Source organism: Oncorhynchus keta, unplaced genomic scaffold, assembly GCF_023373465.1.
Source record: "Oncorhynchus keta strain PuntledgeMale-10-30-2019 unplaced genomic scaffold, Oket_V2 Un_contig_4721_pilon_pilon, whole genome shotgun sequence".
NCBI classification, from domain to species: Eukaryota; Metazoa; Chordata; class Actinopteri; order Salmoniformes; family Salmonidae; genus Oncorhynchus; species Oncorhynchus keta.
The window spans coordinates 30,961-175,139 of record NW_026287920.1 but is presented as its reverse complement, the minus strand read 5'-3'; the positions used below and the strand labels follow the sequence as shown (position 1 = coordinate 175,139).

Here is a 144,179-nt window from a genome sequence, read left to right as displayed (position 1 = left end):
ATCACTGGGGTTCTGACAGATGTTGACCCTGGGGTTCAGGGTATTAGATATCACTGGGGTTCTGACAGATGTTGACCCGGTGGGTATTAGATATCACTGGGGTTCTGAGATGTTGACCCGGTGATATCACTGGTTCTGATTAGATATCACTGGGGTTCTGACAGATGTTGACCCGGTAGGTATTAGATATCACTGGGGTTCAGATGTTGACCCGGTAGGTATTAGATATCACTGGGGTTCTGACACTGATGTTGACCCGGTGGGTATTAGATATCACTGGGGTTCTGACAGATGTTGACCCGGTAGGGTATTAGATATCACTGGGGTTCTGACAGATGTTGACCCGGTATTAGATATCACTGTATGTTGAGATATCACTGGGGTTCTGACAGATGTTGACCCGGTAGGTATTAGATATCACTGGGGTTCTGACAGATGTTGACCCGGTTGAGGTATTAGATATCACTGGGGTTCTGACAGATGTTGACCCGGTAGGTATTAGATATCACTGGGGTTCTGACAGATGTTGACCCGGTGGGTATTAGATATCACTGGGGTTCTGACAGATGTTGACCCGGTAGGTATTAGATATCACTGGGGTTCTGAGATGTTGACCCGGTTATTAGATATCACTGGGGTTCTGACAGATGTTGACCCGGTGGGTATTAGATATCACTGGGGTTCTGACAGATGTTGACCCGGTAGGTATTAGATATCACTGGGGTTCTGACAGATGTTGACCCGGTAGGTATTAGATATCACTGGGGTTCTGACAGATGTTGACCCGGTAGGTATCACTAGATATCACTGGGGTTCTGACAGATGTTGACCCGGTGGGTATTAGATATCACTGGGGTTCAGATGTTGACCCGGTAGGTATTAGATATCACTGGGGTTCTGACAGATGTTGACACTGGGGTTCGATGTTGACCCGGTAGGTAGTAGATATCACTGTGGGTATTAGATATCACTGGGGTTCTGACAGATGTTGACCCGGTGGGTAGTAGATATCACTGGGGTTCTGACAGATGTTGACCCGGTAGGTATTAGATATCACTGGGGTTCTGACAGATGTTGACCCGGTAGGATATCACTAGATATCACTGGGGTTCAGATGTTGACCCGGTAGGTATTAGATATCACTGGGGTTCTGACAGATGTTGACCCGGTAGGTATTAGATATCACTGGGGTTCTGAGATGTTGACCCGGTAGGTATTAGATATCACTGGGGTTCTGAGATGTTGACCCGATATTAGATATCACTGGGTTCTGACAGATGTTGACCCGGTGGGTATTAGATATCACTGGGGTTCTGACAGATGTTGACCCGGTAGGTATTAGATATCACTGGGGTTCTGACAGATGTTGACCCGGTGGGTATTAGATATCACTGGGGTTCTGACAGATGTTGACCCGGTAGGTATTAGATATCACTGGGGTTCTGACAGATGTTGACCCGGTGGGTATTAGATATCACTGGGGTTCTGACCCGGTGGTATTAGATATCACTGGGGTTCTGATGGGGTTCTGTTGACAGACCCGGTGGGTATTAGATATCACTGGGGTTCTGACAGATGTTGACCCGGTGGGTATTAGATATCACTGGGGTTCTGACAGATGTTGACCCGGTAGGGTATTAGATATCACTGGGGTTCTGACAGATGTTGACCCGGTGGGTATTAGATATCACTGGGGTTCTGAGATGTTGACCCGGTGGGTAGTAGATATCACTGGGGTTCTGACAGATGTTGACCCGGTGGGTATTAGATATCACTGGGGTTCTGACAGATGTTGACCCGGTGGGTATTAGATATCACTGGGGTTCTGACAGATGTTGACCATACATTAGATATCACTGGGGTTCTGACCCGGTAGGTACTATGTTGATGTATAGCCGGTAGGTATTAGTATTGGGGTTCAGATGTTGACCCGGTGGTAACTGGGGTTCTGATGTTGACCCGGTTATTAGATATCACTGGGGTTCTGACAGATGTTGACCCACTGGGGTTCTATCAGGTTATTGACAGATGTTGAGCCTTAGCTATCACTGGGGTTCTGACAGATGTTGACCCGGTTATTAGATATCACTGGGGTTCTGATTAGATATCACTGTTGACCCGACCCGTGGATTAGCTATCAAGGTTGAAGGTGCATTTGAACTCTTAATAAACTGATTTCTGCTTTTCCATCACATTAAAACGGACTGAATGAAGTTGTACCACTATTACACTTTAATATATAGCTAGAAGATTATTAGTGTTGGGGTTTAACTATCAGGTTATTGTTGTGGAGGCTTTAGCTACAAGGTTGGGGTTTAACTATCAGGTTATTGTTGTGAGGCTTTAGCTACAAGGTTGGGGTTTAACTATCAGGTTATTTTGTGTGAGGAGGCTTTAGCTACAAGGTTGGGGTTTAACTATCAGGTTATTGTTGTGAGGCTTTAGCTACAAGGTTGGGGTTTAACTATCAGGTTATTGTTGTGGGGCTTTAGCTACAAGGTTGGGGTTTAACTATCAGGTTATTGTTGTGAGGCTTTAGCTACAAGGTTGGGGTTTAACTATCAGGTTATTGTTGTGAGGCTTTAGCTACAAGGTTGGGGTTTAACTATCAGGTTATTGTTGTGAGGCTTTAGCTACAAGGTTGGGGTTTAACTATCAGGTTATTGTTGTGGAGCTTTAGCTACAAGGTTGGGGTTTAACTATCAGGTTATTGTTGTGAGGCTTTAGCTACAAGGTTGGGGTTTAACTATCAGGTTATTGTTGTGAGGCTTTAGCTACAAGGTTGGGGTTTAACTATCAGGTTATTGTTGTGAGGCTTTAGCTACAAGGTTGGGGTTTAACTATCAGGTTATTGTTGTGAGGCTTTAGCTACAAGGTTGGGGTTTAACTATCAGGTTATTGTTGTGAGGCTTTAGCTACAAGGTTGGGGTTTAACTATCAGGTTATTGTTGTGAGGCTTTAGCTACAAGGTTGGGGTTTAACTATCAGGTTATTGTTGTGAGGCTTTAGCTACAAGGTTGGGGTTTAACTGTCAGGTTATTGTTGTGAGCTTTATGATTTTTAACTATCAGGTTATTGTTGTGAGGCTTTAGCTACAAGGTTGGGGTTTAACTATCAGGTTATTGTTGTGAGGCTTTAGCTACAAGGTTGGGGTTTAACTATCAGGTTATTGTTGTGGAGGCTTTAGCTACAAGGTTGGGGTTTAACTCATCAGGTTATTGTTGTGAGGCTTTGGGGTTTAACTATCAAAACTGAGGTTATTGCTGTGGACGTTAGCTGAACCCTCAACTACAGGTTATTGAGCTTTAGCTCACGGTTATGAACCCCTCAATACTGCAGAGCTCATCACGTTATGAACCCTCAATACTCAGAGCTCATCACGTTATGAACCCTCAGAGAGCTCATCACGTTATGAACCCCTCAATACTGCAGAGCTCATCACGTTATGAACCCCTCAATACTGCAGAGCTCATCACGTTATGAACCCTCAATACTGCAGAGCTCATCACGTTATGAACCCTCAATACTGCAGAGCTCATCACGTTATGAACCCCTCAATACTGCAGAGCTCATCACGTTATGAACCCCTCAATACTGCAGGTCAGCCTCAAGACCACACCACATAAAAGCATAGAAACATCCTCATCATCCCCATACATTGAAATCCAATTCAAACCGCCACGGTCCCATTCATTCAATGCATAGCCATATTCTATTGTCTTTGAAAATGAATGAAAAGTTTGATAAATAAGCTAGGAAACCATTTTACCTATTGTCAAGCCTGACTGGAGTTGTCTCTTTTGCAAGCACAGATGACAGAAAAGAGATAGATAAATTCCTCAGTTGCCAAAAACCAACGTCCATCTCCACTGTATACAATTGGGAATTCATAATTTTGTTGTCCATTAACACCAAAAGGCAATACTTCAAATGTAGAAAATGTCCAGTATAATTAATAAAAGTAAAAAAATATACAAACAGAATTGGCAGGAATTCTGTTCTCTGGTCACTACAAGGTGGCAACCGGGGCAGCCCTGCTCATGTACCGACGCGGAACCAAGAATAAGCACAGTGAGACTGACTAGCTCTGCTAAGCCGGGAATCTGCAGCTCCTGTCCCAACTGCAGAAATTATGCCATTGGCAGAGAGAGAGACCTAATTTTAATAATTTAAGTGGCAACGCCCCCACCTGTGACCCAGTTTCATATGTAACTGTCCCGAACACTGCCATTCAAAACACACAGAGAACATAGGAAGCAGCCCGGGACAGGATGAGGAGTTCTCACTGGGAAACCGTTAGGAAACCTTTCTCCAATACTTCTTGTTTCTTAATTAAAAATGTTACTGTCAGCTTCAACCTTTGTCATCTTCAATGTAACTAAAATGAACAGGGTTAGGGTTATAGAGGATCCACTGCAGTGGGAGTTGTGACTGTACTCTATAGGTGTAACCATAAACAGGGTTAGGGTTATAGGGGATCCACTGCAGTGGGAGTTGTGACTGTACTCTATAGGTGTAACCATAAACAGGGTTAGGGTTATAGGGGATCCACTGCAGTGGGAGTTGTGACTGTACTCTATAGGTGTAACCATAAACAGGGTTAGGGTTATAGGGGATCCACTGCAGTGGGAGTTGTGACTGTACTCTATAGGTGTAACCATAAACAGGGTTAGGGTTATAGGGGATCCACTGCAGTGGGAGTTGTGACTGTACTCTATAGGTGTAACCATAAACAGGGTTAGGGTTATAGGGGATCCACTGCAGTGGGAGTTGTGACTGTACTCTATAGGTGTAACCATAAACAGGGTTAGGGTTATAGGGGATCCACTGCAGTGGGAGTTGTGACTGTACTCTATAGGTGTAACCATAAACAGGGTTAGGGTTATAGGGGATCCACTGCAGTGGGAGTTGTGACTGTACTCTATAGGTGTAACCATAAACAGGGTTAGGGTTATAGGGGATCCACTGCAGTGGGAGTTGTGACTGTACTCTATAGGTGTAACCATAAACAGGGTTAGGGTTATAGGGGATCCACTGCAGTGGGAGTTGTGACTGTACTCTACAGGTGTAACCATAAACAGGGTTAGGGTTATAGGGGATCCACTGCAGTGGGAGTTGTGACTGTACTCTATAGGTGTAACCATAAACAGGGTTAGGGTTATAGGGGATCCACTGCAGTGGGAGTTGTGACTGTACTCTATAGGTGTAACCATAAACAGGGTTAGGGTTATAAGGGGATCCACTGCAGTGGGAGTTGTGACTGTACTCTATAGGTGTAACCATAAACAGGGTTAGGGTTATAGGGGATCCACTGCAGTGGGAGTTGTGACTGTACTCTATAGGTGTAACCATAAACAGTCTCCTGTTTGAAAACACCAACAAACTAAAAACGTTGGCACCTTTGTGTAGAAATGCTAACCGTCATCACAGAACAGATGGATCAGAAATAGAGCAGGGTGAAACGAGGCTAAGGAGTTAGTCACTAACCTACATGTAGCCTTATGAAATGAGAGACAGAAACAACCTAGATCCAAATATAAAGGTCCTGAACAACTGACATGTCCCCCCCTCTAACAGACACAATACATTGTCATCCTTACCTCTTAAAACAACAGTCAATGTTCAGATAGTGATATATCCTATATAAAAGGGCTCTACAGTGCTAGCAGCTCTATTAAAACAACAGTCAATGTTCAGATAGTGATATATCCTATATAAAAGGGCTCTACAGTGCTAGCAGCTCTATTAAAACAACAGTCAATGTTCAGATAGTGATATATCCTATATAAAAGGGCTCTACAGTGCTAGCAGCTCTATTAAAACAACAGTCAATGTTCAGATAGTGATATATCCTATATAAAAGGGCTCTACAGTGCTAGCAGCTCTATTAAAACAACAGTCAATGTTCAGATAGTGATATATCCTATATAAAAGGCCTCTGCTAGCAGCTCTATTAAAACAACAGTCAATGTTCAGATAGTGATATATCCTATATAAAAGGGCTCTACAGTGCTAGCAGCTCTATTAAAACAACAGTCAATGTTCAGATAGTGGTATATCCTATATAAAAGGGCTCTACAGTGCTAGCAGCTCTATTAAAACAACAGTCAATGTTCAGATAGTGATATATCCTATATAAAAGGGCTCTACAGTGCTAGCAGCTCTATTAAAACAACAGTCAATGTTCAGATAGTGATATATCCTATATAAAAGGGCTCTACAGTGCTAGTAGCTATATTAAAACAACAGTCAATGTTCAGATAGTGATATATCCTATATAAAAGGGCTCTACAGTGCTAGTAGCTCTATTAAAACAACAGTCAATGTTCAGATAGTGATAAATCCTATATAAAAGGGCTCTACAGTGCTAGCAGCTCTATTAAAACAACAGTCAATGTTCAGATAGAGCCCTTTTATGTAGGATATATCACTATCTGAACATTGACTGTTGTTTTATTAGAGCTGCTAGCACTGTAGAGCCCTTTTATGTAGGATATATCACTGCTAGCAGCTCTATTAAAACAACAGTCAATGTTCAGATAGTGATATATCCTATATAAAAGGGCTCTACAGTGCTAGCAGCTCTATTAAAACAACAGTCAATGTTCAGCGACTGTGCTCTAACTGTAAGCTCCTTTGTAATTCTGGATCAGCTTCTGTGCTGTTAGTTCATTTGGCGACCGCAGATTGGGTGAGTGAATACATGGGAACATTTTGTACTCAGTTGTACAATCAGAAGAGGATCCTTCCATGGTTCGATCTTATGCAAATATGAACACTCGTGCTGAGCGATTAACCAACATTTCAATCATTTTCAGTTTTCAAACAACTAAATTGACCGAGGTCAGTTCAATTATTTTAATTGCATTTCTTCGTTTGTTTTCCTCTGTGAACTCGATAGAGATGAATCAGATCCAGAATGAACTGTGTGATGAGTCTGTCCGTCTGTCTGTCTGTAGGTATGTTAGACCAATCCCTGCCTGCGCCTGTAGCTACCCTGTCTCTTCTCATCAGCTCTCTCAAATGCGTGCACACACACCTAAGAGCACGACACACAAGAACACACACACACCTACCTAAGAGCACAACACACCTGAGTAAGACGCACAGAAAAAAACACAGCAGAGCACAGTCTCAGCTCAAGTAACGAATTGCAAAAATCTGGAACGAATTGCAAAAAATCACTGAAGTTGGAGACATATCTCCCCCACTAACTTTAAGCATCAGCTGTCAGAGCAGCTTACCAATCGCTGCAGCTGTACACAACCAATCTGTAAATAGCCCATCCAACCAACTACCTACCTCATATTGGTTTTGTTTTTCTGCTCTTTTCCACACCAGTATCACTACTTGCACATCCTCATCTGCACATATATCACTCCAGTGTAAATTGCTACATTGTAAATACTCTGTCTCTGTTGGCCTATTTATTGCCTTACCCCCTTACTTCATTTGCACAAACTGTATACAGACTTTTCTATTGTGTTATTGACTGTACGTTGGTTTATCCCATGAGTAACTCTGTGTCGATGTTTTTGTCGCACTGCTTTGCTTTATCTTGGCCAGGTCGCAGGTGTAACTGAGAACTTGTTCTCAACTGGCCATCCTGGTTAAATAAAGGTGAAATAAAAAAAAAAATAAAATACTGCTTTAAAGCAAATATCTGCAGCATTAGTAAAGATATGATCAATACATGTTGATGGTTTAATTCCTGTGCTGTTTGTAACTACCTGGTAGGTTGACTGACAACCTCATCCAGGTTGCAGGCTCTGGTTACAGTTTTAAGTTTTTTCCTTAGTGATAATATTAATATTTAAAATCCCCCAGAAAATATACTTTGTTGATATCACATACATTATCAAGCATTTCACACATATTATCCAGATACTGACTGTTAGCACTTGGTGGTCTATAGCAGCTTCCCACCAGAATGGGCTTTAGGTGAGGCAGATGAACCTGTAGCCATATTACTTCAACAGTATTTAACATTAGATGGTGGTGAGGCAGATGAACCTGTAGCCATATTACTTCAACAGTATTTAACATTAGATGGTTCCTAAGCTTTACAGGTAGTTGGTTCTGAATATAAACCGCAACACTGCCGCCGTTGGCATTGTTAACAGTTTCTGCTAGTTAGTTTTTGCTACCATCTGGGTTTTAGCTTGCTTGAGCCTGCTAACTGAGGAGTGTTAGTTCACCTGTTTCCATACATGTTTCATTTTTTAAAATTGTATCTTACAAAGGAGTTGTTTAATCTAACTGCTTAACTATTTATCTGTACATGGAACAACCATTTCTTTCTTCTAACCTTTACAGGAACATTTCACTGCAGCTAATGTAGAAGGAAAAGCTGTGTACATTTGCAAATACTGTGGCAAATCATGTGAAGAATGCAACAAAGGTGCAGAATCATCTGGCCAAGTGCATAAAGTTCCCTCAGCGTTCACAACAAGCAACCTCTGACAAAAGTCCCTCTACTTCTAGTCGAAGTGAACATGATGAATGAGACACCTTATCGATAGCAACAGCTCACAGTCTTGGGAAGGTGTTCAACCTTCCCAAGTTCTCTCACGTCACCCCGCTCCTCCGCTCTCTCCACTGGCTTCCAGTTGAAGCTCGCATCCGCTACAAGACCATGGTGCTTGCCTACGGAGCTGTGAGGGGAACGGCACCTCAGTACCTCCAGGCTCTGATCAGGCTCTACACCCAAACAAGGGCACTGCGTTCATCCACCTCTGGCCTGCTCGCCTCCCTACCACTGAGGAAGTACAGTTCCCGCTCAGCCCAGTCAAAACTGTTCGCTGCTCTGGCCCCCCAATGGTGGAACAAACTCCCTCACGACGCCAGGACAGCGGAGTCAATCACCACCTTCCGGAGACACCTGAAACCCCACCTCTTTAAGGAATACCTAGGATAGGATAAAGTAATCCTTCTCACCCCCCCCCTTAAAAGATTTAGATGCACTATTGTAAAGTGGCTGTTCCACTGGATGTCATAAGTTGAATGCACCAATTTGTAAGTCGCTCTGGATAAGAGCGTCTGCTAAATTACTTAAATGTAATCATGGCACTAAAAACAATGGAAACACTCTGCAAGAGAGCAAAATAAATGGTTAGGTGTGTTGGACCACAAGTATTCTGGCAAGAGCATCCTGTCTGGTGCAGAGATCAACAAGGCCTATGGCGTCATCACTACCGTGTCTCGCCACCTTGGCCTGGATGAGGGCAAGGTTCTTGGCAGTCTGGCGAAGTACACAACCAAGCAAGGAATTTGGGATGGAGATGCAATATGGCAGTTGTGCCAACATATCTCATCAGCCACCTGGTGGAAGGGACTTTGTGGATCTGAGGCTCTTTCCCCTGTTGCCTCCATCATCCTCCAAATCCCACCAACATCAGCCGCCTCAGAGCACAACTGGTCCTTGTTTGGGAACACACACACCAAAGCACGCAACAGGCTGACCAATACAAGGGTTGAAAACTTGGTGGCCAGCCGGGGAAATGTCATGCTATTAGAGCCTGACAACTAGCCATCCTCAACAAGGTTGGAAAGTGACAGTGAAGATGAGGCCTCAGAGTCTGATGTTCAAGAGGTGGACATTGAGGAGGTCCAGGTAGAAGACATGGAAGCCTGAGAGGAAGACAACCAAAGCTTTAGTTCCTAGACTATCATTTTACAGATGTATGTTGAAAATGTATTTGACCTCGCTGAGGAGACATTGTCCATGTATCTCCCCAGAAAGGCCCTCACTTCTTCATCCTTCACGTGCGGATTGTACATGTTTACGGTGACCACCCTGAAGTTGTTCTTTGCCAGGCTGGTCACCGCATAATGGCACAGGGGTCCTGTTCTTTCCGCTTCCTTTGCCATCTTCAATACTTCATCATGTTTCTCTTCCTTGTGAAACGTCACATCAAAACCCTTTTCATTTGGGTTGCCTTGGAGGCAGAGCACTTCCTTCACCTCTATCCTGAGGCATCCCATCAATATGGTCCTTCCAAAAGTTTCCCTGCCCCAAGGCTCCATCTCCTTTTCAGTCCATGAAAATCTTACGGTATTTGCTATACCAATCCCAGGAACCGACCTGGTTTGCTTGTTTGGATTCATTTTTATTCTTCAAAAAAGGCTCTCTTCAGTAGAAGCAAAAAAGGAAATCGGGTAGAACACCGATTTTTTTATGGTGTGAAATTCACCACCTTCCTCCCTATTAAAGACACCTCGGTGTCAAGCTTGGATCTGAGCCAAAAGGCCGAGAAGTGTCAGAGGATATTGGCCAGTCAAAGAGGAGCTCAGTGTTCAAAACGGAGTAATATTCAAGTGTCAGAGAGTCGTTATTCCCTGATCTCTGCGCCCTGAGATGTTGGCACGCGTGCACTCAAGTCACATAGGAGGTGAGGCCTGTTACAGACAAGCACGTGACACACTGTATTGGCCAGGAATGCAGAGTGAAATCAAATACTATGTCAGCAAATGCACAGTCTGCAATGAATATGCCATTGAGCAACAGAGAGAGACGATGATGTCCCAAAATAGTAAGTCTAGATCTCTTCCAGCACAGTGGCAAAGACTTTCTGCTGGTAGTCGATCATTACTCAGACTTTTGGGAGATTGATCCTCCCCGACCTCTCAGCAGAGACAATGATCAAACGCTGCAAGGCTCAGTTTGCCTATCTAGGGTCATTTCAGACAATGGACCCCAATTCTCCGGAGTTGAGTTAAAATTTGCTGCAGAATGGGATTTCACTACACCCAAAAGCTAATGGGAAGGCGGAGTCCGCAGTAAAAATCGCAAAGAACCTCTGCAAAAAGGCTCTGCGAGAGGGCAAAGATGCCTGGAAATCTGGTATTAATATGATTTCCCCTATCTGGTATTGAAATGGTATTAATATGATTTCCCCTATCTGGTATTGAAATGGTATTAATATGATTTATCCCTATCTGGTATTGAAATGGTATTAATATGATTTCCCCTATCCGGTATTGAAATGGTATTAATATGATTTCCCCTATCTGGTATTGAAATGGTATTAATATGATTTCCCCTATCTGGTATTGAAATGGTATTAATATGATTTCCCCTATCTGGTATTGAAATGGTATTAATATGATTTATCCCTATCCGGTATTGAAATGGTATTAATATGATTTCTATCCGGTATTGAAATGGTATTAATATGATTTCCCTATCTGGTATCTGGTATTGAAATGGTATTAATATGATTTCCCCTATCTGGTATTGAAATGGTATTAATATGATTTCTATCAGGTATTGAAATGGTATTAATATGATTTATCCCTATCTGGTATTGAAATGGTATTAATATGATTTCCCTATCTGGTATTGAAATGGTATTAATATGATTTCCCTATCCGGTATTGAAATGGTATTAATATGATTTCCCTATCTGGTATTGAAATGGTATTAATATGATTTCCCTATCAGGTATTGAAATGGTATTAATATGATTTATCCCTATCTGGTATTGAAATGGTATTAATATGATTTCCCTATCTGGTATTGAAATGGTATTAATATGATTTCCCTATCTGGTATTGAAATCTATTAATATGATTTATCCCTGAAATGGTATTAATATGATTTCCCCTATCTGGTATTGAAATGGTATTAATATGATTTCCCATATCTGGTATTGAAATGGTATTAATATGATTTCCCCTATCTGGTATTGAAATGGTATTAATATGATTTCCCATATCCCCTATCTGGTATTGAAATGGTATTAATATGATTTATCCCTATCTGGTATTGAAATGGTATTAATATGATTTCCCCTATCTGGTATTGAAATGGTATTAATATGATTTATCCCTATCCGGTATTGAAATGGTATTAATATGATTTATCCCTATCTGGTATTGAAATGGTATTAATATGATTTCTCCCTATCTGGTATTGAAATGGTATTAATATGATTTATCCCTATCTGGTATTGAAATGGTATTAATATGATTTATCCCTATCTGGTATTGAAATGGTATTAATATGATTTATCCCTAACTGGTATTGAAATGGTATTAATATGATTTATCCCTATCTGGTATTAATATGATTTCCCATATCTTCCCACGGAAAGTTTCCACCTCTGAATATTCCCCAAAACGTACAACCCTAACAGCAACACAATTAGACCCAACCAAATCTTGAGAAAACAAAAAAGATAATTACTTGAAACATTTAGAAAGACAAAATAGTGGTGTAAACATTTAAATGACATTGGGATCACTAATGTTTAGAAAAAAATCCCTAACCGAAAAGTTTTTTTTTTTTTTTTACAACATTTTAAATCACAACACTACCACTAACAGGTCCCAAACATTATTATTACAAGCACCTCACGCAACAATGCTGTAACGTTAGGAGATATGCATCTTTCAAATGATTTGGCAAGGATATAAAGCACTCTGCACATCATCATCGTTAACAGTTGGAAAAATGTCAGAGAGTGAGACAGGGAAGAGACAGCAGCCCAGTCCTGTATGGCAAATACTATGAGTTCAATGAGAAGGTGGTGAAATAAATACTAATTTTGTGAGGTGGAATTAAGCTACAGTGGCAGTACAAAGGCAATGCTGAACCATCTGAAACACCATGAGACCCAACCGGTTGGTCACAGCAGCGGAATAAGGGACGGAGTGAAAGAAATCACAGTACTGATTCCAGAAATGATTGCAGTTGATATGCAGCCACTGTCAATGGATCAAATGCATTAAGAAGGAAAACAATTCCACAAATTAACTTTTAAAAAGGCACACCGGTTAATTGAAACACATTCCAGGTGACTACTTCATGAAGCTGGTTGAGAGAATGCCAAGAGTGTGCAAAGCTGTCATCAAGGCAACGGGTGACTACTTCATGAAGCTGGTTGAGAGAATGCCAAGAGGGTGCAAAGCTGTCATCAAGGCAAAGGGTGACTACTTTGAAGAATCTAAAATATATTTTGATTTATTGAACACTTTTTTGGTTAATACATGATTATGTAGTCAAAAATAAAGAAAAACTCTGGTGTGTGTGTGTGTGTGTGTGATATATGAGGTTGGAATAATACTATGAAATTGTGAAAATGATGATAAAGCCCTTTTAGTGTAAGAGCTGTTTGAAAAGACCACCTGAAATTTCAGCCTGTTTTGGGTGGAGTTTTGGCCTGCCTAGTGTATAATATAGTATATTAGAACAATAACAAACAGTTCCAAACCTCTCTACCAATAACAGCTCGTTCTCAGTTGTCTTCCCCTCCCCACTCAGACCAGTCAGTCCTGGCTAAATTCTTGCTTGAGAAATTGCAGAAACTTTTGTTTGCTAAGAAGCTATTTGTTTATTTTATAGCATTTTAAATGTAAAACTATCACAGTAAGGTAGGACTACTTATTTGTTAAAATTGTTTAAAGCAGTCTGATGTCATATAGCCTCAGCTATCTTCAACAGTTCTAATTCCAACACAGAGGCCATCCATCCTTACCTGTCCTCCTCTCCATCTGCAGACTGTGTCCTCAGGCTTGCAGCAGCGGCCACTAAGGCACTGGCATCTCCAGCCATCCCCATGGAGCGACCCCCAGCCGAGGCAGCGTCAGCGGGGACTGGTGTTGGAACAGCAGCCTCTGGGCATCCTCCAGCTGGGATGCCGTTAGGGTGGGGATGCTTCCCCGTACAGAGCCCCGCTTTGGGCCAGGCTGGTGTGGCTGAGGGGAACCCCGTGAGTCAGGAGGGGCTGGAGGTCGGCACGGAGTGTGGTCACGAAAGGGGCGGAGGGGTGCTGGTGGTGAGGTGCAGCTGCTGAGCTGGGAGGTTCTGGAGCTGACTCTGAAGGGGTTGAGGGACAGCAGCCGGGCCAGGCATGGACACCCCAAGAGAGCCAGGGTGTGGGGGGAGGACCTGGGACTGGAGAGGAGCCGTAGGCTGGATGAAGTCTGGAGGCCGGCTGCCTGTCTGGCACACTAGCCCCGCTGGGAACTGGGGTGTGGGGTAGCCTGTCTGGGCATGCTCCATATCATAGGGCATCTGCTGGGGCATGGCCTGACTCCGAGCGCCCTGGGCATTCACCTCGGGGGCTGCTGGTAGAGTACCATGGGGGACCATGCTGGTCTGCTGCAACAGGAGAGGGTTAGGGTCCTGAGGGACCATGTGGGCTTGCAGAGAATTCTGGACAGTCTCAGGACTGGTGTAGTCCTGGTGCTGGTATGGCTGCGAGGTCTGGGGTGCCACTGCTCCCGTCTCTATGCCTCCGTATTGGACAACACCGGCCACCACACTTCCATTCCCTGCTTGGCTCTCTGGGCCGCCAGTGCTGGGTGCAGGGGCTGGGTCAGAAGTGGGCGCGGCAGGGAGAACCTCCTTCTCATAGTACTCAGTACACATCCATCTTCCCTTGCGGAACGGCTCTGAGTTAGAGTCCAGCTTCACCACTCTGAAGCGAGACCCCGGAGTGGCTTGGGTCTGAGTCTGTTGTGTCTGGGTGCTGGAGGTCACAGGCTGTGCCACTGCTACTGACATCCCAATCTGAGTGCCATTGGTGGGCCCTGTGACTCCAGGGAGAGCCCCTACTCCACTGGATGTCACTTGCCGGCCTCCACTACTGTCAAAGATTATTGGGCCCGCAGAGGGAGGGGCACCACTATCACTGACTATGGATGACACATCCATGCCTGGCGCAGCAGTGATGGTAACAGAGAACTGGGCAGTGGTATTCTGCACCATACCCTGCCCCATCTGAGTCTGGTTGGGCCCAGCCATTTCAGAGGAACTGCCCCCTGCCACTGAGACAGTAAAGGCTGCTGGCACCACATTCTCTTGCAGATGATGCACAGTCCCATTCACCATGTTACCAGGCTGCGGAGGGCCCTGAGGCTGCAGTGGTTCGCACGGATGGTCCTGGGGTAGGGAGTGAGGGTTCAGGGGTTCGTTAGGGGACACTGCGCCAGGGGTCTCCACCCCATGGGGGCTGTTCAGGGTCTCGTCCGAGGAGCTCCTCTCAGGGACGCCGGTGTCCCGAGGTACGGACACTTCCTGCATTTCAGAGGAGGACAGGTCCTCTGTGTGGGATTCATCCATGTCATCATAACTCTCTGTGTCGTCCGCTATGCTGTTGTTGGTGCTAACAGAGACCTGGGCCGGGGTCACGCTAGTTATCTGGAAGCCACTCTTTTTTTTCACCTGAGACCCAGACTGGGGGAGGTTAAGGCTCAGGGGGTGGTGGTGCGGCTCAGGGGAAGAGGACCCAGCCTGGCTAGTTGACTGATAATCATCAGTGGGAATTACATTACTGCTACCTGCAGCAGACCCAGATGCACCGCTACTACCGGCGGTGTTACTGTCTCTTCTATTGTGGAAAGACATCTTCCTAGACCCAGAGGAATCTACTGAAAAGTCCTGTTGATGCATCTTGTGAACAACACGAAGCCAGTAACAGGGAAAATAAGTGACTAGCTGTGTAGCTACTAAATGCCAGATGGTTGTTATAGCCAGGCATAAATAACGTTAATGTAGTCAGAGGTTAGCCAGCTAATAGTTACCTAATAGTTAGCCAACGATGGCTAATGTAAGCAAGGTGACAGTCCCACAATAAATCACAACAAAGCAAGGACGTTGATGTTATTTTCTGTTTTCAGTAGTCGAGCACTTCACGTCTGATAAACTGTCGATAATGAAGTGAATTACTAAATATTAGCTCAGACATGTCCAGAACAACAACCAAGCTAACTTAGCTATGTTTTATAGCTAGCTGAAATGTAAACTACAAAGAGACGCTTATAGAAACGTTTGTTAAACAACACCCAAATCATATCTTAAATATAATATGAATATCTCACTGGAATAAATTATTTGAAGTGAATATTATAACGTTAGTGCCAAATTCAGCGTCAAAAGCTGTGTGGTGTGAGATCACCTCCATCGATCTCTCCGAGACTCTGGTTTGTTGTTGGACAATTCAGTCAGACACCCATCACTGGATAAACATCCTCTTAGCACACAGAAACTTGTTTGAATCCATCTCGACGGTTTCTAGTTAGTGTAGTTTTTCCTCATCGTCCTCTCGCTTGGCCCCAGCTCGTCTCTCTCTGACGACGGGAAGAGGGACATAGCTACTGCGCATGCCCCGAGAAGAGGAACATAGCTACTGCGCATGCCCCGAGAAGAGGAACATAGCTACTGCGCATGCCCTCAACTAGCGAAGAGGCGGGGCTGAGAAGAACATCAGTCGGTCCCTGTCATGACCTCTACATAAACAACTCTGTGCTTTCCCACTCACATAAAATAACAACAAATGTTCATATAATAAGACATTTGGCAGAAGCTTTTATCCAAATGAGCTTAGACATGCGTACAGAAATCTTATGTATGTGGACCTGGGAATCAAACTCATTACTCTGGCGTTTACAAGCACCATGCTCTACCAACTGCGCTACAAAGGAATCCTAGACTGGTTGGTTAGTGTTAGACTGCAGGTAAGCAGCTACAGTGAACGTTATATACTTTACAAAAAATATAAATGCAACAATTTCGAAAATTTTACTCAGCTACAGTTCATAAGGAAATCAGTCAATTGAAATAAATTCATTCAGCCCGAATCTATGGATTTCACATGACTGGGAATACAGACATGCATCTGTTGGTCCCCTTAAATAAAAAGGTAGGGGCGTGGAATAGAAAATCAGTCATTATCTGGTGTGACCACCATTTTCCTCATGCAGCGAGACATTTCCTTCTCATAGAGTTGATTGATTCTGGCCTGTGGAATGTTGTCCCCTCCTCTTCAATGGCTGGGCGAAGTTGCTGGATTTTGGCAGAAACTGGAACATTCTGTCGTTCACGTCGACCCAGAGCATCCCAAACATGCTCAATGGGTGACATTTCTGGTGAGTATGCAAGCCACGTAAGAACTGGACATTTTCAGCTTCTAGGAATTGTGTACAGATCCTTGCGACACGTGGCGTGCATTATCATGCTGAAACATGAGGTGATGGAGGAGGATGAATGGCACGACAATGGGCCTCAGGATCTCGTCACGGTATCTCTGAGCAGTCGAATTGCCATAGATAAAATGCAGTTGTGTTCGTTGTCTTAGCATACCTGCCCATACCATAACCCCACCGCCACCATGTTCACAACGTTGACATCAGAAAACTGCTCACCCACACAACGCCGTACACGCTGTCTGCAATTTGCCCAGTACATGAGATCACACTTCACCAGCGTGCCAGTGGCCATCGAAGGTGAGCATTTGCCCACTTAAGTCGGTTATAACGCCAAATTGCAGTCAGGTCAAGACTCTGGTGCAGACGACGAGTACGCAGATGAGCTTCCCAGAGACAGTTTGACAGTTTGTGCAGAATTTCTTCGGTTGTGCAAACCCAGTATCATCAGCTGTCCGGGTGGCTGGTCTCTGACGATACCGCAGGCGAAGAAGCCAGATGTGGAGGTCCTGGGCTGGCGTGGTTACATGTAGCCTGTGGTTTGCGAGGCCGGTTGGACCTACTGCCAAATTATTCTAAAACAACTTTGGTGATGGCTTGTGGTAGAGAAATTAACATTCAGCTCTGGTGGACATTCCTGCAGATGCACACGCTCCCTCAGAACTTGAGACATCTGTGGCATTGAGTTGTGTGACAAAACTGCACATTTCAGAGTGGCCTTGTATTTTCCCCAGCACAAGGTGCACCTGTGTAATGATCATGCTGTTTAATCAGCTTCTTGATATACCACACCTGTCAGATGGATTATCTTGGCAAAGGGAGGTACATATATTTGTTCATGAGAGAAATCAGCTTTTTGTGCATATGGAACATTTCTGGTATATTTTATTTCAGCTCCTGAAACATGGGACCAACAATTTACAAGTTGCGTTTTAATTTTTGTTCAGTATAGTAATTTGGTACAAAGGATAGCGGTGAAACAAAGCCATCTACACCAGTATGATGCGTGCTAAAAGACAGCCCCATGTGCACTGAACTTAATGTTTACCTCATGTATCATACCTGGATGATCACCCACATGACACTGATCCACCTTAGAGGCATGTTCCCTCTGACACCTCCCCAGCCTGATCTCTGTCCCTCCCCAGCCTCAGGCAACAAGCTATGGCAATATAGCTAAAATGATAAATAAGCAACGACAGGAGGTATGGTGTTGGACAGTCAAACCATGAGGGTAGGGAAAGAAGAGGCAGGGCTGAGAGCTGGACTAGAGCCCTATGTAGTACACTAGACTGGACTAGAGTCCTATGCAGTACACTAGACTGGACTAGAGTCCTATGCAGTACACTAGACTGGACTAGAGTCCTATGCAGTACACTAGACTGGACTAGAGCCCTATGCAGTACACTAGACTGGACTAGAGTCCTATGCAGTACACTAGACTGGACTAGAGTCCTATGCAGTACACTAGACTGGACTAGAGTCCTATGCAGTACACTAGACTGGACTAGAGCCCTATGCAGTACACTAGACTGGACTAGAGCCCTATGCAGTACCTGGACTAGAGTCCTATGCAGTACACTAGACTGGACTAGAGTCCTATGCAGTACACTAGACTGGACTAGAGCCATATGCAGTACACTAGACTGGACTAGAGTCCTATGCAGTACACTAGACTGGACTAGAGTCCTATGCAGTACACTAGACTGGACTAGAGTCCTATGCAGTACACTAGACTGGACTAGAGTCCTATGCAGTACACTAGACTGGACTAGAGCCCTATGCAGTACACTAGACTGGACTAGAGCCATATGCAGTACACTAGACTGGACTAGAGTCCTATGCAGTACACTAGACTGGACTAGAGTCCTATGCAGTACACTAGACTGGACTAGAGTCCTATTACACTAGACTGGACTAGAGCCCTATGCAGTACACTAGACTGGACTAGAATGCAGTACACTTGGACTAGAGCCATATGCAGTACACTAGACTGGACTAGAGCCCTATGCAGTACACTAGGGTAGGGAAAGAAGAGGCAGGGCTAGGAGCTGTCAAAGCTCTTCCAGCATATCAACATCACCACATATCCTAAACATGTCGTATACAGCTGGAGGGAAGGGTGGAGAGAATGGAAGGTGAGGGTCAGGGTGGGGAGGGTTACGGTAGAGGGAATGGAAGGTGAGGGTCAGGGTGGGGAGGGTTATGGTAGAGGGAATGGAAGGTGAGGGTCAGGGTGGAGGGGAGGGTGGTTAGGGAAGGTTAGGGTAGAGGGAAATAAAATAAAATGTTATTGGTCTCAAACATATTTATCAGATATTATTGTGCGTGTAACGCAATGCTTGTGTTCTTTGCTCCAACAGTCCAGTAGTGTCTCGGGTGAAGGGGAGCGTTTGGGTAGGAAAAGCTGAGCTATGGAAAACATACCCCTAAGCATGACGCCAAAGAGTACCCAAAAGGAAAAGTACACAGTCAAATATAAACTAGCTAACCCTAACCGTATATAAACTAGCTAACCCTAACCGTATATAAACTAGCTAACCCTAACTGTATATAAACTAGCTAACCCTAACCGTATATAAACTAGCTAACCCTAACCGTATATAAACTAGCTAACCCTAACCGTAGATATAAACTAGCTAACCCTAACCGTATATAAACTAGCTAACCCTAACTGTATATAAACTAGCTAACGCTAACCGTATATAAACTAGCTAACGCTAACCGTATATAAACCAGCTAACCCTAACCGTATCTAAACTAGCTAACCCTAACCGTATCTAAACTAGCTAACCCTAACCGTATATAAACTAGCTAACCCTAACCGTATATAAACTAGCTAACCCTAACCGTATATAAACTAGCTAACCCTAACTGTATATAAACTAGCTAACCCTGACCGTATATAAACTAGCTAACCCTAACCGTATATAAACGGCTAACCCTAACCGTATATAAACTAGCTAACCCTAACCGTATATAAACTAGCTAACCCTAACTGTATATAAACTAGCTAACCCTGACCGTATATAAACTAGCTAACCCTAACCGTATATAAACTAGCTAACCCTAACCGTATATAAACGGCTAACCCTAACCGTATATAAACTAGCTAACCCTAACTGTATATAAACTAGCTAACCCTAACTGTATATAAACTAGCTAACACTAACCGTATATAAACCAGCTAACCCTAACCGTATCTAAACTAGCTAACCCTAAACGTATATAAACTAGCTAACCCTAACCGTATATAAACTAGCTAACCCTAACACTAACCGTATATAAACTAGCTACCTAACCGTATATAAACTAGCTAACCCTAACACTAACCGTATATAAACTAGCTAACCCTAACCGTATATAAACTAGCAAACCCTAACCGTATATAAACTAGCAAACCCTAACCGTATATAAACTAGCTAACCCTAACCGTATATAAACCAGCTAACCCTAACCGTATATAAACTAGCTAACCCTAACCGTGTATAAACTAGCTAACCCTAACCGTGTATAAACTAGCTAACCCTAACCGTATATAAACTAGCTAACCCTAACCGTATATAAACTAGCTAACCCTAACCGTATATAAACTAGCTAACCCTAACCGTATATAAACCAGCTAACCCTAACACTAACCGTATATAAACTAGCTAACCCTAACTGTATATAAACTAGCTAACCCTAACCGTGTATAAACTAGCTAACACCAACCGTATATAAACCAGCTAACCCTAACCGTATATAAACTAGCTAACCCTAACCGTATATAAACTAGCTAACACTAACCGTATATAAACTAGCTAACACTAACCGTATATAAACTAGCTAACCCTAACCGTATATAAACTAGCTAACCCTAACACTAACCGTATATAAACTAGCTAACCCTAACCGTATATAAACTAGCAAACCCTAACCGTATATAAACTAGCAAACCCTAACCGTATATAAACTAGCTAACCCTAACCGTATATAAACCAGCTAACCCTAACCGTATATAAACTAGCTAACCCTAACTGTATATAAACTAGCTAACACTAACCGTATATAAACTAGCTAACCCTAACCGTGTATAAACTAGCTAACCCTAACCGTATATAAACTAGCTAACCCTAACCGTATATAAACTAGCTAACCCTAACCGTATATAAACTAGCTAACCCTAACCGTGTATAAACTAGCTAACCCTAACCGTGTATGAACTAGCTAACCCTAACCGTGTATGAACTAGCTAACCCTAACCGTATATAAACTAGCTAACCCTAACCGTATATAAACTAGCTAACCCTAACCGTATATAAACCAGCTAACCCTAACACTAACCGTATATAAACTAGCTAACCCTAACTGTATATAAACTAAACCCTAACCGTGTATAAACTAGCTAACACCAACCGTATATAAACCAGCTAACCCTAACCGTATAAAACCAGCTAACCCTAACCGTATATAAACTAGCTAACCCTAACTGTATATAAACTAGCTAACACTAACCGTATATAAACTAGCTAACCCTAACCGTGTATAAACTAGCTAACCCTAACCGTATATAAACTAGCTAACCCTAACCGTATATAAACTAGCTAACCCTAACCGTATATAAACTAGCTAACCCTAACCGTATATACTAGCTAACCCTAACCGTAGAACTAGCTAACCCTAACCGTGTATGAACTAGCTAACCCTAACCGTATATAAACTAGCTAACCCTAACCGTGTATAAACTAGCTAACCCTAACCGTATATCAACTAGGCTCTCTGTAAACCTCTAGCCTGCTGTACTTCAACACTCTAAAGACCTGCTGTTATGACAATGTCTGGATTAATACCAATATTTAATTTGTAAAGCACATTTCCCAGACTCACTGGCTATGAAGTAGAAAACAAACTAAATTCATCAACAATACATCAAAAAGTAGAAGGAACAATCACAATACCAACCATTACCTACTAATAGAACATATAGACTTGAAACAGATTAACCGATCTAACATTAAAAGCTAGCTTGACTAGGTAGGTCTTTAGTTGTGTTTTAAACAATGAAATGTCAGCTGCCTCCTTGACATGTGCAGGCAGTGTTTTCCAGAGCTGAGGGGCCATGTGAGAAGCAGGGAACCCAAATTACTTTGCAATCGTTTTGTTCTGAACAGAAGCATTATTTGGTCTGTTCAGTTTCACTGTGCCAACCAGCAAAATAAAGTTCTGAACCGGTTCAAACCCCCAAAAGTTTAGGTTTATATCCTTCCTTTCTAAACCTCCAAAATAATTTTTCAAAATTAATATCATTTTTTTTACATTGACACTACCGGTCAAAAGTTTTGAACACCTACTCATTCAAGGGTATTTCTTTATTTTTGCTATTTTCTACATTGTAGAATAATAGTGTAGACATCAGAACTAATAAATAAATAAATCACCTGGAATGCTTTTCAAACAGTCCTGATGGAGTTCCCACATATGCTGAGCACTTGTTGGCTGCTTTTCCTTCACTCTGCAGTTCAACTCATCCCAAACCATCCCAATTTGGTTGAGGTCGAGGAATTGTGGAGGCCAGGTCATCTGATGCAGCCCTCCATCACTCTCCTTCTTGGTCAAATAGCCCTTACACAGCCTGGAGGTGTGTTGGGTCATTGTCCTTTTCAGGGACGTCACTAGGCCTATTTTAGGGGGCTTTAGCAATTTAGCAAGCTAGCTGGCTTTGCTTTATGGGTGTTGTGGCATGAGTATGAAATTGCAATTCTGGTTGTTTGCCAAAGCAGCAGCTACTCTTCTTGGGGTCCAGCAAAATGAAGGTAGTTTATACCATTTTAAAACATTACAACACACTGTGTGCCCTCAGGCCCCTACTACCACTACCACATATCTACAACACACTGTGTGCCCTCAGGCCCCTACTCCACCACTACCACATATCTACAACACACCCTCAGGCCCCTGTACCACATATCTACAACACACTCAGGCCCCTACTCCACCACTACCACATATCTACAACACACTGTGTGCCCTCAGGCCCCTACCCACCACTACCACATATCTACAACACACTGTGTGCCCTCAGGCCCTACTACCACTACCACATATCTACAACACACTGTGTGCCCTCAGGCCCCTACTCCACCACTACCACATATCTACAACACACTGTGTGCCCTCAGGCCCCTACTCCACCACTACCACATATCTACAACACACTGTGTGCCCTCAGGCCCCTACTCCACCACTACCACATATCTACAACACACTGTGTGCCCTCAGGCCCCTACTCCACCACTACCACATATCTACAACACACTGTGCCTCAGGCCCCTACTCCACCACTACCACATATCTACAACACACTGTGTGCCCTCAGGCCCTACTCCACCACTACCACATATCTACAACACACTGTGTGCCCTCAGGCCCCTACTCCACCACTACCACATATCTACAACACACTGTGTGCCCTCAGGCCCCTACTCCACCACATATCTACAACACACTGTGTGCCCTCAGGCCCCTACTCCACCACTACCACATATCTACAACACACTGTGTGCCCTCAGGCCCCTACTCCTCCACTACCACATATCTACAACACACTGTGTGCCCTCAGGCCCCTACTCCACCACATATCTACTGAGACATATCATGCACTAACCCTAACCCACATATCTACTAACCCTAACCCTAACCCTAACCCTAACCCACTACCAGGGTGGGTATAATTTGTGGAATGTTCCAACAGGAATCTGTTCCAAAAACTTCATTCATTCATTAATAACAAGGTTGCCAACAAACAACACCCCTATAACCCTAACCCCTAACCCTAACCCATAACCCCCCTAACCCCTAACCCTAACCCTAACCCAACAACAACATAACCCCCTAACCCTAACCCTAACCCCCTAACCCCCTAACCCTAACCCTAACCCCTAACAACACATAACCAAAACAACACATAACCCTAACCCTAACCCCTAACCCCTAACATGGGTATAATTTGTGGAATGTTCCAACAGGAATCTGTTCCAAAACTTCATTCATTCATTAATAACAAGGTTGCCAACAAACAACACATAACCCTAACCCTAACCCCAACCCCTAACCCTAACCCAACAACATAACCCTAACCCTAACACATAACCCTAACCCTAACCCAAAAACCCTAACCCTAACCCCTAACCCCTAACCCTAACCCTAACACATACAATGTTGTATAGTGGCAGAATAAGATACCGGTGTAAATAGTGGACTATTTAATCAAGTTTTTCACTCACATCGTTTATTCCGAAAAATGTTGATCTTGCTACTTTGTATGCGTTGTTTGTTGGCAACCTTGTGCTTCACAAAGGTTTTGGAACAGATTCCTGTTGGAACGTTCCACAAATGAACCCACCCACACTTATGTATGTGTCTGTGTGTGTCTGTGTGTGTCTGTGTGTGTCTGTGTGTGTGTGTGTGTGTGTGTGTGTCTGTGTGTGTGTGTGTCTGTATGTGTCTGTGTGTGTCTGTGTGTGTCTGTGTGTGTCTGTATGTGTCTGTGTGTGTCTGTGTGTGTCTGTGTGTGTCTGTGTGTGTCTGTGTGTGTCTGTGTTTTTCTGTGTTTGTCTGTTCCATGTGTCTGTGTGTAGTCTGTGTAAAGTCTGTAGTGTGTCTGTGTGTGTCTGTGTGTGTCTGTGCCAATGTGTGTGTTGTTTCCACAGTCCCTCGCTGTTCTATAAGGTGTTCTTTTAAATCTGTTTTTAAATCTAGAGTTCCATGGAGTCAAGGCTCTATGTAGTACTGTGTGCCTCCCATAGTCTGTTCTGGACTTGGACTGTGAAGAGACCTCTTTTGGCATGTCTTGTACCCCACAAGACATGCATGGGTGTCTGAGCTGTGTGCCAGTAGTTTAGACAGACAGCTCGGTGTAAATATTCACTGATCATGTACTCTATCTTGGCATATAAAGGTGGGTGTCTGAGCTGTGCGCCAGTAGTTTAGACAGACAGCTCGGTGTAAATATTCACTGATCATGTCCTCTATCTTGGCATATAAAGGTGGGTGTCTGAGCTGTGCGCCAGTAGTTTAGACAGACAGCTCGGTGTAAATATTCACTGATCATGTCCTCTATCTTGGCATATAAAGGTGCGGTTCAGGTATGAATGTGTTTGAGATTATTTTTCAGTCATATCCAATACCAGGAGTATCATATTCCAGTCTTTGAATGATGATGTGTCTGCATGTATGTATTACAGTTATACACTTCAACAGTGGTTACCAATCTTGGTCCTGGGACATCAGTGGTTACACTTTGTAACTAATGGACTAGAAACAGGATTTAACTCGTAAAAGGATGATTTGTTATTCATATAATACAGAAATATATTTTTTTTAAACAGTACACTCCACTTCCTATGCATCATGTACTGTAAATAGTCTAAAATTGGTTCATCTCAACATCTAATGCCCTTCATCTGCATTGATCTGATAAACACAGGATAGCTGTAGTATTTCATCAAATTATACTTCATTTCAACCAGTAGAGAATGCAAAATGCTTTATTGAAGGAAGTTCATTATTCAAGTGTTATAAATACATGCATTATAAATATTATAATAGTAACCTCGCAAGAAACAGACTTCATTATAGTCAAAATACACTACACTGAATATTATGTTACTATTATCACCGTTCTCACTTCTAGGGACTGGAACTACACCAGTACCTGTCCAGAATAGCCTCCTCTCTTACTGACAGTTGGGGCTGCTATCCTTTCACCCTCCTCCATGGCTGTTAGCTAGCTACCTACAAATGCATTTGGAGTTTGTTTTTTACAGTGATAAATACATCAAGATAGCTAGCTAATATGAAGTTAGGTAGCTGGTGATATTTAATTCACTTAGCTATCTATACAGTATGTGAAGTTGGCTAGATAGCAAGCTAGTCAACTAGCTAGCTCATTTAGCAGCTCATTTGAGTTAGTCTGCACTGTAGCTAGTTAGCTAATAATACATTACATTTCGAAATGTATTGACTTACTTGAATAGATTCTCCCAGTGTAACGGCATTCAGAGGAAGAAGGTGAGGACCAAGGTGCAGCGTGGTACATGTTCATATTATTTATTAGAAACTAAATACAAAATAACAAAAGGAATAACCGAAACAGTTCTGAAACAAACCCTCAACAGAAAGCAACTACCCACAACCTACGGTGGCAAAACAGGCTGCCTAAGTATGATTCCCAAACAAAAATAGAAACATACAAAGCAATGTACGGTCAGGACACCCAGCCATGTGGACAACTGGAAACAGGGCAGCTTTGACTTGTCAACAGCGTTTTAGAGGGGGGATACTGTCCATTTCTTGTTTCTAAACGATGAGAGAAGTGCTACACCTGGTGGAGAGAGATTGTAAAACAAAAATAGTTGCTTTATGCTTGCTGTACGTTATGGTGTAACGGAGGGTCAGTTTTTTCAACTTTTCTCCAATACTATAGAGCCATTACCATGTGGATCAACACTTGAATAGAAACGTAGTTCACACCCCAGATTTTTATCGATGTCAATGATAAACGCAAAAAAGCCTTTGGATCTTTTGATTGAAGAATGGCAAGTCAAAACATATGCCATTGCCCGGAGAGGAGATGAGAGGATAGGAAAGGAGACGAGATGGCTGGAGAGCAGGGGAGGGGAGATAGGACCAGAGGAGAGGGCTGGAGAGGAGAGGAGGAGAAGAGAGGGCTGGAGAGGAGAGGAGGAGAAGAGAGGACCAGAGGAGAGGAGGAGAGAGGGCTGGAGAGGAGATAGATAGAGGAGAGGAGGAGAGGGCTGGAGAAGAGAGGACCAGAGGAGAGGAGGAGAGAGGGCTGGAGAGGAGAAGAGAAGACCAGACGAGAGGAGAAGAGAGGGCTGGAGAGGAGAAGAGAGGACCAGAGGAGAGGAGGAGAGAGGGCTGGAGAGGAGAAGATAGGACCAGAGGAGAGGAGAAGAGAGGGCTGGAGAGGAGAAGAGAAGACCAGACGAGAGGAGAAGAGAGGGCTGGAGAGGAGAAGAGAGGATCAGACGAGAGGATATGAGAGGACCAGACCAGAGGAGAGGAGAAGAGAGGACCAGACGAGAGGAGAAGAGAGGACCAGACCAGAGGAGAAGAGAGGGCTGGAGAGGAGAAGATAGGACCAGACGAGAGGAGAAGAGAGGGCTGGAGAGGAGAAGATGGGACCAGACGAGAGGAGGAGAAGAGAGGGCCGGAGAGGAGAAGATAGGACCAGAAGATGGAGGACCAGAGGAGAGGAGAAGAGAGGGCTGGAGAGGAGAAGATAGGACCAGAGGAGAAGAGAAGGGGGCTGGAGAGGAGAGAAGAAGGGGGCCGGAGAGGAGAAGATAGGGCCAGAGGAGAAGATGGGACCAGAGGAGAGGAGAAGAGAGGACCAGAGGAGAGAAGAAGATAAGACCAGAGGAGAGAAGAAGATAAGACCAGAGGAGAGGAGAAGATAGGACCAGAGGAGAGGAGAAGAGAGGACCAGAGGAGAGGAGAAGAGAGGACCAGAGGAGAGGAGAAGAGAGGACCAGACGAGAGGAGAAGAGAGGACCAGACGAGAGGAGAAGAGAGGACCAGAGGAGAGGAGACCAGAGAGGGAGAAGAGAGGACCAGACGAGAGGAGAAGAGAGGACCAGAGGAGAGGAGAAGAGAGGGCTGGAGAGGAGAAGAGAGGACCAGACGAGAGGAGAAGAGAGGGCTGGAGAGGAGAAGAGAGGACCAGAGGAGAGGAGAAGAGAGGACCAGAGGAGAGGAGAAGAGAGGGCCCAGACGAGAGGAGAAGAGAGGGCTGGAGAGGAGAGAGAGAGGATCAGACGAGAGGATATGAGAGGACCAGACCAGAGAGAGGAGAAGAGAGGACCAGAGGAGGAGGAGAGGACCAGACCAGAGGAGAAGAGAGGGCTGGAGAGGAGAAGATAGGACCAGACGAGAGGAGAGAGGGCTGGAGAGGAGAAGATGGGACCAGAGGAGAGGAGAAGAGAGGGCCGGAGAGGAGAAGATAGGACCAGAGGAGAGGAGAAGAGAGGGCTGGAGAGGAGAAGATAGGACCAGAGGAGAGGAGAAGAGAGGGCCGGAGAGGAGAAGATAGGACCAGAGGAGAGGAGGAGAGAGGGCTGGAGAGGAGAAGAGAGGACCAGAGGAGAAGAGGGGCCGGAGAGGAGAAGATAGGGCCAGAGGAGAGGAGAGATGGGACCAGAGGAGAGGAGAAGATAGGACCAGAGGAGAGAAGAAGATAAGACCAGAGGAGAGAAGAAGATAAGACCAGAGGAGAGGAGAAGAGAGGACCAGAGGAGAGGAGAAGAGAGGACCAGAGGAGAGGAGAAGAGAGGACCAGAGGAGAGGAGAAGAGAGGGCCAGAGGAGAGGAGAAGATAGGACCAGAGGAGGAGAAGAGAGGACCAGAGAGAGGAGAAGAGAGGACTGGAGAGGAGAAGAAGGACCAGAGGAGAGGAGAAGATAGGACCAGAGAGAGGAGAAGAGAGGGCTGGAGAGGAGAAGATAGGACCAGACGAGAGGAGAAGAGAGGGCCGGAGAGGAGAAGAGAGGGCCAGAGGAGAAGATGGGAGAGAGAGAAGATAGGACCAGACGAGAGGAGAAGAGAGGGCTGGAGAGGAGAAGATAGGACCAGAGAGGAGAAGATAGGAGAGAGGAGAAGAGAGGACCAGAGGAGAAGAGAGGGCTGGAGAGGAGAAGAGAGGGCCGGAGAGGAGAAGATGGGACCAGAGAGAGAGATGGGACCAGAGGAGAGGAGAAGAGAGGCCGGAGAGGAGAAGATAGGACCAGAGGAGAGGAGAGGACCAGAGAGAGAGAGGAGAAGATAGGACCAGAGGAGAGGAGAAGAGGGGCTGGAGAGGAAAAGATGGGACCAGAGGAGAGGAGAAGAGAGGACTGGAGAGGAGAAGAGAGGGCTGGAGAGGAGAAGATAGGACCAGAGGAGAGGAGAAGATAAGACCAGAGGAGAGGAGAAGAGAGGGCTGGAGAGGAGAAGATAGGACCAGAGGAGAGGAGAAGAGAGGACTGGAGGAGAGAGAGGACTGAGAGGAGAAGAGAGGGCTGGAGAGGAGAAGATGGGAGGAGAAGATAAGACCAGAGGAGAGGAGAAGAGAGGGCTGGAGAGGAGAAGATAGGACCAGAGAGGAGAAGAGAGGACTGGAGAGGAGAAGAGAGGGCTGGAGAGGAGAAGAGAGGGCTGGAGAGGAGAAGATAAGACCAGAGGAGAGGAGAAGAGAGGGCTGGAGAGGAGAAGATAGGACCAGAGAGGAGAAGATAGGAGAAGAGGAGAGGAGAAGAGAGGGCCGGAGAGGAGAAGATGGGACCAGAGGAGAGGAGAAGAGAGGACTGGAGAGGAGAAGATAGGACCAGAGAGAGAAGAGAGGGCCGGAGAGGGAGAAGATAAGACCAGAGGAGAGGAGAAGAGAGGACCAGAGAGGAGAGGAGGGCTGGAAGGATAAGACCAGAGAGAGAAGAGGAGAAGAGAGGGCCGGAGAGGAGAAGATGGGAGAAGATAGAAGAGAGGACTGGAGAGGAGAAGATAGGACCAGAGAGGAGAAGAAAGGGCCGGAGAGGAGAAGAGACCAGAGGAGAGGAGAAGAGAGGACCAGAGGAGAGGAGAAGAGAGGGCTGGAGAGGAGAAGATAGGACCAGAGGAGAGGAGAAGATGGGACCAGACGAGAGGAGAAGATAGGACCAGAGGAGAGGAGAATAGAGGGCCGGAGAGGAGAAGATGGGACCAGAGGAGAGGAGAAGAGAGGGCTGGAGAGGAGAAGATAGGACCAGAGGAGAAGAGAGGACCAGACGAGAGGAGAAGGAGAGGAGAGGAGAAGATAGGACCAGAGGAGAGGAGAAGATAAGACCAGAGGCTGGAGAGGAGAAGAGAGGACCAGAGGAGAAGAGAGGACCAGAGGAGAGAGGGCCAGGAGAGGAGAAGATAGGACCAGAGGAGAGGAGAAGAGGGGCTGGAGAGGAGAAGAGAGGACCAGAGAGGAGAAGAGAGGACCAGAGAGGAGAAGAGAGGACCGGAGAGGAGAAGATAGGACCAGAGGAGAGGAGAAGAGAGGGCTGGAGAGGAGAAGAGAGGACCAGAGGAGAGGAGAAGAGAGGGCCGGAGAGGAGAAGATAGGACCAGAGGAGAAGAGAGGGCTGGAGAGGAGAAGAGAGGGCCGGAGAGGAGAAGAGAGGGCTGGAGAGGAGAAGATAGGACCAGAGGAGAGGAGGAGAGAGGGCTGGAGAGGAGAAGATAGGACCAGAGGAGAGGAGAAGAGAGGGCTGGAGAGGAGAAGATAGGACCAGAGGAGAGGAGAAGAGAGGGCCGGAGAGGAGAAGAGAGGACCGGAGAGGAGAAGAGAGGACCAGAGGAGAGGAGAAGATAGGACCAGAGGAGAGGAGAAGAGAGGGCTGGAGAGGAGAAGAGAGGGCCGGAGAGGAGAAGAGAGGGCCGGAGAGGAGAAGATAGGACCAGAGGAGAGGAGGAGAGAGGGCTGGAGAGGAGAAGAAGAGAAGATGGGACCAGAGGAGAGGAGAAGAGAGGGCCGGAGAGGAGAAGAGAGGACCGGAGAGGAGAAGAGAGGGCCGGAGAGGAGAAGAGAGGGCTGGAGAGGAGAAGAGAGGGCCAGGAGAGGGCTGGAGAGGAGAAGATAGGACCAGAGGAGAGGAGAAGAGAGGGCTGGAGAGGAGAAGATAAGACCAGAGGAGAGGAGAAGAGAGGGCCGGAGAGGAGAAGATAAGACCAGAGGAGAGGAGAACTGAATTCTAACCTTAACCCAAGTTACCCTAATTCCTCACCCTAACCCTGGGACCCCCATGCCTGAACCTAACCCTAACCCTGAGACCTTCATGCCTAACCTTAAACCTTTGGACCCTCCTATCTGATTTTAATTTCAACCTTGACCTGTATTTTAACTCTGACCCTTATGGTAACCCCAATCTGAATTTTGACCTTAACCTAAGCTTTTAAATCTTCAGCTTAATTTCTAACCCTAACCTTAGGTCCCTACACCCCCATATCTAATTTGAATCTCTACACTCTCTATCTATTTCAACCTCTACACTCTCTATATCTATTTTAATCTCTAGATTTTTATACCAAACTTTTTCTCCTAGACCACTGCTCTGAATTTGGCACTTGGCCTTCTTAGTTTAGAATTTCTGGCTTTTAACCTAAGCCTTATTTTAATGTCTGACTCTGGTCTTCCTTTTATAGCTTTTCTTAGTCATTTAAAGTATATAATACATACGTCTCACCATTTATCCTAAAGGGGTTGCCTGTGCCAGTGCACACCAGATTCATCTGTTACTCATCGAACCTAACCTAGCCCGCGCCTGGCATATTATACATTACTTGGGTTTTAAAAGACTTCTTTGACTGGATGGTTTTAGTATGTTAATTGTTTTAGTACGTTAATTGTTTTAGTATGTTAATTGTTTTAGTATGTTAATTGTTTTAATTTGTTGGTCTAGTAGGCCACAATGATTAAACACCTACCCAAATTGGGACGGTTGATGGGAGGAGAATGGGGGATGGACAGAGGACTAAGCCATACATATGTCTTTGCAAGAAGGGATCCGCCCCTCAATTCCCCATATCAGCACAGGTGTTGGTGACTACTCATTACCTCTGAAGAAAGCTATGATGCTGAAATGTCAGGTCCCTGTTTGTTTTAATATTCTGAAAGTTCCCTTAACAGATGTTTTCCTTTAACAAGCTATACAACGACAGTACTATGGAATCTAGCACATGAAGGCCTCTTGGACTGCAACTTCACTTGAAAGGAAGCTCCAGTGAGAACTAATGCCTGGAAAAGGACTAAGGTGAAAGAGATTTATTTTCTAACCTTTTGAACACTGCTAAGAACATTGCTAGGTCCATGGACAATCTCCTCTGGTTAAGTGGATCATTACCAGAGAATGTTTGTGTAGGATCAACTCAAGGGAACTTCAGAATCTTAATTGTTTTTGTTTTGTTTCTTAGTTTTAAATCTTGTCTTTTTATGAAAAAAAAAATATTCTTATAACATTTTTTTCCCTTCCCCTATGTCCTGATTTAAAAATAAAAAAAATATTTATAAAATTTATTTCTGAAAAGTAGAGACACAGCTGGGATAACATTTCTGATTGCGGTCATTGTTTGGGGTGGCTGAAGATGACGCTTCCCAGAAGCAACAGGTTTGGGCCTCTGGCTCATTCTATAACTTTGGGGGAGAATATACCCACCTTAAGCTCAGATACTCTTAAAACCTCTTGGCCCTAAATGGACTAAACAGTACTTTAAACTATTACAAGCCATCCATCATGCAGAAATTTTAGCAGAACTACAAAGGACTGGGTCTTTCCCACCTGGCATGATGAAACAGGTTGTTAGACTTACAGCTTTTATCAAGCCTTCCTCACCTAACTTAAGCACTCTGGCATTGGTGAAGGAAAATACGGACCACTGGATGGACACCAATATGGGTATCTTGGTGGAGCATTATGATTCAGTCCTGGCAGCGGGGTTACTGGAGGTGGGGGATTTGATATCAATTCCTTTGAGCGAGCTGTGGCTTGGGCAAGGACTAGGTATAGGTATATCCTGGCAGCGGGGTTACTGGAGGTGGGGGATTTGATATCAATTCCTTTGAGCGAGCTGTTGCTTGGGCAAGGACTAGGTATAGGTATATCCTGGCAGCGGGGTTACTGGAGGTGGGGGGATTTGATATCAATTCCTTTGAGCGAGCTGTGGCTTGGGCAAGGACTAGGTATAGGTATATCCTGGCAGCGGGGTTACTGGAGGTGGGGGATTTGATATCAATTCCTTTGAGCGAGCTGTGGCTTGGGCAAGGACTAGGTATAGGTATATCCTGGCAGCGGGGTTACTGGAGGTGGGGAGATTTGATATCAATTCCTTTGAGCGAGCTGTGGCTTGGGCAAGGACTAGGTATAGGTATATCCTGGCAGCGGGGTTACTGGAGGTGGGGGATTTGATATCAATTCCTTTGAGCGAGCTGTGGCTTGGGCAAGGACTAGGTATAGGTATATCCTGGCAGCGGGGTTACTGGAGGTGGGGGATTTGATATCAATTCCTTTGAGCGAGCTGTGGCTTGGGCAAGGACTAGGTATAGGTATATCCTGGCAGCGGGGTTACTGGAGGTGGGGGATTTGATATCAATTCCTTTGAGCGAGCTGTGGCTTGGGCAAGGACTAGGTATAGGTATATCCTGGCAGCGGGGTTACTGGAGGTGGGGGGATTTGATATCAATTCCTTTGAGCGAGCTGTGGCTTGGGCAAGGACTAGGTATAGGTATATCCTGGCAGCGGGGTTACTGGAGGTGGGGAGATTTGATATCAATTCCTTTGAGCGAGCTGTGGCTTGGGCAAGGACTAGGTATAGGTATATCCTGGCAGCGGGGTTACTGGAGGTGGGGGATTTGATATCAATTCCTTTGAGCGAGCTGTGGCTTGGGCAAGGACTAGGTATAGGTATATCCTGGCAGCGGGGTTACTGGAGGTGGGGGATTTGATATCAATTCCTTTGAGCGAGCTGTGGCTTGGGCAAGGACTAGGTATATATATCCTGGCAGCGGGGTTACTGGAGGTGGGGGATTTGATATCAATTCCTTTGAGCGAGCTGTGGCTTGGGCAAGGACTAGGTATAGGTATATCCTGGCAGCATTACTGGAGGTGGGGGGATTTGATATCAATTCCTTTGAGCGAGCTGTGGCTTGGGCAAGGACTAGGTATAGGTATATCCTGGCAGCGGGGTTACTGGAGGTGGGGAGATTTGAGGTATCAATTCCTTTGAGCGAGCTGGGCTTGGGCAAGGACTAGGTATAGGTATATCCTGGCAGCGGGGTTACTGGAGGTGGGGGTTTGATATCAATTCCTTTGAGCGAGCTGTGGCCATTGACCACAGGTTGGTGCCAGGTATATCCTGGCAAACACAGGTGGTCTGCTCTTGTTCAGGTGGGGAGATTTTATATCAAATTCCTTTGTAGTAATACAAGCTGTTTATCTGACTCTGGGCAAGGACCCCGGTAGTTGGAGGGCCTGGGGCCGTGGGGTTACTGGGAGGTGGGGGATTTGATATCAATTCCTTTGGGAGCTGTGGGGGGGCAAGGACTAGGTATAGGTATATCCTGGACCCGAGGGGGGGGCACTGGAGGTGGGGAGATTTGATATCAATTCCTTTGAGCGGGGGGCAGCTGTGGCTTGGGGGACTCCCTAGGGACCCGAGGTATATCCTGGCAGCGGGGTTACTGGAGGTGGATATTTGGAAACAAACACAGGTGTGGGGAGATTTGATATCAATTCCTTTGAAATGTTTGGGCAAGGACTTTGGTTATCCTGGCAGCGGGGTTCTTGGGGGATTTATTTTGGACTGGTCCATGGTGGATTTGCCATTGTCTGATAGCTCTTATTCTTATCATATTTATTTAGGGATCCTAAAAACGATGATCTTTTATCCTTGTGTGGCGTGGTTTTATTTGATTGTTTGGATACTTTTATAGCACTTCGAGTTTTGTCTTTGTTTGACGGCACTATGGACCTTTTATTATTTTTTGTTATTTTTTGTTATTCTTGTACTCATGGGGTGGTTCACCTTCTAGACCCTAACCCTAACCTGAATTCTAACCTTAACCCCTAGTTACCCCAATCCCTCACCCTAACCCTGAGACCCTCATGCCTAACCTAAATCCCTTTCCATCTCTGTTTTACTGATGCAATGCCCCCCTTATCTATTTCGAATTGTATTCTTTTCCAAACTTCCTGTTTTATAAATTGAACCAATCCCGTCGGTGACCACTTGAGGGTGTCATTAACTGCACCACATCTGGCCTCCCAAAGTTTGGTCTTGATAAGGGACACCAGAGTCACTAATGCTAATAATTGCACCCTTTCCACATTTATTATTTCAAGTTTGGCAACCCCTTCATAATCAATGTTGTTTAATATCTCAAAAAATGGTTTACTTTTTCCCCAAACTAATTGAGCAAAAGAACATTCCCATAAAACATGGGGAATTGTTTCAATTGCGAAACAGTTGTCCCTGGGACAGAATTTATTCAGAGTCAAATTATGATCGTGTAAAGTTGAATGGACCGGAAGACGTCTGTGTAAAACAAGCCAATTAAAATCTTTCAGTCTGTTGTCTAACCCTTTTAATTGTGTCCGTATCCAGGTGGAAGGCGATATTGGTAACCTGTCTCTTGGACGACAATTTTCTATTAATTTTGCGTATAGCAATCTGTGGTTGATTACATTTTCTTTTACTTTGCAGACAGGGGTTTTCCTTGCCCATTCCACTATTTTCTTAAAATGTAACGGGATAATTTCAACTTTTGGCTTACTATTATCCCACTTCACCATGAATCTTAACGGTACAGACAGCCAGAATTTGATTAAAATGTGACATTTGTGTACAAAAGACGACAAAAGACAACAAATGTTTGAGTAGAACAACGCATCTAGTTTGAGAGGAATATGAGGGAAATCCCTTCCACCAGCCTCTATAGGCTGGTACATCCGATCTCTACGGATGTACTCATATCCCCCCCAAAAGAAATTAAACAGAACCCTTATGAAAGTTTTCTTAGGGACACCGGCATGGGAAACACATAGGCAAGGTGAAGTAATGAAGGCAGAATGTCCGCCTTCAGCACTAACACCTTCCCACTAAACGATAGTCGCCTTACTTTCCACAGTCCCAATCTTTTATTAATTGATAATAGTTTTTCTTTCCAATTAAACATGTCATCTTTAATTTCATTTCCGAAAGATATGCCGAGCACTACCATTGGTCCTGTGCACACAGTCAAACCACATAACTGATCCATTCTCCATTTCCACTGTCCCAAATATTTTATTTCTGTTTTATTCTTGTTAATCTTTGACCCAGACACAACAGAGAATTCATCAATGACTTTGATAGACTCTTTCAAGCTCAGGTCGTCTTGTAAATATAAAACTGTGTCGTCCGCATATTGCGATATTTTTAGCATATCCCCTCCAGGTAAAATGATGCCTTTGATGTTGTAATTTTTCCTAATTGCGCATGCGAACGGTTCAATATATAAAACATACAATAGAGCAGATAGAGGGTCTCCCTGTCTGACACCTCGTAATTGCTTGATAACATTTCCAATATTCCCATTAATATTTACCCTGCTACCCACATTACTATACAGAATTTTTACCCATTTCATAAAATGATTTACAAAACAAAAATTTTCCATAATTCTAAACAAAAACTCATGGTTTACCATGTCAAGCTTTTTCCTGGTCCAAATTCACAGTAATAGCCGGCAGGTGCCTTTCCTCTAAATAGGCTTGAACGTCTCTATGCAATTGCAAGTTCCAGGTTAATCTTCTCCCCACATCCAATTATATCCCAAAAAACTATGTGAACTCTTTAGAGAGCCCATCCACTCCTGGTACTTTTCTTTCATGCTCTTTAGTGCAATATGGATTTTATCTCATTTCAATTCCCCTTCTAATTGGTCTCTAATATCTAAAGGTCTGCACATCCACGCATTTTAAAAATGTAGTCCCTTTCTCATAATCAATTGTTTGTTTTTGAAATAGCTGAGAATAGTGGTGTGTAGCGACACAAAATGGGTGGGCTATTTACCAATAGATTATGTACAGCTGCAGCGATCGGTTAGCTGCTCAGATAGCTGATGTTTGAAGTTGGTGAGGGAGATAAAAATCTCCAACTTCAGCGATTTTTGCAATTCGTTCCAGTCACAGGCAGCAGAGTACTGGAACGAAAGGCGGCCGAATGAGGTGTTGGCTTTAGGGATGATCAGTGAGATGCGCGTGCTACGGATGGGTGTTGCCATCGTGAACTGAGATAAGGCGGAGCTTTACCTAGCATGGACTTGTAGATGACCTGGAGCCAGTGGGTCTGGCGACGAATATGTAGCGAGGGCCAGCCAACTAGAGCATACAAGTCGCAGTGGTGGGTAGTATAAGGTGCTTTAGTGACAAAACGGATGGCACTGTGATAGACTGCATCCAGTTTGCTGAGTAGAGTGTTGGAAGCGGTTTTGTAGATGACATCGCCGAAGTCGAGGATCGGTAGGATAGTCAGTTTTACTAGGGTAAGCTTGGCAGCGTGAGTGAAGGAGGCTTTGTTGCGGAATAGAAAGCCGACTCTTGATTTGATTTTCGATTGGAGATGTTTGATATGGGTCTGGAAGGAGAGTTTGCAGTCTAGCCAGACACCTAGGTACTTATAGTTCACATGGAACAAACAGATAAGAACAGATTTTTTTTCTTTTGGAAGTTTTATTGACACAATTCCTTTTAAAAACAGCTCATACATTTTTTTACATCACATAAAAACGGCAACAAAGCATAAAACACAGCATTTGAAAGTTACATTTAAATTAGTTAAAAAGTACATGTTAAAACCAATGAAAACAACCATGAATAAAAGTACTTTCCTTGTAAAAACATCGAATCTGTAGAAGCCATTTAAAATGTGTACTAATGATCTAACAAAGGTTAAACATTTTTAAGACATGAAAAACATGTTAAAAAGCCACTTTGTTAAAAAGCTGTCTTCAGTCCCTTGTACAGGAGCGGGGTGAGTCTTTATCAAGCTCACCTCATCCTGCTCTTCTGAATGGATCATCGTCCCGTCCTTCGGGGCCCAGAGGAGATCCCTCCTCTAGGCACATCGCCCTAGGCGCCGCAGCGCTGTCAGGCTGTGGCCGCCGGGACCTAGGGTGTTGTGGGGGACCCTTCGCCTGGGGTCGAGGCCCCCTTCCTTTCGTACCACCCCAGGGCTTCTGTGGCTACCATGGCCACTGCCTGGGGGGTGGTCTCTACGTTTTTCGCTACCAGCAGGTTACGGGAGGACCACAGTGCTTCCTTCATACAGCACGAGCTGAGGTGTTAGGTCCTCCCCTGCTGGCAGACACAAGGAGATCAGGGGGCCTGCTTCCTTCCACAGGTCCCTGGCGGCTCTGCACTCCCAGAGCATGTGCCTCACCGACTCTTCTTGGCCGCAGCCTGGTCGGGGGCACGCGGATGTCCTCGCCATGCCCTGTGAGTGCATAACTGCCCTGACCGGGAGGATCTCGTGGGCGACCATCCAGGACAGGTCCCGATGCCGATTCAGGAGAGCAGGATGGGCCACGTTGCGCCAAACCGTTGTGGGCTCACCTAGAGCGAGCCCGCGCACTGGACATACTGGTTCCTGATCCTGCACAAGAGAGAGAAGAGAGCGGTGTTTTGTTAAGACCGTGACTGTTTCTTTTTCCAGTTTAAAATGTCTTAAAAACTTCTGGAGCTGGATGTAGGGCGGAGGTAGCAGGAAAGAGACTGGGGCTCGCAGGTCGACTGGGATCAGCCTCAGAGTCCTGAGGTAAGATCCCAGCCAGAACCGTGCGAGGGCCTGAGTCTTGTTGTTGACCGGGGAGGTGGCAATAGTCAGATGTAACGCTGTGTAGCGGCTGCCCAGGAACAAGTAGAGGTCAGGCAAGCCTTTCCCCCCCCTTGGACCTGGGCCTCTTGACCACCTCCCTCCTCAGCCTCTCCCACTTGCCTCCCCACAGGAAGTAAAAAAGCATTCTCTCCAGGTCTAAAATACTCCTTCGAGGGGGGATAAAAACAGAACTGATTAATAAAAGCACAGGTAAAATCACAGCTTTAATGATTAAAACCTTGCCCTCAAAAGTCAGCTGTCGTAGTCCCCAAAAACCCAGTCTCTGTCTTACAGTCCCCAGGATTCCACTCCAGTTACCGCTCCCTCCTCCCCCCCGGTCAAACTTTACCCCTAGTACCCTTATGTCCGTCAGTTTAACTGTCAGAGGTAGTCTGGTCAAGTCTGGGTCTGCCCACGGTCCGCAGAATTGGGCCTCTGTCTTGTCTCTGTTCAGTCTCGCCCCAGAGGCTCGTCCGTACCAGTCAGTCCTGTCCAGAGTCCTGACGACGGATAAAAGGTCGGTACATAAAATGTTGACGTCGTCCATGTAAAAGACACACTTGGCGGTCATCCCCCCCACTCCCCGGGATACCCACCCCACTGATCCCTTGGTCCCTTCTCAAGACTTGTGCCAGTGGTTCAATACAGGCCACGAACAGAATAGGAGATAACGGACAGCCCTGACGGACGCCGCAGTGTACTCCCACTGCTTTTGACAGATGCCCATTTACAAGGATTTTGCTGGTAATGTCCCCGTACAGTAGTCCCACCCAAGCTAAGAACCTGTCCGGGAAACACATTTTTTGCAGTACCTTTTTAAAGAGGTACTGGTGCGAGACCCGATCAAAGGCTTTTTCAAAATCTAAATTTAGGACTACAAGCCGCATGTTTCTGTCTCTCGCATAACAGATGGCATCTCGGATCAGTATCAGGCTGTCCGTGATCTTCCTTCCGGGCACGGCACAGGTTTGGTCCGGGTGGATCACCTCCCCTAAAACAGAAGACATTCTGAGTGTTAAAACCTTGGTAAAAAGTTTACAATCAAAGTTTGAAAAGGGTTATTGGTCTCCAGTTCTTCAGGTCCGTCCTGTCGTTTTTCTTATATAAAAGAGTCACGATCCCCACTCTAAAACTGTCAGGTAGTCTGTCAAGATGTTCAAAATCGGTAAAAACGGTCAGAAGTTCGTCGGCTAAAACATCCCAAAAGGTCAAATAAAACTCCAAAGGGAGGCCTTCCTCCCCCGGTGATTTACCCCTCTTAAAATGTTTCAGTCCTTGTTCTATTTCTGTCGTCGTCAGGTCTTTTGTCAGGTCGTCTGTATTGGGTAGGGTCTTGTCGATGTATGTTAAAAGGTCCCCCATTGTTTCTTCGCACACATCTTTTACCCCAAACAGTTCCCCATAAAAAATCCTCAACTACTTCTGTTATTCCTTCTGTATCTGTTTTTAAAACCCCATCTTTATTTTTTAAACGAGTCATTAACCTACCCTTACTAACTATTTTCTTTAAAAAGTACCTTGTGCACTTCTCCCCCTCTTCTAATTCCCCTTCCTTGCTTCTTAAAATAACCCCCTTGCTCCTCTGTTCTGCTAAAAATGCCATTTCTTTTTCCTTCTTTAATTTCTTGGTTAAAATCAAGGCCCTGTTGGCGTAGGTTAAAATACCTTTCCAGTCGCTTTTGCAGTCCCACCATGCGTCTATCTTTTTCTTTGCTTTTTTCCCTTCTAATCTCTCTAAAGAAGGTCCTCGTCCTTCCCTTCACCATTTCCCACCACTGTGCTCGTGTGTCAAAGAAGTCCTGTAGCGTCTGCCACTGGCTGAACTGCTCCGTGTACTGACTAACTACTCTATCATCTTTTAAAAGGGAGCAGTTCAATTTCCAGGGCCCTCTTCCCACAGTCACACCCGAAGTTAGTGAAAGGGTGCACGTCAGCATTACGTGATCTGAGAAGAAAGCAGGGGTTATTCTAGCATCAGTTGGGGGACAGTCCCGGGTAAACAGATAATCAATGCGAGAGGCTCTGGTGCCGTCACCACTGGTCCAGGTGAAGCCCTCCTCTCTTGGATGCAGGGTTTTAAAACAGTCAGTCAGTTTAAAATCCTTGCACAGCCCTTGCAATAAAACACTTGACCTGTCTACCTTAAAATCCCCTCCTGCCCCTCTCCTGTCTGCTCTACTTAAAACACAATTAAAATCCCCACCCACCACTAGAGGATCCCTCCCTAGCATGTGGGACTGCTGGTCTTCTAAAAGTGTGCACCGGTCATGTTTATCATTAAAACCATACACATTTAGCACGTTAAAATCCCTCCCCATAAAAGTACAATTGGCTAAAAGAGCACGCCTGCCTACCACCACCGTGCTCCCCTTCACCACCACCTGTGGGGTCTTGATTAAAATGGCAACACCGTCATTCTTGTTAAAATTGGAACCACTCCAAATGGAGGGCCCGTGCTGCCACTTATCCTCCCATTTCCTGTAAGAGGATAAAAAGGGTAGACCACACTCCTGTAGTAAAAACACATCAGAGTTAAACCTTTCTAAAAAGGATAAAACCGACTGTGCTCTTATTGCTGTTCTAACACTCCTCACATTTATAGTGATGATTTTTAAAAGCCATGAAAGGGGTGAGTAAAAACAGTGCTAAAAGAAGCATTGAGCAGTTAAAAGGGGGTTAGTTCTCAGGGACTTTCTCTCTCTCCCTCCGGGGTAAGAGGGTTTGGAAGGGACAGGAGGTTAAAATAGGGCTTAAAAAGGAGACTTGATTGGGGGAGTTGGAGGGGAAGGTTCTGGGTTCTTCCTCCCCCTGAGAGCTCTCCCACTCCACCTTTCCCTTTTTCTCCTCACCCTGTCCGGGGTCAGAGCTCTTCAGCGTTTCTTTTACGTAGGGGGAGGTGTTCCTTCAGAATCTCCCCCTCCTCCCCCGTACCTTCTGACACAGTCTCCATGGTGCTTTCCGACACTGACCCTATAATATCTGACCCACTTGGGGACCTTTCGCTGAACATCTCTCCGGAGCCGTCTTTCGCGGCCCTTTCTCCTTCAGGGGTCATATTAGTCTGGGGCAGGGGGATTGGGGTGGGGAGGGTTTTGTCCTCTCCTCCCACTTCTTCCACCACTACACCTTCCGCGCCCTCTACTACAGCCACCACCACCGGCTCCACAACTGTCTCCTCCACCACCACTACCGGCTCCACTACTGCCTCCTCCTCCACCACCACCGGCTCCTCCACTACCACCTCGGCAACTGCCGTTCCAGCCCTCTGGCGCTCGAAAGCCCGGTCCGCGGCCGCCCTGTTGGCCCAGGAGGAGGGGCAGTCGCGGATGAGGTGGGACCGCTCGCCACAGAGGTTGCACGACCTTCCGTTCGTGCATTCCTCGTAGCGGTTGCCCACCTCCCGGCACTTCATGCAGACCACCTTCTGACAAGCGTCTGCAAGGTGGCCATGTTCACCACACTTACGGCACAGCTTGGGCTGGTCCTATGGTGGATGGGATGGCTTTCAACCCACCATAGCCCCCAGGGTCCTCCCTTTGCTGGACAGTGACCCTCCAGGCCCCTGTCCAGATCCCATCCAGGTCTTTAACCTGGATCAGGTGACCCTTCACGTTGCAGTACCTGTCCAGCCATACTGCAACGTCCTCCGGCTGTACGGTTTCATTGTACATGCGGATAATAACGGTTTTAATGCTATTATCCGTCAGCTTGGTCACCTCACATTGCTGTGAGGGACCCCTGGGTGTTCAGGGCGTTCTGGAGTTTCCCCCAGAACTCCCTCAGGAAGCTGGCGTTGGCAAAACTGACATCGAAGCCCTTCCTATAGGGGAGGGCTAAGATGCAGTTTACCTGCGCGGGATGAAAGCCGAGCTCTTTCTGGATGAATTTTCTGGAGAAATCCAATCGGGATAACTCCATTATTTTTCCTCCCCTCTCCTTTAGAAGGAGGCGCACTGCATGGTGCCGCCTCATGCCAGCCTGTGCTGCTGACATGATGGAGGCCCACTCCCTTTACAGCCCAACACCAGGGAAGGGGAAAGGGAGAAGGGGGGGGGGGGGTGTAAAACGGCTAAGGAACTATTTTATTAAATGGAAGATGTTATGGGTGTAAGATGGCACAGTGATGCCATCTGTTGGTAAATGTTCATTACTGCAACTCTTGTGTTTTACCGGGGTGCTTGAGATGTACTGAACAAGACTGGTCACTCGCATCAATGCCTATGTCTCGTCATTTAAGGTTAAAACAGTTGCTCAATGTGAAAATACAATATAGACCAACGAAGCAACTCTGCTTCCTCTGTCTGATTTCTCTTTACAATGAAAGGGGGTGCACCGTTCCTGGAGGTACTGCAATACCAGGTCGATGCGTGGAGTGGACGGAGCAAGCCCCTATTCCATCTCCCTATTCCAAAAATCAATTTAATATATGGTCCCCAGATAGGGGACGTATCAGATATTTAAACTGATAAGAACAGATTTTTTTTTTTTTTGAAAAAATAATTTATTACCATCTATACCATTCATACTTTACAAAATCATAATTCTCATTCATTCTTAATTATATTTACAAAAACACCAAACAAAAACAAACCTCAGGGGAGCATCGTCCCTCCCCGTCATACCTAACCAATACCTAACCCTTTCCCTATCTCCCCTTCCCTAATCTATCCCCTTACCAAACTCACTCTAACACTCCCAGCCCTAATTCCCCCCTTCCACCTCTCCTGTGCCACATGCTGCCCCCACTTCCTCTCCTCCCTCTTCATCCTCCCCCTCAAATCACCTTCCACCCTCCTCACTATCCCTTCCACCCCCAAATCTCTCCCTGTCTTGACTAAATTCTGCCTGGCTTCCCACAGTCCCCTTTTAAAGAGACTCATGAGAAGCCAGAGCAGAAACCTGTCCCTATCCGTTCCCCCCACTCTCCCTACACCTCTCTCTAGCCTAGCCCATGTCAACACAAAATCACTCCTAACCACACCTAGCAACACCCGTGCCCTAGCCCATACTAGTCCAGCAAAGGCACAGTCCCAGAAGGCATGGCGCACAGTCTCCTCCCTGCCACAAGCAGATCTTGAACAGGTGGGGGATCGTGACAAACTATGCCGGTACGTGATGGAACGTACCGGCAAGCACTTGTGGAGGCTCAACCAATTCAAGTCCTTGAGCCTGTTATCCAGGCCCCGCGCCTGCACTCCCTCCCAGACCACTGACGAGATGCCCGCTACAGGCGCAGGACTCCCTGCCTGCCTGACCACCTCGTACAGGTGCCTGTGGTCTAAACCTACTCGGGCAACTTCAACCTCGGGGTGCGCACGCAGCCACTTGGCCGCATGGCCAAAGTGCCACGGCAGCTGTTCCGCCCGAGGACCCGCGTTTGACCACACCATTACGCTTCTCGCCTGATACGAGAAGAACACCCGCAGGAAGTAACCGGACGGATGTATAACCGGATGAGCAAGCTCCGTCAACAAGAAAGAAACAAAAATCGCGTCCAGCTTGAGGGGGAGATGTGGTACCCCCCCCTACCTCCCTCCCCGATGGGACAGAGCATGCGCTCCCTGGCGACCCACTCGTACCTGCCACCCCACATGAACTGAAACACAAGCCTCACTAGAGACCTTCTCAGACAAACCGGCAATGGGTAGATGTATGCCAAATACAAAAGAGATGGCAATACATCCACCTTTAGGACCAGGACCTTACCTATAAAAGACAAAGACCTAGCCTTCCACATTGCTAGCTTCTTCTGTACCACTGCGATACCCATGTTCCAGTTCAGCGTCGCTGAGCCGGAGGTCTCAAAATGGACCCCGAGAATCCTCAGGGCCCCCTCACAGAGATAACCCTCTGGGCACATCCGTCCTACCGCGCCATCTTCCGAAATACTTAACGGAAGACTTTGCATGATTCAGAACCGCCCCCGACGCTTGGGTGAAATCCCCAATGATGGCAAGAGACCTTGTCAGGCACGAGTCCTTGCACAACAGCAAGGAAGTGTTGTCTGCGTACTGCGTCATCTTAACACGCAGCCCACCGCTCCCAGGGATCAACAAGCCCTCCACCCCTGTGTCTGCCCTAATGGCAGCCCCCAGAGGCTCCATGTACAGAACGAAGAGGAGAGCCGAGAGTGGGCATCCCTGCCTAACCCCAGACGAGAGTTCAAAAACGTCTCCTAAGTTACTATTTACACTATTTACATGTACGGATCCATCCTATAAACTTCTCCCCAAATCCTAATCTACCTAACACCCTGAATAGAAAATATCTATTCACGCAATCAAAAGCTTTCGCCTGATCTAGCGCTGCTACCATTAAAGGCAACCCTCTATCTTCAACCCAAGCAATGGAATCCCTGATCAACTGTAGGTTCCATCTTATAGAGCGGCCCTCTACCCCGCACGTCTGATCCTCGTGGACGACGTAGGGAAGGGCTGTGTGCAACCGGTCTGCTAAAACCTTTGCAAGAATCTTGTAATCTACGCACAGCATGGTCAATGGCCACCAGTTGCCAAGGTCCGTTGCTTCCCCCTTCTTATAAAGTGACAGCACACCAACAGCCATTGATCCCCCCCGGGACCCCCGTCTCAAGGATGGCCTTCAAGACTTCGAGAACCACTGGTCCAAGTATACCCCAAAACTTGAGGTAAAACTCAGCCGGCAGCCCATCCATCCCAGGCACCTTCCCTTTTCCCATCCTCCTAAGAGCGCTCTCAACCTCTTCTAGTGAGATCTGGGCCTCCATCACGTCTCTAATGTCCTCTGGCAACCGCCGGGACAAGTGTTCTAAAAACACGTTTCCCTGCTCTACATCTATTTCCCTTTCCTTAAATAAACCTCGGAAATGATCAGTTGTCACCCTGACCATTTCCTCTGGTTTGCTTACTATACTACCATTTTCTTCCCTAACGCCATGCATAACCTTCCTACTCTGCCTGGCCCTAACCGACTTAAAGAACATAGCGGAACAAGTCTCATGTATGTTCTAGAAAGCCACTATGCGCACGCTCCAGGAAAGCTCGAGCCTTCTGCTCCTGCAGCTCCCTGAGCTGCGCCTATAGGGCTGCGAATCTCTCCCAGTCAATTGACCCACCGAGGTTGCCTGCCTCGTACTCGAGTTCAATTAACCTTTGGATACAATCCACCTCCCTCCTTTCCTCCCTTTTTTTCCTTCTACAATATCCTATTATAAAAGCCCTAATCCTCACCTTAACTAAATCCCACCACTCTAACACCCCCTCGCACATGGACCAGAGGCCGTCAAGCCTCCGAAAGAAACAAAAAAATGCGTCAACGAAAGCCTGCTCCTCCAGTATATCCCGATCTAACTTCCAGTACCCCCTACCGAAGAGGCAGACTGGCGACCCTACCTGCAGGAACACCCCGTCGTGATCCGTGAAGAAAACAGGCAACAGCCGCCCAGACAACTGACCCAAAGACCTGGATACAAAAATGTAGTCGAGCCTCCGTGCAACCCCCCCTGGAGTTGCGTCATGTAGGACCGACCACTGCCGGAGTAGTGTGCAGGCCACCATCAACCAGACCATTAGCCCAGTGATGGCGCCTGCACTGCTATCACCACCTGCCCCTAAATCTATATTAAAATCCCCTCCTATCACCAAGTGCCTGTTTGTAACACACAGGGGCGCCAGACAGTCCACCATCTCCCTCCTGTCTGCCGCCACCTGTGGCCCATACACCCCAATTAACCTATATCTAGCTTCTCTATACTTTACATCTATCCCCAATACTCTACGCTGCATTATAACAAAAGTGCTCTCTACCTTAACCTCTCTATTCCCACACAGAATCCCTACTCCTGTTGAGTGCACCCCTCCTATGCCCCCAAAAGATTCTCCCTTAACCCACTCCCTCCTAAATCTACACACATCCCCACCATCCTTCAGGTGAACCTCCTGTAAAAAAACAGAAATCAAACCCCACACCCTCTAAATAACAAAAAACGCCCTCCTTTTAACATAATCCCTTAACACCCTAACATTTAGACTAAAAAAATAAACAGAACTATTCATTTAATTATTTACAACAAATAGAACCCCAAAAACCAAATCAAAACCAGGAGACTCACCCGATGCTCCCCTGGTCCATCTCCACCGGCGGGGACGTCCTCTCCACCTCTCCTCTCCTCCATCTCTCCAACCCAGGATGCAGGCAGTGTGTTAGGCAGGGTGCCTTGCACCCTGGGTTTCTCACCACCATCGACCAACCCCCCTCCCTGTTTGCCTCGGGGCCGTATGTAGGGGACCCAAACTCATCACACAGGAGCTGGGATCCCTCTAGCATACCGCCCACAGACCCCTCACTGGAGTCATCCTCCAATAGGATGTAAGGGGCTGAGGCAAACCGGGAGGCCAATGTGCCCCCCCCCTCCCCCTCCACACACCCCTCTCTCTCACTACCTGCCAAACTTCCCCTCTTCTTCCACTTCTTCTTTGGTGAAGGAGGTAGCGGGGAGACACAACGTCCCTTCCCCGCTAACTCCTCCACCAATTCCCTTGTCTCGTCCTCAAAGAAGCTTGGCAGGCTGTCCCCCCACTCCTTCCCCCTCCCCTCCCACCTCCACACCTCCCTCCGTCCCCGTCACTGTCACCGTTCCCTCTTCCACTCCTTCTCGCACCACTGTCCCACTCTCCCTCTTCTCCGCTCCTTCCCGTTCTTCTGCCTTTTTCTTCTCTCCTTCTTTCTCCTTCTTGCCATCTTCACTCCTCTTTCTTCTCGCCTCTTCCTTTTTCCCATCCTCTTCTCTTGCTGTCTTTTCCCCTGTGCCATCCATACAATCCGCATGCGTCCTTTCTTTCCTCCCCCCCCCCCCCAGCTGCAGACGCGTATGACCTGTGACGAGCCGGGCAATCACGCCACAGGTGTGCTCTCGAGCCACACCCATGGCAAGCCTTGGGCACGTCACATTCCTTGGCCTCGTGCTCTTCCGACCCACAAAAACGACATTTCTTGGAGCTGCACGAGGCCAGGATATGGCCGCAGGCCATACAACGCCTGCAGAACGGGGGCTGACGGGCATAATACAACGTCCCCCTGTCAGCCCCCAGGGAGAACATCGCCGGAGGATGGAGGTAGCCATCCACACTCTTCAGGGACTCCCTGAGTAACGCCTGGAAGCCTCTTCTCCCGTCCCAGAAACCCAGGGAGTTCCTGAGGTACCTCGCTGAGGAGACATTGTCCATGTATCTCCCCAGAAAGGCCCTCACTTCTTCATCCTTCACGTGCGGATTGTACATGTTTACGGTGACCACCCTGAAGTTGTTCTTTGCCAGGCTGGTCACCGCATAATGGCACAGGGGTCCTGTTCTTTCCGCTTCCTTTGCCATCTTCAATACTTCATCATGTTTCTCTTCCTTGTGAAACGTCACATCAAAACCCTTTTCATTTGGGTTGCCTTGGAGGCAGAGCACTTCCTTCACCTCTATCCTGAGGCATCCCATCAATATGGTCCTTCCAAAAGTTTCCCTGCCCCAAGGCTCCATCTCCTTTTCAGTCCATGAAAATCTTACGGTATTTGCTATACCAATCCCAGGAACCGACCTGGTTTGCTTGTTTGGATTCATTTTTATTCTTCAAAAAAAGGCTCTCTTCAGTACGAAACTGAGAAGCAAAAAAAAGGAAATCGGGTAGAACACCGATTTTTATGGTGTGAAATTCACCACCTTCCTCCCTACCTTTGACCTTTTGGCTCAGCGGGCTCTAAGACACCTCGGTGTCAAGCTTGGATCTGAGCCAAAAGGCCGAGAAGTGTCAGAGGATATTGGCCAGTCAAAGAGGAGCTCAGTGTTCAAAACGGAGTAATATTCAAGTGTCAGAGAGTCGTTATTCCCCGATCTCTGCGCCCTGAGATGTTGGCACGCGTGCACTCAAGTCACATAGGAGGTGAGGCCTGTTACAGACAAGCACGTGACACACTGTATTGGCCAGGAATGCAGAGTGAAATCAAATACTATGTCAGCAAATGCACAGTCTGCAATGAATATGCCATTGAGCAACAGAGAGAGACGATGATGTCCCACGAGCTACCGTTGCGCCCCTGGCCGATAGTAAGTCTAGATCTCTTCCAGCACAGTGGCAAAGACTTTCTGCTGGTAGTCGATCATTACTCAGACTTTTGGGAGATTGACCTCCTCCCCGACCTCTCAGCAGAGACAATGATCAAACGCTGCAAGGCTCAGTTTGCCTATATGGCCAGCCAGATAGGGTCATTTCAGACAATGGACCCCAATTCTCCGGAGTTGAGTTCCGAAAATTTGCTGCAGAATGGGAATTCGAGCACGTCACTACACCCAAAAGCTAATGGCAAGGCGGAGTCCGCAGTAAAAATCGCAAAGAACCTCTGCAAAAAGGCTCTGCGAGAGGGCAAAGATGCCTGGAAAGCAATCCTGCAGTGGCGCAATACCCCGACAGAAGGCATGGACAGCAGCCCGGCACAGCGCCTCATGGCACAGCGCTTAAAAGCAGCTCTGCCAGTAGCCAGCACTCTCCTGGAGCCATGTGTGGTGACAGACGTGCTGGCGAAGCTACGTCACAGAAGACAGGTCTCCAAGTTCATCTACGACAAATCAGCAAAAGACTTACCTGAGCTCAGGGTGGGTGAAACGGTGCGAATGAAGCCACTACCAGGGGACCGGCCTCTGGAGACTCTGATCCTGTGTACAGAAAGTTGCTCCACGCTCCTACTTGGTCGACGTGAATGGATCAATGTACCATCGTAACAGGGTTGACAGACAGTCTTTTAACCCAACCAACAAGTGGGCAACCATGGGGCCTACTACTTTGGCCGGCCGCGCCCGGACCCCGCGTATATGATGTGGAGTGCACACCCCCCCCCCCCCTTCGGCTTCCACGTGTCAGAGATGGAAGTGGATCAACCGACTCAACTTCATGCCTAACCTTAAACCTTTGGACCCTCATATCTGATTTTAATCTCAACCTTGACCTGTATTTTAACTCTGACCCTTATGGTAACCCCAATCTGAATTTTGACCTTAACCCATAGCTTTTAAATCTTCAGCTTAATTTCTAACCCTAACCTTAGGTCCCTACACCCCCATATCTAATTTCAACCTCTACACTCTCTATATCTATTTTAATCTCTAGATTTTTATACCAAACTTTTTCTCCTAGACCACCGCTCTGAATTTGGCACTTGGCCTTCTTAGTTTAGAATTTCTGGCTTTTAACCTAAGCCTTATTTTAATGTCTGACTCTGGTCTTCCTTTTATAGCTTTTCTTAGTCATTTAAAGTATATAATACATAAGTCTCACCATTTATCCTAAAGGGGTTGCCTGTGCCAGTGCACACCAGATTCATCTGTTACTCATCGAACCTAACCTAGCCCGCGCCTGGCATATTATACATTACTTGGGTTTTAAAAGACTTCTTTGACTAGATTGTTTTAGTATGTTAATTGTTTTAATTTGTTGGTCTAGTAGGCCAAAATGATTAAACACCTACCCAAATTGGGACGGTTGATGGGAGGAGAATGGGGGGGATGGACAGAGGACTAAGCCATACATATGTCTTTGCAAGAAGGGATCCGCCCCCTCAATTCCCCATATCAGCACAGGTGTTGGTGACTACTCTTTACCTCTGAAGCAAGCTATGATGCTGAAATGTCAGGTCCCTGTTTGTTTTAATTTCTGAAAGTTCCCTTAACAGATGTTTTCCTTTAACAAGCTATACAAACGGCAGTACTATGGAATCTAGCACATGAAGGCCTCTTGGACTGCAACTTCACTTGAAAGGAAACCCCAGTGAGAACTAATGCCTGGAAAAGGACTAAGGTGAAAGAGATTTATTTTCTAACCTTTTGAACATTGCTAAGAACATTGCTAGGTCCATGGACAATCTCCTCTGGTTAAGTGGATCATTACCAGAGAATGTTTGTGTAGGATCAACTCAAGGGAACTTCAGAATCTTAATTGTTTTTATGTTTTGTTTCTTAGTTTTAAATCTTGTCTTTTTATGAAAATGTTTTTCTTCTTAACATTTTTTTTCCCTTCCCCTATGTCCTGATTTTAAAATGTTTAATTTATTTTTTAAACAGCCTAGGGTGTAGTAGAGACACAGCTGGGATAACATTTCTGATTGCGGTCATTGTTTGGGGTGGCTGAAGATGACGCTTCCCAGAAGCAACAGGTTTGGGCCTCTGGCTCATTCTATAACTTTGGGGGAGAATAGACCCACCTTAAGCTCAGATACTCTTAAAACCTCTTTTGACCCTAAATTGACTAAACAGTACTTTAAACTATTACAAGCCATCCATCATTGTTACGTTCCCCAGTTTGTGTTGTAGTTTGTGTATTTGCATGTGTTTATTTCAGGAAATGGCTTCCTGAAATCCCTCAAGCAGCTGATTGGTCGACTCTATGGCTAATTGGAGAGCTGACCCCGCCCCCTCGTCAATGCGCAGCTGTCTCCAATTACCCATTCAATCTGAAGCTATATAAAAGCCAGTGTTCTGTTCAGGAGAGAGATTTTTGCTGGAGGTAGATTTGCTAGAGATTTGCTGGGAGTTCATTGCAGAGATTTTGCTGGGAGTTCATTGCTGGGTAGATTTGGTATGTTCTGTGAGTTTGTTGCTCAGATTGAGCTTATTTTATGTCCTTTGTTTCTTAGTTTGTTTGAGAAATTATTTGTTATCCTGTTTCATTTGTTCCCAGGGGGGAAGGGAAGGCACCTAGGGAGTGCTTAGGCAAGAGGCCCGCGGGCATACATATACCCGTAGTATATTAATTGTCTAGGCACAATAGGTAAGACCTGGGCGGACCACCCCTGTATTTTGGTTAGGGCACCAGGTGGTGCTAAATTAGGTAAGTAGTGGGTAGGCAGGTAAGATAGGAGAGGGGGGGGGCTTTGAGATTTACTTTCTTTGCTTTGGTTCCGTCCAGCCCCTTTTCCCCATATTACCGTGTAAAGGAATAAAGTCCTTGTAAACGGTACCACATTCTGTCTGTTGTCATCCTTACTCGCACCTACAGTCCATACCTTTTTCACTTCACGGAGAGTTTAGTTGTAGCAGGGTGTTGCGTTCCCTCTTCATAGAGGCGTGCGTAACATAATGGGGGCTCATCTGGGATTTTTCCGGAAACCCACCGGACCCTGCTGCTCTGAACTCTCTGTGGTTAGTGATTGAGGTTTGATGGTAGGTTGTGAGTTTGGATGACTTGTTTAGTTCGTGTGTTCAGGAGACTGCATTGTATAAGATGGCTGCCTCAGCCATCTCCAAGTTTTTTGAAGCGCCCTCTATTGATTGTTTGGTGAGGTTTTGTAAAGTAGACCTTATAGCTATAGCTGACCATTATGGATTTGTTGTCCCTGAGAAAGTCCTAAAGGCTGAGCTTTTGGTGCTAGTCAGGGAGGGTTTAGTGAGAGAACGGATTCTCTCATTGCAAAGAGAGGAGACGGGTAGACCATCTGATGCCAAGTCAGAGGACAGGGCGGAGGAAGGGGTTCCTCGTACCCCTTTTACATTTCTTCGATTCTTTATCTTCTGCTTCGGGTCGTTCAGATGGGACTGCTCGGCTGAAGGTGAGGCTGGCTCGGTTAGAAATGGAGCAAGAAGATGAAGAGAGACAGATTAATTTTGAACTTGAAATTAGGAAAATAGAAGCTGACCAGGAGGTGAGGATCTGACAACTGGAGCTAGACGCTGCCTCCAGTGCGACTCCACAAGCTGCTCATCATCCAACCCATTTCGATGTGAGTAAAAACATAGCTTTAGTCCCTCCATGTCGGAAGTTGATTCTTATTTCTCTGCGTTTGAGCGTGTGGCCGCTGCGCTGCATTGGCCACTCGAGGTTTGGCCGCTCCTGTTACAATGTAAATTGTCTGGGAAAGCCCAGCAAGTAGTAGCTGCTCTCTCCCTGGAAGACAGTTTACACTACAATACAGCTAAAACTATTGTGTTGCGGGCTTATGAGTTGGTGCCTGAAGCTTATAGGCAGCGCTTCAGGAACCACAAAAAAACATCTCACTGTACATTTGTTGAATTTGCTAGGAACAAAGGGTCTCTGTTTAGTCGCTGGTGTTCAGACAGCAAAGCTAACACCTTTGCTGATATTCAGGAGTTGGTGCTGTTGGAGAACTTTAAAGGCAACCTCCCAGATAGAATTGTAGTTCATTTAAATGAACAGAAAGTGGTGACATTGGCCCAAGCAGCAGTGTTGGCAGATGACGCTTTGACACACACGACTGTCTTTGGTGCACCACGTTTTGAAGGCCGGATGATTGTCATCAGTTCCTCGTTCAGGACGCTTTTCCTCTGACAACCCTAAGCCTTTTCATGAAATCCGTGAATGTTTTTACTGTCACCAAAAGGGTCACGTGATTGCGGACTGCCCAGTTTTGAAAAATAAACCGAAACAGTCCCTGTCACCGTCCCCAAAAAATGAAAAGTTGGGGTTTCGGCTTTGGCTCGTCCCTTGGATCGAGTTATTGATTCAGCATTAGAGAAACCGGATCCTGTCTCCGTTTATCTCTGCCGGTTGTGTTTCCTTAACAGGAGAACAAGCTGATCAAAAGCCTATCCAAATCCTACGAGACACCGGGGCGGCGCAGTCAGTAATCATTACTGATGCTTTACCCTGGTCTCCTGAAACGTATTGTGGCTCTTATGTCATATTACAGGGGATAGAGACAAAAACCGTACCTGTACCATTACACTGGGTCCACTTAGTGTCAGACTTGGTATCAGGATATTTCCGTGTTGGTGTAGTGTCTACACTGCCAGTATCAGGAGTCACATTGCTACTAGGGAATGATATTGCTGGTGGTAATGTCACTCCTGTGTTAGAGGTAGTAGACAACCCAGAAATCAGAACTACAGATGAGAAATTGGTTCAAGCATTTCCACATGTTAACACACAAGCAGGAAAAACAAGGGCACAATCTCGCAAGCTAGGAGATGTGGTGGATTTGGCTAGTTCCATTTTTGAGAATGTTGAGATAGAAGACAATGCACCGAGTATGCCTTCTGAAATGCCGACAGTTTTTACGGTGGTAAAAACTAAGGCAGGGGAAAACGAAATTGCGTTCCAATTACATGACATTCTTTTGTCTGTCACCCCAGAGAAGGTGATTGAATGTCAAAAAGAAGAAACCATTATTCCCAAGTGTTTTGCTTCGGTAATTTCCATTGAGGAAGCGAAAACTAGAGAGACCGCCTACTTTATGGAAGCAGGAGTTTTGATGTGTAAATGGGCATCTCATGACACCATTAATGACTTGAGTGAAGTGTGTCAAGTGGTTGTACCTACACCGTTCCGACAGCAGGTGCTGTCACTGGCCCATGACCAGTCGTGGTCTGGACACTTGGGATCACAAAGACTTATAACCGGGTCCTTTGTCATTTCTTCTGGCCAGGTTTGAAGTCTGACGTGGTCCAATTTTGTAAAACATGTCACATATGTCAACTCACTGGGAAAGTGAATCAAACAGTTCCTCGTGCTCCGCTCTGCCCGATTCCTGTGGTGGGGGAACCATTTGAAAGAGTGATAATTGATTGTGTAGGTCCATTGCCGAAAACCAGGTCAGGTAACCAGTTCCTACTAACAATAATGTGCAGTGCTACTCGATACCCAGAGGCTATTCCTCTCTGTACTATAACGGCTAAGACTGTGGTGAAGGCACTGGTGAAGTTCTTCTCTACGTTTGGACTCCCTAAAGTAATCCAAACTGATCAGGGATCCAACTTCATGTCTAAACTGTTTTCAAATGTGTTAAACACATTGTGTATTTCCCATCAGGTCTCCAGTCCGTATCATCCAGAGAGTCAAGGGGCTCTAGAACGCTGGCATCAGACACTGAAGGCAATGCTACGCAAGTATTGTATGGACACCAGTACTGATTGGGATGAGGGGGTGCCCTTTGTCCTATTTGCTATAAGGGAAACGATACAAGAGTCCTTAGGGTTCAGCCCTGCTGACCTTGTGTTTGGACACACCCCACGGGGTCCGCTGAAAGTTTTGAAGGAGCATATCTTATCTCCTACACCCAGTAGCGCCCCTAAAAATGTGTTGGAATATGTCAGTAAGATGCGGGAGAGACTGCACGCCGCATGCGCGTTAGCCCAAAAGTCTCTCTCCTCGTCTCAAAAATGCATGAAGTTGCATTATGACAAAAAGGCTGTTGGCTGTTCATTTGCACCAGGGGATCAAGTTTTAGTTTTGTTGCCAATCCCTGGCTCATCTCTGTCAGCATGTTTTTCTGGACCATATCTGGTGGAAAAGAAACTCAATGACACCAATTATGTGATAAAGACACCAGATCGAAGGCGTTCTTCCCGTGTGTGTCATGTTAACATGCTGAAAACATATTATGTGCGTGATTCTCCCGACAGCTCCTCAAGTAAGCCGGTCCAGCCCGCCGTCTCCAGTGTGGCTGCGGTGGTGCTGAAGCCTGGCTGGGACCTAGATGAGGATAAGGAGGACGGGTTGGAGTTACGCCATACGTTACAGCAAGGTGAACGCCTATTTTTTTATTTTTATTTCACCTTTATTTAACCAGGTAGGCTAGTTGAGAACAAGTTCTCATTTGCAACTGCGACCTGGCCAAGATAAAGCATAGCAGTGTGAACAGACAACACAGAGTTACACATGGAGTAAACAATTAGCAAGTCAATAACACAGTAGAAAAAAAAAATGGGCAGTCTATATACAATGTGTGCAAAAGGCATGAGGAGGTAGGCGAATAATACATGTAATTCAGAGATGCTGAAGAAGTTACCCTCTCAAATGGAACATTTGGATAACGATCAAACTAAGGATCTTATCCTGTTGATAAACAGTTTTCTCAGTGTGTTTCAGGACATTCCAAGTCGCACATCCATCTTGGAACATGACGTGGATGTGGGGAACGCTGTTCCTATACGTCAGAATCCGTACCGGGTTAATGCTAAGAAAAGGGAGGTAATGAAAAGTGAGGTAGCTTATTTATGACAGAATGACATGGCAAAACCCAGTAACAGCTCCTGGAGTTCCCATGTATTCTTGTTCCTAAGCATGACGGTACGTCCCGCTTATGTACGGACTATCGTCGCGTAAATGCAGTTACAAAGTTTGATTCTTTTCCTCTACCTCGCTTAGATGACTGTATTGATAGAATTGGCACTGCTGCTTACGTTAGTAAGTTAGATTTGTTAAAAGGTTATTGGCAGGTGCCTCTGACCTCTCGAGCTTCTGACATATCGGCTTTTGTTACGCCAGATAACTTCGTACAATACACTGTGATGCCCTTTGGCATGTGTAATGCACCTGTTACTTTTCAGCGGCGAGTTAACATAGTGTTTGCAGATGTGCCAAATTGTACTGCTTACCTTGACGATGTGGTGATTCATTCGTCTACTTGGTCTGATCATCTCTCCACTTTGAAAAGTGTGTTTCAGCGGTTGGAGAATGCTTCTTTAACCCTCAATTTGGCCAAGTGTGAGTTTGGGAAGGCTACAGTGACTTACTTAGGGAAACAAGTGGGACGAGGTCAAGTGCGCCCAGTAACTGGCAAAGTGGAAGCAATTGTTGCTTTTCCTGCTCCCACGACTCGCCGCCAGTTGCGCAGATTCCTGGGAATGGTAGGGTACCTTCTGTAAGAATTTCTCAACGGTAGTAGCTCCCCTTTCATCTCTGCTTAGTCCCAAGGTACCATTCAAGTGGTCCAAGGACTGTAACTACGCTTTTGAGTCCGCTAAAGCGCTACTTTGTAGTGCCCCAGTGCTTGCCGCCCCCAACTTTGAAAAACCTTTTAAGTTGGAGGTAGATGCTAGTATTGTGGGGGTGGGTGCGGTTCTCTTACAGGAAGATGAAGACTGAGTGGATCGGCCCGTCAGTTTCTTCTCCAGTAAGTTCAACTCGTGTCAGTCAAGGTACTCTACAATTGAACAAGAGACGCTGGCTTTATTGCTTGCCTTTACAGTTCTTTGAGGTATGTGGGCTCCAGTGCCTTGCCTGAAATGGTCTCCACGGACCATAATCCATTGGTGTTCTTGAAACAAATGTACAACCAGAACCGCCGCCTTATGCGGTGGGCTCTGATTGTACAAGGATATAATGTACAGATCGCTTATGTGAAGGGCTCGGCGAATGTGGTTGCTGACGCTCTATCACGGGTTTACTAACTGGGGATGCGTTGGCTTTTGTTATTGCAAAACTAGGTTTGCAATTTGTGGTGGGCGTGTTACGTTCCCCAGTTTATGTGTTGTAGTTTGTGTATTTGCATGTGTTTATTTCAGGAAATGGCTTCCCGAAATCCCTCAAGCAGCTGATTGGTCGACTCCATGGCTAATTGGAGAGCTGACCCCGCCCCCTCATCAAGACGCAGCTGTCTCCAATTACCCATTCAATCTGAAGCTATATAAAAGCCAGTGTTCTGTTCAGGAGAGAGATTTTTGCTGGAGGTAGATTTGCTAGAGATTTGCTGGGAGGTAATTGCTGGGTAGAGTTGGTATGTTCTGTGAGTTTGTTGCTCAGATTGAGCTTATTTTATGTCCTTTGTTTCTTAGTTTGTTTGAGAAATTATTTGTTCTCCTGTTTCATTTGTTCCCAGGGGGGAAGGGGAAGGCACCTAGGGAGTGTTTAGGCAAGAGGCCCGCGGGCATACATATACCCGTAGTATATTCATTGTCTAGGCACAATAGGTAAGACCTGGGCGGACCACCCCTGTATTTTGGTTAGGGCACCAGGTGGTGCTAAATTAGGTAAGTAGTGGGTAGGCAGGTAAGATAGGAGAGGGGGGGGGCTTTGAGATTTACTTTCTTTGCTTTGGTTCCGTCCAGCCCCTTTTCCCCATATTACCGTGTAAAGGAATAAAGTCCTTGTAAACGGTACCACATTCTGTCTGTTGTCATCCTTACTCGCACCTACAGTCCATACCTTTTTCACTTCACGGAGAGTGTAGTTGTAGCAGGGTGTTGCGTTCCCTCTTCTTTTCTAACCTTTTGAACATTGCTAAGAACATTGCTAGGTCCATGGACAATCTCCTCTGGTTAAGTGGATCATTACCAGTGAATGTTTCTGTAGGATCAACTCAAGGGAACTTCAGAATCTTAATTGTTTTTGTTTTGTTTCTTAGTTTTAAATCTTGTCTTTTTATGAAAATGTTTTTCTTCTTATAACATTTTTTTCCCTTCCCCTATGTCCTGATTTTTAAAATGTTTAATTTGTATATATTTTTTTAAACAGCCTAGGGTGTAGTAGAGACACAGCTGGGATAACATTTCTGATTGCGGTCATTGTTTGGGGTGGCTGAAGATGACGCTTCCCAGAAGCAACAGGTTTGGTCCTCTGGCTCATTCAGATACTCAGATACTCTTAAAACCTCTTGACCCTAAATGGACTAAACAGTACTTTAAACTATTACAAGCCATCCATCATGCAGAAATTCTAGCAGAACTACAAAGGACTGGGTCTTTCCCACCGGGCATGATGAAACAGGTTGTTAGACTTACAGCTTTTATCAAGCCTTCCTCACCTAACTCAAGCACTCTGGCATTGGTGAAGGAAAATACGGACCACAAGGGGGCTGTCCTTGGGACCCGAGGGGGGGAGGGGAGCGGGGGCTGTCCTTGGGACCCGAGGGGGGGAGGGGAGCGGGGGCTGTCCTTGGGACCCGAGGGGAGCGGGGGCTGTCCTTGGGACCCGGGGGGAGGGGAGCTGTCCTTGGGACCCGAGGGGGGGGGGAGCGGGGGCTGTGGGGGGCTGTCCTTGGGACCCGAGGGGGGAGGGGAGCGGGGCTGTGGGGGGCTCCCCTTGGGACCCGAGGGGAGCGGGGGCTGTGGGGGGCTGCCCTTGGGACCCGAGGGGGGGAGCGGGGGCTGTGGGGGGCTGTCCTTGGGACCCGAGGGGGAGCGGGGGCTGTTGGGGGCTCCCCTTGGGACCCGAGGGGGGGCGGGGGGGCTCCCCTTGGGACCCGAGGGGGAGCGGGGGCTGTGGGGGGCTGCCCTTGGGACCCGAGGGGGGGGGGGGGGTTAGGGTTAACCCTAACCCTAATTGAACCTAACCCTAATTCTAACCCTGACCCTGACCCTAACCCCAACCCAACCTAAATTCTAACCTTAACCCCAAGTTACCCTAATTCCTCACCCTAACCCTGGGACCCCCATGCCTGAACCTTAAACCTTTAGACCCTCATATCTGATTTCAATTTCAACCTGGACCTGTATTTTAACTCTGACCCATATGGTAACCCCAATCTGAATTTTGACCTTAACCTATAGCTTTTAAATCTTCAGCTTAATTTCTAACCCTAACCTTATGTCCCTACACCCCCATATCTATTTTAATCTCTAGATTTTCATATCAAACTTTTTCTCCTAGACCATCGCTCTGAACTTGGCACTTGGTCTTTATTCTTAGTTTAGAAATTCTGGCTTTTAACCTAAGCCCCAGTTTAAATGTCGGACTCTGGTCCTCCTTTTATAGTTTTTATTTTATTTTGTATTTTTTTAAAGTCATTTAAAGTATATTATACATACGTCTTACCTATTTATCCTAAAGTGGTTGCCTGTGCCAGTGCACACCAGATTCGTCTGTCACTTATTGACCCTAACTCTAACCCTAACCCTACATCGTGCACCACTCCCTAGCATTCTTCTCGCCAATGTCCAGTCTCTTGCCAACAAGGTTGATGAAATCCGAGCAAGGGTAGCATTCCTTGCTTCACGGAAACATGGCTCACTGGAGAGACTCTATCGAAGGCGGTGCAGCCAGCGGGTTTCTCCACGCATCGCGCTGACAGAAACAAACATCTTCTGGTAAGAAGTGGGGCGGGGGCGTATGCCTTATGGCTAACGAGACATGGTGTGATGAAAGAAACATACAGGTACTCAAATCCTTCTGTTCACCTGATTTAGAATTCCTCACAATCAAATGTCGACCACATTATCTACCAAGAGAATTCTCTTCAATTATAATCACAGCCATATATATCCCCCCCAAGCAGACACATTGATGGCTCTGAATGAACTTTATTTGACTCTTTGCAAACTGGAATCCATATATCCGGAGGCTGCATTCATTGTAGCTGGGGATTTTAACAAGGCAAATCTGAAAACAAGACTCCCTACATTTTATCAGCATATCGATTGCGCAACCAGGGGTGGAAAATCAAATAATTTTATTTGTCACATACACATGGTTATCAGATGTTAATGCGAGTGTAGCGAAATGCTTGTGCTTCTAGTTCCGACAATGCAGTGATAACCAACATGTAATCTAACTAACAATTCCAAAACTACTGTCTTATACACAGTGTAAGGGGATAAAGAATATGTACATAAGGATATATGAATGAGTGATGGTACAGAGCAGCATACAGTAGATGGTATCGAGTACAGTATATACATATGAGATGAGTATGTAGACAAAGTAAACAAAGTGGCATAGTTAAAGTGGCTAGTGATACATGTATTAAAAAAAGGATGCAGTCGATGATGTAGAGTACAGTATATACGTATGCATATGAGATGAATAATGTAGGGTAAGTAACATTATATAAGGTAGCATTGTTTAAAGTGGCTAGTGATATATTTACATCATTTCCCATCAATTCCCATTATTAAAGTGGCTGGAGTTGGGTCAGTGTGTTGGCAGCAGCCACTCAATGCTAGTGGTCTTGAGATAGAAGCTGTTTTTCAGTCTCTCGGTCCCAGCTTTGATGCACCTGTACTGACCTCGCCTTCTGGATGATAGCGGGGTGAACAGGCAGTGGTTCGGGTGGTTGATGTCCTTGATGATCTTTATGGCCTTCCTGTAACATCGGGTGGTGTAGGTGTCCTGGAGGGCAGGTAGTTTGCCCCCGGTGATGCGTTGTGCAGACCTCACTACCCTCTGGAGAGCCTTACGGTTGAGGGCGGAGCAGTTGCCGTACCAAGTTTGAGTGCTTTTGGTGACAAGCCAAATTTCTTCAGCCTCCTGAGGTTGAAGAGGCGCTGCTGCGCCTTCTTCACGACGCTGTCAGTGTGAGTGGACCAATTCAGTTTGTCTGTGATGTGTATGCCGAGGAACTTAACTTGCTACCCTCTCCACTACTGTTCCATCGATGTGGATAGGGGGGTGTTCCCTCTGCTGCTTCCTGAAGTCCACAATCATCTCCTTAGTTTTGTTGACGTTGAGTGAGGTTATTTTCCTGACACCACACTCCGAGGGCCCTCACCTCCTCCCTGTAGGCCGTCTCGTCGTTGTTGGTAATCAAGCCTACCACTGTTGTGTCGTCCGCAAACTTGATGATTGAGTTTGAGGCGTGCGTGGCCACGCAGTCGTGGGTGAACAGGGTGTACAGGAGAGGGCTCAGAACGCACCCTTGTGGGGCCCCCGTGTTGAGGATCAGCTGTTGCCTACCCTCACCACCTGGGGGCGGCCCGTCAGGAAGTCCAGTACCCAGTTGCACAGGGCGGGGTCGAGACCCAGGGTCTCAAGCTTGATGACGAGCTTGGAGGGTACTATGCTCTGCAATGGCATATAGTAGCTTCTGCGCTTTTTGCAGTTATCCACTTTCTTAATAACCAGCTGTGGTAATGTGGCCTGTGGTAATGTGGCCTGTGGTAATGTGGCCTGTGGTAATGTGGCCTGTGGTAATGTGGCCTGTGGTAATGTGGCCTGTGGTAATGTGGCCTGTGGTAATGTGGCCTGTGGTAATGTGGCCTGTGGTAATGTCGACTGTGGTAATGTGGCCTGTGGTGCAGGGTTGTACGGTTTTGATTTATTTATATGCTTTGTAAATGTTTGCAATGTTTTTTGATGTCATACATTGTTGCAAGCAGATCTGATCTGCAGTAGGCACAGTATGCCGACAATCATCCCCAATTACTGGCTTCAGACACCCTTTAAAGGTACAGACTCACACTCTTTTCTGTACTTCTGGCTGTACAATTTTGATTGAGAAATGTTGATTGATGTTGTAAGTTCTGTTTTAGATCAAGCATTTGTCTCGTCGAACTCGTACTACTGCTGCTACTGTCAGCCAACAATGATTTGCAATTTGCTGAAATTGCTGCTGCCTGTGCACGAGCTGAGTGCCTGCTGCATGTAACTCACACTGCACTTTTGCAGCCAGACACGTGTGTTGTGATGGAGTGTGTGACAGAGAAAATCGGTTGTGTGTTATTTAGAGGGAGAATGCATTTTAGCGTTTGAGTCACTTTCAAAAGTTCCAAATACATTTTAAAAGTAGCTAAATTTGTTGCTAGGGTACTCTGAAAAGTTGCTAAATCAACAAAATGGTTAAGTTGGCATCACTGTGCATGAGATCCCCACATTGTAGCCTGTACATTTAATATTTGTATTTATTATGTATCCCCATTAGCTGCTGCCAAAGCAGCAACTACTCTTCTTGGGGTCCAGCAAAATGAAGGTAGTTTATACCATTTTACAACATTACAACACACTGTGTGTCCTCAGTCCCCTACTCCACCACTACCACATATCTACAACACACTGTGTGCCCTCAGGCCCCTACTCCACCACTACCACATATCTACAACACACTGTGTGCCCTCAGGCCCCTACTCCACCACTACCACATATCTACAACACACTGTGTGCCCTCAGGCCCCTACTCCACCACTACCAGGGTGGTAGAATTTGTAGAACGATCCAAAGGGAATCTGTTCCAAAATCTTCGGAAATAACAAGGTTGCCAACAAACAACGCTTACAAAGTTTTATAGTGGCAGAATAAGATACCGGGTAGGGAGTAGACTATTTCATCAAGTTCTTCACTCACCACGTTTATTCCGTTTATTGGGGCGGCAGGAGAGTAGCCTAGTGGTTAGAGCGTTGGACTAGTAACCGAGAGTTTACTGTCTAGCCAGTCCACATATTCCACATATTTTAAGTCATAACCGTCCACAGTAGTGATGCTAGTCAGGCGGGAAGCATGCATTTAGTTTTGCTAGTGTTTAAGAGCAGTTGGAGGCCACGGAAGGAGTGTTGTATGGCATTGAAGCTCGTTTGGAGGTTTGTTAACACTGTGTCCAAAGAAGGGCCAGATGTCTACGCAGACGACACCATTCTGTATACGTGGATCAGGGAATCACCTGCAGCAAGAGCGCCATCGTTCTGTACTTGAACAAGGCATGGCCAGACACCATTAAGTTTGCAGACGACACAACAGTGGTAGGCCTGATCACCGACAACGACGAGACAGCCTATAGGGATGAGGTCAGAGACCTGGCCGGGTGGTGCCAGAATAACAACCTATCCCTCAACGTAACCAAGACTAAGTAGATGATTGTGGACTACAGGAAAAGGAGCACCGAGCACGTCCCCATTCTCATTGACAGGGCTGTAGTGGAGCAGGTTGAGAGCTTCAAGTTCCTTGGTGTCCACATCGCCAACAAGCTAACATGGTCCAAGCACATCATGACAGTCATGAAGAGGGCATGACCAAACCTATTCCCCCCAGGAAACTAAAACGATTTGGCATGGGTCCTGAGATCTTCAAAAGGTTCTACAGCTGCAACATCGAGAGCATCCTGACCGGTTGCATCATGTCGTGGAAATTTCCTGTATTACCAAATCATGAGAGAGCAAACCACACACAACTCAGAGTTATCATAAAGTCCATCTTTAATAAATATGAGCTTCACCATAGCCCTGTGACTCTCAGATCAATTCAGTGTCTATAAATGAATTCTCTGAGAGTGTCAACATAATGGCAACTGAGATCCTTTATAGCAAAGATCTACCCCCTAGACGACATGACAAACCACAGGTCTTAGGAAAAATGCACAAAGGAAGAATTTTACTTGAGAGAGGAGCATCCCATCGCCAGACAGTATTTAGCTATAAATTATCGTTCAGTTTGGTCTCCTAAACAAAGCTCTTATCTCATTCCTGGTACCACTTAGGACCAAGACATTACCTCATCCAATGGTATATATCAATTGTCATTTTAGATACTCCCATCCCATCTCACGGAGACAGTGAGCCTCCTAGGCCATATACTAAATCAAGATAAGGGCAACCTCAGAGGGGACATGTAAATAGTTAGACACATTCCCATAAGAAGACAGGCCTAACCTCTCCCCAATGGGAAAAGTTACTTTTCCCACATAAGCATACTTAGAAAATTAATACGACATTTTTTAAATAAATGTTACCTAAAGGATTCTGCTACCACAATCACTGCCTGGTACGGCAATTGCTCGGCCTCCGACTGCAAGGCACTACAGAGGGTAGTGAGTACGGCCCAGTACATCACTGGGGCAAAGCTGCCTGCCATCCAGGACCTCTACACCAGGCGGTGTCAGAGGAAGGCCCTAAAAATTGTCAAAGACCCCAGCCACCCCAGTCATAGACGGTTCTCTCTACTACCGCATGGCAAGCGGTACCGGAGTGCCACGTCTAGGCCAAAAAGGCTTCTCAACAGTTTTTACCCCCAAACCATAAGACTCCTGAACAGGTAACCATATGGGTACCCGGATTATATGCATTGTGTGCCCCCTCCAACCCCTCTTTTACACTGCTGCTACTCTCTGTTGATCATATATTTTTATTTCTCACCTTTATTTAACCAGGGAGGCTAGTTGAGAACAAGTTCTCATTTGCAACTGTGACCTGGCCAAGATAAAGCATAGCAATTTGATACATACAGAGTTACACATGGAATAAACAAAACAGTCAATAATACAGTAGAAAAAAAGAACAAAAAGTATATATACAGTGAATGCAAATGAGTTAAGATAAGGGAGGTAAGGCAATACATAGGCCATGGTGGCGAAGTAATTACAATATAGCAATTAAACACTGGAATGGTAGATGTGCAGAAGATGAATGTGCAATTAGAGATACTGGGGTGCAAAGAAGCAAGATAAATAAATACAGTATGGGGATGAGGTAGTTGGATGGGCTATTTACAGATGGGCTATGTACAGGTGCAGTGATCTGTGAGCTGCTCTGACAGCTGGTGCTTAAAGCTAGTGGGGAAGATATGAGTCTCCAGCTCCAGTGATTTTTGCAGTTTGTTCCAGTCATTGGCAGCAGAGAACTGAAAGGAAAGGAGGCCAAAGTAAGAATTGGCCAGTGAGATATACCTGCTGGAGTGCGTGCTACGAGCGGGTGCTGCTATGGTGACCAGTGAGCTGAGATAAGGCAGGGCTTTACCTAGAGACTTGTTTACCAGAGACTTGTAGATGACCTGGAGCCAGTGGGTTTGGCGACGAGTATGAAGCGTGGGCCAGCCAACGAGTGCGTACAGGTCGCTGAAAGTGTCCTGGGAAAAACAGGATGGTCACCCTAACAAGGTGAATTTATTAGACTGGGCTACAATGTGCCATGAACTTCAGAATAGGCCTATTAGTAGCCACTGACTGCCGGTCAGAAAACATCGGTGGGTAAACTGACTGCCGGGTCAAAAAAACTAATAAAAAAGCAATGCTCCCTATACTTTACTTTGAAAGCATTTTTTCTGAAAAAGGTGAGTAAAATGGCGTTTACCCCCAACTAGGACTACACCACTGTCAGGAGCCTACCCTCTCAGCCAGGGCAATTTAACACACCTGAACACACACAGAACAGGTTGCCTACCCTCTCAGCCGGGGCAATTTAACACACCTGAACACACACAGAACAGGTAGCCTACCCTCTCAGCCAGGGCAATTTAACACATACAGAACAGGTTGCCTACCCTCTCAGCCGGGGCAATTTAACACATACAGAACAGGTAGCCTACCCTCTCAGCCAGGGCAATTTAACACACACAGAACAGGTAGCCTACCCTCTCAGCCAGGGCAATTTAACACACACAGAACAGGTAGCCTACCCTCTCAGCCAGGGCAATTTAACACATACAGAACAGGTAGCCTACCCTCTCAGCCAGGGCAATTTAACACACACAGAACAGGTAGCCTACCCTCTCAGCCAGGGCAATTTAACACACACAGAACAGGTAGCCTACCCTCTCAGCCGGGCAATTTAACACATACAGAACAGGTTGCCTACCCTCTCAGCCAGGGCAATTTAACACACCTGAACACACGCAGAACAGGTAGCCTACCCTCTCAGCCGAGCCAATTTTACACACGCAGAACAGGTAGCCTACCCTCTCAGCCGGGCAATTTAACACACCTGAACAGGTAGCTTACATTCAATATAATACGAGTTGAATCAAAACATGTTTTAAAATCCTAGTTCATGAATTGTCCATAATTGATGAGATGATGCTTGGAGTCTTCACAGACCATGTGACATAAAAAAAACTCCTTAAATTAATCTGTCTGAATACTTGTTTTTTAAAAATACATTTGCAAACATTTCTGAAAACCTGTTTTCGCTTTGTCATTATGGCATATTTTGTGTAGATTGCTGAGAAACTATTTTTATTTAATCCATTTTAGAATAAGACTAACTTAACAAAATGTTAAAGTTAAGGAGTCTGAATACTTCACCACTAAATCTAAGGGTAGAGCTCAAAAATTCAAACCCCTTGGACGCTGCCATAACATTAGAAGTGCCATCCAAGAAGGCGCAAGGTCATTGGCCACAGATAAAATGACCGCAAATCACATTGTATTAAGTTCTAGACCTCTGCTACATCTGGTAATGAATGGTATGGCTGTTGAACAAGTTTAGGAGACTAACTTACTTGGCATTACCTTAGATTGTAAACACACAGATTCAATGGTTGTAAAGATGGGGAGAGGTCAATAATAAATAGAGATGCTCTGCTTTTTTGATACCACACTCCAAAAAGCAAGTTCTGCAGGCTCTAGTTTTGTCTAATCTTGATTATTGTCCAGTCGTGTGGTCCAGTGCTGCAAGGAAACACCTAGTTAAGCTGCAGCTGGCCCAGAACAGAGCGGCACATCTTGCTCTTAATTGTAATCAGACGGGTGATATAAATACCATGCACGCCAATCTCTCTTGGCTAAGCGCTGAGATACTAACAGCATTACTTATTTTTATAGGAAACAATGTGTTGAAAATCACAAATTGTTTGCATAGTCAATTTACACACAACTCTGCCACACACACACACACACACACACACACACACACACACACACACACACACACACACACACACACACACACACACATCCCACCAGGGATTTTTTCAGTCCACAAATCCAGAACAAATTCAAGAAAGTGTACAGTATTATATAGAGCCATTATTGCATGGAACTTCCTTCCATCTCATATTGGTCAAATAAAAACCAGATAAAGCAACACCTCCCGGCACAACGCCTCTCCCCTATTGGACGCAGATAGTTGGTGTGTATTGATGTGTATGCTACGTGTGCCTTTAAAAACGTTTTGTCCTCCTGTTGTCTATTGATGTTCTGTATTATGTCATAATGTATTATGTTTCGTGTTCTGTGTTCTGTGTTCCGTGTTCTGTGTGGACCCCAGGAAGAGTAGCTTCTGCTTTTGCAACAGCTAATGGGGATCCTAATAAAAATACTAAATATCTACAGTAGCTTTGATTGGACTGATCATGTCAACATCATACTTTCTAAATCTTAGCTCGCACTCATGAATCAAATCAACAATCTACTGGGAAATCCTTTTTAATCCTTGTCATATGAAGAGAAGTTATAGATAAAACTTGAGCTCATCGGCCATAAACATTACACAAATTGCAAACGCATATTCAACAATGAGTGGTTTGGAAGGAATCAGTGACTAACTCCAAGCATTGCAAAGCAATCACTAGCCTGCTTTTCAGTGGAGTGGGTGCGTGGTCCCAAGTCTGGGTTTAATGGTTTCTTTTCCAAGCTTAAACAGATAAATATTCAACATTGGCCATGCTGTCAATCCAGCATGACTTCTGCCGTGCTCAAAACAACAGGAAACTCGGAACTGGGAAAATACCTTTCAAATGGTCATATAACTCGGAAGTCGGGAACTCAGGCCTCTTTCTAGAGCTCCGATCTGAAGATCACTGACATCATTTAACCATGTCGGGAACTCAGGCCTCTTTCTAGAGCTCCGATCTGAAGATCACTGACATCATTTAACCATGTCGGGAACTCAGGCCTCTTTCTAGAGCTCCGATCTGAAGATCACTGACATCATTTAACCATGTCGGGAACTCAGGCCTCTTTCTAGAGCTCCGATCTGAAGATCACTGACATCATTTAACCTTGTCGGGAACTCAGGCCTCTTTCCAGAGCTCCGATCTGAAGATCACTGACATCATTTAACCTTGTTTTTTGCCGAGTTCCCAGTTGTCTTGAAAGCACCATAAATCCAGAGAATGCCGGACTTTGATGACAAAATGAATGAATCCAAAAATATCTTGTATGCTGCTGCGTAAATTGTGTAACTTGTGGTGCACATGTCAGAACATAACTCTATAGCCTGTTATAGAGAAATGTAATTATTGAATATTGTAAGAGCTTTAAATGTCTGCTTTTATGCCCCTTTATTAATCCTACGGTTCTGACTGTGTACAGAGAGAATACTGTAAAAAAGGCCCATGTTCTGAATTCTGTCGCTGTACATTTCAAAAGTGCTGAACAAAAAGTTACTGTAAGATGGCCCCGAAGAAGATGGCAGACGTTTTACATGCCCCCAGTTGATTGTTTATTTGCGTTGTTTGAAATGTATTTTTTTTAAACTTGTTTTGTACATAATGTTGCCGCTACCATCTCCTATGACCTAAAATAACTTCTGGAAAACAGGACTGCGATTACTCACTACGGACTAGCAGATTCCTTTCCTTACATGTAACACCCAGATCCAACTGATGTTCTCCAGGACCTAGGGGTTCTGCCCAACACCCAGACCCAACTGATGTTCTCCAGGACCTAGGGGTACTGCCCAACACCCAGACCCAACTGATGTTCTCCAGGACCTAGGGGTACTGCCCAACACCCAGATCCAACTGATGTTCTCCAGGACCTAGGGGTACTGCCCAACACCCAGACCCAACTGATGTTCTCCAGGACCTAGGGGGTTCTGCCCAACACCCAGACCCAACTGATGTTCTCCAGGACCTAGGGGTACTGCCAAACACCCAGATCCAACTGATGTTCTCCAGGACCTAGGGGTACTGCCCAACACCCAGACCCAACTGATGTTCTCCAGGACCTAGGGGGTTCTGCCCAACACCCAGACCCAACTGATGTTCTCCAGGACCTAGGGGGTTCTGCCCAACACCCAGACCCAACTGATGTTCTCCAGGACCTAGGGGTTCTGCCCAACACCCAGACCCAACTGATGTTCTCCAGGACCTAGGGGTTCTGCCCAACACCCAGACCCAACTGATGTTCTCCAGGACCTAGGGGTACTGCCCAACACCCAGACCCAACTGATGTTCTCCAGGACCTAGGGGGTTCTGCCCAACACCCAGACCCAACTGATGTTCTCCAGGACCTAGGGGTACTGCCCAACACCCAGACCCAACTGATGTTCTCCAGGACCTAGGGGGTTCTGCCCAACACCCAGACCCAACTGATGTTCTCCAGGACCTAGGGGTTCTGCCCAACACCCAGACCCAACTGATGTTCTCCAGGACCTAGGGGTTCTGCCCAACACCCAGACCCAACTGATGTTCTCCAGGACCTAGGGGTTCTGCCCAACACCCAGACCCAACTGATGTTCTCCAGGACCTAGGGGTACTGCCCAACACCCAGACCCAACTGATGTTCTCCAGGACCTAGGGGTTCTGCCCAACACCCAGACCCAACTGATGTTCTCCAGGACCTAGGGGTTCTGCCCAACACCCAGACCCAACTGATGTTCTCCAGGACCTAGGGGTTCTGCCCAACACCCAGACCCAACTGATGTTCTCCAGGACCTAGGGGTACTGCCCAACACCCAGACCCAACTGATGTTCTCCAGGACCTAGGGGTTCTGCCCAACACCCAGACCCAACTGATGTTCTCCAGGACCTAGGGGTTCTGCCCAACACCCAGATCCACCTGATGTCCTCCGTTACCCGTTCTCCAGGACCTAGGGGTTCTGCCCAACACCCACCTGATGTCCTCCGTTACCCGTTCTCCAGGACCTAGGGGTTCTGCCCAACACCCACCCTGATGTTCTCCAGGACCTCTGCCCAACACCAACCTGACCTCCGTTACCTGTTCTCCAGGACCTAGGGGTTCTGCCCAACACCCACCTGATGTCCTCCGTTACCCGTTCTCCAGGACCTAGGGGTTCTGCCCAACACCCACCTGATGTCCTCAGTTACCTGTTCTCCAGGACCTAGGGGTTCAACCCAACACCCAACTGATGTTCTCCGTTACCAGGGTTAGGGGTTCAATTAATTGTTGTATCCTAGGACACACAATAGATATACATTTCAACCACAAAGGTGTACTAATGAGCTATGAGAGATAGAACAAAATGAATCATCATAAAGGAGGACTGAAATTAGATTATTTCACTGTAGACCAGGGCCTGTTCAAATAACAACATGACAAGCCCGTGTATGACTCAAACTGATAAGCATGTGAATGGAGTGAAAATTCTGACTTCGTGATCTGTGAGATAAGTAACTTTAATATGGTCAAGCAGATTACACGTTTTCTTCGCTATTTACAAAACATAGCAACGTTTAAGACACGGATTTCATGTTGTAATGTTAACAAGGTCCCCAAAAGTAGTTGTTAACAAAGGCCCAGCTCCCTGTCATCCAGAACCTCTATATCAGAGGGTGGTGGGGACAGCCCAGTACATCACTGGGGCCCAGCTCCCTGCCACCCAGAACCTCTATATCAGAGGGTGGTGGGACAGCCCAGTACATCACTGGGGCCCAGCTCCCTGCCACCCAGAACCTCTATATCAGAGGGTGGTGGGACAGCCCAGTACATCACTGGGGCAGAGCTCCCTCCATCCAGAACCGTTATAACCACCTAAGCCATAGACTTGTCTCTGCTTCCGCGGGGCAAGTGGTACCGTTGTATCAAGTCTGACAACAACAGGCTCCTGAACAGCTTCCATCCACATGCCATAAGACTGATACATAGCGAAATGCATGTAAGCTACACCCGCAATAACATCTGCTAAACACGAGCATGTGACAAGTACATTTGATTTGAAAAAGGACAAAGATGGTCCAAGAACTATCGATTTCCTGGGTTATATTCCCACAGTAGAACAAGTCATTTATTTCTATGTTGAAAAAAGAAGAGTACAAATTAAATGCCAGAGGTAGTTGATGTTTAGATGAAAACATAAATGACTGTAGGGAAATAACTCGCCAACATCAGAGACAAGGTGAAAGGTCAAGGGGACTGTCTTGATTTAAGGGTTAAAGGCTCTGCATGGCCAATCCGATATGGCCGTACAGCACTTACTGCGATACGGCCTCTACAGAAGTCAGTCATACTTCAGAGCTATTGTGAAGGAAGGAATTTTGTGTTTATACAGGAAGTCCCGCCCCCAACTACAGTCATCCAATTATGTCAAAAACGGAGCTATACAGAGCTCTGCATGGTTACAACATTTGGAGGTGCACGGCAATGCGGAGCTTGAGTTGGCCTCTGCAAGCCTCCGGAGGCTACGCAACTGTAGGGAGCCTCCGGACCACATTTCTGGATCGAGAATAAATCTGCTTTTAGGGTGACAGTCTTGATTTAAGGGTTAGGGTGACAGTCTTGATTTAAGGGTTAGGGTGACAGTCTTGATTTAAGGGTCAGGGTGACTTCAGGGGTCTTGGGTCTCCCAGACTTCATCATCATAGTTGGGGATGGAGGTCTGGGAGTGGTCTTCAGGGTGACCATCTCCATAATTAGCATTCACAGCCAAGTCCATTGGGGTTTCCTGGAGGGGATGTGACTGTGAGCCGGCTGGTCCACTCTGTGTGTTCTCCTCCATGCTCTGGTCTTCTCCCACTTGTTGGGCTACAGACTGCTCAGCCACAGTCCCCAGGACCTCAGGATTAGAGTTCAGCTGAGTTATGACATCAGGGTTAGAGGCTGCACCTGGCATCTCCTCAGGATGAACATCTTCACCATTCAAAATGTCCATCTCTGAAGGTCCCTGACAGACTGGTGGTTTCTGGGTACCTTCTAGTGATGACCTCACCTGGTCACCTTTTTCATCTGGACCAACCACAGAGGTAGCTGGGAGTAGAGCCCTCAGATCATCTGCTCTCACTTCCTGTGTCTGGAGGTCAAGGTTAGGGTCATCTGCGGTCACCGTTCTACCCAGAGTTCCCTGCTGGTCCCGAGTTTGACCCTCCAGTGCAAAGAAGTTGTTTCGGACAATGTAGCGAACACACTGCAGGAGCACGTTCCTCTCATGGCGGATGTCTGGGGCCAGTAACTGTAAAGGTCAGGGGTCATAGAACAATTCAGCAGGTAGAAAAAAAATGCTAACTACATTCACAATACAGACTTGAAAATGTTTAACTTTTATCTCAAGCGATTTGTAAAATCAGTTGTGCCTTGATGCCTCTTTCCCGGTGTCTTACCATCTCAAGCAGAGTGGCTCGGCGCTGTTGGGGGGTGTCCATGTTTCGTCCTCCTCTCGCTCCTCTTCCTCTCCCCCGACTAGGTCTATGAGGACCAGACCCAGGCTGTGGTTCCCGGGGGGGCTCAGGGTAGAGCCTCTTAGCCCCAGATGAAGCACTGTTCTGGAGCTTGGCTGGCAGAGCCTTCAGCATTGCCTGGTTCTCCTTCAGCAGCGGACTGGTCCTCTGGATGGGCAGGACTGAGACACCACTAACTTTACATCTCAACGTGTTGAATAACGAAATGTAATGAAAGTTAAAATATTAAAGCTAAAACAGTGGAATCATTGGCGACGTCTTCTGTTTGTTGCCTCCACACACACAGAGAAAACAAGCCTCCATACGGGGAAAACAGACAGCTGACATTTATAGCTCACCTTGTGGTTCCTGGTCACTGTCGCTCTCGGTCATGGAGCCGTAGCTGGCCATCAGAGATCCCAGCCCTGATGTCATTTGTTTAGGGGCCACAGTCACCCCACCTCCACTGACTGGCTCCTCTGTATCAGAGTCTGCAGGGGTCAGAGTCAACAGCGGTTGTGTATACAGGAACAGACATTAGGACCTTTAAAAACCTCTGGCAGGTTCCTGGATCACTGACTGACCTGGGTCGCTGTTGGCAAGAGCCCCCAGTGGGTCTCCCTCCCTGGGGTACTGAGTGAGGGGTGGAGGCCTCTCCATGGGGGGTTGAGTGGGGTGTGGCGGTCTCTCTGACTGACGAGGACCTGGTCTGGCCCATCTACCCCTCTGGAACCTTCCACCACGCTGTCCACAACCTCTACCCCTCATCCTCCTGACAACAGAACACACAGCATGTTGTAGCATGGCCTTAATAGTTCAGCTAATATAGGTCCCAACTATTCCGTGGAGGAAACTTGTGCATCAGTACAATATCATCCTGTTGTATTTGTAACCTAACTTGTACCAACCAATAAAAACAAATAAAAATGTAGGAAGAAGTACCCAAACTGAGCGGTTTCCAGCACCGCTCCAGTCTCCTCCCTGGCATCCATCACCTTCCTCCTCTTCTCCACGTTCACCAGGGTCGGGTAGTTCCTGTACAGACAGAGACAAAGCTCTGATGTGTGCTTTCTGATAGTGTCACGTGACCTTGAAATTACTAAAAGGTGTCCCGCAAGGGTTGCTTTTGGGACCCATCCTCTTTACTATTTATATTAATAATATATCTGCAAAAAACTAACAGTAATCTATATGCTGATAACACTATTGGCCCTGCTGCAGACCAGGCTGTCAGAGCATCAGATTTGGTTACCTTGCAGAAAGCCCTTGTGGATTTGGCCCTGCTGCTGACCAGGCTGTCAGAGCATCAGATGTGGTTACCTTGCAGAAAGCCCTTGTGGATTTGGCCCTGCTGCTGACCAGGCTGTTAGAGCATCAGATTTGGTTACCTTGCAGAAAGCCCTTGTGGATTTGGCCCTGCTGCTGACCAGGCTGTTAGAGCATCAGATTTGGTTACCTTGCAGAAAGCCCTTGTGGATTTGGCCCTGCTGCTGACCAGGCTGTTAGAGCATCAGATTTGGTTACCTTGCAGAAAGCCCTTGTGGATTTGAAATTGGTCCTTCATGCGATGGAAAAAACTAAATACATCCTGTTTTTTCTCATTGAGATATTTCAGATGGTTTCCACATTTATGTGATGGTCCTCTCGTTGAGCAGGTTCCCAACCATAACTATTTGGGCTTTTGGATTGGCAAAAATGTAAAAAATAAAAAGACAGACGAGCTGGTAAAGCAGAGATTCAAGGCTTTATAGAACTAGACCAGGCCTCTCCCTAAACAGAAAGCAGGCTGGACACTCAACGTTCCTGCAGTCCCTCATTATGAGACTTCCCATTTATCAGAATGCAGCAGCCATTACTCTAAAACTCTTGGCTGCAGTGTTCACATTTTTATTTTACCAAGTAAGTTGACTGAGAACACAGGTTTAATACTCATCAATGCATCATTTCTCAGCTGGTCAGCTGAACCTCTAAAATGCCAGTAGTTTAGAAAGCTGATGAGGAATAGATTCACTCTGGTTTGTGAGTGTTTTGGTTGATTGTAATAATTTGTTATTGAAAAGTAGTGAATCTGAAACGGCTGTGTCTGTTTTACTGAATGATGTTGAATGGTTTGTTCTCAGGTCACCATAGAGAATGAGAACCTGATCTCCCCTGAAAAATAACCACTACAAAAATACCCTTAAAGCTAACAAAACACCTATACTGTATATGCTTCTATAGACAGCTAAACAAACTGGAACAAAAACACCCTACTTTCGGAAAATGTTCAGACCCCTTGAATTTTACCACGTGTTACGTTACAAAATTGATTTAAAAAAAGAAGCGATCTACACAATACCCCTTGAAGGATAAAGCGAAAACAGGTGTTACGATAAAAAATAAACAGATACCTCATTTACATAAGTATTCAGACCCTTTGCTATGAGACTCAAAGTTGAGCTCAGGTGCATCCTGTTTCCATTGATCGTTGAGATGTTTCTACAACTTGGAGTCCATCTGTGGTAATTTCAATTGATTGGACATGATTTGGAAAGACACACACCTGTCTATACAAGGTCCCACAGTTGACAGTGCATGTCAGAGCAAAAACCAAGCCATGAGGTCAAAGGAATTGTCCATAGAGCTCCGAGACAGGATTGTGTCGAGGCACAGATCTGGGGAATTGTACCAAAAAAAAATGGCTGCAACTTTGAAAGTCCCCAAGAACACAGTGCCTCCATCATTCTTAAATGGAAGAAGTTTGGAACCACCAAGACTCTTCCTAGACCTGGCCGTCCAGCCAAACTGAGCAATTGGGGGAGAAGGGCCTTGGTCAGGGAGGTGACCAAGAACCCGATGGTCACTCTGACAGAGCTCCTCTGTGGAGATGGGAGAACCTTCCAGAAGGACAACCATCTCTGCAGCCCTCCACCAATCAGGCCTTTCTGGTAGAGTGGCCAGATGGAAGCAACTCCTCAGTAAAAGGCACATGACAGCCCACTTGGAGTTTGCCAAGACACCTAAAGACTCTCAGACCATAAGAAACAAGATTCTCTGGTCTGAATGCCAACCATCATGTCTGGAGGAAACCTGGCACCATGCCTACGGTGAAGCATGGTGGTGGCAGCATCATGCTGTGGGGATGTTTTTCAGCGGCAGAGACTGGGAGACTAGTCAGGATCGAGGGAAAGATGAACGGAGCAAAGTACAGAGAGATCCTTGCTGAAAACCTGCTCCAGAACGCTCAGGACCTCAAACTGGGGCGAAGGTTCACCTTCCAACAAGACAACGACACTAAGCACACAGCCAAGACAACGCAGGAGTGGCTTCGGGACAAGTCTCTGAATGTCTACCCACAGTTTGTGTTGTCACCCCTGGGGACATGACCCCAGGGTGGCAACACGTACTGTACAGTCTAAGTGATATCAATGGGTCTCTCTCTATTCTGATTGTTTTATACTGTTCAAGAAATTCTGCACTCATTTGAGAATTTCCACAATGCCACGTAGGGCTGCATGATATGGGCAAACAATCTAGGCCTTATTTTTAACCAAATGTTGAAATTGCAATTTGACTTGTGATTTAGAGCTTAACACTTGGGTGAACTGTTGGAATCATGGAAATAGAATGATTATTCAAATGTTATAGTTAGAATATAATAGTGGGCACGAATACAGTGTTTGATAAATTAAAATGCCAGGGAGGAGTTACTGTGACAGGGGAGGAGTTACTGTGACAGGGGAGGAGTTACTGTGACAGGGGAGGAACCAAAGTGTTGACAAGTGTTTCCTAGGAGACTAAAATATTTGGCTACATTGAATGTTCTCTCTTACCTACTTCACGAAGCTAACATATTCTTGCTTCGTGAATTCCTCTGATTTAGAAGTTACTGTTGCACAAAAAACATGCAGATTTAGTTCTACACCATCACTGGTATTATCAGGCTGTATTTGCTCGTTACGTTTGCTTGGACTCAGTACATTTGTTAGCTAGGTAGCAATTAGCATTAGCTAATAGTGTAATTACAGAAGGCTAGTGGATTAATATTAAAAAGCAAAGTGGAAACAGCGTTGTTGTCATCAACATTGCCGCATGTCAAATTCTATTTTATTTGTCACATGCACCGAATACAACAGGTGTCGACCTTAGTGAAATGCTGACTTACAAGCCCTTAACCAACAGCTTTATGAAAATAAATAACACTTATTTGTAAGTAGAAAATAGATACGGAAATAGAAAATAAAAGGAACAAATAATGAAACAGCAGCAGAAAAATAACAAGCGAGGCTCTATAATAGAGGTCGGCCGATTAGGATTTTTCAACTCCGATACCGATTGGAGGACCACAAAAAGCCGATACCGATTAAAAATCGGACAATTTCTGTTTATATATATTTGTAATAATGACAATTACAACAATACTGAATGAACACTTATTTTAACTTAGTATAATACATAAATAAAAAAACAATTTAGTCTCAAATAAATAATGAAACGTGTTCAATTTGGTTTAAATAATGCAAAAACAAAAAGTTTTGGAGAAGTAAAAGTGCAATATGTGCCATGTAAAAAAGCTAACGTTTAAGTTCCTTGCTCAGAACATATGAAAGCTGATGGTTCCTTAAAACATGAGTCTTCAATATTCCCAGTTAAGAAGTTTTAGGTTGTAGTTATTATAGGACTATTTCTCTCTATACCATTTGTATTTCATAGACCTTTGACTATTGGATGTTCTTATAGGCACTATAGTACTGCCAGCCTCGGGAGTTGATGGGCTTGAAGTCATACATATTCATCGCCAGACCCACTGGCTCCAGGTCATCTACAAGGCCATGCTAGGTAAAGCTCCGCCTTATCTCAGTTCACTGGTCACGATGGCAACACCCACCCGTAGCACGCGGTCCAGCAGGTGTATCTCACTGATCATCCCTAAAGCCAACACCTCATTTGGCCGCCTTTCGTTCCAGTTCTCTGCTGCCTGTGACTGGAATGAATTGCAAAAATGGCTGAAGTTGGAGACTTTTATCTAATAATAATAATAAATGCCATTTAGCTGACGCTTTTATCCAAAGCGACTTACAGTCATGTGTGCATACATTCTACGTATGGGTGGTCCCGGGAATCGAACCCACTACCCTGGCGTTACAAGCGCCATGCTCTACCAACTGAGCCACAGAAGGACCATAACAAACTCCCTCACAAACTTCAAACATCTGCTATCTGAGCAGCTATCACTCCAGTGTTAATCTGAAAAATTGTAATTATTCGCCTACCTCATGCCTTTTGCACACAATGTATATAGACTCTCTTTTTTCTACTGTGTTACTGACTTGTTTATTGTTTACTCCATGAGTAACTCTGATGTCTGTTCACACTGCTATGCTTTATCTTGGCCAGGTTGCAGTTGCAAATGAGAACTTGTTCTCAACTGGCCCACCTGGTTAAATAAAGGTGTTCTCAACTGGCCCCCCTGGTTAAATAAAGGTGTTCTCAACTGGCCCACCTGGTTAAATAAAGGTGTTCTCACCTGGCCCACCTGGTTAAATAAAGGTGTTCTCACCTGGCCCACCTGGTTAAATAAAGGTGTTCTCAACTGGCCCACCTGGTTAAATAAAGGTGTTCTCAACTGGCCCACCTGGTTAAATAAAGGTGTTCTCACCTGGCCCACCTGGTTAAATAAAGGTGTTCTCAACTGGCCCACCTGGTTAAATAAAGGTGTTCTCAACTAGCCTACCTGGTTAAATAAAGGTGTTCTCAACTGGCCTACCTGGTTAAATAAAGGTGTTCTCAACTAGCCTCCCTGGTTAAATAAAGGTGAAATAAATATAATAACAAATAATAGTAGTTGTAGTAGTAGTTGTAGTAGTAGTTCTGGCAAACGGAGGAAAGTGTGGTTTGAATGAATGCTTACGAGCCTGTTGCTGCCTACCACCGCTCAGTCAGACTGCTCAAATAATAGACTTAATTATAATGTAATAAACACAGAAATATATGAGCCTTAAGTCATTAATATGGTCAAATACGGAAACGATAATTTTGAAAACTAAACGTTTATTATTTCAGTGAAATACGGAACCGTTCTGTATTTTATCTAACGGGTGGCATCCCTAAGTCTAGATATTGCTGTTACATTGCACAACCTTCAATGTTATGTCATAATTATGTACAATTCTGGCAAATTAATTACGGTCTTTGTTATGAAGAAACGGTTTCCACACAGTTCGCAACGAGCCAGGTGGCCCAAACTGCTGCATGTACCCAGACTCTGCTTACACTGAACGGGGGGGTACCGGTACAGAGTCAATGTGGAGACTCTCTACAGGGGGTACCGGTACAGAGTCAATGTGGAGGCTATATACAGGGGGTACCGGTACAGAGTCAATGTGGAGACTCTCTACAGGGGGTACCGGTACAGAGTCAATGTGGAGGCTATATACAGGGGGTACCAGTACAGAGTCAATGTGGAGACTATATACAGGGGGTACCAGTACAGAGTCAATGTGGAGACTATATACAGGGGGTACCAGTACAGAGTCAATGTGGAGACTATATACAGGGGGTACCAGTACAGAGTCAATGTGGAGACTATATACAGGGGGTACCAGTACAGAGTCAATGTGGAGACTATATACAGGGGGTACCAGTACAGAGTCAATGTGGAGACTATATACAGGGTGTTACGGTACAGAGTCAATGTGGAGTCTATATACAGGGGGTACCAGTACAGAGTCAATGTGGAGACTATATACAGGGGGTACCAGTACAGAGTCAATGTGGAGACTATATACAGGGGGTACCGGTACAGAGTCAATGAGGAGGCTATATACAGGGGGTACCGGTACAGAGTCAATGTGGAGACTATATACAGGGTGTTACGGTACAGAGTCAATGTGGAGTCTATATACAGGGGGTACCAGTACAGAGTCAATGTGGAGACTATATACAGGGGGTACCAGTCCACATGGCTGGTAAAGTAGACATCTTACTACTGCCAGAATCTACCCAAATTTGTCAGGTGTTAATATTAGGCCCCGATACTGGTGGTAACAGCACATTTTTCATCTGGACCACAGAATCAGATCTAATCCAGAAGTAGTCATTTCAAGAGAAATTGAGGAAACAAAAGCATTGCTGATTAGTGACTGGATCTTACAAAGTTTTACCATGTTTAAAAACATACTACAGTACTGACCTGCGCCTCTCCTCTCTCCATTTAGAAATCTCCTCTGGAGTGTCCAGCTTGATTCTCTTTGCCCCTGGGGCATGGTTCTATAGGAGACGGAGGAGGAGGTTAAACACATGGTTCTATAGGAGATGGAGGAGGAGGTTAAACACATGGTTCTATAGGAGACGGAGGAGGTGGTTAAACACATGGTTCTATAGGAGACGGAGGAGGAGGTGGTTAAACACATGGTTCTATAGGAGACGGAGGAGGAGGTGGTTAAACACATGGTTCTATAGGAGACGGAGGAGGAGGTGGTTAAACACATGGTTCTATAGGAGACGGAGGAGGAGGAGGTTAAACACATGGTTCTATAGGAGACGGAGGAGGAGGAGGTTAAACACATGGTTCTATAGGAGACGGAGGAGGAGGAGGTTAAACACATGGTTCTATAGGAGACGGAGGAGGTTAAACACATGGTTCTATAGGAGACACATGGTTCTATAGGAGACGGAGGAGGAGGTTAAACACATGGTTCTATAGGAGACGGAGGAGGAGGAGGTTAAACACATGGTTCTATAGGAGGAGGAGGAGGAGGTTAAACACATGGTTCTATAGGAGGAGGAGGTTAAACACATGGTTCTATAGGAGACGGAGGAGGAGGAGGTTAAACACATGGTTCTATAGGAGACGGAGGAGGAGGAGGTTAAACACATGGTTCTATAGGAGACGGAGGAGGAGGAGGTTAAACACATGGTTCTATAGGAGACGGAGGAGGAGGAGGTTAAACACATGGTTCTATAGGAGGAGGAGGAGGTTAAACGGAGGAGGAGGAGGTTAAACACATGGTTCTATAGGAGACGGAGGAGGAGGAGGTTAAACACATGGTTCTATAGGAGACGGAGGAGGAGGAGGTTAAACACATGGTTCTATAGGAGACGGAGGAGGAGGAGGTTAAACACATGGTTCTATAGGAGACGGAGGAGGAGGAGGTTAAACACATGGTTCTATAGGAGACGGAGGAGGAGGAGGTTAAACACATGGTTCTATAGGAGACGGAGGAGGAGGAGGTTAAACACATGGTTCTATAGGAGACGGAGGAGGAGGAGGTTAAACACATGGTTCTATAGGAGACGGAGGAGGAGGAGGTTAAACACATGGTTCTATAGGACGGAGGAGGAGGAGGTTAAACACATGGTTCTATAGGACGGAGGAGGAGGAGGTGGTAAACACATGGAGGTTAAACACATGGTTCTATAGGAGACGGAGGAGGAGGAGGTTAAACACATGGTTCTATAGGAGACGGAGGAGGAGGAGGTTAAACACATGGTTCTATAGGAGAGGAGGAGGAGGAGGTTAAACACATGGTTCTATAGGAGACGGAGGAGGAGGAGGTTAAACACATGGTTCTATAGGAGACGGAGGAGGAGGTTCTATAGGAGTTAAACACATGGTTCTATAGGAGACGGAGGAGGAGGAGGTTAAACACATGGTTCTATAGGAGACGGAGGAGGAGGAGGTTAAACACATGGTTCTATAGGAGACGGAGGAGGAGGAGGTTAAACACATGGTTCTATAGGAGACGGAGGAGGAGGAGGTTAAACACATGGTTCTATAGGAGACGGAGGAGGAGGAGGTTAAACACATGGTTCTATAGGAGACGGAGGAGGAGGAGGTTAAACACATGGTTCTATAGGAGACGGAGGAGGAGGAGGTTAAACACATGGTTCTATAGGAGGAGGAGGAGGAGGTTAAACACATGGTTCTATAGGAGGAGGTTAAACACATGGTTCTATAGGAGGAGGTTAAACACATGGTTCTATAGGAGGAGGTTAAACACATGGTTCTATAGGAGACGGAGGAGGAGGAGGTTAAACACATGGTTCTCTATAGGAGGAGAAACACATGGTTCTATAGAGGAGGAGGAGGTTAAACACATGGTTCTATAGGAGACGGAGGAGGAGGAGGTTAAACACATGGTTCTATAGGAGACGGAGGAGGAGGAGGTTAAACACATGGTTCTATAGGAGACGGAGGAGGAGGAGGTTAAACACATGGTTCTATAGGAGACGGAGGAGGAGGAGGAGGAGGAGGTTAAACACATGGTTCTATAGGAGAAGGAGGAGGAGGAGGTTAAACACATGGTTCTATAGGAGACGGAGGAGGAGGAGGTTAAACACATGGTTCTATAGGAGACGGAGGAGGAGGTTAAACACATGGTTCTATAGGAGACGGAGGAGGAGGAGGTTAAACACATGGTTCTATAGGAGACGGAGGAGGAGGTTAAACACATGGTTCTATAGGAGACGGAGGAGGAGGTTAAACACATGGTTCTATAGGAGACGGAGGAGGAGGAGGTTAAACACATGGTTCTATAGGAGGAGGAGGAGGTTAAACACATGGTTCTAGGAGACGGAGGAGGAGGAAAAACACATGGTTCTATAGGAGACGGAGGAGGAGGAGGTTAAACACATGGTTCTATAGGAGACGGAGGAGGAGGAGGTTAAACACATGGTTCTATAGGAGACGGAGGAGGAGGAGGTTAAACACATGGTTCTATAGGAGACGGAGGAGGAGGTTAAACACATGGTTCTATAGGAGACGGAGGAGGTTAAACACATGGTTCTATAGGAGACGGAGGAGGAGGAGGTTAAACACATGGTTCTATAGGAGACGGAGGAGGAGGAGGTTAAACACATGGTTCTATAGGAGACGGAGGAGGAGGAGGTTAAACACATGGTTCTATAGGAGACGGAGGAGGAGGAGGTTCTAAACACATGGTTAAACACATGGTTCTAGGAGACGGAGGAGGAGGAGGTTAAACACATGGTTCTATAGGAGACGGAGGAGGAGGAGGTTAAACACATGGTTCTATAGGAGACGGAGGAGGAGGTTCTAGGTTAAAAACACATGGTTCTATAGGAGACGGAGGAGGAGGAGGTTAAACACATGGTTCTATAGGAGACGGAGGAGGAGGAGGTTAAACACATGGTTCTATAGGAGACGGAGGAGGAGGTTCTATAGGAGACGGAGGAAACACATGGTTCTATAGGAGACGGAGGAGGAGGAGGTTAAACACATGGTTCTATAGGAGACGGAGGAGGAGGAGGTTAAACACATGGTTCTATAGGAGGTTCTACGGAGGAGGAGGAGGTTAAACACATGGTTCTATAGGAGACGGAGGAGGAGGAGGTTAAACACATGGTTCTATAGGAGACGGAGGAGGAGGAGGTTAAACACATGGTTCTATAGGAGACGGAGGAGGAGGAGGTTAAACACATGGTTCTATAGGAGACGGAGGAGGAGGAGGTTAAACACATGGTTCTATAGGAGACGGAGGAGGAGGAGGTTAAACACATGGTTCTATAGGAGACGGAGGAGGAGGTTAAACACATGGTTCTATAGGAGACGGAGGAGGAGGAGGTTAAACACATGGTTCTATAGGAGACGGAGGAGGTTAAACACATGGTTCTATAGGAGACGGAGGAGGAGGAGGTTAAACACATGGTTCTATAGGAGACGGAGGAGGAGGAGGTTAAACACATGGTTCTATAGGAGACGGAGGAGGAGGAGGAGGTTAAACACATGGTTCTATAGGAGAGGAGGAGGAGGAGGTTAAACACATGGTTCTATAGGAGACGGAGGAGGAGGTTAAACACATGGTTCTATAGGAGACGGAGGAGGAGGAGGTTAAACACATGGTTCTATAGGAGACGGAGGAGGAGGAGGTTAAACACATGGTTCTATAGGAGACGGAGGAGGAGGAAAACACATGGTTCTATAGGAGACGGAGGAGGAGGAGGTTAAACACATGGTTCTATAGGAGACGGAGGAGGAGGAGGTTAAACACATGGTTCTATAGGAGACGGAGGAGGAGGTGGTTAAACACATGGTTCTATAGGAGACGGAGGAGGAGGTTTAAACACATGGTTCTATAGGAGACGGAGGAGGAGGTTAAACACATGGTTCTAGGAGACGGAGGAGGAGGAGGTTAAACACATGGTTCTATAGGAGAGGAGGAGGTTTAAACACATGGTTCTATAGGAGACACATGGTTCTAGGAGGGAGGAGGTTAAACACATGGTTCTATAGGAGACGGAAACACATGGTTCTATAGGAGACGGAGGGAGGAGGTTAAACACATGGTTCTATAGGAGACGGAGGAGGAGGAGGTTAAACACATGGTTCTAAAGACACATGGTTCTATAGGAGAGGAGGAGGAGGAGGTTAAACACATGGTTCTATAGGAGACGGAGGAGGGAGGTTTAAACACATGGTTCTATAGGAGACGGAGGAGGAGGAGGTTAAACACATGGTTCTATAGGAGACGGAGGAGGAGGTTTAAACACATGGTTCTATAGGAGACGGAGGAGGAGGTTAAACACATGGTTCTATAGGAGACGGAGGGAGGAGGTTAAACACATGGTTCTATAGGAGACGGAGGAGGAGGAGGTTCTATAGGGAGGAGGAGGAGGTTAAACACATGGTTCTATAGGAAACACATGGTTCTATAGGAGACGGAGGAGGAGGTTAAACACATGGTTCTATAGGAGACGGAGGAGGAGGAGGTTAAACACATGGTTCTATAGGAGACGGGAGGAGGAGGTTAAACACATGGTTCTATAGGAGACGGAGGAGGAGGAGGTTAAACACATGGTTCTATAGGAGACGGAGGAGGAGGTTAAACACATGGTTCTATAGGAGACGGAGGAGGAGGAGGTTAAACACATGGTTCTATAGGAGACGGAGGAGGAGGTTAAACACATGGTTCTATAGGAGACGGAGGAGGTTAAACACATGGTTCTATAGGAGACGGAGGTTAAACACATGGTTCTAGGAGACGGAGGAGGAGGAGACGGAGGAGGAGGTTAAACACATGGTTCTATAGGAGACGGAGGAGGAGGAGGTTAAACACATGGTTCTATAGGAGACGGAGGAGGAGGAGGTTAAACACATGGTTCTATAGGAGACGGAGGAGGAGGAGGTTAAACACATGGTTCTATAGGAGACGGAGGAGGAGGAGGTTAAACACATGGTTCTATAGGAGACGGAGGAGGAGGAGGTTAAACACATGGTTCTATAGGAGACGGAGGAGGAGGTTAAACACATGGTTCTATAGGAGACGGAGGAGGAGGAGGTTAAACACATGGTTCTATAGGAGACGGAGGAGGAGGAGGTTAAACACATGGTTCTATAGGAGACGGGAGGAGGTGGTTAAACACATGGTTCTATAGGGAGGAGGAGGTGGTTAAACACATGGTTCTATAGGAGACGGAGGAGGAGGTTAAACGGACATGGTTCTATAGGAGACGGAGGAGGAGGTGGTTAAACACATGGTTCTATAGGAGACGGAGGAGGAGGAGGTTAAACACATGGTTCTATAGGAGACGGAGGAGGTTAAACACATGGTTCTATAGGAGACGGAGGAGGAGGAGGTTAAACACATGGTTCTATAGGAGACGGAGGAGGAGGAGGTTAAACACATGGTTCTATAGGAGACGGAGGAGGAGGAGGTTAAACACATGGTTCTATAGGAGACGGAGGAGGAGGAGGTTAAACACATGGTTCTATAGGAGACGGAGGAGGAGGAGGTTAAACACATGGTTCTATAGGAGACGGAGGAAACACATGGTTCTATAGGAGGAGGAGGAGGTTAAACACATGGTTCTATAGGAGACGGAGGTTTAAACACATGGTTCTATAGGAGACGGAGGAGGAGGTTAAACACATGGTTCTATAGGAGACGGAGGAGGAGGTTAAACACATGGTTCTATAGGAGACGGAGGAGGAGGAGGTTAAACACATGGTTCTATAGGAGACGGAGGAGGAGGAGGTTAAACACATGGTTCTATAGGAGACGGTTCTAGGAGGAGGAGGAGGTTAAACACATGGTTCTATAGGAGACGGAGGAGGAGGTTTAAACACATGGTTCTATAGGAGACGGAGGAGGAGGAGGTTAAACACATGGTTCTATAGGAGACGGAGGAGGAGGAGGTTAAACACATGGTTCTATAGGAGACGGAGGAGGAGGAGGTTAAACACATGGTTCTATAGGAGACGGAGGAGGAGGAGGTTAAACACATGGTTCTATAGGAGACGGAGGAGGAGGAGGTTAAACACATGGTTCTATAGGAGACGGAGGAGGTTAAACACATGGTTCTAAGGAGACATGAGGAGGTTAAACACATGGTTCTATAGGAGACGGAGGAGGAGGAGGTTAAACACATGGTTCTATAGGAGACGGAGGAGGAGGTTCTAGTTAAACACATGGTTCTATAGGAGACGGAGGAGGAGGTTAAACACATGGTTCTATAGGAGACGGAGGAGAGGAGGAGGAGGAGGAACACATGGTTCTATAGGAGACGGAGGAGGAGGAGGTTAAACACATGGTTCTATAGGAGACGGAGGAGGAGGAGGTTAAACACATGGTTCTATAGGAGACGGAGGAGGAGGAGGTTAAACACATGGTTCTATAGGAGACGGAGGAGGAGGAGGTTAAACACATGGTTCTATAGGAGACGGAGGAGGAGGTTAAAACACATGGTTCTATAGGAGAGGAGGGAGGAGGAGGTTAAACACATGGTTCTATAGGAGATGGAGGAGGAGGAGGTTAAACACATGGTTCTATAGGAGACGGAGGAGGAGGAGGTTAAACACATGGTTCTATAGGAGACGGAGGAGGAGGAGGTTAAACACATGGTTCTATAGGAGACGGAGGAGGAGGAGGTTAAACACATGGTTCTATAGGAGACGGAGGAGGTTAAACACATGGTTCTATAGGAGACGGAGGAGGAGGAGGTTAAACACATGGTTCTATAGGAGACGGAGGAGGAGGAGGTTAAACACATGGTTCTATAGGAGACGGAGGAGGAGGAGGTTTCTATAACACAGGGTTCTATATAGGAGACGGAGGAGGAGGGTTCTAGGAGACGGAGGAGGAGGAGGTTAAACACATGGTTCTATAGGAGACGGAGGAGGAGGAGGTTAAACACATGGTTCTATAGGAGACGGAGGAGGAGGTTAAACACATGGTTCTATAGGAGACGGAGGAGGAGGTTCTAGGAGTTAAACACATGGTTCTATAGGAGACGGAGGAGAGGTTTAAACACATGGTTCTATAGGAGACGGAGGAGGAGGAGGAGGTAAACACATGGTTCTATAGGAGACGGAGGAGGAGGAGGTTAAACACATGGTTCTATAGGAGGAGGAGGAGGAGGTTAAACACATGGTTCTATAGGAGACGGAGGAGGAGGAGGTTAAACACATGGTTCTATAGGAGACGGAGGAGGAGGAGGTTAAACACATGGTTCTATAGGAGGAGGAGGAGGAGGAGGTTAAACACATGGTTCTATAGGAGACGGAGGAGGTTAAACACATGGTTCTATAGGAGACGGAGGAGGAGGTTAAACACATGGTTCTATAGGAGACGGAGGAGGAGGAGGTTAAACACATGGTTCTATAGGAGACGGAGGAGGAGGAGGTTAAACACATGGTTCTATAGGAGACGGAGGAGGAGGTGGTTAAACACATGGTTCTATAGGAGACGGAGGAGGTTAAACACATGGTTCTATAGGAGACGGAGGAGGAGGAGGTTAAACACATGGTTCTATAGGAGACGGAGGAGGAGGAGGTTAAACACATGGTTCTATAGGAGACGGAGGAGGAGGAGGTTAAACACATGGTTCTATAGGAGACAAACACATGGTTCTATAGGAGACGGAGGAGGAGGTGGTTAAACACATGGTTCTATAGGAGACGGAGGAGAGGAGGAGGTTAAACACATGGTTCTAGGAGGAGAGGAGGAGGTTAAACACATGGTTCTATAGGAGGAGGAGGTTAAACACATGGTTCTATAGGAGACGGAGGAGGTTAAACACATGGTTCTATAGGAGACGGAGGAGAGGAGGTTTAAACACATGGTTCTATAGGAGACGGAGGAGGAGGAGGTTAAACACATGGTTCTATAGGAGACGGAGGAGGAGGAGGTTAAACACAGGAGGAGACGGAGGAGGGAAACACATGGTTCTATAGGAGACGGAGGAGGAGGAGGTTAAACACATGGTTCTATAGGAGACGGAGGAGGAGGGTTAAACACATGGTTCTATAGGAGACGGAGGAGGGTTAAACACATGGTTCTATAGGAGACGGAGGAGGAGGAGGTTAAACACATGGTTCTATAGAGACGGAGGAGGAGGAGGTTAAACACATGGTTCTATAGGAGACGGAGGAGGAGGAGGTTAAACACATGGTTCTATAGGAGACGGAGGTTAAACACATGGTTCTATAGGAGACGGAGGAGGAGGTTAAACACATGGTTCTATAGGAGACGGAGGAGGAGGAGGTTAAACACATGGTTCTATAGGAGACGGAGGAGGAGGTTAAACACATGGTTCTATAGGAGACGGAGGAGGAGGAGGTTAAACACATGGTTCTATAGGAGACGGAGGAGGAGGAGGTTAAACACATGGTTCTATAGGAGACGGAGGAGGAGGAGGTTAAACACATGGTTCTATAGGAGACGGAGGAGGAGGAGGTTAAACACATGGTTCTATAGGAGACGGAGGAGGAGGAAAACACATGGTTCTATAGGAGACGGAGGAGGAGGTTAAACACATGGTTCTATAGGAGACGAGACGGAGGAGGGAGGAGGAGGAGGTTAAACACATGGTTCTATAGGAGACGGAGGAGGAGGTTAAACACATGGTTCTATAGGAGACGGAGGAGGAGGAGGTTAAACACATGGTTCTATAGGAGACGGAGGAGGAGGAGGTTAAACACATGGTTCTATAGGAGACGGAGGAGGAGGTTAAACACATGGTTCTATAGGAGACGAGGAGGAGGGTAAACACATGGTTCTATAGGAGACGGAGGAGGAGGTTAAACACATGGTTCTATAGGAGACGGAGGAGGAAACACACATGGTTCTATAGGAGACGGAGGAGGAGGAGGTTAAACACATGGTTCTATAGGAGACGGAGGAGGAGGTTAAACACATGGTTCTATAGGAGACGGAGGAGGAGGAGGTTAAACACATGGTTCTATAGGAGACGGAGGAGGAGGAGGTTAAACACATGGTTCTATAGGAGACGGAGGAGGAGGAGGTTAAACACATGGTTCTATAGGAGACGGAGGAGGAGGAGGTTAAACACATGGTTCTATAGGAGACGGAGGAGGAGGTGGTTAAACACATGGTTCTATAGGAGACGGAGGAGGAGGTTAAACACATGGTTCTATAGGAGACGGAGGAGGAGGTTAAACACATGGTTCTATAGGAGACGGAGGAGAAACACATGGTTCTAGGAGGAGGAGGAGGTTAAACACATGGTTCTATAGGAGACGGAGGAGGAGGAGGTTAAACACATGGTTCTATAGGAGACGGAGGAGGAGGAGGTTAAACACATGGTTCTATAGGAGACGGAGGAGGAGGAGGTTAAACACATGGTTCTATAGGAGACGGAGGAGGAGGAGGTTAAACACATGGTTCTATAGGAGACGGAGGAGGAGGTTAAACACATGGTTCTATAGGAGAGGAGGAGGAAACACATGGTTCTATAGGAGACGGAGGAGGAGGTTAAACACATGGTTCTATAGGAGACGGAGGAGGAGGTTAAACACATGGTTCACATGGTTCTATAGGAGACGGAGGAGGAGGAGGTTAAACACATGGTTCTATAGGAGACGGAGGAGGAGGTTTAACACATGGTTCTATAGGAGACGGAGGAGGAGGTTAAACACATGGTTCTATAGGAGACGGAGGAGGAGGTTAAACACATGGTTCTATAGGAGACGGAGGTTCTATAGGAGACGGAGGAGGAGGTTAAACACATGGTTCTATAGGAGACGGAGGAGGAGGTTTAAACACATGGTTCTATAGGAGACGGAGGAGGTTAAACACATGGTTCTATAGGAGACGGAGGAGGAGGTGGTTAAACACATGGTTCTATAGGAGACGGAGGAGGAGGTTAAACACATGGTTCTATAGTTCTATGGTTCTATAGGAGACGGAGGAGGAGGAGGAGGAGACGGAGGAAACACATGGTTCTATAGGAGACACATGGAGGAGGAGGAGGAGGTTAAACACATGGTTCTATAGGAGACGGAGGAGGAGGAGGTTAAACACATGGTTCTATAGGAGACGGAGGAGGAGGTTTAAACACATGGTTCTATAGGAGACGGAGGAGGTTAAACACATGGTTCTATAGGAGAAACACATGGTTCTATAGGAGGAGGAGGAGGTAAACACATGGTTCTATAGGAGACGGAGGAGGAGGTTAAACACATGGTTCTATAGGAGACGGAGGAGGAGGTTAAACACATGGTTCTATAGGAGACGGAGGAGGAGGTGGTTAAACACATGGTTCTATAGGAGACGGAGGAGGAGGTTAAACACATGGTTCTATAGGAGACGGAGGAGGAGGTGGTTAAACACATGGTTCTATAGGAGACGGAGGAGGAGGTTAAACACATGGTTCTATAGGAGACGGAGGAGGAGGTTAAACACATGGTTCTATAGGAGACGGAGGAGGAGGAGGTTAAACACATGGTTCTATAGGAGACGGAGGTGGTTAAACACATGGTTCTATAGGAGACGGAGGAGGAGGTGGTTAAACACATGGTTCTATAGGAGACGGAGGAGGAGGAGGTTAAACACATGGTTCTATAGGAGACGGAGGAGACGGAGGAGGAGGTTAAACACATGGTTCTATAGGAGACGGAGACGAGGAGGTTTAAACACATGGTTCTATAGGAGACGGAGGAGGAGGTTAAACACATGGTTCTATAGGAGACGGAGGAGGAGGGTTAGGGTTCTATAGGAGACGGAGGAAAACACATGGTTCTATAGGAGGGGAGGAGGTTAAACACATGGTTCTATAGGAGACGGAGGAGGAGGTTAAACACATGGTTCTATAGGAGACGGAGGAGGAGGAGGTTAAACACATGGTTCTATAGGAGACGGAGGAGGAGGTTAAACACATGGTTCTATAGGAGGAGGAGGAGGACGGAGGAGGTTAAACACATGGTTCTATAGGAGACGGGAGGAGGAGTTAAACACATGGTTCTATAGGAGACGGAGGAGGAGGTTAAACACATGGTTCTATAGGAGACGGAGGAGGAGGAGGTTAAACACATGGTTCTATAGGAGACGGAGGAGGAGGTTAAACACATGGTTCTATAGGAGACGGACATGGTTCTAGGAGACGGAGGAAACACATGGTTCTATAGGAGACGGAGGAGGAGGTTAAACACATGGTTCTATAGGAGACGGAGGAGGAGGTTAAACACATGGTTCTATAGGAGACGGAGGAGGAGGTTAAACACATGGTTCTATAGGAGACGGAGGAGGAGGTTAAACACATGGTTCTAGGAGACGGAGGAGAGACGGAGGAGGTTAAACACATGGTTCTATAGGAGACGGAGGAGGTTAAACACATGGTTCTATAGGAGACGGAGGAGGAGGTTAAACACATGGTTCTATAGGAGACGGAGGAGGAGGTTAAACACATGGTTCTATAGGAGACGGAGGAGGAGGTTAAACACATGGTTCTATAGGAGACGGAGGAGGAGGTTAAACACATGGTTCTATAGGAGACGGAGGAGGAGGTTAAACACATGGTTCTATAGGAGACGGAGGAGGAGGTTAAACACATGGTTCTATAGGAGACGGAGGAGGAGGTTAAACACATGGTTCTATAGGAGACGGAGGAGGAGGTTAAACACATGGTTCTATAGGAGACGGAGGAGGAGGTTAAACACATGGTTCTATAGGAGACGGAGGAGGAGGTTAAACACATGGTTCTATAGGAGACGGAGGAGGAGGTTAAACACATGGTTCTATAGGAGACGGAGGAGGAGGTTAAACACATGGTTCTATAGGAGACGGAGGAGGAGGTTAAACACATGGTTCTATAGGAGACGGAGGAGGAGGTTAAACACATGGTTCTATAGGAGACGGAGGAGGAGGTTAAACACATGGTTAAACACATGGTTCTATAGGAGACGGAGGAGGAGGTTAAACACATGGTTCTATAGGAGACGGAGGAGGAGGTTAAACACATGGTTCTATAGGAGACGGAGGAGGAGGTTAAACACATGGTTCTATAGGAGACGGAGGAGGAGGTTAAACACATGGTTCTATAGGAGACGGAGGAGGAGGTTAAACACATGGTTCTATAGGAGACGGAGGAGGGTTAAACACATGGTTCTATAGGAACACAGGAGGTTAAACACATGGTTCTATAGGAGACGGAGGAGGAGGTTAAACACATGGTTCTATAGGAGACGGAGGAGGAGGTTAAACACATGGTTCTATAGGAGACGGAGGAGGAGGTTAAACACATGGTTCTATAGGAGACGGAGGAGGAGGTTAAACACATGGTTCTATAGGAGACGGAGGAGGAGGTTAAACACATGGTTCTATAGGAGACGGAGGAGGTTAAACACATGGTTCTATAGGAGACGGAGGAGGTTAAACACATGGTTCTATAGGAGACGGAGGAGGTTAAACACGCGGTTCTATAGGAGACGGAGGAGGTTAAACACGCGGTTCTATAGGAGACGGAGGAGGAGGTTAAACACGCGGTTCTATAGGAGACGGAGGAGGAGGAGGTTAAACACGCGGTTTTATAGGAGACGGAGGAGGAGGTTAAACACGCGGTTCGGTTAAACACGCGGTTCTATAGGAGACAGGAGGAGGAGGTTAAACACGCGGTTCTTATAGGAGACTGGAGGTTAAACACGCGGTTCTATAGGAGGTTAAACACGCGGTTCTATAGGAGACGGAGGAGGTTAGGAGGTTAACACGCGGTTCCAGGAGGAGGAGGGAGGTTAAACACGCGGTTTATAGGAGACGGAGGAGGTTAAAAACACGCGGTTCCATAGGAGACGGAGGGAGGTTAAACACGCGGTTTTATAGGAGACGGAGGGGAGGAGGTTAAACACAGGAGGAGGTTAAACACGCGGTTCTGGACAGGAGGAGGTTAAACACGCGGTTCCGGACAGGAGGAGGTTAAACACGCGGTTCCAGAGGAGGTTAAACGGGTTCCAGGAGGAGGAGGTTAAACACGCGGTTCCGGACAGGAGGAGGTTAAACACGCGGTTCCGGACAGGAGGAGGTTAAACACGCGGTTCCGGACAGGAGGAGGTTAAACACGCGGTTCCGGACAGGAGGAGGTTAAACACGCGGTTCCGGACAGGAGGAGGTTAAACACGCGGTTCCGGACAGGAGGAGGTTAAACACGCGGTTCCGGACAGGAGGAGGTTAAACACGCGGTTCCGGACAGGAGGTTAAAGACGAGGTTAAACACGGTTCCAGACAGGAGGTTAAACACGAGGAGGTTAAACACGCGGTTCCAGACAGGAGGTTAAACACGCGGTTCCAGACAGGAGGTTAAACACGCGGTTCCAGACAGGAGGTTAAACCAGACAGGAGGTTAAACACGCGGTTCCAGACAGGAGGTTAAACACGCGGTTCCAGACAGGAGGTTAAACACGCGGTTCCAGACAGGAGGTTAAACACGCGGTTCCAGACAGGAGGTTAAACACGGGTTCCAGACAGGAGGTTAAACACGCGGTTCCAGACAGGAGGTTAAACACGCGGTTCCAGACAGGAGGTTAAACACGCGGTTCCAGACAGGAGGTTAAACACGCGGTTCCAGACAGGAGGTTAAACACGCGGTTCCAGACAGGAGGTTAAACACGCGGTTCCAGACAGGAGGTTAAACACGCGGTTCCAGACAGGAGGTTAAACACGCGGTTCCAGACAGGAGGTTAAACACGCGGTTCCAGACAGGAGGTTAAACACGCGGTTCCAGACAGGAGGTTAAACACGTTCCAGACAGGAGGTTAAACACGCGGTTCCAGACAGTTAAACACGCGGTTCCAGACAGGTTCCAGAGGTTAAACACGCGGTTCCAGACAGGAGGTTAAACACGCGGTTCCAGACAGGAGGTTAAACACGCGGTTCCAGACAGGAGGTTAAACACGCGGTTCCAGACAGGAGGTTAAACACGCGGTTCCAGACAGGAGGTTAAACACGCGGTTCCAGACAGGAGGTTAAACACGCGGTTCCAGACAGGAGGTTAAACACGCGGTTCCAGACAGGAGGTTAAACACGCGGTTCCAGACAGGAGGTTAAACACGCGGTTCCAGACAGGAGGTTAAACACGCGGTTCCAGACAGGAGGTTAAACACGCGGTTCCAGACAGGAGGTTAAACACGCGGTTCCAGACAGGAGGTTAAACACGCGGTTCCAGACAGGAGGTTAAACACGTGGTTCCAGACAGGAGGAGTTAGGGTATTGCTATTCCATACATGTATAGAAGCAACACTCTTGCTGACAGTTGTGGCTGCTTTGTGTGATGTGTTGTCTCTACCTTCTTGACATTTGTGCTGTTGACTGTGCCCAATAATGTTTGTACCATGTTGTGTTGCTACCATGTTGTGTTGCCATGTGTTGCTGCCTTGATATGTTGTCGTCTTAGGTCTCACGTTATGTATTGTTGTCTCTCTTGTTGTGATGTGTGTTTTGTCCTATATTTATATTGTATTGATTGTTAAATTGCTAGGCCGTCATGGGAAATAAGAATTTGTTCTTAACCCGACTTGCCTAGTTAAATAAAATTAATATACAGGAAGAGGTTAATGCTTGGTTCTATATAGATGAGGGGTTGATGGGTAATAGCTGAGGCTGGCGGTCTACTTACATTTCTCCAGTGAATGTTGACCAGCTTCTCATGAGCAGTGAAGCTGCAGTCTTCAACTGAGCACTATAAAACAGAAGTCTCTTTTACTGAAGGTTGACTAACACAATGCTTTGCCTGTTTTACTAAAGGTAGACTAACACAATGCTTTGCCTGTTTTACTGAAGGTAGACCAACACAATGCTTTGCCTGTTTTACTAAAGGTAGACTAACACAATGCTTTGCCTGTTTTACTGAAGGTAGACCAACACAATGCTTTGCCTGTTTTACTGAAGGTTGACTAACACAATGCTTTACCTGTTTTACTGAAGGTTGACTAACACAATGCTTTACCTGTTTTACTGAAGGTAGACTAACACAATGCTTTGCCTGTTTTACTGAAGGTTGACTAACACAATGCTTTACCTGTTTTACTGAAGGTAGACCAACACAATGCTTTGCCTGTTTTACTAAAGGTAGACTAACACAATGCTTTGCCTGTTTTACTGAAGGTAGACCAACACAATGCTTTGCCTGTTTTACTGAAGGTTGACTAACACAATGCTTTACCTGTTTTACTGAAGGTAGACCAACACAATGCTTTGCCTGTTTTACTGAAGGTAGACTAACACAATGCTTTGCCTGTTTTACTGAAGGTAGACCAACACAATGCTTTGCCTGTTTTACTGAAGGTTGACTAACACAATGCTTTACCTGTTTTACTGAAGGTAGACTAACACAATGCTTTGCCTGTTTTACTGAAGGTAGACTAACACAATGCTTTACCTGTTTTACTGAAGGTAGACCAACACAATGCTTTGCCTGTTTTACTGAAGGTTGACTAACACAATGCTTTACCTGTTTTACTGAAGGTTGACTAACACAATGCTTTACTAAAGGTAGACTAACACAATGCTTTACCTGTTTTACTAAAGGTAGACTAACACAATGCTTTGCCTGTTTTACTGAAGGTTGACTAACACAATGCTTTGCCTGTTTTACTGAAGGTAGACCAACACAATGCTTTGCCTGTTTTACTGAAGGTAGACTAACACAATGCTTTGCCTGTTTTACTAAAGGTAGACTAACACAATGCTTTGCCTGTTTTACTAAAGGTAGACTAACACAATGCTTTGCCTGTTTTACTAAAGGTAGACTAACACAATGCTTTGCCTGTTTTACTGAAGGTTGACTAACACAATGCTTTACCTGTTTTACTAAAGGTAGACTAACACAATGCTTTACCTGTTTTACTGAAGGTAGACCAACAATGCTTTGCCTGTTTTACTGAAGGTAGACTAACACAATGCTTTGCCTGTTTTACTGAAGGTAGACCAACACAATGCTTTGCCTGTTTTACTAAAGGTAGACTAACACAATGCTTTGCCTGTTTTACTAAAGGTAGACTAACACAATGCTTTGCCTGTTTTACTAAAGGTAGACTAACACAATGCTTTGCCTGTTTTACTGAAGGTTGACTAACACAATGCTTTGCCTGTTTTACTAAAGGTAGACTAACACAATGCTTTGCCTGTTTTACTGAAGGTTGACTAACACAATGCTTTGCCTGTTTTACTGAAGGTAGACCAACAACGGAACTGCTTTCTCTGGAACAGGCCCAGATCCCTGTGATTTGCGTGAAGAGGTGGAGAAAAGGGGGCGGACAGCCTTCTGAAAATGCATAGGCGATCGAATAAACCCCCACTTCCTTCCATTCTGCCAGCAAACTTGCAATCTTTGGACAATAAAATCGGCGAGTTACGCAAAAAATGAAACTACCAAAAGGACATTCAGAACTGTTATATCTTATGTTTCACAGAGACTTGGCTGAACGATGACAATATCAACATACAGCTGGCTGGTTATACGATGCAAAGGCAGGACTGAACAGAGGCTGGTTATACGATGCACCGGCAGGACAGAAGAGGCTGGTTATTACTGATGCACACGGCTTTGGTTTTAGAAGGTAGACCAACACAATGCTGGTTTTACTATGCACCAATGGCAGGTAGACTAACACAATGAAGAGGCTGGTTATACTGCACCAGAGGACAGAACAGATGGCTGCACCAGCAGGTTTTACTAGAGACAGAGGCTGGTTATACGATGCAACCAATGCAGGTTTTACTGAGAGACAGAGGCTGGTTATAACGATGCACCCTGGATTTGCAGGACAGAGGCTGGTTAAACCCCCACTTCCTTCCATTCTGATGCAATCTTTGGACAATAAAATCGGCTGGTTACGCAAAAATGAAACTACCAAAAGGACATTCAGAACTGTTATACGATGCACCGGCAGGACAGAACAGACAGCTGGCTGGTTATACGATGCACCGGCAGGACAGAACAGAGGCTGGTTATACGATGCACCGGCAGGACAGAACAGAGGCTGGTTATACGATGCACCGGCAGGATAGAACAGAGGCTGGTTATACGATGCACCGGCAGGATAGAAGAGGCTGGTTATACGATGCACCGGCAGGACAGAACAGAGGCTGGTTATACGATGCACCGGCAGGACAGAACAGAGGCTGGTTATATGCACCGGCAGGATGGTTATACACCGGCAGGACAGAACAGAGGCTGGTTATACGATGCACCGGCAGGATAGAACAGAGGCTGGTTATACGATGCACCGGCAGGACAGAAGAGGCTGGTTATACGATGCACCGGCAGGACAGAACAGAGGCTGGTTATACGATGCACCGGCAGGACAGAACAGAGGCTGGTTATACGATGCACCGGCAGGACAGAACAGAGGCTGGTTATACGATGCACCGGCAGGACAGAACAGAGGCTGGTTATACGATGCACCGGCAGGACAGAACAGAGGCTGGTTATACGATGCACCGGCAGGACAGAACAGAGGCTGGTTATACGATGCACCGGCAGGACAGAACAGAGGCTGGTTATACGATGCACCGGCAGGACAGAAGAGGCTGGTTATACGATGCACCGGCAGGATAGAAGAGGCTGGTTATACGATGCACCGGCAGGACAGAACAGAGGCTGGTTATACGATGCACCGGCAGGATAGAACAGAGGCTGGTTATACGATGCACCGGCAGGACAGAACAGAGGCTGGTTATACGATGCACCAGCAGGACAGAACAGAGGCTGGTTATACGATGCACCGGCAGGATAGAACAGAGGCTGGTTATACGATGCACCGGCAGGACAGAACAGAGGCTGGTTATACGATGCACCGGCAGGATAGAACAGAGGCTGGTTATACGATGCACCGGCAGGACAGAGGCTGGTTATACGATGCACCGGCAGGATAGAAGAGGCTGGTTATACGATGCACCGGCAGGATAGAACAGAGGCTGGTTATACGATGCACCGGCAGGATAGAAGAGGCTGGTTATACGCTGCACCGGCAGGACAGAACAGAGGCTGGTTATACGATGCACCGGCAGGATAGAACAGAGGCTGGTTATACGATGCACCGGCAGGATAGAACAGAGGCTGGTTATACGATGCACCGGCAGGATAGAAGAGGCTGGTTATACGATGCACCGGCAGGATAGAACAGAGGCTGGTTATACGATGCACCAGCAGAATAGAACAGAGGCTGGTTATACGATGCACCGGCAGGACAGAACAGAGGCTGGTTATACGATGCACCGGCAGGACAGAACAGAGGCTGGTTATACGATGCACGGGCAGGACAGAACAGAGGCTGGTTATACGCTGCACCGGCAGGACAGAGGCTGGTTATACGATGCACCGGCAGGACAGAACAGAGGCTGGTTATACGATGCACGGGCAGGACAGAACAGAGGCTGGTTATACGATGCACCGGCAGGATAGAACAGAGGCTGGTTATACGATGCACCGGCAGGACAGAACAGAGGCTTGGCTGGTTATACGATGCACCGGCAGGGAACGGGGCGTCTGGAATAAATAAATACACATTAAAAACTCCGGACCACCTGTACTCCACACAGAGACACATACAGCTCTCCCTCCATTTGGCAAATCTGACCATAATTCTATTCTCCTGATTCTTGCTCAAATTAAAACAGTAAGCACCAGTAACTAGATCAATAAAATAAAAAGTGGTCAGATGACGCAGATGCTAGGCTGCAGGACTTTTTTGCTACCAGACTGGAATATGTTCTGGGATTCCTCCGATGGCATTGAGGAGTACACCACATCAGTCATTGGCTTCATCAACAAGTGCATTGATGTCGATGTCCCCACAGTGACCGTATGTACATACCCCAACCAGAAGCCATGGATTACAGGCAACATCCGCACTGAGCTATGTTGGGGTGCGTGCTCGGTCCCCTCCTGTACTCTCTGTTCCCTCATGACTGCACGGCCAGGCACGACTCCAACACCATCATTACATTTGCAGATGACACAACAGTGGGAGGCCGGATCACCGACAATGACGAGACAGCCTATAGGGAGGTCAGAGACCTGGCCGTGTGGTGCCAGGACAACAACGTCTCTCTCAACATGATCAAGACAACGGAGATTATTGTGGACTACAGGAAAAAGAGGACCGAGCACACCCCCATTCTCATCGATGGGGCTGCAGTGGAACAGGTTGAGAACTTCAAGTTCCTTCGTGTCCACATCACCAAAAAAATAACATGGTCCAAGCACACCAAGACAGTCATGAATATATATGCCATTTAGCAGACGCTTTTATCCAAAGCGACTTACAGTCATGTGTGCATACATTCTACGTATGGGTGATCCCGGGAATCGAACCCACTACCCTGGCGTTACAAGCGCCATGCTCTACCAACTATGCTACAGAAGGACCTCATGAAGAGGGCACGACAAAACCTATTCCCCATCAGGAGACAAAGGATCTGGCATGGGTCCTCAGATCCTCAAAAGTTTATTCAGCTGCACCATCGAGAGCATCCTGACTGGCTGAATCACTGCCTGGTACGGCAACTGCTCGGCCTCCGACCGCAACGCACTACAGAGGGTTGTGAGTACGGCTCAGTACATCACAGAGGCCAAGCTCCCTGCCATCCAGGACCTCTATACCAGGCGGTGTCAGAGGAAGGCCCTACAAATTGTCAAAGACTCCAGCCACCCTAGTCATAGCCTGTTCTCTCTGATACCGCACGGCCAGCGGTACCAGAGCACCAAGTCTAGGTCCAAGAGGTTTCTAAACTGCTTCTACCCCCAAGCCATAAGACTCCTGAACACCTAATCAAATGGCTACTCAGACTATTTGCATTGCCCCCCCCCCCTCCTTTATACAACTGCTACTCTGTTATCATCTATGCATAGTCACTTTAATAACTTTACCTACCTACACGTACATATTACCTCAACTAACCAGTGCCCCCGCACATTGACTGTCCCGGTACCCCCCGGTACTGTCCCGGTATAGTCTCACTATTGTTATTTTACTGCTGCACTTTAATTACTTGTCACTTATATTTCTTATTTGTATATATTTTTTTAAACTGCATTGTTGGTTAGGGGCTCTTAAGTAAGCATTTCCCTGTAAGGTATTGTAAAGTACTGTTGTATTAGGCTCATGTGACTAATACAATTTGATTTGAGGCTTGGAACCCTGATGACCTAGTATGATGTCATTACATTCAGTTCATCACCTCAGGTCAAATCAGAATAATTTGATCATGAGAATCACTTACCTTGACATGTTCAGAGACATGTTGGTCATACTTGTCTTGGTTTTTGAAGCCTCGGTCACACGGGTCACAGAAATGTGAAAACTCTGGTTCTTTTTTATTTTTCTGCTGGAAAGAAAAGAAAACATTTGAACCCATTACAGTCAAATCAGTCAGTCACCCTGTTGGAGTGTTACACTGTCTAAGATGGGGATGGCCAACTGATGGGGGACACAACAAATCATCATGAGGGGCCACAGTGTGTCTGTGTACCACCATCCATGAAGGGGAGGAGATGGGTTAAAGGAGGATTTTTAAGCCTTGAGACATGGATTGTGTATGTGTGCTTTTCAGAGGGTGAACGGGCAAGACAAAATAGTCAGTGCCAGGCGCACAGGTTGGTGTCAAGAACTGCAACGCTGCCGGGTTTTTCACACTCAACCGTTTCCTGTGTATTTAAAGAACTTTCCACCACCCAACATCTATGGGTAGCATTGGAGTCAACATGGGTCAGCATCCCTGTGGAATGCTTTTGACCAACTGAGGCTGTTCTGAGGGGGGTTGCAACTCAATATTAGAGAAGAGTTCATGTTTTATACACTCGGTGTACTTTGTATCCCTCATTTACTCAAGTGTTATCATTATTTTTGCAGTTACCTGTGTTAATGGTTTGTTTATTGTTTATTCCATGTGTAACTCTCTGTTGTTGTCTGTTCACACTGCTTTGCGTTATCTTGGCCAGGTCTTAGTTGCAAATGAGAACTTGTTCTCAACTGGCCTAGCTGGTTAAATAAAGGTGCAATAAAATAAAAAATATATATCAGAGACCTGGCTTTTGGTTTGATGGTGGATTTACTACCTTTTTCCCAAGGTTGTTGGCACGACCATAGTCCTGCCTTCCGCGTCCACGATGGAAGTTCTGGCCTGTGGGTCAAAGGTCAAAACAACAATATTATGACTTGCCGACCTACTGCTGGGTGCAGTTCAGTCATCACCAATCTGACACTTCTGTTCTGTTAATAATGATGCAGGATCCCCTCTGCCCAGATACTGGTTCAACCCAGACGTGAACCAGCATCTCCTCTGCCCAGATACTGGTTCAACCCAGACGTGAACCAGCATCCCCTCTGCCCAGATACTGGTTCAACCCAGACGTGAACCAGCATCTCCTCTGCCCAGATACTGGTTCAACCCAGACGTGAACCAGCATCTCCTCTGCCCAGATACTGGTTCAACCCAGACGTGAACCAGCATCTCCTCTGCCCAGATACTGGTTCAACCCAGACGTGAACCAGCATCTCCTCTGCCCAGATACTGGTTCAACCCAGACGTGAACCAGCATCTCCTCTGCCCAGATACTGGTTCAACCCAGACGTGAACCAGCATCTCCTCTGCCCAGATACTGGTTCAACCCAGACGTGAACCAGCATCTCCTCTGCCCAGATACTGGTTCAACCCAGACGTGAACCAGCATCTCCTCTGCCCAGATACTGGTTCAACCCAGACGTGAACCAGCATCTCCTCTGGATACTGGTTCAACCCAGACGTGAACCAGCATCTCCTCTGCCCAGATACTGGTTCAACCCAGACGTGAACCAGCATCTCCTCTGCCCAGATACTGGTTCAACCCAGACGTGAACCAGCATCTCCTCTGCCTGGTTCAGATGAACCAGCATCTCCTCTGCCCACTGGTTCAACCCAGACGTGAACCAGCATCTCCTCTGCCCAGATACTGGTTCAACCCAGACGTGAACCAGCATCTCCTCTGCCCAGATACTGGTTCAACCCAGACGTGAACCAGCATCCCCTCTGCCCAGATACTGGTTCAACAGACGTGAACCAGCATCCCCTCTGCCCAGATACTGGTTCAACCCAGACGTGAACCAGCATCCCTCTGCCCAGATACTGGTTCAACCCAGACGTGAACCAGCATCCCTCTCTGGATACTGGTTCAACCCAGACGTGAACCAGCATCCCCTCTGCCCAGATACTGGTTCAACCCAGACGTGAACCAGCATCCCCTCTGCCCAGATACTGGTTCAACCCAGACGTGAACCAGCATCCCCTCTGCCCAGATACTGGTTCAACCCAGACGTGAACCAGCATCTCCTCTGCCCAGATACTGGTTCAACCCAGACGTGAACCAGCATCTCCTCTGCCCAGATACTGGTTCAACCCAGACGTGAACCAGCATCTCCTCTGCCCAGATACTGGTTCAACCCAGACGTGAACCAGCATCTCCTCTGCCCAGATACTGGTTCAACCCAGACGTGAACCAGCATCTCCTCTACTGGTTCCCAGATACTGGTTCAACCCAGACGTGAACCAGCATCTCCTCTGGTTCAACCAACCAGCATCCCTCTGCCCACTGGTTCAACCCAGACGTGAACCAGCATCTCCTCTGCCCAGATACTGGTTCAACCCAGACGTGAACCAGCATCTCCTCTGCCCAGATACTGGTTCAACCCAGACGTGAACCAGCATCTCCTCTGCCCAGATACTGGTTCAACCCAGACGTGAACCAGCATCTCCTCTGCCCAGATACTGGTTCAACCCAGACGTGAACCAGCATCTCCTCTGCCCAGATACTGGTTCAACCCAGACGTGAACCAGCATCTCCTCTGCCCAGATGATATTTACATTACTAGGTAAAGCTCCGCCTTCTCAGTTCACTGGTCACCATGGCAACACCCATCCGTAGCACGCGCTCCAGCAGGTGTATCTCACTGATCATCCCTAAAGCCAACACCTCATTTGGCCGCCTTTCCTTCCAGTTCTCTGCTGCCTGCGACTGGAACGAATTGCAAAAAAATCGCTGAAGTTGGAGACTTTTATCTCCCTCACCAACTTCAAACATCTGCTATCTGAGCAGCTAACCGATCGCTACAGCTGTACATAGTCTATCGGTAAATAGCCCACCCATTTTTACCTATGTAAAGAATTGCTATTTCTTATGCAAGTGACCAGCCTACTGCTATTACATTGCTATAACTGAGACAACGTATTTTCACAGTGAAACATGTTAGGTCCCATACAGGATAGCTTCCACACCCACACACACACATACACACACTAACTGCCGAGGACACACAGATAAGACATACACCCACACATTGTGAGGAAGAGACACAGCCTTGACTTGCAGACACAAGCACACACACACAATCTCCTTCCTAGCCGAACATTGTGTGACTGAGAACGGCCCGACGAGACCCGGAGGAACGACGGACGGCTCAACAGGACCAATCCAAGAAGACAACACCTCAACTGTGGCCAACCAAAAGACCGTGACTTCCAGACTCAACCTACTTTCTGTGCTGTACATAACATGCTTGCAATCTGTTATCGGGGCTTCTTTCTGCTGGTTCCTTGTGAGCCAAATGAATGAGCCCGTATTTACGTGTACCAGATATTCTCACTCTGAATAAACTGTCGCTTGTCGTACAAATTTTACCACCTTGTCTGAATCGATCCTTAACCGGCTCACCCTTCTACATATCCTTTTATCAACACCTACCTCATCCCCATACTGTTTTTATTTATTTACTTTTCTGCTCTTTTGCACAACAATATCTCTACCTGTACATGACCATCTGATCATTTATCACTCCAGTGTTAATCTGCTAAATTGTAATTATTCGCCTACCTCATGCCTTTTGCACACAATGTATATAGACTCCACTTTTTTTCTACTGTGTTATTGACTTGTTAATTGTTTACTCCATGTGTAACTCTTTGTTGTCTGTTCACACTGCTATGCTTTATCTTGGCCAGGTCGCAGTTGCAAATGAGAACTTGTTCTCAACTAGCCTACCTGGTTAAATGAAGGTGAAATAAAAATAAATAAATAAATTACACGGGGCCAAGCTTGGTCAGCCCTACTGACCTACCCCACTAACTGGCGTCATGAGGGTTTACTTCAACAGACCTGATTGGTATAGGTCATAGTAGACCACCAGGGGCTCTCAGCCAGGCACGTGTCAACCTAGGGACCGTGCAAAGAAGCCTCTTTACCAGGCCGCTGCTAGAACCATAACTCTCCTAGTTAGTATAATACTCACCATATGATCCTCTGGGTCGACCTGGTCCGGGGCCGCAGTTCCAGTGTTCTCCCTGGCCGTTGTATCTCCACGGCTCGGACGGTGGCTCGTACCAGTTCCACATACCGGGCTGGAAGTTGCTCGGAGGTGGAAGGAACGTTGGCGGACTCACCATCGAACCCGGAGGAGAGACAAAGTTCGGCGGAGGGTAGCTTCCAAAATCATTCATGATGTAGCTGGCGCCTCTTCTTCAATGTTATGTGGATTCAATTCGTTTGTATAAATGTTTGTCCAGCTACGACCGCGGAGGTATAATAAGAACCGCTACAACACATGTGTGTTTCTGCTCCCGTTGCCGCGTTCACGTGATAGTCGTACTTATGTACACGTGCCGCTTTCAACCAGTCAGCAAGTCGGACATTTCTGAGTTTCCTAGTTCCGACTGGCACATGAACGCCACAATTTTACATCTGCAAAGCGTGTTCCCCAGACTGAACGTCATATCCGCTCGTTTACAAAAACCAAAAACAATTCAATAATATCATTATTTGACAACGATTTAGGCATAATGAAAATATACCATAACTCGTGTAGTTTATGAAAACTAACTAATGTAGAATTATATCTGCCCTATGTACATAGTGATTGTACACTGGTCTCTTTAATAAGATTTACATACCGTTTTACTCACTTTTTATTTTATTTCGCCTTTATTTAACCAGGTAGGCTAGTTGAGAACAAGTTCTCATTTGCAACTGCGACCTGGCCAAGATAAAGCATAGCAGTGTGAACAGACAACACAGAGTTACACATGGAGTAAACAATTAACAAGTCAATAACACAGTAGGAAAAAATAATCTTTATACATTGTGTGCAAAAGGCATGAGGAGGTAGGCAATAAATAGGCCATAGGAGTGAATAATTACAATTGATCAGATTAACACTGGAGTGATAACTGATCAGATGAACATGTGCAGGTAGAGATGCTGGTGTGCAAAAGAGCAGAAAAGTAAATGAAATAAAAACAGTATGGGGATGAGGTAGGTATATTGGGTGGGCTATTTATCGATAGACTATGTACAGCTGCAGCGATCGGTTAGCTGCTCAGATAGCAGATGTTTGAAGTTGGTGAGTGAGATAAAAGTCTCCAACTTCAGAGATTTTTGCAATTCGTTCCAGTCACAGGCAGCAGAGAACTGGAACGAAAGGCGGCCAAATGAGGTGTTGGCTTTAGGGATGATCAGTGAGATACACCTGCTGGAGCGCGTGCTACGGGTGGGTGTTGCCATCGTGACCAGTGAACTGAGAAGGCAGAGCTTTACCTAGCATGGACTTGTAGATGACCTGGAGCCAGTGGGTCTGGCGACGAACATGTAGCGAGGGCCAGCCGACTAGAGCATACAGGTCGCAGTGGTGGGTGGTATAAGGTGCTTTAGTAACAAAACGGATGGCACTGTGATAAACTGCATCCAGTTTGCTGAGTAGAGTATTGGAAGCTATTTTGTAGATGACATCGCCGAAGTCGAGGATCTGTAAGATAGTCAGTTTTACAAGGGTAAGTTTGGCGGCGTGAGTGAAGGAGTCTTTGTTGCGGAATAGAAAGCCGACTCTAGATTTGATTTTGGATTGGAGATGTTTGATATGAGTCTGGAAGGAGAGTTTACAGTCTAGCCAGACACTGTTAGGGTTGCGTAAATTCAAATCTGGTATCAGGATAAATATAAAAATGAGTCACCGATTTTATACTATGTATTTTTTATTAGCTAAGTAATAAATGGCAAATGCAACTTTCGTATATACGGGCTCACTGTAATACCACGCAGGGCAGAACAGGGAACTGACTAGACGTATGTAAACAGTATTCTTTATACTGTGATAGACAGTTCCAACCCGTCTGTTGGCCTATCACAGTAGAGACTGGGCATGGTTTAAACTTGCTCAGCCTATTGCAGGCACTCAGGCGGGTCCCCGCCTCTTGGCGCTTCTGTTGATAGATGTAACTTGCTTGTGAAGAACATCCAGGCTCTCATGCTCCATACCGTTATCTCGCACCTGGCTCCTGTTATCTAACAAAAGAGCGCTTGTTCTCGCAACACCCCCCTCTGAATGTGCCCCCCTCCCAACTCACTGAACAGTTCCTGTCTTCATGCTACTTTTCCATCAGGAGAAAGGCCCATGGCCTTGAAACTGTTAACAATGTTGCATAACACATACATACATCCACACAAGCCAACAGCAGATAATATTCACTGATATATATATGGTAATGGCTATAATGTAAAATACAGGATCCAACAACACCTAGGTACTTAGAGATGTCCACATATTCTAGGTCGGAACCATCCAGGGTGGTGATGCTAGTCGGGCATGCGGGTGCAGGCAGCGAACGGTTGAAAAGCATGCATTTGGTCTTACTAGCGTTTAAGAGCAGTTGGAGGCCAAGGAAGGAGTGTTGTATGGCATTGAAGCTCATTTGGAGGTTAGATAGCACAGTGTCCAAGGAAGGGCCGGAAGTATACAGAATGGTGTCGTCTGCGTAGAGGTGGATCAGGGAATCGCCCGCACGCAGCAAGAGCAACATCATTGATATATACAGAGAAAAGAGTCGGCCCGAGAATTGAACCCTGTGGTACCCCCATAGAGACTGAGGACCGAACAACAGGCCCTCCGATTTGACACATTGAATTCTGAGAAGTAGTTGGTGAACCAGGCGAGGCAGTCATCCGAAAAACCGAGGCTACTGAGTCTAACGATAAGAATATGGTGATTGACAGAGTCGAAAGCCTTGGCCAGGTCGATGAAGACGGCTACACAGTACTGTCTTTTATCGATGGCGGTTATGATATCGTTTAGTACCTTGAGTGTGGCTGAGGTGCACCCTTGACCGGCTCGGAAACCAGATTGCACAGCGGAGAAGGTACGGTGGGATTCGAGATGGTCAGTGATCTGTTTGTTGACTTGGCTTTCGAAGACCTTAGATAGGCAGGGCAGGATGGATATAGGTCTGTAACAGTTTGGGTCCAGGGTGTCTTCCCCTTTGAAGAAGGGGATGACCGTGGCAGCTTTCCAATCCTTGGGGATCTCAGATGATACAAAGGAGAGGTTGAACAGGCTGGTAATAGGGGTTGCAACAAAGGTGGCGGACAGTTTCAGAAATAGAGGATCCAGATTGTCAAGCCCAGCTGATTTGTATGGGTCCAGGTTTTGCAGCTCTTTCAGAACATCTGCTATCTGGATTTGTGTAAAGGAGTAGCTGCGGAGGGGAGAGGGGGGCGGAGCTGTTTGCCGAGGTTGGAGTAGCCAGAAGGAAGGCATGGCCAGCCGTTGAGAAGTTTCATATGTAAATACTGTAATCTAGTCCTGGTTCATAGAGCCCCACTGTAGAGGTGTCATTATACCCATAAAACCTAACGGTCAAAGAGGGAAATGGTTCCAATGGAACGCTTACCCTGGCATTACGTTTTCATAACCATCTAAGTCTCTCTCAGACAAGGTGATTTTTATCAATATATTAGTCTCAATTTACTCTCAGATTCGAAAATACTAATTATCATCAAAACAGACATCATGCAACACTGCAAATGCCTGGAAGCTCCTGCATGTCATCTCTCGCTGAAAACTTTGCTAACAGGTATTGTGTCAATTTAAAATTGTACAAGACAGTTCACAGAATGGTCCATTTAAAAAATGTGGCCAATTTATTATTTACTACATTTAGCTAACATTATATAGTTAATCCAGAGATTCTTACCTTTGCCTTGATTCTGCAGTCTGGTCCAGATCATCGTGATATTTGGGGGGGGGGGGAACTACAGGCGAATATATTGATAAATGTAATCTTTTCCGAGAGAGATTTAGATGGTAATCAAAACGTCACACTAGGGTAAGCCTACAGGAAACACAGCCCTGATTTGAAGTGTTTCGAAAATCCCCTATGGGAAAAATGAATGGTGGAAAAAACTATTGGAACCATTTCCATGTTTGACCACTAGGTTTCATGGGTATTATGACTCAGACTGTGGTACTTTATACAACTACTGCTGTACACACCTTTTCTATTTATATACTGTCCATAATGTATATATATATTTCTGTCTAGGTAGCCTAGTGGTTAATGTTGGGCCAGTAACAGAAATTTCCCGGTTTTGAATACCCAAGCCTCCAAGGTAAAAAAAAGTATGTGCCCTTGAGCAAGGCATTTAACCTTAAATTGCTCAAGGGGCTCCGTACTACCATAGCTGACCCTGTAAAACAACTAACTGGTGTGTGACAGTAAACTTTTATATATAAGTTTTTTATTTTGGATTCATTCCTGGTTTATTTAGGGGGGATTTGCGTGTATCGTTTTGTACTGCAAGGTTTTACTGTATGGAAGGAACATGCACTGTTGGCGCTAGGAACATAAGCGCGATAACAACTGCAAAATACGTGTACGCGGTTCGCGACCAAAATGTTCTCGTCGGATTTGTTTGTCTCCAAATAGTTCTCTCTGCCACTTCTCGCGATGTTAGAGAGAGGACGTACTTCCGGGTGAGGCACACAGATCACCTCGTGGAACACATTCCGGTTGGAACTGCGACTAGCGAAGCCTTTCTAGGATATAAGTTTGTTTCGGGTTTAAACGTGGTGAAAAGGCGTCAGAGATGCTTGTTTTATTTGAAACCGCTGCTGGTTATGCAATATTTAAAGTGAGTATTTAGCTAAAGTTATATTCTAAATTCTAATAATTTTAGATGGGTGCATGACAATTTTCAATCATTGAACCGGGTTCGCGGTGTAGCTAGCTAAATACGTTGTTTTCCTGGAGTAGCTAGATATTGTATTAAAATACAAAGTATTTCAATGTCAAGACCTGTTTAACATTGTTTATAGTACACATGGCTTCTCTATTTAGGTCGTCGTGGTAGTTGTCGCATGCAAACCTTTACCGCAACGAGGCCTTCTCATTCAACACGCTGCAGTTAAGCAACCACGTTGCATGTGGCAAGTTACCTAGATCTGCTGGATATACAGATACTTTGCTACCTTGGACCTGGCTTTAGTAATTATGCAACTATTTGAGCCCGTTCTATTTTCGAAGTTAAATAATTTATTTGTTGCCAATGTTTACCCAACATTTCAAATAGGCTTCTCTTCCAAGTTAGCATAACTGGTGCGTGGTACTTTGGAGGGACCGCGTGCTGACTTTCTTGTCACACATTACTGACGGGTTTTAATGACAACACATGTAAACCGAGTTGAGTTCATGCAATTAATGTATGGTATGCCCGTGTACTTGATAGAACTTTAAACCTTTTTTTGTTTCAGGTCCTCGATGAGTCAAAGCTCCAAGAGGTGGACAGTTTATGGAAGGAGTTCGAAACTCCGGAGAAGGCCAACAAAGTGTGAGTTATGTCCCCATGTCTGGAGAGAGGAGTGTTTAGATTCGAGGGGAATACGTTGTCAATGAACAGTAGTATTACACATTATCAGCATAAGGAACATGTTTCTGGAGTTGACAAATAACATGTCGCCACCATTTCTCCTTCCAGAGTGAAGTTGAAGCACTTTGAGAAATTCCAGGACACAACAGAGGCCTTGGCAGGTAGACAGAATACTTTCACCTCTCCTGTTGCTCACTATAGTTTACCAGTTAGTGCACACGGGCTGTCAGTCAAGGCTTCTGCATGCTTCAGCTAGGTGAACCAACAGTGTGTTTGCATACTAAGCAACAATAGTAGTGTTTGTCCAACTTGAGAAGCCATAGCCAGTATACACTTCCTCAAACTAGTCAGAAATAATTGAAGATGGCTCAAGAAATGTAATTTTTATTTTTACATCTATGTAAGATGTTTGGTGCAGTATTTATGAAGTTTGAAAATGTGCATGGAAAATGAGTATCGTTTAAGTTTTTATTTTATTTTTTTAAGAACATTCTTATGAATGTTCAGGGGGCAGAAAGACAGATTTGTACCGTGTCAGTTCGGGGGTTTGAACTTGCAACCTTTCGGTTACTAGTCCAACGCTCTAACCGCTAGGCTACCCTGCCGCCCCAAACGTCCGGGGAAAACACCTGACCGAACACCAAACAAACACGTTTCTTTTATCTTAAGCACTAACTGTTCCCAACTGTTTGGGATGGGAAGCATGCAGAAGACTTTAGGTGTTCAGCAGTATTCCTCACTACAGCTGAGACCACAGCTAACCTTAACCATCATAACAAACACTGACAGCAGCCGGTTATTGAACTCACCCCCTAACAATGTTGAGTCTATGAATAAATACATATTACTAATGTCCCGTGTCTAAATGTTGGAACTATAACAGTCCTTTGTATATGTAGTGTATGTGGACACCCTGTCAAATTAGTGGATTCGGCTATTTTAGCCACATCCGTTGCTGACAGGTTTATAAAATCGATAACACAGCCATGCAATCTCCATAGACAAACATTGCCGTCAGAGCAGCTCACAGATCACTTCACCTGATCATAGCCCATCTGTAAACAGCTACCTACCTCATCCCCATGCTGTATTTATTTATCATCTAATTGCACATTAATCTTATGCACATCCACCATTCCAGTGTCTAATCGCTATATTGTAATTGCTTTGCCACCATGGCCCATTTATTGCCGTAACTCAAATATAATAATAATATATGCCATTTAGCGGACGCTTTTATCTTATGTGTGCCTCATTCCCGGGACTCCCTGGCGTTACTGAGCTATAACTCCCTTATCTTACCTCATTTCCTTTTCCTGTTGACTGTTTTGTTTATTCCATGTGTAACTCTGTATGTGTCTAATTGCTATGCTTTATCTTGGCCAGGTCACAGTTGCAAATGAGAACTTGTTCTCAACTGGCCTACCTGGTTTAATAGAAGGGAAATATATATATTTTATATTGGCAATAGAATGGCCTTACTGAAGAGCTCAAGTCACTTCCAATGTGGCACAGTCATAGGATGCCTCCATTCCAACAAGTCTGTCTACCACGTTTCTGCCTTACTAGAGTTGTCCCTGTTAACTAAGCGCTGTTATTGTGAAGTGGAAACGTCTAGGAGCAACAACGACTCAGCCGCAATGTGGTAGAGCTCACAGAACTAGACTCCCGAGTGCTGTAGCGTGTACACGTCTCTCCTGTCCTCATGTTGTAACCATATCTCTCCTGTGTCCAGCGGCCACGGCCATGACGGAAGGGAAGATGGGGAAGAGTCTGAAGAAGGTCCTAAAGAAAGTGGTGGCTAAAGAAGCTCATGAACAGCTGGCCATCAGCGACGCTAAGCTGGGGGGCGTCATCAAGGAGAAGTTGAACCTGAGCTGTGTCCACAGCCCTGCGGTGGCAGAGCTGATGAGAGGCATCAGGACACAGATGGAGTCCCTGATCACTGGGCTGCCCCCCCGGGAGATCAGCGCCATGTCTCTGGGACTGGCTCACAGGTAGGGTGGAACACAGACAACGCTTGGTGTTTTGGATTTATTAGGATCCCATTAAATGACGCCAACTAGTCTTATAACAAAAGACATTACAAACACTTTATAATCTACTCACATCAATATGTAGTGTGTGTTGCCGATGATTATATCATGCTGTCTGAAACCTGGTGTGGATTTCCTCAGCATTCGTCACTACCCCTGAGGCAGCACCTCCCTCTGTCGTATTCATAGAAGACCTGAAAGGCTGCTATGGCAGATCCTGACCTGTTTCTGTTTCCTCAGTTTGTCCCGCTACAAGCTGAAGTTCAGCCCTGACAAAGTGGATACCATGATCGTTCAAGCTATCTGTAAGTACCTCCTCTTAGACCAGGGATGGGCATCTTTGATGGGGGTGGGGGCCACAAAAACCTCACGAGGGGCCGCAACACATCTCACATAATTACCCCCCCACCTTGCAATAGCACAACAAAACGCTGACAGGCCAATGAGGTGAGTTCTCTCCCCAGTACAGGGATGTGGGTCCGCGGGCCTACAGGAGGTGGGCCAGTGGAAGCCTGTTGCTCATCCCTGTCTTACTCTGTCCATGTAAAGGGACAACATAAAACAAGGATACTGTTATACAGACAAAGGAAACGCATAAAACACTTGATTATCTGTAGACAGGTGACTAGTATTATGGTCTGTAGACAGGTGTGACTAGTATTATGGTCTGTAGACAGGTGTGACTAGTATTATGGTCTGTAGACAGGTGTGACTAGTATTATGGTCTGTAGACAGGTGTGACTAGAATTATGGTCTGTAGACAGGTGTGACTAGAATTATGGTCTGTAGACAGGTGTGGGCTGTAGACAGGTGTGACTAGTATTATGGGCTGTAGACAGGTGTGACTAGTATTATGGGCTGTAGACAGGTGTGACTAGTATTATGGGCTGTAGACAGGTGTGACTAGTATTATGGGCTGTAGACAGGTGTGACTAGTATTATGGGCTGTAGACAGGTGTGACTAGTATTATGGGCTGTAGACAGGTGTGACTAGTATTATGGGCTGTAGACAGGTGTGACTAGTATTATGGGCTGTAGACAGGTGTGACTAGTGTTTTGATCTGTGCAGCTCTGCTGGATGACCTGGACAAGGAGCTCAACAACTACATCATGCGCTGTAGGGAGTGGTACGGCTGGCACTTCCCTGAGGTGGGGAAGATCATCACTGACAACCTGGCCTACTGCAAGAGTGTCCGGAAGATAGGCGCTCGTACCAACGTGGCAACCACCGACCTGTCTGAGCATCTCCCCGAGGAGGTGGAGGCAGAGGTCAAACTGGCTGCAGAGATCTCCATGGGAACGGAGGTGTCAGAGGAGGACATCGGCAACATCATGCACCTGTGTGACCAGGTGATAGAGATTACAGAGTACCGCACCCAACTGTACGACTATCTGAAGAACAGGATGATGGCTATCGCTCCCAACCTGACTGTCATGGTGGGGGAACTGGTAGGGGCACGGCTCATCTCACACGCTGGTGAGTCATGATCTAACGGCCAATCACACAGCAGGAATCATTCACAACACAAAACAAGCAGTGATTATGATGACTATATGTCACAATCCTGATACCTGATGCTTTTCAGTCACTACCTCATCTGAGCTTGAATTAAAACCTTTTATCTTGACACCTGTAATAGGCAGCTGGAAACGCCCAAACTGCTCCTAAATTCTCTGGTTCTCTCTGACAGGGTCCCTGTTGAACCTGGCCAAGCACCCGGCCTCCACAGTCCAGATCCTGGGAGCAGAGAAGGCCCTGTTCAGAGCCCTGAAGACGCGCAGAGACACGCCCAAATATGGTCTCATCTACCACGCCTCTCTGGTGGGACAGACCTCGGCCAAGAACAAGGGCAAGGTGAGGCTTTTGTTCCAGCCATCACTAGAAGTAGAATGTCTCTCCACACTACAGTACTGTTGTCATGTTCCAGGTGTGATCTAGTTCTAATCAGAATGTCTCTCCACTCTACAGTACTGCTGTCATGTTCCAGGTGTGATCTAGTTCTAATCAGAATGTCTCTCCACTCTACAGTACTGCTGTCATGTTCCAGGTGTGATCTAGTTCTAATCAGAATGTCTCTCCACACTACAGTACTGCTGTCATGTTCCAGGTGTGATCTAGTTCTAATCAGAATGTCTCTCCACTCTACAGTACTGCTGTCATGTTCCAGGTGTGATCTAGTTCTAATCAGAATGTCTCTCCACTCTACAGTACTGTTGTCATGTTCCAGGTGTGATCTAGTTCTAATCAGAATGGCTCTCCACACCACAGTACTGCTGTCATGTTCCAGGTGTGATCTAGTTCTAATCAGAATGTCTCTCCACTCTACAGTACTGTTGTCATGTTCCAGGTGTGATCTAGTTCTAATCAGAATGTCTCTCCACTCTACAGTACTGCTGTCATGTTCCAGGTGTGATCTAGTTCTAATCAGAATGTCTCTCCACTCTACAGTACTGCTGTCATGTTCTAGTCAAGCTCTCAGATCTCTAGGATGCTGGCAGCCAAAGCATCTCTGGTACTGATCCGCTAGTTCTAATCAGATGCCCTGGGAGAGGGTGTGACACTAACGCTGAGATGGGAGTTGAGAACCGTGCTCAGGATGCTGGAGGCCAGTACTGGCGATCCGCCACCTAGAGGAGAAGGGAGTTCTAAGAGGAGAAGGGAGTAGCTCTCTCTCTGCCCCTTACTGCTAGAGGCCCAAAACAACCAGCCCACATGAGATGCCAATCAGTGATGATGATGACTAATGTCAACAGTCCTGAAACTACCTGATGCTTTTCAGTCACTACCTCATCTGAGCTTGCATTAATAACCTCACTGGTGTACGTTGGACGCTAGCGTCCCACCTGGCCAACATCCAGGGAAATGGCAGAGCGCCAAATTCAAAAACAGAAATACTCATTATTTAAAAAATCTGAAAACATACAAGTGTTATACATAGTTTTAAATATGAACTTCTTGTGAATCCAACCACTGTCAGATTTAAAAAAGTCTTTACGGCGAAAGCATACCAATGTGATTATTTGAGAACATCGCCCAGCAGACAAATCATTACAAAACAGTCACCAGCTAAGCAGAGTTACACAAGTCAGAAATAGAGAGAAAATGAATCCCTTACCTTTGATGATCTTCATATGGTTTCACTAAGACTTTCATTTATTCAATAAATCTTCCTTTTGTTCGATAGTCTCTATATCCAAAACCTCCGTTTTGTTTTCTTCAGTAATCCACGGCTCAAACAGTTACAACAGGCAGACAAAATATCCCAATTGTATCCGTCAAGTTCATAGAAACATGTCAAACAATGTTTTATATTCAATCCTCAGGTTGTTTTTAGCCTAAATAATCAATAATATTTCAACCGGACAATGACGTTGTCAATATAAAAGGTAAACCAGAAAGGCTCTCGGGATTGAGCATGAAAAAGCTCTGACACTGTAGGGTCCAGTCATTCAGACTACTCTTACTCCCGCATTTTTCAGAATAAGAAACCTGAAACCATTTATAAATACTGCTGACATCTCGTGGAAGGCATAGGGACTGCATAGCAACAGTCATAAGTCAACGGATACTGTAATGGCATTGTATAGAGAACTATACAACCAAAAATCTACTTCCTGGATGGATTTTTCTCAGGTTTTCGCCTGCCAAATCAGTTCTGCTATACTCAGACATTATTTGAACCACTTTGGAAACTTTTGAGGGTTTTCCATCCAAATCTATGCATATCCTAACTTCTGGGACTGAGTAGCAGGCAGTTTAGTTTGGGCACGCTTTTCATCCAAAATTCCCGAATGTTTCCCCCTACCCCAGTGAAGTTAAACAGTGATATCCTGCTGTTCCCCTACTCTGCTGGTCCCCTACTCTGCTGGTCCCCTACTCTGCTAGTCCCCTACTCTGCTAGTCCCCTACTCTGCTAGTCCCCTACTCTGCTAGTCCCCTACTCTGCTAGTCCCCTACCGTGGTCCCCTACTCTGCTAGTCTCCTACTCTGCTAGTCTCCTACTCTGCTAGTCCCTACTCTGCTAGTCCCCTACTCTGCTAGTCCCCTACTCTGCTAGTCCCCTACTCTGCTAGTCCCCTACTGTGGTCCCCTACTCTGCTGTCCCCTACATGGTCCCCTACTCTGCTGGTCCCCTACCGTTGCTATTCCCCTACTCTGCTGGTCCCCTACTCTGCTAGTCCCCTACTCTGCCCCTAGTCCCCTACTCTGCTGTCCCCTACTCTGCTGGTCCCCTACTCTGCTGGTCCCCTACTGGTGCTGGTCCCCTACCCCTCTGCTGGTCCCCTACTCTGCTGGTCCCCTACTCTGCTGGTCCCCTACTCTGCTGGTCCCCTACTCTGCTGGTCCCCTACTCTGCTGGTCCCCTACTCTGCTGGTCCCCTACTCTGCTGGTCCCCTACTCTGCTGGTCCCCTACTCTGCTGGTCCCCTACTCTGCTGGTCCCCTACTCTGCTGGTCCCCTACTCTGCTGGTCCCCTACTCTGCTGGTCCCCTACTCTGCTAGTCCCCTACTCTGCTAGTCCCCTACTCTGCTAGTCCCCTACTCTGCTAGTCCCCTACTGCTAGTCCCCTACTCTGCTGGTCCCCTACTCTGCTGGTCCCCTACTCTGCTAGTCCCCTACTCTGCTAGTCCCCTACTCTGCTAGTCCCCTACTCTGCTAGTCCCCTACTCTGCTAGTCCCCTACTGCTAGTCCCCTACTCTGCTAGTCCCCTACTCTGCTGGTCCCCTACTCTGCTAGTGGTCCCCTACTCTGCTGGTCCCCTACTCTGCTGGTCCCCTACTCTGCTGGTCCCCTACTCTGCTGGTCCCCTACTCTGCTGGTCCCCTACTCTGCTGGTCCCCTACTCTGTCCCCTACTCTGCTGGTCCCCTACTCTGCTGGTCCCCTACTCTGCTGGTCCCCTACTCTGCTGGTCCCCTACTCTGTCCCCTACTGCTGTCCCCTACTCTGGGTCCCCTACTCTGCTGGTCCCCTACTCTGCTGGTCCCCTACTCTGCTGGTCCCCTACTCTGTCCCCTACTCTGCTGGTCCCCTACTCTGCTGGTCCCCTACTCTGCTGGTCCCCTACTCTGCTGGTCCCCTACTCTGCTGGTCCCCTACTCTGCTGGTCCCCTACTCTGCTGGTCCCCTACTCTGCTGGTCCCCTACTCTGCTGGTCCCCTACTCTGCTGGTCCCCTACTCTGCTGGTCCCCTACTCTGCTGGTCCCCTACTCTGCTGGTCCCCTACTCTGCTGGTCCCCTACTCTGCTGGTCCCCTACCTGCTAGTCCCCTACTGTGGTCCCCTACTGCTGCCCCTACTGTCCCCTACTCTGCTGGTCCCCTACTGCTGGTCCCCTACTGCTGGTCCCCTACTCTGCTGGTCCCCTACTCTGCTGGTCCCCTACTCTGCTGGTCCCCTACTCTGCTGGTCCCCTACTCTGCTGGTCCCCTACTCTGCTGGTCCCCTACTCTGCTGGTCCCCTACTCTGCTGGTCCCCTGCTGGTCCCCTACTGCTGGTCCCCTACTCTGCTGGTCCCCTACTCTGCTGGTCCCCTACTCTGCTGGTCCCCTACTCTGCTGGTCCCCTACTCTGCTAGTCCCCTACTCTGCTAGTCCCCTACTGTGGTCCCCTACTCTGCTAGTCCCCTACTCTGCTGGTCCCCTACTCTGCTAGTCCCCTACTGTGGTCCCCTACTCTGCTAGTCCCCTACTCTGCTTGTCCCCTACTCTGCTGGTCCCCTACTCTGCTAGTCCCCTACTGCTGGTCCCCTACTGCTGGTCCCCTGGTCCCCTACTCTGCTGGTCCCCTACTCTGCTGGTCCCCTACTGCTGGTCCCCTACTCTGCTGTCCCCTACTCTGCTGGTCCCCTACTCTGCTAGTCCCCTACTCTGCTGGTCCCCTACTCTGCTGTCCCCTACTCTGGTCCCCTGGTCCCCTACTCTGCTGGTCCCCTACTCTGCTGGTCCCCTACTCTGCTGGTCCCCTACTCTGCTGGTCCCCTACTCTGCTGGTCCCCTACTCTGCTGGTCCCCTACTCTGCTGGTCCCCTACTCTGCTGGTCCCCTACTCTGCTGGTCCCCTACTCTGCTGGTCCCCTACTCTGCTGGTCCCCTACTCTGCTGGTCCCCTACTCTGCTGGTCCCCTACTCTGCTGGTCCCCTACTGCTGGTCCCCTACTCTGCTGGTCCCCTACTCTGCTAGTCCCCTACTGTGGTCCCCTACTCTGCTGGTCCCCTACTCTGCTAGTCCCCTACTCTGCTGGTCCCCTCTGCTGGTCCCCTTCTCTGCTGGTCCCCTACTCTGCTGGTCCCCTACTCTGCTGGTCCCCTACTCTGCTGGTCCCCTACTCTGCTGGTCCCCTACTCTGCTGGTCCCCTACTCTGCTGGTCCCCTACTCTGCTGGTCCCCTACTCTGCTAGTCCCCTACTCTGCTGGTCCCCTACTCTGCTGGTCCCCTACTCTGCTGGTCCCCTACTCTGCTGGTCCCCTACTCTGCTAGTCCCCTACTGTGGTCCCCTACTCTGCTAGTCCCCTACTCATCTCCTACTCTACCGGTCCCCTAATATTGTGCTGACCCTGGTTTATCCCTTCAGATCAGAAGAATCAGTGGAACAGGCAAAGCCATGGCGAAGTCTGACTGAGTCCCCTGGAAACTACTGCTGTCTTGGTAACTAACCTGTCTGCTGGTCCCTGGTAACTAACCTCTGTCTGGTCTCTCTGGTAACTAACCTTCTGTCGTCCTCTGGTAACTAACCTTCTGTAACTGGTCTCTCTGGTAACTGAACCGCTGTCTGGTCCTCTGGTAACTACCTTCTGTCTGGTCTCCTGGTAACTGACCGACCTCTGTCTGGTCCCTGGTAACTGAACCTGTCTGTCGCGTCTCTCTGGTAACTGAACCGACTGTCTGGTAACTGAACCGTCCCTCTGGTAACTGAACCTTCTGTCGGTCCCTGGTAACTGACCTCTGCTGGTCCCTGGTAACTGAACCGACTTCTGTCTGCGTCTCTCTGGTAACTGAACCTGACTGTCGCGTCTCTCTGGTAACTGAACCTTCTGTCGCGTCCCTGGTAACTGACCTTCTGTCTGCGTCTCTCTGGTAACTGACCTGTCTGCGTCCCCTGGTAACTGAACCTGCTGTCCGTCTCTGGTAACTGAACCGACTGTCTCTGGTAACTGAACCGACTGTCGCGTCTCTCTGGTAACTGAACCGACTGTCGCGTCTCTCTGGTAACTGAACCGACTGTCGCGTCTCTGGTAACTGACCTACTGTCGCGTCTCTCTGGTAACTGACCGACTGTCGCGTCTCTCTGGTAACTGAACCTGTCGCGTCCTCTGGTAACTAACCTTCTGTCGCGTCTCTGGTAACTGACCTTCTGTCGCGTCTCTCTGGTAACTGAACCTCTGTCGCGTCTCTCTGGTAACTGAACTTCTGTCTGCGTCTCTGGTAACTGACCTCTGCTGGTCCCTGGTAACTGAACCGACTGTCTGCGTCTCTGGTAACTGAACTGACTGACTGTCGCGTCTCTCTGGTAACTGACCGACTGTCGCGTCTCTCTGGTAACTGAACCGCTGTCGCGTCTCTCTGGTAACTGACCGACTGTCGCGTCTCTCTGGTAACTGGTAACTGAACCGCTGTCGCGTCTCTCTGGTAACTGAACCGACTGTCGCGTCTGGTAACTAACCGCCTGTCCCTCTCTGGTAACTGAACCGACTGTCGCGTCTCTCTGGTAACTGAACTGCTGTCGCGTCTCTCTGGTAACTGAACCGACTGTCGCGTCTCTCTGGTAACTGAACCGTCTGTCGCGTCTCTGGTAACTGAACCGTCTGTCGCGTCTCTCTGGTAACTGAACCGTCTGTCGCGTCTCTCTGGTAACTGAACCGACTGTCGCGTCTCTCTGGTAACTGACCGACTGTCTGGTCTCTCTGGTAACTGACCGCTGTCCGTCTCTCTGACCGCCTGTCGCGTCTCTGGTAACTGACCGACTGTCGCGTCTCTCTGGTAACTGAACCGACTGTCGCGTCTCTGGTAACTGAACCGCCGTCTGTCGTCGTCTCTGGTAACTGAACCGCTGTCGCGTCTCTGGTAACTGAACCGCTGTCGCGTCTCTGGTAACTGACCGCTGTCGCGTCTCTGGTAACTGAACCGCTGTCGCGTCTCTGGTAACTGGTGTCTGCTGGTAACTGAACCGTCTCTCTGGTAACTGAACCGACTGTCGCGTCTCTCTGGTAACTGAACCGCCTGTCGCGTCTCTCTGGTAACTGAACCGCCTGTCGCGTCTCTCTGGTAACTGAACCGTCTCTGGTAACTGTGACCGCGTCTCTCTGGTAACTAACCGTCTGTCGCGTCTCTCTGGTAACTAACCGTCTGTCGCGTCTCTCTGGTAACGACGCCGTCTGTCGCGTCTCTCTGGTAACGACGCCGTCTGTCGCGTCTCTCTGGTAACGACGCCGTCTGTCGCGTCTCTCTGGTAACGACGCCGTCTGTCGCGTCTCTCTGGTAACGACGCCGTCTGTCGCGTCTCTCTGGTAACGACGCCGTCTGTCGCGTCTCTCTGGTAACGACGCCGTCTGTCGCGTCTCTCTGGTAACGACGCCGTCTGTCGCGTCTCTCTGGTAACGTCGCCGTCTGTCGCGTCTCTGGTAACTGAACCTTCTGTCGCGTCTCTCTGGTAACTGAACCGCCTGTCGCGTCTCTCTGGTAACTGAACCGTCTGTCGCGTCTCTGGTAACTGAACCTGTCGCGTCTCTGGTAACTGAACCGTCTCTCTGGTAACTGAACCTTCTGTCGCGTCTCTCTGTAACTGAACCGACTGTCGCGTCTCTCTGGTAACTGAACCTTCTGTCGCGTCTCTCTGGTAACTGAACCTTCTGTCGCGTCTCTCTGGTAACTGAACCTTCTGTCGCGTCTCTCTGGTAACTGAACCTTCTGTCGCGTCTCTCTGGTAACTGAACCTTCTGTCGCGTCTCTGCGTAACTCTCTCTGGTAACGAACCGCCTGTCTCTCTGGTAACTGAACCGTGTCGCGTCTCTGGTAACTGAACCGCCTGTCGCGTCTCTGGTAACTGAACCGTCTGTCGCGTCTCTGGTAACTGAACCTGTCGCGTGGTAACGAACCGTGTCGCGTCTCTGGTAACTGAACCGACTGTCGCGTCTCTGGTAACTGAACCGCCTGTCGCGTCTCTGGTAACTGAACCGACTGTCGCGTCTCTGGTAACTGAACCGACTGTCGCGCTCTCTGGTAACTGAACCGCCGACTCTGTCGCGTCTCTCTGGTAACGAACGACCTCTCTCTGGTAACTGAACCGACTGTCGCGTCTCTGGTAACTGACCGACTGTCGCGTCTCTGGTAACTGAACCTTCTGTCGCGTCTCTCTGGTAACTGAACCTTCTGTCGCGTCTCTGGTAACTGAACCTGTCTGTCTCTGGTAACTGAACGACTGTCGCGTCTCTGGTAACTGAACCTTCTGTCGCGTCTCTCTGGTAACTGAACCTTCTGTCGCGTCTCTGGTAACTGAACCTTCTGTCGCGTCTCTCTGGTAACTGAACCTTCTGTCGCGTCTCTCTGGTAACTGAACCTCTCTGTCGCGCCTCTCTGGTAACTGAACCGACTGTCGCGTCTCTGGTAACTGAACCGACTGTCGCGTCTCTCTGGTAACTGAACCGCCTGTCGCGTCTGGTAACTGAACCGCCTGTCGCGTCTCTGGTAACTGAACCGCCTGTCGACTCTGTAACTGAACCGCCTCTCTGGTAACTGACCGCCTGTCGCGTCTCTGGTAACTGACCGACTGTCGCGTCTCTGGTAACTGAAGACCGCCTGTCGCGTCTCTGGTAACTGAACCTTCTGTCTGGTAACTGAACGTCTCTCTGGTAACTGAACCGACTGTCGCGTCTCTGGTAACTGAACCGACTGTCTGGTAACTCAACTGTCGTCTCTGGTAACTGACCGACTGTCGCGTCTCTGGTAACTGAACCGACCTGTCGCGTCTCTGGTAACTGAACCGCGTCCGCCTGTCGTCTCTGGTAACTGAACCTTCTGGTAACGACGTCTGTCTCTCTGGTAACTGAACCTGTCGCGTCTCTGGTAACTGAACCGTCTGTCGCGTCTCTGGTAACTGAACCGACCGCGTCTCTGGTAACGCGTCTGTCGCGTCTCTGGTAACTGAACCGACTGTCTCTGGTAACTGACCGTCTCTCTCTGGTAACTGAACCGACTGTCGCGTCTCTGGTAACTGACCGTCTGTCGCGTCTCTGACTAACTGTAACTGACCGACTGTCGCGTCTCTGGTAACTGAACCGCCTGTCGCGTCTCTGGTAACTGTGACCGTCTGTCGCGTCTCTGGTAACTGAACCGCCTGTCGCGCTCTGGTAACCCGACTGTCGCGTCTCTGGTAACTGAACCGCCTGTCGCGTCTCTGGTCTGGTGTGAACCGCCTGTCGCGTCTCTGGTAACTGACCGTCTCGCGTCTCTGGTAACTGTGACCGCCTGTCGCGTCTCTGGTAACTGACCCGCCTGTCGCGTCTCTGGTAACTGACCGCCTGTCGCGTCTCTCTGGTAACTGACCCGTCTGTCGCGTCTGGTAACTCCGCCTGTCGTAACTGACCGCCTGTCTGTCGCGTCTCTCTGGTAACTGACCGTCTGTCGCGTCTCTCTGGTCTGGTAACTGAACCGCCTGTCGCGTCTCTGGTAACTGAACCGCCTGTCGCGTCTCTGGTAACTGACCGCCTGTCGCGTCTCTGTCGCGTCTCTGGTAACCGAACTGGCGTCTCTGGTAACTGACCGTCTGTCGCGTCTCTGGAACTGACCGCCTGTCGCGTCTCTGGTAACTGAACCGCCTGTCGCGTCTCTCTGGTAACTGACCGCCTGTCGCGTCTCTGGTAACTGACCGTCTGTCGCGTCTCTCTGGTAACTGACCGCCTGTCTGGTAACTCCGCGTCTCTGGTAACTGAACCGCCTGTCGCGTCTCTGGTAACGACGCCGTCTGTCGCGTCTCTGGTAACGACGCCGTCTGTCGCGTCTCTGGTAACTGAATGAATTATTAAATTGTAAATAGTTGGCGTCTCTGTCGCCGCTGTCGCGTCTCTGGTAACTGAGTGTCGCGTCTCTGGTAACGACGCCGTCTGTCGCGTCTCTGGTAACGACGCCGTCTGTCGCGTCTCTGGTAACTGTAACTGAAATGCATGTCGCGTCTCTGGTAACGGACCGTCTGTCGCGTCTCTCTGGTAACGACGCCGTCTGTCGCGTCTCTCTGGTAACGACGCCGTCTGTCGCGTCTCTCTGGTAACACCGACGCCGTCTGTCGCGTCTCTCTGGTAACGACGCCGTCTGTCCCCGACAACAAGTCTTGGTCGTGTCTTTGGCATAATTAAAACTGACTTATTTATCAAATAACTCTAATTATTATTATGTAATTAAACTGATTAATCATGTAACTGTAATTAACTAGGAAGTCAGGGCACCAAGTAAAATATTCAGATTACAACGTTATAATTTCCCTAATAACTTTCAGAAATATAATATCTGATCACATAGTCTTCTGATTAATGAATTATTTACCTCACATTAGTCTCATTCCAAACGTCGTAAATTGTTGATTATCTGCACGAACACAGTCTTCACTGAGTCATCCATCAATTGCTATGGTCTTAAAATAATTTATTTACTAAGTAATTCACAGGAATGCGTCACACAAACAAAATAGATATATTTCCAAAGAAATTATACAAGGTATGTGCCAAGTGGTTTTCCACTTTAATTTTGAGTGTGACTCAAATCCAGACCTCCATGGTTTGATCAATTTGATTTCCATTGATAATTTGTGTGATTTGTCAGCACATTCAACAATGTAAAGAAAAAAGTATTTAATAAGAATATTTCATTCATTCAGATCTAGGATGTGTTATTTTAGTGTTCCCTTTATTTTTTTGAGCAGTATATTTACAAAGGAGGATGTGCCCTAATGGCAGCTTGTTAGACAGTGATAATTATAACAATTGAAATGCTAATCCTTCACATATGAACGCTCATTCGGGAACAGTTGCAATCAATATATATATTTACGCTCAGTGTGTCGTCGGTATCTCTGTTGAAACGTTTGTTTCTGTTGGAGAGTTTGTCCGCTCTCTGTCGTGGTTAGAATGGCTGGTTCAGTGACATTCATTCATGTCGTTATAGGATAGATATTTTGGCTGTTGGTTTTCGCGTTCAATGATACCGAATTCCTACCTGCAGACTAGTAATTAATATCAAAGACTTGTTCTATTCTGTCAGTATCGATAGTCTTAAGAGTTTAACCACGTGGTATGGTTAAAAGATTCAGCCATCTACTCAAACCTGGGCCCTCTTGTGGTAAGCTGGTCTGCAACCTTTAGCTGGTCTGCAACCTTTAGCCATCTTGTAATTGAGGTGAGCTGGTCTGGTGATAGAAAACCCGGGTTTTATTCGGAAGAGCAGAAAAGGGCCTGTCCCAGGACACCAGACCATAACTGTGCTCAAAGGGAATTGGAGTTTCCTTCATTAAACAGTCCAAAATTACATTACACAATTTCACAAAGAGTATCATCCTCTTTCATCTTATATAACAATTAGCCTCATATCAGAAGCTATTGTATAAACATTTATGGTAATGTGGCCATATTGTCACCCATGAGTTTAACAAAATATTACCCAACGGACCAGTTCGTAGCTGGATTCTTCACTGGTCTTTTATACATTCTCCAGAACATAAATGTTGTTCGGTTTTCCAGTTCTGTGAGGTGGAAGAAATCCCTTTGTTCTCTCTATGAAAACTCACTCTCTATATACTGTGGCCATGAGGAGATAATCTCCTGGAATTTACCACCTCTCTGACCACAGCAGCCTGGTTTTAGGAGACAGAGGGTGTTCGCTGTACCCAAAGAGGGTCATGACAACCGATAGTTGTCGGTTCTTTTGACCAAGGACTGGTTAAAAATGTAAAATGTGTCTTTTTTTTCACGGACATCGTTTGTTGGAGTCAAATCAACTACATGCGCTAAGCTCCCGAACCCCATGTGTGCTAAGCTCCTCCCTGTTAGATGAAATAATACATAAATGACTGGAGGGAGCCCGAGATCAAGATGTTAACCTGACCATCCTCTGGTCCTGCTGGCTTTCTCTGATTCTGGCATTACTCTCCTGAAGGTGGTGGTAAATGGGCAACACGAGGAGTCTGCAACCTTTCATGTGGATTTTATCTTAGGCTGTCATTTCTACTGATCTGCAGTTATCTCTTTCATATGCACCTTTTTGGTTAAATAAAATGTATTTTCAATCATAAAATATCCTGAAATTATCATATGAATCACACATGGCCTGTGCATTGAACTAGAAGCTTTGTATCAACTTGGTCTGGGGGGAGGCCCTATGTATCAACTTGGTCTGGGGGGAGGCCCTATGTATCTACTTGGTCTGGGGGAGGCCCTATGTATCTACTTGGTCTGGGGGGCCCTATGTATCTACTTGGTCTGGGGGGGGGCCCTATGTATCAACTTGGTCTGGGGGAGGCCCTATGTATCAACTTGGTCTGGGGGAGGCCCTATGTATCTACTTGGTCTGGGGGGAGGCCCTATGTATCTACTTGGTCTGGGGGGAGGCCCTATGTATCTACTTGGTCTGGGGGAGGCCCTATGTATCAACTTGGTCTGGGGGAGGCCCTATGCTCTAACTTGGTCTGGGGGAGGCCCTATGTATCAACTCTCTGGTCTGGGGGAGGCCCTATTGATCTACTTCTGGCCTGGGGGGGGGAGGCCCTATGTATCAACTTGGTCTGGGGGAGGCCCTATGTATCAACTTGGTCTGGGGGAGGCCCTATGTATCTACTTGGTCTGGGGGGGAGGCCCTATGTATCAACTTGGTCTGGGGGGCCCTATGCTCGCAACTTGGTCTGGGGGAGGCCCTATGTATCAACTTGGTCTGGGGGAGGCCCTATGATCTACTTGGCCTGGGGGAGGCCCTATGTATCTACTTGGTCTGGGGGAGGCCCTATGTATCAACTTGGTCTGGGGGGGGGCCCTATGCTCGCAACTTGGTCTGGGGGAGGCCCCATGTATCAACTTGGTCTGGGGGGGCCCTGGTATCACTTGGTCCATGTATCAACTTGGTCTGGCAGGGGGGGGCATATGCTGGTCAACTTGGTCTGGGGGGCTATATGCTCGCAACTTGGTCTGGGGGAGGCCCTATGCTCGCAACTTGGTCTGGGGTGGGAGGCCCTATGCTCGCAACTTGGTCTGGGGGGGGGAGGCCATATGCTCGCAACTTGGTCTGGGGGGGGGCCCTATGCTATCAACTTGGTCTGGGGAGGCCCTATGCCCTTGGTGGGGGAGGCCCTATGCAACTTGGTCTGGGGGCCCTATGCTCGCAACTTGGTCTGGGGGAGGCCCTATGCTCGCAACTTGGTCTGGGGGGGCTCTACCTATGCTCGCAACTTGGTCTGGGGGGCTCTGGGGGACCTATGCTCAACTTGGTCTGGGGGGCCCTATGCTCGCAACTTGGTCTGGGGGGGAGGCCCTATGCTCGCAACTTGGTCTGGGGGGCCCTATGCTCGCAACTTGGTCTGGGGGGCCCTATCTCGCAACTTGGTCTGGGGGGGAGGCACTACCTATGCTCGCAACTTGGTCTGGGGGGCCCTATGCTCGCAACTTGGTCTGGGAGGGGGGCATGCTTGTAATATTTTATAAAATATTCTGTGCCCTGTTTCCCCCGCCAGTGAGCTCGGGACAGACAGCTGTAGGCTATTTGATCAAGAGATGGGAAGTAATCAGGTAGCCCTATTTTATGACGTTTCCATTGGATCCGAGCATGACATGAGTGGTCAAAATGACACCATGGAGAGCTGGGAATATTTTTCAAATACATCGAACTGTCGGCTAATTACCAACTGTGCTGTTAACTACGGTCCTTCTGTAGCTCAGTTGGTAGAGCATGGCGCTTGTAACGCCAGGGTAGTGGGTTCGATTCCCGGGACCACCCATACGTAGAATGTATGCACACATGACTGTAAGTCGCTTTGGATAAAAGCGTCAGCTAAATGGCATATATTATTATATTATATATTAACTAACGTTCTGTCATGTCTCCGTAGTGACGTGAAGGTGTACGACCCCTCCGGAGACTCCACCCTCCCCTCTGTTTCCAAGAAGAGGAAGTTTGAGGAGGTGGAGGAGGAAGAGGTGGCCACACCGGTGACAGTCAAAACCAAGAAACCCAAGAAAGAACCTGTGGAAGGTCAGTTGATGAACTCTTAGCCATAATCCTGTTGTATAACACAACCCATAACATGATACCATAATACACCATCCATCCTGTTATATAACACAACCCATAATACACCATCCATCCTGTTATATAACACAACCCATAACATGATACCATAATACACCATCCATCCTGTTCTATAATACACCATCCATCCTGTTCTATAACACAACCCATAATACACCATCCATCCTGTTATATAACACAACCCATAATACACCATCCATCCTGTTATATAACACAACCCATAATACACCATCCATCCTGTTATATAACACAACCCATAATACACCATCCATCCTGTTATATAACACAACCCATAATACACCATCCATCCTGTTATATAACACAACCCATAATACACCATCCATCCTGTTATATAACAACCCATAATACACCATCCATCCTGTTATATAACACAACCCATAATACACCATCCATCCTGTTATATAACACAACCCATAATACACCATCCATCCTGTTATATAACACAACCCATAATACACCATCCATCCTGTTATATAACACAACCCATAATACACCATCCATCCTGTTATATAATACACCATCCATCCTGTTATATAACACAACCCATAATACACCATCCATCCTGTTATATAATACACCATCCATCCTGTTATATAACACACCATCCATCCTGTTATATAACACACCATCCATCCTGTTATATAATACACCATCCATCCTGTTATATAATACACCATCCATCCTGTTATATAATACACCATCCATCCTGTTATATAATACACCATCCATCCTGTTATATAATACACCATCCACCCTGTTATATAACACACCATCCCTCCTGTTATATAACACACCATCCATCCTGTTATATAACACACCATCCATCCTGTTATATAACACACCATCCATCCTGTTATATAACACACCATCCATCCTGTTATATAACACACCATCCATCCTGTTATATAACACACCATCCATCCTGTTATATAACACACCATCCATCCTGTTATATAACACACCATCCATCCTGTTATATAACACACCATCCATCCTGTTATATAACACACCATCCATCCTGTTATATAATACACCATCCATCCTGTTATATAACACAACCCATAATACACCATCCATCCTGTTATATAACACACCATCCATCCTGTTATATAACACAACCCATAATACACCATCCATCCTGTTATATAACACAACCCATAATACACCATCCATCCTGTTATATAACACAACCCATAATACACCATCCATCCTGTTATATAACACAACCCATAATACACCATCCATCCTGTTATATAACACAACCCATATCCATCCTGTTATAACACCATCCATCCTGTTATATAACACAACCCATAATACACCATCCTGTTATATAACACACCACACCATCCATCCTGTTATATAACACACCATCCATCCTGTTATATAACACAACCCATAATACACCATCCATCCTGTTATATAATACACCATCCATCCTGTTATATAACACACCATAATACACCATCCATCCTGTTATAAACACAACCTGTTATAATACCATCCTGTTATATCCCATCCTGTTATATAACACAACCCATAATACACCATCCATCCTGTTATATAATACACCATCCATCCTGTTATATAACAACCCCATCCTGTTAATACACCATCCATCCTGTTATATAACACAACCCATAATACACCATCCATCCTGTTATTTAACACAACCCATAATACACCATCCATCCTGTTATATAATACACCATCCATCCTGTTATATAACACAACCCATAATACACCATCCATCCTGTTATATAATACACCATCCATCCTGTTATATAACACACCATCCATCCTGTTATATAACACAACCCATAATACTCCATCCTGTTATATAACACACCATCCATCCTGTTATATAACACAACCCATAATCCTGTTATATACACCATCCATCCTGTTATATAACACACCATCCATCCTGTTATATAACACACCATCCATCCTGTTATATAACACAACCCATAATACACCATCCATCCTGTTATATAACACACCATCCATCCTATATAACACAACATCCATCCATCCTGTTATATAACACAACCCATAATACACCATCCATCCTGTTATATAACACACCATCCATCCTCCTGTTATATAACATACACCATCCATCCTGTTATATAACACAACCCATAATACATCCTGTTATATAACACAACCCATAATACACCATCCATCCTGTTATATAACAACCCATAATACACCATCCATCCTGTTATATAACACACCATCCATCCTGTTATATAACACAACCCATAATACACATCCATCCTGTTATATAACATGAGACCATCCATCCTGTTCTCACAACCGTAATACTCCATTATATAACACGGTGCTTTCTGTTTTCATTCAGAACCAGAGGCTTCAACGGCAGCAGAAGAAACTCCATCCTGAAGAAAAAGAAGTCTAAGAAAGCCGAGGAGGAGGCCATCCTGTTAAATAAGAGGAGGCGACCATCCATCCCACAGAGGAAGTACGTAGCTGATGGGGACATGCCTCCAGAATATATACATTCCTGCTCATCTAAGCTGTTCTGCCTGAACCAACATACTAATTTGTTATTTCTTGTGATTTACAGTCACAAAGAAGAAGAAAAAGAAGAAAAAGGTCAAGGAGGAAGAGGGAGATTAATCTGGTTATAAGAAACTGTATTATATTAGAACTTTTAGTTGTCGTTGTCCATCTACCAGGGCCAGACTGACTCGTGTATCTGACCGTTTAAAGACTAGAGAACTGGAGACGGAGGTTATTTCAGAATGACCAGCAGCTCATCTGTTATGAGACTTGATGTTGGTGTATAAATCCTCCTGTGGATTTGAGTTTCAGATGAACCTTTAGTTTACTGTAACCTTATTATTACTAATCAACTAAAGACCCAATAGACTGTCTACAATATCAATGTCCATGTTAAAACACTTCCTTCCTCCACTGGTTTAACGATGTGCCTTTTTTAAAGATGGGTTTTATCTGCTGTGTTTGTCCATAAGTGATTAAATCCATTTTCTCAGTCAGCGGTATTTCCTTTCATTCCATCTATGGTTGATTCAGACCCCTTGACTTTGTCCACCTTTTGTTACGTTACAGCCTTATTCTAACATGATTCAATAGTTTTTTCCCATCAATTTACACACGATACCCCCCAAATGACAAAGCTAAACAAGTTTAGAAATGTGTGTACATTTATTCAAAATACAAAACTAACATATCGTATTTAGTCACTTCACCCCTTCCTACATGTGCAAATTATTACTAACTAACCTGTACCCCAGCTCACACTGATAATATCAATCCATACCGGTACCCCTGTATATAGACTCCACACTGACTCGGTACCAGTACCCCTGAATATGGACTCCACTCTGCCAGTGTTTGTCCATAACACTGACTCGGTACCAGTACCCCCTGTATATAACCTCCACACTGACTCGATTACCAGTACCCCTGTATATAGACCCACCTCCACACTGACTCGGTACCTGTACCCCTGTATATAGACTCCACACTGACTCGGTACCAGTACCCCTGTATATAGACTCCACACTGACTCGGTACCATACCCCTGTATATAACCTCCACACTGACTCGGTACCAGTACCCCCTGTATATAGACTCCACACTGACTCGGTACCAGTACCCCCTGTATATAGACTCCACACTGACTCGGTACCAGTACCCCTGTATATAGACTCCACACTGACTCTGTACCAGTACCCCCTGTATATAGACTCCACACTGACTCGGTACCAGTACCCCCTGTATATAGACTCCACACTGACTCGTACCCCCTGTATATAGACTCCACACTGACTCGGTACCAGTACCCCTGTATATAGACTCCACACTGACTCTGTACCAGTACCCCCTGTATATAGACTCCACACTGACTCGGTACCAGTACCCCCTGTATATAGACTCCACACTGACTCTGTACCAGTACCCCCTGTATATAGACTCCACACTGACTCGGTACCAGTACCCCCTGTATATAGACTCCACACTGACTCGGTACCAGTACCCCCTGTATATAGACTCCACACTGACTCGGTACCAGTACCCCCTGTATATAGACTCCACACTGACTCTGTACCAGTACCCCCTGTATATAGACTCCACACTGACACTGTACCAGTACCCCCTGTATATAACCTCCACACTGACTCGGTACCCCCCTGTATATAGACTCCACACTGACCGGTACCCCTGTAGTACCCCTGTATATAGACTCCACACTGACACTGTACCAGTACCCCCTGTATATAGACTCCACACTGACTCGGTACCAGTACCCCCTGTATATAGCCTCCACACTGACTCGGTACCAGTACCCCCTGTATATAGACTCCACACTGACTCTGTACCGGTACCCCTGTAAATAGACTCCACACTGACTCTGTACCGGTACCCCCTGTATATAGACTCCACACTGACTCGGTACCAGTACCCCTGTATATAGACTCCACATTGACTCTGTACCGGTACCCCTGTATATAGACTCCACACTGACTCGGTACCAGTACCCCCTGTATATAGACTCCACACTGACTCGGTACCAGTACCCCCTGTATATAGACTCCACACTGACTCTGTACCGGTACCTCCTGTATATAGACTCCACACTGACTCTGTACCGGTACCCCTGTATATAGACTCCACACTGACTCGGTACCAGTACCCCTGTATATAGACTCCACACTGACTCGTACCATTACCCCTGTATATAGACCCCTGTATATAGACTCCACACTGACTCGGTACCAGTACCCCTGTATATAGACTCCACACTGACTCTGTACCAGTACCCCTGTATATAGACTCCACACTGACTCGGTACCAGTACCCCCTGTATATAGACTCCACACTGACTCGGTACCAGTACCCCCTGTATATAGACTCCACACTGACTCGGTACCAGTACCCCCTGTATATAGACTCCACACTGACACTGTACCAGTACCCCCTGTATATAGACTCCACACTGACTCTGTACCGGTACCCCCTGTAAATAGACTCCACACTGACTCGGTACCAGTACCCCCTGTATATAGACTCCACACTGACTCTGTACCGGTACCCCCTGTAAATAGACTCCACACTGACTCGGTACCCCCTGTATATAGACTCCACACTGACTCGGTACCAGTACCCCCTGTATATAGACTCCACATTGACTCTGTACCGGTACCCCCTGTATATAGACTCCACACTGACTCGGTACCCCCTGTATATAGACTCCACACTGACTCGGTACCAGTACCCCCTGTATATAGACTCCACACTGACTCTGTACCGGTACCTCCTGTATATAGCCTCCACATTGACTCTGTACCGGTACCCCCTGTATATAGCCTCCACACTGACTCGGTACCAGTACCCCCTGTATATAGACTCCACATTGACTCGGTACCATTACCCCCTGTATATAGACTCCACACTGACTCGGTACCAGTACCCCCTGTATATAGACTCCACACTGACTCTGTACCGGTACCCCCTGTATATAGACTCCACATTGACTCTGTACCGGTACCCCCTGTATATAGCCTCCACACTGACTCGGTACCAGTACCCCCTGTATATAGACTCCACATTGACTCGGTACCATTACCCCCTGTATATAGACTCCACACTGACTCGGTACCATTACCCCCTGTATATAGACTCCACACTGACACTGTACCAGTACCCCCTGTATATAGACTCCACACTGACTCTGTACCGGTACCCCCTGTATATAGACTCCACACTGACTCTGTACCAGTACCCCCTGTATATAGCCTCCACACTGACTCGGTACCAGTACCCCCTGTATATAGCCTCCACACTGACTCGGTACCAGTACCCCCTGTATATAGACTCCACACTGACTCGGTACCAGTACCCCCTGTATATAGCCTCCACATTGACTCTGTACCGGTACCCCCTGTATATAGACTCCACACTGACTCGGTACCGGTACCCCCTGTATATAGCCTCCACACTGACTCTGTACCGGTACCCCCTGTATATAGACTCCACACTGACTCGGTACCCCCTGTATATAGACTCCACACTGACTCGGTACCAGTACCCCCTGTATATAGACTCCACACTGACTCGGTACCAGTACCCCCTGTATATAGACTCCACACTGACTCGGTACCAGTACCCCCTGTATATAGACTCCACACTGACTCGGTACCGGTACCCCCTGTATATAGACTCCACACTGACTCGGTACCGGTACCCCCTGTATATAGACTCCACACTGACTCGGTACCGGTACCCCTGTATATAGACTCCACACTGACTCGGTACCCCCCTGTATATAGACTCCACACTGACTCGGTACCGGTACCCCCTGTATATAGACTCCACACTGACTGGTACCTGTACCCCTGTATATAGACTCCACACTGACTCGGTACCAGTACCCCTGTATATAGACTCCACACTGACTCGGTACCTGTACCCCTGTATATAGACTCCACACTGACTCGGTACCAGTACCCCTGTATATAGACTCCACACTGACTCGGTACCAGTACCCCTGTATATAGACTCCACACTGACTCGGTACCTGTACCCCTGTATATAGACTCCACACTGACTCGGTACCAGTACCCCTGTATATAGACTCCACACTGACTCGGTACCACACCCCTGTATATAGACTCCACACTGACTCGGTACCTGTACCCCCTGTATATAGACTCCACACTGACTCGGTACCGTACCCCTGTATATAGACTCCACACCCCTGACTCGGTACCAGTACCCCTGTATATAGACTCCACACTGACTCGGTACCAGTACCCCTGTATATAGACTCCACACTGACTCGGTACCAGTACCCCCTGTATATAGACTCCACACTGACACACTGACCCCTGTATATAGACTCCACACTGACTCGGTACCTGTACCCCTGTATATAGACTCCACACTGACTCGGTACCTGTACCCCTGTATATAGACTCCACACTGACTCGGTACCAGTACCCCTGTATATAGACTCCACACTGACTCGGTACCTGTACCCCTGTATATAGACTCCACACTGACTCGGTACCTGTACCCCTGTATATAGACTCCACACTGACTCGGTACCTGTACCCCCTGTATATAGACTCCACACTGACTCGGTACCTGTACCCCCTGTATATAGACTCCACACTGACTCGGTACCTGTACCCCCTGTATATAGACTCCACACTGACTCGGTACCTGTACCCCCTGTATATAGACTCGTTAGTGTTACTTTTATTACTCTCCATCCTCCTGCTGGTTCCAGCTCCGTCACAATGCAGTTGGACAGTGAAGATGAAGACGATTTCCTTGCCAATCTATGATTCATCATATGTACAGTACGTACGCAAGGAGTGGACTTTCTGGAACTGGTGGAGACACAGCTGATGGTGGCAGTGTGAGCGAGAACAGTGGCAATATCTGGAGGAAACCATGGAGCAGCTAGCCTGCCAAGCAGCACAACAACCTGGAGAGAGATGCCTAGCACACACATTATTTGAGTTAAGCTGCTTGTTCAATAAGATAGCATATATACCTTGTTATTAGCTTGTATCTATAATTGTTGATCAGTTAGGTAGCATGTTTACTACCAATGCACTGCTTAAAACTATAATTGTTCAGAATGTGTTAGTTTACTAGTTAAGAAAATAAATTAAATCGAATTGCTCAGTAATGTGTAAATGTATAATAAACACAGAAATCCCAAAACCTAGAAAAAGGAACATAGACAACCCACCCAACTCACGCCCTGACCATACTAAAACAAAGACATAACAAATGATCTCAGGTCAGAAGGTGACACATGCAGGACAAGCGAACGGGGGAGCACTTTGATGTCTTGTTCGCAAAAGCAGCTGCTATGGCAACAAAGTTGGACCAACAACCTTTTCAGATGCCTCACATCCGCAAACTTTCAAAGCATTACACCGGTCAGGCTGCAGCCCAGTGAATACTCAGCCCACATCCATCCTGATGCCCAGTCTTTGTACAGAGCCCAGTTCTACAACACCTTGGACACAGTGAATACTCAGCCCACATCCATCCTGATGCCCAGTCTTTGTACAGAGCCCAGTTCTACAACACCGTGGACACAGTGAATACTCAGCCCACATCCATCCTGTGCCCAGTCTTTGTACAGAGCCCAGTTCTACAACACCTTGGACACAGTGAATACTCAGCCCACATCCATCCTGATGCCCAGTCTTTGTACAGAGCCCAGTTCTACAACACCTTGGACACAGTGAATACTCAGCCCACATCCATCCTGATGCCCAGTCTTTGTACAGAGCCCAGTTCTACAACACCGTGGACACAGTGAATACTCAGCCCACATCCATCCTGATGCCCAGTCTTTGTACAGAGCCCAGTTCTACAACACCGTGGACACAGTGAATACTCAGCCCACATCCATCCTGATGCCCAGTCTTTGTACAGAGCCCAGTTCTACAACACCGTGGACACAGTGAATACTCAGCCCACATCCATCCAGATGCCCAGTCTTTGTACAGAGCCCAGTTCTACAACACCTTGGACACAGTGAATACTCAGCCCACATCCATCCTGATGCCCAGTCTTTGTACAGAGCCCAGTTCTACAACACCTTGGACACAGTGAATACTCAGCCCACATCCATCCTGATGCCCAGTCTTTGTACAGAGCCCAGTTCTACAACACCTTGGACACAGTGAATACTCAGCCCACATCCATCCTGATGCCCAGTCTTTGTACAGAGCCCAGTTCTACAACACCTTGGACACAGTGAATACTCAGCCCACATCCATCCTGATGCCCAGTCTTTGTACAGAGCCCAGTTCTACAACACCTTGGACACAGTGAATACTCAGCCCACATCCATCCTGATGCCCAGTCTTTGTACAGAGCCCAGTTCTACAACACCTTGGACACAGTGAATACTCAGCCCACATCCATCCTGATGCCCAGTCTTTGTACAGAGCCCAGTTCTACAACACCTTGGACACAGTGAATACTCAGCCCACATCCATCCTGATGCCCAGTCTTTGTACAGAGCCCAGTTCTACAACACCTTGGACACAGTGAATACTCAGCCCACATCCATCCTGATGCCCAGTCTTTGTACAGAGCCCAGTTCTACAACACCGTGGACACAGTGAATACTCAGCCCACATCCATCCTGATGCCCAGTCTTTGTACAGAGCCCAGTTCTACAACACCGTGGACACAGTGAATACTCAGCCCACATCCATCCTGATGCCCAGTCTTTGTACAGAGCCCAGTTCTACAACACCGTGGACACAGTGAATACTCAGCCCACATCCATCCTGATGCCCAGTCTTTGTACAGAGCCCAGTTCTACAACACCTTGGACACAGTGAATACTCAGCCCACATCCATCCTGATGCCCAGTCTTTGTACAGAGCCCAGTTCTACAACACCTTGGACACAGTGAATACTCAGCCCACATCCATCCTGATGCCCAGTCTTTGTACAGAGCCCAGTTCTACAACACCTTGGACACAGTGAATACTCAGCCCACATCCATCCTGATGCCCAGTCTTTGTACAGAGCCCAGTTCTACAACACCTTGGACACAGTGAATACTCAGCCCACATCCATCCTGATGCCCAGTCTTTGTACAGAGCCCAGTTCTACAACACCTTGGACACAGTGAATACTCAGCCCACATCCATCCTGATGCCCAGTCTTTGTACAGAGCCCAGTTCTACAACACCTTGGACACAGTGAATACTCAGCCCACATCCATCCTGATGCCCAGTCTTTGTACAGAGCCCAGTTCTACAACACCTTGGACACAGTGAATACTTTGTACAGCCCAGTTCTCCATCCTGATGCCCAGTCTTTGTACAGAGCCCAGTTCTACAACACCTTGGACACAGTGAATACTCAGCCCACATCCATCCTGATGCCCAGTCTTTGTACAGAGCCCAGTTCTACAACACCTTGGACACAGTGAATACTCAGCCCATATCCATCCAGAATTGAATTCAAGACTTCTGCAGGTGCAGCTGGCCATGTTTGGGACTAATTATACATATCAAACGAGCTCAGATGTTGCTGGCATTATTGGGGAAATGGTGCCAGAGGTGAAAGGTCTCTTCAGTCAGGTGGAAGCTTTAGTAAGGCGTCTGCTGGTCGTCCCTGCCTCCTCTGTCGAGGCTGAGAGGAGTTTTAGTGCCCCGGGGAGGCTTAAGACATGGCTTAGATCATCCATGAGTCAAACAAGGCTGAATAATGTGGCCATGTGGTACGTGCACTAGCAGAAAGTGGACAGACTGGACCTGGACAGGTTTAATGGAAGCCTTCACTTAGATCCAGTGGTGAACCGTGACTATAGGACCTCGGCTTTCAGAGGGACCAAAAATCTTCCAATACGTTGTGTCAAACTATAAAATCATAAAAATAACAGAAAACATAGCATCACTTAATGCGCCCGACATTATATAGTCTGTAGTCGGGCCGTTCTAGTGAAGGAGGAGCTTTTTGATGACATTGTGAACGATGACATTCACTCCAGTCGGCCCCATGAAGTCAGAACAATACAATAGCACAACTATTTCATTAACAAAATTAAATGAACAAACCAGCTATTACTTCCCATTGCAAAAATATATCACCGATTAGTGTGGTGAATGTCATAAATTATAGTTACAACACAACAATGTTTCATTGTCATGTGAGGTCCTGGTGGACCTAATGGATAACAGTACAATAATTTGTGCTTAAATGTGGTTAATGTAGGGTTCATTAAATGTGGTTAATGTAGGGCTCATTAAATGTGGTTAATATTGGTCTCATCAGGCTCAGGTAGCATCAGATTAGAATGTTCATGCTGAATCAAAACTCATCAAATCCAGACATTTATATGCGTTATAATGCTTTTCAATGACACTTCCAAGTTTTGGTGGAAACTACCAGGTGACCCGGGAGAAAAGTGATTTATTATCGTATAATACCGGGGAAATATTCAACCTTAATGCGCATACAGGTGGATTCACAAGACACCAATCAAGTAACTTACATATACAGTATCTTCATTAGGCCTAATGGCATTTTATGAAGTTAGTTATAGTGACTGAGTAAGTCAAATTCTAAAAGTAAGCCTCCAAAGTGCCATGTTTCTTAGTTTATTATGTGGAGGAAACATTTAGGCAGCCAGGACCATCCGCTCCTCTCTTACTGCAGTCCAGTGCCATAGACATCTTTGAAGTTTGGCCTCTCGTAATTTAGGAGGGACACTTTATGAAGGCCTTCTCACAATGGACTTATCATACAAGGCTCTACAGACAGATACAAAAAAGACAGGCTATTTTTATTGTTCACGTTATTTTCGTTGACGATGTCTTGAAGTCAAGTCGTTCAACATTGAAATGCAGTTTTCTGTACCACACAGGACAACCAGGAAAAAGTGACGGTCGGTGGAACTCTGGCGCCACCAAGTGGCCAATTGCTTCAGTTCGTTTGTGGCAGCAATGCTACCAGATGCCCAGTCTTTGTACAGATATACTTTATACAAGATCAAATATTATGTCAATATTATTATCTCCAAATTGCCCCCCATCCCCCCTCCCCACACGTAATATATTATTATTCCAATTTAGCTGTTGATCAGGTTAACGTGTTCTCTCATTTCTGATTGGAGGGCGGATGACCACGTGATCTTAGAACCTACAAATGTGTTACATTGTAACAGTCAAACGTGGTTATTCCTGGCGTTGATCAACTCCACATCCATGCCACCATTTATTTAAAGCCTTATATTTTTTTTATGGAAAACAAAAAGCATACAGTGCTCATTTTGGTGTAATCATAACCGAATTTGACGTGTCGGAGAACGGCCACTTCGTTCCGAAATCATTGCAGGTATCGCTTCTCGGCCTTTTGGCTAAGATCAAGAGGAAGATCGACTGCATTTTCGCGCGGGATCCACAAGGTGGTGCGATGTCGTCGGCCACGTCACAGTCAGCGGCTGCTGGACTGAAGAACACGCTTCGTTTCAATTGGACAGGAAAGGAAAATTTGATGGAGAGAGTTCGGTTTGGAAAGGAGGTTCTGTTTGGACCTCTACGCCTGACAGCAGACGATGTGCACTGCCTGCAACAGAACACACCTGAGAAGTTCTATGATGTGTCTCTCTACACCATCACACGGCTGGAGGAAGTAAGGGGGCTCTTCCGTGCTAACGCGACAGCACCCGCCCTCGTGGATTTTAACGTTGAGTCCATGTGCAGGCACAATATGAGGGTGCTAACGGTGCACATGTTTAACCCATGGGTCACTGAAGAAACGTTAGTGTGCTACCTCAGCCGGTATGTGACCATCTTGCCTGGAGTGAGAGACATTAAGGACGCCCTAGGCATCTGGACAGGGAAGAGGCAGTTTCGTGTGCTGCTAAGGGAGGACGAGAGCGGCCATGATGGATACCGCCATCCTCCCGCTTCTTTTTCCATCGGCGCGGACAGGGGCTACCTCATGTATGCTGGACAGCCTCGTTTCTGCAGGAAGTGTAGCACGTACGGGCACCTCGCGGATGCCTGCTCGCAGACAAGGTGCAGAAACTGTGGGACTATTGGTCATACAATGAGGGATTGCACCGTGCCCAAGCGCTGCAGTTTGTGCAACTCGGAGGACCACCTGTTCCGTCACTGCCCGAAGGCAGTCCCCTCTTACGCCAGAGCGGTGAGCGGGAAAAGAGCGCAGAGCGGGAAAAGACCAGATGAGGGAGAAGGCATGGAACTACGCGCTATTGATGAGGTTGTGGATGAGCTAGTGATGGAGAGAGAACTGCGAGAGTCCGAGGAGAGCGGGAGTGAGACGCCATCATCATCTCACGAGGAGAGAGGAGAAGCGGGCAGCAGTTGGAATAAGCAAGTGGAGGAGGAGAAGGGGGAGCCCACCGCGCCCGCGGCTACCGAGAGCTGGACAACGGTGAGAGAGAGGAGAAAGGGCTCGGTGAAAAGGAAGCAGATGAGCCCTGTTTCCCCACTCATCCGCATGGAGGCGACGGAGAAGTCCGCTTTGGGGGAATCGCTTCAGCTGTTTTGAAAGCGGGAAGTCTGAGGAGAAAAGCGAGGGAAACCTGGGCAGCGCAGAGGAGACTCTGCTGTCCCTGTCAGGCGCGGCCTCCATCGAGAGCAGCGGTCTGGCACCCAGTGGGGTTCCTGCACCCACGCAGATGGAGGGGGAGCATGAGGAGGAGGACAGTGTTTTCCCGACCCCTGTCTTGGTGGACAGTCCTCCGACTGGTGACCATCGTTTCCCAGACAGGCCGCCAAATGAGTTAATGTACTTAAAGTGAGTTTGGAAAATAATGTCATTTTTAGATAGTTGTCTTTTTCCCTCTTTACCTCATGTCGTCTATTAACCTAGCTAGCATCAATGTTAGAGGGCTTAGGAACCCAGTTAAAAGGGCGACTGTTTTTTCCCATTTGTCCTCCATTCGCTTCTCTGTGTGTTTTTTACAAGAAGTACATTTAAAAGATCAAAATGACGTGGAGAGGTTTACGCGGGAATGGGTTCAGGGAGAGTCGAGGTGGAGTGTCGGAGGGGTGCATTCTACAGGGGTTGGTGTTTTATGTGGGAATAGGGATTTAAAAATAGTAGGAAGTTTTTCGGCAGTACACGGGAGGGTTTTAATAGTAGATATCGATTGGAAGGGTAAATGTTTTAGATTTATTAATGTATATGCACCATCGGCACCCAAGGAAAGGGATTTACCCGTCATTGTAAATGTGTGTATAACCGATATAAGTGTATTACATAGGTACATTTGGAATGTAAACTAAGCCTTTGTAGATATTTTATATACACTGAGGTTTATCCAGAGTGCATTTTGGCATATGTATATATTTGTATTTATAGAATTGTTTGTATTGTTTTTGGAGATTGTTAGAGGCATGTTAATCTCGAATATAGGCCAATAATACTGGTCAGGTTCTGCTGAACAGCACTTTTTTTTTAAGGAGTTTTGGTATTCTGATATTGTTATGGTACTTTTTGATACTGTTTGTAAGTATCCATGTTATGTACAACGTTATGCACTAAATTTGTAATTGTATTTGAATATGAAACGAAAATAAAAATTATTTTTCCAAAAAAAAAAAAAAAAAAAATCTGTTCTTATCAGTTTAATATCTGATACGTCCCCTATCTGGGGACCATATATTAAATTGATTTTTGGAATAGGGAGATGGAATAGGGGCTTGCTCCGTCCACTCCACGCATCGACCTGGTATTGCAGTACCTCCAGGAACGGTGCACCCCCTTTCATTGTAAAGAGAAAACAGACAGAGGAACTAGAGTTGCTTCGTTGGTTTATATTGTATTTTCACCCTGAGCAACTGTTTGAACGTTCAGTTAAATGACGAGATATAGGCATTGATGCGAGTGACCAGTCTTGTTCAGTACATCACAACACATCCGGGTATCTCAAGCACCCCAGTAAAACACAAGAGTTGCAGTAATGAACATTTACCAACAGATGGCATCACTGTGCCATCTTACACCCATAACATTTTCCATTTAATAAAATAGGACAGGAGGTGTCAATTCACTAACAAAACAAACCTAGTAACAATTTCCAGCATTAACAGTTTAGTATCATTTATTTATTTTTCTCAGGTAACAATAACACATTTTGATATTCTTTTCACTTGTATCTCTGTCTGTCAACAATCCCTGATGGGAACCTTACAGATTGTCTTTTTGGTGGCTGGCCCAGACGCCCGCAGCGTGAAAAGACAGGGGGCTTGTCTGCGAGGACTGCGGGTTCCCGCACAGGTGTGTCACCTGAAGGTCTAAGGGGAGAATTGGGTTAGGGTTAGGGTTAGGGTTAGGGTTGGGGTTAGGGGTTAGGGTTAGGGTTAGGGTTAGGGTTAGGGTTAGGGGTTAGGGTTAGGGGGGGTTAGGGTTAGGGGGTTAGGGGTTAGGGTTAGGGGCCAGGCCAGGGGGTTAGGGGTTAGGGTTAGGGTTAGGGTCAGGGTTAGGGTTGGGGTTAGGGTTGGGGTTAGGGTTAGGGTTAGGGTTAGGGTTTAGGGTTAGGGGGGCCAGGGGCAGGGGGTTAGGGGTAGGGCCAGGGTTAGGGTTAGGGTTAGGGGTTAGGGTTAGGGTTAGGGTTAGGGTTAGGGTTAGGGTTAGGGTTAGGCCAGGGTTAGGGGTTAGGGTTAGGGTTAGGGTTAGGCCAGGGTTAGGGTTAGGGTTAGGGTTAGGGTTAGGGGTTAGGGTTAGGCCAGGCCAGGGGGCCAGGCCAGGCCAGGGCCAGGGTTAGGGGTTAGGGGCCAGGCCAGGGTTAGGGCCAGGGGCCAGGCCAGGCCAGGGCCAGGGCCAGGCCAGGGGGTTAGGGGTTAGGGTTAGGCCAGGGTTAGGGCCAGGGTTAGGGGCCAGGGGGGTTAGGGTTAGGGTTAGGGTTAGGGTTAGGGGCCAGGTTAGGGTTAGGGGTTAGGGTTAGGGTTAGGGTTAGGGTTAGGGGTTAGGGTTGGGTTAGGGTTAGGGTTAGGGTTAGGCCAGGGTTAGGGTTAGGGTTAGGGTTAGGGGCCAGGGTTAGGCCAGGGTTAGGGTTAGGGGGTTAGGCCAGGCCAGGTTAGGGTTAGGGTTAGGGTTAGGGTTAGGGTTAGGGTTAGGGTTAGGGGCCAGGGTTAGGGTTAGGCCAGGGTTAGGGTTAGGGCCAGGGTTAGGGTTAGGGCCAGGGTTAGGCCAGGCCAGGGGCCAGGCCAGGGGTTAGGGTTAGGGTTAGGGTTAGGCCAGGGTTAGGGGGTTAGGGTTAGGGGTTAGGGGTTAGGGTTAGGCCAGGGTTAGGGTTAGGGTTAGGGTTAGGGTTAGGGGTTAGGGTTAGGGTTAGGGTTAGGGTTAGGGTTAGGGTTAGGTTAGGGTTAGGGTTAGGGTTAGGGTTAGGGTTAGGGTTAGGGTTAGGGTTAGGGTTAGGGGTTAGGGTTAGGGTTAGGGTTAGGGTTAGGGTTAGGGTTTTCTAGTTTTGAGTCGGTTGATCCACTTCCATCTCTGACACGTGGAAACCGGAGGGGGGAAGGGAGGGGTTGCACTCCACATCATATACGCGCGGGTCGGAGGGTACGGGCGCGGCCGGCCAAAGTCGTAGGCCCCATGGTAGCCCACTTGTAGATTAACCCGTTGGTTGGGTTAAAGGACTGTCTGTCTGTGGGGTTAGGGTTAGGTATAGTTTTTAGAATGGTTAAGGTTAGGGTTTAGGGTTAGGGTAAGATATGGTTAAGAAGGGTTAAGGTAAGGGTTAAGTTTAGGTATGGGTTTTGGGATGGTTAAGGTTAGGGTTAGGGTTAGGGTAAGGTATAGAAAAGGTTAAGTTTAGGTATGGGTTTTGGGATGGTTAAGGTTAGGGTTAGGGTTAGGGTTAGGGTAAGGTATAGAAAAGGTTAAGTTTAGGTAGGTCTGTCAACTCAACTTAGGATCAGGCAAAGCCCTTGAGTTGCGTCCCTTATGCAGGTCCGGTCCTCGGTTGGTTGCCATGTGTCCATGTCGAGTGGTATGATCATGATGTCCAGGTCCGCTATGTCAACGGAGGTGGAAAGCATAGTGCAACCTAGGAGTTTTACTCCCTTACGGATCCTTCTTCTTTAGCTCCATGTTGTCTATGTATCCACTTCAGTGTTCGTCAGTCTTTGGTCCTGGATGTTTTCAATCATGTGTATGATTGGGAATTATTCCCTTCCAGGATCCTAATTCCAAATCAACCCATGTCTAGTCGAATCCAGCTGGTCTGTATGGGTATACTCGGCGTAGGATCAGGCAAAACCATCGAGTTGCGTACCTTGTGCAGGTCCGGACCTCAGTCGGTTGCCATGTGTCCCTGTCAAGTGGTCAGTCTATAACAGCCAGTGGTTTGAGCAGACAAAAACCCAGAAGGCGAGCCCTCTATAGGGTTGTCATGCATCCGCCCCTGGAGTCGCATCCTGTGTTCCGGTCGGTGTATGGAGGGTTTAGAAACCGGCAAACCTTCTCTGGCTTACGTATGAAACGTCCGGCAGTAGTAGAAGTTAATTGGGTGTTTCCATCCACACCATCTCAGTCGTAGGTAATTCAGAGGTTTTGGGTAATAGTGACCAGTGGAATTACTCCCTTCCAGGATCGTAACATTTCCAGAGGTATATCATCCCTAGACAGTGAATTGGTTCGTAGTCCAGGTAAAAAAATGGTTCGGTTGTCCAGGCTAAGTGCGGCGGGGTAAGGGGTCCCCCAGTGGGAAATTCCTCTGCGGGGTCCGATACCTCGCCAGACATTATCTGGGCACCCCAGGGGTTATTCGGCAGACGCGATCCTCCAGCCGCAGCGCATAACCCAAAAGCCCCTCTTTTGGGTATCCCAACCCGCTAGGATGAAACACGCTACTGAACAAACTGCCAATCCAGATCTAATCTGGGGTAGATAGTGGTCCAGCGCGTTACGTGAGTCTCCCGTGTGTAAGGGGGCTGGGAGGGTTGAGCCGATAGGTCTGCCAACAGGCCCCAGAGGGGTCCCGGAGGAGTCCGGTCTACCATTTCCTCCCTTCTTCTTGCTTGGTGTATGGTTGGGCCTGATTGCTTAGGGTCTGCTCGCTGCGGGGAGTCGACAAAACCGTGCCCCCAGAGTAGTTGGAGAAAACAGGTTCTCGTCCGTTGGGGGTGCTGGTGGGTATCTTGGGTGAGGTAGATTTGGAAGGATGGTGAGAAGGTGAGGGTTCTTGGTAATTAACATTTAGCTATTTAGATTCTATTTTGTAGTTTCTTTGCATCAAAGGGTCCATGGTCATGGTAACCCTGAGTTCAAGAAACCTGGAAAAAAATTGATATAACCACATATTATATTCCTTTTTTTTTTTTTTTTTTTTTTTTTATTATATGTATTTATTTATTGTTATTTTTTTAAATTTATTTATTTTATTTTTTTTTATATATTTTTAATTTAATTTCTTATTTTTATTTATTTATTTATTTATTTAAAAAATATATATATTATTGTTTATTTATTTTTGTTTATAATGGTTTCCTATTGGTCAAGGGTCCATGGTCAAGGAAACTCCAAGAGGAGAACATTAAATGTTTTGTTAAATATAAATTGGTTGTCTAGTGATTATTGGTACAGGATCAAAGGGATCATATAGGATAAATCTAAGGTAAATGTTTAAGAGTCCGTGGTCACGGTATCTCTG

General features: G+C 46.7%; 3 protein-coding genes, 6 long non-coding RNA genes, 2 other non-coding genes and 2 pseudogenes across 30 annotated transcripts in view; 8 read left to right on the top strand and 5 right to left on the bottom strand.

The window, feature by feature from the left end:
• The window catches only part of LOC127924900 (uncharacterized), a 1,847-nt gene extending 371 nt beyond the window's left edge, over window positions 1-1,476 (top strand). Inside the window, exons 2-3 of one of the 2 annotated variants that reach the window (XR_008119199.1) lie at window positions 180-218; window positions 1,336-1,476. This is a non-coding gene — a long non-coding RNA (uncharacterized LOC127924900). Of the gene's footprint in view, window positions 1-179; window positions 219-495; window positions 606-1,335 lie in introns of those variants that run through there. The other variant, XR_008119200.1, reaches the window with a different exon arrangement.
• The window catches only part of LOC118380484 (TSC22 domain family protein 1-like), a 17,791-nt gene extending 1,650 nt beyond the window's left edge, over window positions 1-16,141 (bottom strand). The window contains exons 1-2 of one of the 3 annotated variants that reach the window (XM_052509577.1): window positions 15,903-16,141; window positions 13,479-15,356 (exon numbers count right to left, since the gene is read on the bottom strand). In XM_052509577.1, the coding sequence (XP_052365537.1) occupies window positions 13,751-15,352 (1,602 nt within the window). In that variant the 5' untranslated portion in view covers window positions 15,353-15,356; window positions 15,903-16,141 and the 3' untranslated portion in view covers window positions 13,479-13,750. Of the gene's footprint in view, window positions 1-13,478 lie in introns of all 3 variants that reach the window. The other 2 variants (XM_052509576.1, XM_052509575.1) reach the window with 2 other exon arrangements.
• On the top strand, window positions 2,294-3,169 carry LOC127924898 (uncharacterized). Of its 3 annotated transcripts, none has more exons than XR_008119197.1 (4): window positions 2,294-2,373; window positions 2,519-2,659; window positions 2,707-3,016; window positions 3,100-3,169. It is a non-coding gene; the product is annotated as an uncharacterized LOC127924898 (long non-coding RNA). The 3 variants fall into 3 exon arrangements; XR_008119195.1 differs by lacking the exon at window positions 2,294-2,373 and adding an exon at window positions 2,392-2,471; XR_008119196.1 differs by lacking the exons at window positions 2,294-2,373; window positions 2,707-3,016 and adding an exon at window positions 2,392-2,471 and having other exon boundaries at window positions 3,072-3,169.
• Window positions 3,776-5,594, top strand: LOC127924899 (uncharacterized). Its single transcript, XR_008119198.1, has 3 exons — window positions 3,776-4,996; window positions 5,066-5,203; window positions 5,274-5,594. It is a non-coding gene; the product is annotated as an uncharacterized LOC127924899 (long non-coding RNA).
• A 21,086-nt stretch (window positions 16,142-37,227) lies between the features above and the next one.
• Window positions 37,228-38,911, bottom strand: LOC127924897 (uncharacterized). Its single transcript, XM_052509574.1, has 2 exons — window positions 38,659-38,911; window positions 37,228-38,438 (listed from the first exon to the last, which is right to left on the bottom strand). The coding sequence occupies exons 1-2, from the start codon at window positions 38,909-38,911 to the stop codon at window positions 37,762-37,764; spliced, it is 930 nt and encodes a 309-aa protein (XP_052365534.1). The 3' UTR covers window positions 37,228-37,761.
• A 3,751-nt stretch (window positions 38,912-42,662) lies between these two features.
• LOC127924905 (uncharacterized) lies at window positions 42,663-42,841 on the bottom strand (annotated as a pseudogene).
• A 24,008-nt stretch (window positions 42,842-66,849) lies between these two features.
• On the bottom strand, window positions 66,850-69,334 carry LOC127924901 (uncharacterized). 2 transcript variants are annotated; one of them, XR_008119207.1, is made up of 3 exons: window positions 69,194-69,334; window positions 68,439-68,817; window positions 66,850-68,201 (listed from the first exon to the last, which is right to left on the bottom strand). It is a non-coding gene; the product is annotated as an uncharacterized LOC127924901 (long non-coding RNA). The 2 variants fall into 2 exon arrangements; XR_008119206.1 differs by having other exon boundaries at window positions 68,439-68,675; window positions 69,147-69,328.
• A 451-nt stretch (window positions 69,335-69,785) lies between these two features.
• Window positions 69,786-103,628, bottom strand: nufip1 (nuclear FMR1 interacting protein 1). Of its 7 annotated transcripts, none has more exons than XR_008119202.1 (11): window positions 103,265-103,628; window positions 100,063-100,127; window positions 99,228-99,332; window positions 93,619-93,681; window positions 78,947-79,023; window positions 72,718-72,810; window positions 72,360-72,547; window positions 72,135-72,266; window positions 71,719-71,957; window positions 70,012-71,570; window positions 69,786-69,943 (listed from the first exon to the last, which is right to left on the bottom strand). XR_008119202.1 is itself a non-coding variant. In XM_052509578.1 (10 exons), the coding sequence occupies exons 1-10, from the start codon at window positions 103,470-103,472 to the stop codon at window positions 70,950-70,952; spliced, it is 1,791 nt and encodes a 596-aa protein (XP_052365538.1). In that variant the 5' UTR covers window positions 103,473-103,628; the 3' UTR covers window positions 69,786-70,949. The 7 variants fall into 7 exon arrangements, 2 of the variants coding, with proteins under 2 accessions (XP_052365538.1, XP_052365539.1); XR_008119203.1 differs by having other exon boundaries at window positions 70,079-71,570; XR_008119201.1 differs by having other exon boundaries at window positions 69,786-70,078; window positions 70,145-71,570.
• Window positions 79,041-89,586, top strand: LOC127924902 (uncharacterized). Of its 6 annotated transcripts, none has more exons than XR_008119213.1 (6): window positions 79,041-79,191; window positions 81,271-81,306; window positions 82,758-82,796; window positions 86,250-86,468; window positions 88,051-88,131; window positions 89,334-89,586. It is a non-coding gene; the product is annotated as an uncharacterized LOC127924902 (long non-coding RNA). The 6 variants fall into 6 exon arrangements; XR_008119210.1 differs by having other exon boundaries at window positions 79,041-79,230; XR_008119209.1 differs by having other exon boundaries at window positions 79,041-79,272; window positions 81,274-81,306.
• Window positions 92,343-93,165, top strand: LOC127924903 (uncharacterized). Of its 2 annotated transcripts, none has more exons than XR_008119214.1 (3): window positions 92,343-92,449; window positions 92,501-92,734; window positions 92,838-93,165. It is a non-coding gene; the product is annotated as an uncharacterized LOC127924903 (long non-coding RNA). The 2 variants fall into 2 exon arrangements; XR_008119215.1 differs by having other exon boundaries at window positions 92,812-93,165.
• Window positions 103,629-107,715: 4,087 nt separating the features above from the next.
• On the top strand, window positions 107,716-133,350 carry LOC118382686 (nucleolar protein 58-like; annotated as a pseudogene). The gene is made up of 12 exons (XR_008119194.1): window positions 107,716-107,931; window positions 108,551-108,627; window positions 108,775-108,827; window positions 110,402-110,663; window positions 110,943-111,007; window positions 111,772-112,179; window positions 112,394-112,557; window positions 113,183-113,345; window positions 117,282-117,355; window positions 125,787-125,929; window positions 128,376-128,495; window positions 133,293-133,350. The product of XR_008119194.1 is annotated as a nucleolar protein 58-like (transcript).
• On the top strand, window positions 112,232-112,311 carry LOC127924906 (small nucleolar RNA SNORD11B). Its single transcript, XR_008119217.1, has one exon. It is a non-coding gene; the product is annotated as a small nucleolar RNA SNORD11B (small nucleolar RNA).
• Window positions 133,351-140,105: 6,755 nt separating the features above from the next.
• LOC127924904 (U2 spliceosomal RNA) lies at window positions 140,106-140,289 on the top strand. Its single transcript, XR_008119216.1, has one exon. It is a non-coding gene; the product is annotated as a U2 spliceosomal RNA (small nuclear RNA).
• Window positions 140,290-144,179: the final 3,890 nt, after the last annotated feature.

Bases quoted from the DNA above. Each gene is read 5' to 3' on its own strand.
- LOC127924897 (XM_052509574.1), bottom strand. From the start codon at position 38,911: ATGACCGCCAAGTGTGTCTTTTACATGGACGACGTCAACATTTTATGT. The intron at 38,439-38,658 runs GTAACTGGAGTG...GAGGCTGAGGAG, and splicing joins CCGGGGGGGAGGAGGGAGCG to GGAGGTGGTCAAGAGGCCCA.
- nufip1 (XM_052509578.1), bottom strand. From the start codon at position 103,472: ATGAATGATTTTGGAAGCTACCCTCCGCCGAACTTTGTCTCTCCTCCG. The intron at 79,024-93,618 runs GTAAGTAGACCG...CGTCTCCTATAG, and splicing joins TCAACATTCACTGGAGAAAT to AACCATGCCCCAGGGGCAAA. The intron at 72,548-72,717 runs GTACTTCTTCCT...TTCTGTTGTCAG, and splicing joins CTGGAAACCGCTCAGTTTGG to GAGGATGAGGGGTAGAGGTT.